At 34.8% G+C, this 112,409-nt stretch overlaps 21 protein-coding genes, 2 long non-coding RNA genes and 1 other non-coding gene across 36 annotated transcripts; 17 read left to right on the top strand and 7 right to left on the bottom strand.

Annotated features, from left to right (window-relative positions):
• The first annotated feature begins 4,075 nt into the window (after positions 1 to 4,075).
• On the top strand, positions 4,076 to 10,751 carry LOC108197377 (phosphatidylinositol/phosphatidylcholine transfer protein SFH12). 2 transcript variants are annotated; one of them, XM_017364977.2, is made up of 7 exons: positions 4,076 to 4,348; positions 5,493 to 5,848; positions 7,891 to 8,030; positions 8,586 to 8,681; positions 8,881 to 9,137; positions 9,517 to 9,737; positions 9,871 to 10,751. In XM_017364977.2, exons 2-7 carry the CDS (start codon positions 5,501 to 5,503, stop codon positions 10,345 to 10,347), a joined length of 1,539 nt encoding a protein of 512 aa, XP_017220466.1. In that variant the 5' UTR covers positions 4,076 to 4,348; positions 5,493 to 5,500; the 3' UTR covers positions 10,348 to 10,751. The 2 variants fall into 2 exon arrangements, with proteins under 2 accessions (XP_017220466.1, XP_017220465.1); XM_017364976.2 differs by having other exon boundaries at positions 4,079 to 4,348; positions 5,480 to 5,848.
• Positions 10,752 to 12,327: 1,576 nt separating this feature from the next.
• LOC108197420 (dolichyl-diphosphooligosaccharide--protein glycosyltransferase subunit 4A) lies at positions 12,328 to 15,465 on the bottom strand. 4 transcript variants are annotated; one of them, XM_017365031.2, is made up of 3 exons: positions 15,320 to 15,465; positions 13,552 to 13,587; positions 12,328 to 12,607 (listed from the first exon to the last, which is right to left on the bottom strand). In XM_017365031.2, exon 3 carries the CDS (start codon positions 12,605 to 12,607, stop codon positions 12,494 to 12,496), a length of 114 nt encoding a protein of 37 aa, XP_017220520.1. In that variant the 5' UTR covers positions 13,552 to 13,587; positions 15,320 to 15,465; the 3' UTR covers positions 12,328 to 12,493. The 4 variants fall into 4 exon arrangements, with proteins under 4 accessions (XP_017220520.1, XP_017220523.1, XP_017220521.1 ...); XM_017365034.2 differs by having other exon boundaries at positions 13,552 to 13,639; positions 15,320 to 15,463; XM_017365032.2 differs by having other exon boundaries at positions 13,552 to 13,620; positions 15,320 to 15,463.
• On the bottom strand, positions 15,445 to 15,516 carry TRNAH-GUG (transfer RNA histidin (anticodon GUG)). Its single transcript has one exon. It is a non-coding gene; the product is annotated as a tRNA-His (tRNA).
• Positions 15,517 to 17,890: 2,374 nt separating this feature from the next.
• On the top strand, positions 17,891 to 23,114 carry LOC108198639 (UDP-glucuronic acid decarboxylase 6). Of its 4 annotated transcripts, none has more exons than XM_017366406.2 (13): positions 17,891 to 18,090; positions 18,584 to 18,713; positions 19,395 to 19,481; positions 19,599 to 19,686; positions 20,229 to 20,320; positions 20,677 to 20,741; positions 20,818 to 20,906; positions 21,562 to 21,639; positions 21,750 to 21,843; positions 22,095 to 22,161; positions 22,247 to 22,310; positions 22,518 to 22,558; positions 22,685 to 23,114. In XM_017366406.2, exons 2-13 carry the CDS (start codon positions 18,636 to 18,638, stop codon positions 22,868 to 22,870), a joined length of 1,029 nt encoding a protein of 342 aa, XP_017221895.1. In that variant the 5' UTR covers positions 17,891 to 18,090; positions 18,584 to 18,635; the 3' UTR covers positions 22,871 to 23,114. The 4 variants fall into 4 exon arrangements, with proteins under 4 accessions (XP_017221895.1, XP_017221897.1, XP_017221898.1 ...); XM_017366408.2 differs by having other exon boundaries at positions 17,906 to 18,090; positions 18,613 to 18,713; XM_017366409.2 differs by lacking the exon at positions 17,891 to 18,090 and adding an exon at positions 18,343 to 18,472.
• A 2,625-nt stretch (positions 23,115 to 25,739) lies between these two features.
• LOC108198642 (histone H4) lies at positions 25,740 to 26,272 on the top strand. Its single transcript, XM_017366413.2, has one exon. The coding sequence runs from the start codon at positions 25,853 to 25,855 to the stop codon at positions 26,162 to 26,164; it is 312 nt and encodes a 103-aa protein (XP_017221902.1). The 5' UTR covers positions 25,740 to 25,852; the 3' UTR covers positions 26,165 to 26,272.
• A 1,979-nt stretch (positions 26,273 to 28,251) lies between these two features.
• LOC108198362 (cyclin-dependent kinase F-4) lies at positions 28,252 to 29,523 on the top strand. The gene has a single exon (XM_017366117.2). It carries the CDS (start codon positions 28,391 to 28,393, stop codon positions 29,393 to 29,395), a length of 1,005 nt encoding a protein of 334 aa, XP_017221606.2. The 5' UTR covers positions 28,252 to 28,390; the 3' UTR covers positions 29,396 to 29,523.
• A 2,260-nt stretch (positions 29,524 to 31,783) lies between these two features.
• Positions 31,784 to 33,063, top strand: LOC108198640 (cyclin-dependent kinase F-4). The gene has a single exon (XM_017366411.2). It carries the CDS (start codon positions 31,931 to 31,933, stop codon positions 32,933 to 32,935), a length of 1,005 nt encoding a protein of 334 aa, XP_017221900.2. The 5' UTR covers positions 31,784 to 31,930; the 3' UTR covers positions 32,936 to 33,063.
• A 3,979-nt stretch (positions 33,064 to 37,042) lies between these two features.
• On the top strand, positions 37,043 to 38,265 carry LOC108198361 (cyclin-dependent kinase F-4). Its single transcript, XM_017366116.2, has one exon. The coding sequence runs from the start codon at positions 37,157 to 37,159 to the stop codon at positions 38,159 to 38,161; it is 1,005 nt and encodes a 334-aa protein (XP_017221605.2). The 5' UTR covers positions 37,043 to 37,156; the 3' UTR covers positions 38,162 to 38,265.
• A 193-nt stretch (positions 38,266 to 38,458) lies between these two features.
• Positions 38,459 to 40,210, bottom strand: LOC108198637 (delta(12) fatty acid desaturase FAD2-like). Its single transcript, XM_017366404.2, has 2 exons — positions 39,895 to 40,210; positions 38,459 to 39,796 (listed from the first exon to the last, which is right to left on the bottom strand). Exon 2 carries the CDS (start codon positions 39,776 to 39,778, stop codon positions 38,630 to 38,632), a length of 1,149 nt encoding a protein of 382 aa, XP_017221893.1. The 5' UTR covers positions 39,779 to 39,796; positions 39,895 to 40,210; the 3' UTR covers positions 38,459 to 38,629.
• An 878-nt stretch (positions 40,211 to 41,088) lies between these two features.
• LOC108198635 (delta(12)-fatty-acid desaturase FAD2-like) lies at positions 41,089 to 42,476 on the top strand. Its single transcript, XM_017366403.2, has one exon. It carries the CDS (start codon positions 41,183 to 41,185, stop codon positions 42,332 to 42,334), a length of 1,152 nt encoding a protein of 383 aa, XP_017221892.2. The 5' UTR covers positions 41,089 to 41,182; the 3' UTR covers positions 42,335 to 42,476.
• Positions 42,477 to 44,590: 2,114 nt separating this feature from the next.
• On the top strand, positions 44,591 to 46,036 carry LOC108198634 (delta(12) fatty acid desaturase FAD2-like). The gene has a single exon (XM_017366402.2). It carries the CDS (start codon positions 44,721 to 44,723, stop codon positions 45,870 to 45,872), a length of 1,152 nt encoding a protein of 383 aa, XP_017221891.1. The 5' UTR covers positions 44,591 to 44,720; the 3' UTR covers positions 45,873 to 46,036.
• Positions 46,037 to 48,207: 2,171 nt separating this feature from the next.
• Positions 48,208 to 49,729, top strand: LOC108198638 (delta(12) fatty acid desaturase FAD2-like). Its single transcript, XM_017366405.2, has one exon. It carries the CDS (start codon positions 48,454 to 48,456, stop codon positions 49,600 to 49,602), a length of 1,149 nt encoding a protein of 382 aa, XP_017221894.1. The 5' UTR covers positions 48,208 to 48,453; the 3' UTR covers positions 49,603 to 49,729.
• A 1,354-nt stretch (positions 49,730 to 51,083) lies between these two features.
• Positions 51,084 to 52,492, top strand: LOC108198633 (delta(12)-fatty-acid desaturase FAD2). The gene has a single exon (XM_017366401.2). The coding sequence runs from the start codon at positions 51,162 to 51,164 to the stop codon at positions 52,311 to 52,313; it is 1,152 nt and encodes a 383-aa protein (XP_017221890.1). The 5' UTR covers positions 51,084 to 51,161; the 3' UTR covers positions 52,314 to 52,492.
• Positions 52,493 to 56,909: 4,417 nt separating this feature from the next.
• LOC108198643 (ATP synthase small subunit 6, mitochondrial) lies at positions 56,910 to 57,258 on the bottom strand. The gene is made up of 2 exons (XM_017366414.2): positions 57,034 to 57,258; positions 56,910 to 56,956 (listed from the first exon to the last, which is right to left on the bottom strand). The coding sequence occupies exons 1-2, from the start codon at positions 57,152 to 57,154 to the stop codon at positions 56,910 to 56,912; spliced, it is 168 nt and encodes a 55-aa protein (XP_017221903.1). The 5' UTR covers positions 57,155 to 57,258.
• Positions 57,259 to 66,734: 9,476 nt separating this feature from the next.
• On the top strand, positions 66,735 to 67,220 carry LOC108198641 (histone H4). Its single transcript, XM_064082753.1, has one exon. It carries the CDS (start codon positions 66,809 to 66,811, stop codon positions 67,118 to 67,120), a length of 312 nt encoding a protein of 103 aa, XP_063938823.1. The 5' UTR covers positions 66,735 to 66,808; the 3' UTR covers positions 67,121 to 67,220.
• A 4,491-nt stretch (positions 67,221 to 71,711) lies between these two features.
• On the top strand, positions 71,712 to 73,263 carry LOC108197482 (cyclin-dependent kinase F-4). Its single transcript, XM_017365116.2, has one exon. It carries the CDS (start codon positions 72,141 to 72,143, stop codon positions 73,143 to 73,145), a length of 1,005 nt encoding a protein of 334 aa, XP_017220605.1. The 5' UTR covers positions 71,712 to 72,140; the 3' UTR covers positions 73,146 to 73,263.
• Positions 73,264 to 74,186: 923 nt separating this feature from the next.
• Positions 74,187 to 75,065, top strand: LOC108197483 (enoyl-CoA delta isomerase 1, peroxisomal-like). Its single transcript, XM_017365117.2, has one exon. The coding sequence runs from the start codon at positions 74,268 to 74,270 to the stop codon at positions 75,003 to 75,005; it is 738 nt and encodes a 245-aa protein (XP_017220606.1). The 5' UTR covers positions 74,187 to 74,267; the 3' UTR covers positions 75,006 to 75,065.
• A 1,875-nt stretch (positions 75,066 to 76,940) lies between these two features.
• LOC108198654 (enoyl-CoA delta isomerase 1, peroxisomal) lies at positions 76,941 to 77,844 on the top strand. The gene has a single exon (XM_017366428.2). The coding sequence runs from the start codon at positions 77,029 to 77,031 to the stop codon at positions 77,764 to 77,766; it is 738 nt and encodes a 245-aa protein (XP_017221917.1). The 5' UTR covers positions 76,941 to 77,028; the 3' UTR covers positions 77,767 to 77,844.
• Positions 77,845 to 80,263: 2,419 nt separating this feature from the next.
• On the bottom strand, positions 80,264 to 83,277 carry LOC108197313 (THO complex subunit 4B). Its single transcript, XM_017364896.2, has 5 exons — positions 82,916 to 83,277; positions 82,618 to 82,734; positions 81,666 to 81,734; positions 81,369 to 81,559; positions 80,264 to 80,753 (listed from the first exon to the last, which is right to left on the bottom strand). The coding sequence occupies exons 1-5, from the start codon at positions 83,150 to 83,152 to the stop codon at positions 80,591 to 80,593; spliced, it is 777 nt and encodes a 258-aa protein (XP_017220385.1). The 5' UTR covers positions 83,153 to 83,277; the 3' UTR covers positions 80,264 to 80,590.
• Positions 83,278 to 86,093: 2,816 nt separating this feature from the next.
• On the bottom strand, positions 86,094 to 91,919 carry LOC108199838 (cyclin-T1-3). The gene is made up of 7 exons (XM_017367833.2): positions 91,759 to 91,919; positions 91,466 to 91,632; positions 89,125 to 89,206; positions 88,246 to 88,380; positions 87,785 to 87,957; positions 87,552 to 87,700; positions 86,094 to 87,282 (listed from the first exon to the last, which is right to left on the bottom strand). Exons 2-7 carry the CDS (start codon positions 91,630 to 91,632, stop codon positions 86,348 to 86,350), a joined length of 1,641 nt encoding a protein of 546 aa, XP_017223322.1. The 5' UTR covers positions 91,759 to 91,919; the 3' UTR covers positions 86,094 to 86,347.
• A 1,200-nt stretch (positions 91,920 to 93,119) lies between these two features.
• Positions 93,120 to 99,389, top strand: LOC135148247 (uncharacterized). Of its 3 annotated transcripts, XR_010286195.1 has the most exons (7): positions 93,120 to 93,243; positions 94,041 to 94,457; positions 94,854 to 94,987; positions 96,126 to 96,731; positions 96,829 to 97,139; positions 98,711 to 98,833; positions 98,960 to 99,388. It is a non-coding gene; the product is annotated as an uncharacterized LOC135148247 (long non-coding RNA). The 3 variants fall into 3 exon arrangements; XR_010286194.1 differs by having other exon boundaries at positions 98,711 to 99,389; XR_010286196.1 differs by lacking the exon at positions 94,854 to 94,987 and having other exon boundaries at positions 98,711 to 99,389.
• Positions 99,390 to 100,961: 1,572 nt separating this feature from the next.
• LOC108197637 (putative leucine-rich repeat receptor-like protein kinase At2g19210) lies at positions 100,962 to 105,995 on the top strand. Of its 3 annotated transcripts, XM_064082381.1 has the most exons (14): positions 100,962 to 101,012; positions 101,121 to 101,251; positions 101,376 to 101,919; positions 101,991 to 102,472; positions 102,554 to 102,695; positions 102,792 to 102,863; positions 102,956 to 103,027; positions 103,298 to 103,378; positions 103,531 to 103,700; positions 103,775 to 103,977; positions 104,167 to 104,293; positions 104,584 to 104,658; positions 104,759 to 104,948; positions 105,346 to 105,995. In XM_064082381.1, the coding sequence occupies exons 2-14, from the start codon at positions 101,164 to 101,166 to the stop codon at positions 105,746 to 105,748; spliced, it is 2,649 nt and encodes an 882-aa protein (XP_063938451.1). In that variant the 5' UTR covers positions 100,962 to 101,012; positions 101,121 to 101,163; the 3' UTR covers positions 105,749 to 105,995. The 3 variants fall into 3 exon arrangements, with proteins under 3 accessions (XP_063938451.1, XP_017220797.1, XP_017220798.1); XM_017365308.2 differs by lacking the exon at positions 100,962 to 101,012 and having other exon boundaries at positions 101,040 to 101,251; XM_017365309.2 differs by lacking the exon at positions 100,962 to 101,012 and having other exon boundaries at positions 101,041 to 101,251; positions 104,596 to 104,658.
• On the bottom strand, positions 102,693 to 111,620 carry LOC135148190 (uncharacterized). 2 transcript variants are annotated; one of them, XR_010286082.1, is made up of 8 exons: positions 111,482 to 111,620; positions 111,224 to 111,374; positions 110,099 to 110,205; positions 109,879 to 110,003; positions 109,131 to 109,310; positions 106,524 to 106,588; positions 103,277 to 103,669; positions 102,693 to 103,164 (listed from the first exon to the last, which is right to left on the bottom strand). It is a non-coding gene; the product is annotated as an uncharacterized LOC135148190 (long non-coding RNA). The 2 variants fall into 2 exon arrangements; XR_010286081.1 differs by lacking the exons at positions 102,693 to 103,164; positions 103,277 to 103,669; positions 106,524 to 106,588 and adding an exon at positions 107,416 to 107,688.
• On the top strand, positions 108,775 to 111,772 carry LOC108198360 (putative leucine-rich repeat receptor-like protein kinase At2g19210). The gene is made up of 9 exons (XM_017366115.2): positions 108,775 to 108,918; positions 109,104 to 109,647; positions 109,769 to 110,247; positions 110,427 to 110,568; positions 110,660 to 110,731; positions 110,821 to 110,892; positions 110,969 to 111,049; positions 111,242 to 111,406; positions 111,506 to 111,772. Exons 1-8 carry the CDS (start codon positions 108,831 to 108,833, stop codon positions 111,378 to 111,380), a joined length of 1,617 nt encoding a protein of 538 aa, XP_017221604.2. The 5' UTR covers positions 108,775 to 108,830; the 3' UTR covers positions 111,381 to 111,406; positions 111,506 to 111,772.
• The last annotated feature ends 637 nt before the right edge of the window (positions 111,773 to 112,409 follow it).

Here is a 112,409-nt window from a genome sequence, read left to right as displayed (position 1 = left end):
ATGAGCCGAAACCTTTACCCAAATTCGGCTCGTTTAACAAGTCTAACCAAGCCTAGTTAAATGAGTTCGAACCGCGCTAGCTCGCGTTTACAAAATAGAGCTCTTGTAAACATTTTTGCCCATGTTGTCTTTAAGACTGTCAACAACATCTTATAACTTGGAGCAGAGCCCTTAATATGTTTAAAAAAAAGGTTAATTATCTGGTTGGTCACTGAAGTGCGCTTAATATGTACTACCTCCGTCCCATTTTATATGAATGGGTTTGACTTTCACGGAGATTAAGAAAAAAGTAGTAAATGTAGTTGAAAAGTGGGTAAAGTGGTGGGACCTATCAATATTTAATAATAGATTTGGGATAGTGGAGAAAATTAGTGGGTGTAATAGTGTTTATTTAATAATAAGAGAGTATAAAATATAGAGTTAGTGGGTGTAATAGTAAAAGGGATAATTAATTCATATGTCCTTTAACTTTGGTCCATTTTTGGTTCGCGTCCTTGAACTAAGTTTGTCAATATGCGCATCCTCAAACTTTGTAAATTTCCAATTCATGTCCCTCTGTCAGTTTTTGACTAACGGAAGTTAGTGAATTAGGGTTTTGAATTTGGGGGTTTTCGATTCGATGATGAATTGATGAAAGTGATGGTATATGAATCTTCGGGAGGTCAAACCGAAGACATTCATGTAGGTTTCGATGGCGGAGGATTGCCAGAATGGTGACAATCTCTCCGGCGGCCGGAAAATGACCATTGATTCCGGCTACCATTTTGGCAATCTTCCGCCATCGAAACCTACATGAATCTCTTCAGTTTGACCTCACGAAACTTCCCATGCCATCAGTTTCATCAATCCATCAACGAATCAAAAACCCCCAAATTTAAGATAACGTCCGTTAGTTAAAAACTGACGGAGGGACCTGAGTTGAAAATTTACAAAGTTTAAGGATGCGCACGTTGACAAACTTAGTTCAAGGACGCGAACCAAAAATGGGCCAAAGTTCAAGGACCTATAAATTAATTATCCCAATAGTAAAAAGTAGTGTTCAAAAATAGTAAGTATTTTAGGTTCATTCTTTTTGGGACGTCCCAAAAAGGAAATGAGGTCACATAAAATGGGACGGAGGGAGTATCAAATTGGTAACTAAACTCAAAATGGTATCAAGATGGTCACTGAAGTGATCATAAATATCAAACAAGTACCTTGAAATATAAGTTCAAGCAGTAAAAATATTATTTATAAAATTTTACACATTATTTTTGAATGTTACCAAAACCAAGTAAAAGGTTATGACTTTTAATATATATGATAATATATTTAGATTTTATCAAGTTTATTTATTATTTATTTTTAATTAAAAAAATAACTATATAATAAAATATAAATTATAAATAAACTTGATAAAATATATATATATATATATATTATTTTTATTTTTTTTTGCTAAATAGATATGTATTAGAAGAGAAAAGAATGTACAAAATATCCTGCCATCTATGACTCTCTAAGATAAATCTAAGACAACAGATTTAAACTAGAGAGTCGAGCAAAGAAAGAAGAGGGCAGAACAACCCCATAAATAAACAGTCCCAAGAGCTAGTCAAATTGTGATATACAAGTTCTTAAAATACAATTACTACGAACAGCAGCAATGAACCAAGGCTCCCCAAAAATTCGAGCCTGTAAGTCAGTGATGATTCCATGAAGAAGCTTTCGTGGGCCAAAGGAGCCTCTGTTGTGTCTTCTAGCATTTCTCTCTCGCCATAAGTGGTAGGAAGTAACCTGGGCAGCAATGAGAGATATGGTTCGCCTGGTAGGATCAGGACAGGTCATGAGATGCTCGAGGAGGTGCGTCCATTTCCAGTGGGGTAAGATCCGAATCCTGTAAATAGGGGCAAACAGCAAATCCAAGATATAGGAAGTATAAGGGCAGTGCATGAATAGATGGGAGTGAGATTCCACTCCACCAATACAAAGATAACACTGTAAAGTAGGTGTGAGATCCCAATGGTCGAGTCTGTCAAGGGTGCCAAGGCGTTCCTTACAAACTAACCAAGAGTGAAAGCGATAGCGAGGGATCCCCTGTTTGAACCACACAGCAAAAAACCAAGGCACACCATGGCCATGGTGCCTAATTGTATCCCATATAAGACGAGCAGTAACATTGCTTCCTGCATTAGAGTCCCAAAAAAGCAGATCAGGATTGGAGGACACAGGGGGAAAAGTGAAGGTCGCCAACCAGTCATCAAAGCGGGCTCGGCTGCGACGCTGAGAAGAAATAGGATCCGGGATTGCCCAATGCCCTTGAGAAATCCAGTCAGAAACCTTGGCTTGGGGGGTGGAGCCAAGATAAGAAATAATAGGATCCCTGGGACAAGAGGCAATAGGGGTCGAATTGAACCAAGGGTCCAACCAAAGCAATGTCGTGGCTCCATTCCCAATTCTGAAATTGAGGTGGCCTCGAGCAGAGTCACGAAGGGTGAGAATCTTTCGCCATATCCAAGAACAATCAGTTGGGATTGGAAGCATCCAAAAGGACTTGTGCTTGATGACAGTTCGAATGACCCAATTGACCCATAAAGATGAACAATCTTTGTTTACAATTTTCCAAAGGTGTGAGAGGATTTGAGCTTCATTCCAAGTAGCCGGGTTAGGAATACCGAGGCCACCCTCCTCTTTGGGCAAACAAAGATCAACCCAAGCCACTTTTGCCCCACCTACAGCCAGAGAACCCTTCCACAAAAACCGGGTCAAGATGGATTGAATGGTGTGATGTATACCCTTAGGGAGAATGAAGTGCCTCGTCCAGAAGGAGACCATGGCCAAAAGGACAGATTTAATGAATTGGACTCTCCCAGCTATAGAAAGCAGAATGTTTGTCCAATCATCAATTCTAGCAGTTAATTTTTCAATTAAAGGCATGCAGTCATTAACACAAAGCTGCTTTGTGATAAGGGGGACGCCAAGGAAGCGCACAGGCAAGGTGCCATGGGGGATAGCATAGGTGTGATCAAACCAAGACTTCAACAGGGTATCACAGTTGTTAAGAAAACAAGTACTTTTCAAAAGGTTGGCAGAGAGACCACTAACCCGTGAGAAAAGAGCAAGGGATGCCATTATGTGCTCAATGGACGTCCTGTCGCCCCTAGAGAAGATAAGGACATCATCAGCAAAGAAAAGATGGGTAAGCTTGAGCTCTTTGCATTTCCAATGAAACTGAAAGCCACTAGGGACTTGGTTGAGAATGGAGGAGAACACATTCATAGCAATAGTGAAGAGATACGGCGATATTGGGTCACCTTGACGCAGCCCCTTAGCACCCTTGAAAAACCCCACACTAGCTCCATTAAGTTTGACAGAAAACTGAGTGGTGCAAACACAACCCCGTATCCATGTGATGAATCTTGGTGGAACTTCTATTATTTTAAATACTAGAAGTCATAACCTTTTAGCTGGTTGTGGTAACATTTAAAATTAATGTGTAAAACTTTATAAATAATATTTTTACTACTTGAACTCATATTTCAAGGTACTTGTTTGATATTTATGGTGACTTTAGTAACCATCTTGATACCGTTTTGAGTTCAGTGACCAACTTGATACATTAAGCTCACTTCAGTGACCAACTTGATAATTAACCTGTTAAAAAAACATTTCTTCAGCCACACAATTGTTGACCTTAAAAATCAGTCTTAAAATTGTAAATTTAAAGTAGTACAAGTTATCAAAATATAATTACTTACTCAGTACTCTAAGATATATATAAAAAATATATGAATATAAATTTATATTATATATTATTTGACACGGATCGAATATTCTTTTAAAAATCGGATCAATATGAATTTTGTTTCGATATATTAAATCTGAATCACATAAACCGAATTTTCAGATAATCAAAATCAAACCGAACTAAATTTGTACATCTTGATTCGACTTAATCACTCCTGCTGCCTTCACCTAGCATGCCGCTGGATGACCCTGACCTGACGGAGGAGTCTACAGGCTTAACAAGAAGTGTATACTTAACTAATGCTCGTGAATTTCCCCTGCACACATCCCCTCTTTCCCTCCGCCGTTCTAAATTATATTATATTATTATTCTTATTATAATATACTAATAAAAAAATGAAAAATACCAACTTTTTTTAATTTTTGTCAGAATAAAAAACCAGTTTAAATACGTAATAAATAATAAATAATAAATTTAGTAGTCGCAATTCACCGACTCTGAGTTCTCATAAACTCACGAAGCTTCTCCAATTCTCCCCGAACCCTAACTCATCCTCCTCCATATCCGTGTCACAAATTCTTCATTTCATATTATGTGTTTTTCAACACTCTAATTAACAAGGTAAAATCATCTTCGCCTCTATTTTTTATGCGATTGTGTATGTGTTTGTATTTATTTTGAATATTTTTTCGGATAATTTTTGTTTGCTATGTTAGAAGATTTAATTTACTCATTTTAATATTATTTGATTGTTTAATATCACTGTGATTGACTTATTGATTGTGATCACTGTTATTGTTAGCCTGTGTATGTGTATGTAGTGTTTTTGTTTGATGTTGTTAAGTTGTTATGTTTGTTTTTGTGATTCTGTATGTAGTGTTTTTGTTTAATTTTGCTAAGCTGTTATGTTTGTTTATGTGATTTTGTAATGTGTTTTGAGTTGGAGTTTGATTTCGGAGTGATTCCTTTGATTAAGTATTATTTTAGTTCAGTTAGAGGTAGTTTAGTCGTTATTTTTGTGAAGAGAATGGTGTTTGTAATCTCAATTTAGCTCAGCTGTTGGTGACCTTCATTTTCGGGTAAGGTTGTCATGATATGGAAAGAATGAAATCTTATCATGATGGAAAAGTTCTGGAATGTATTGAGAGAGTACGGTTATAACGACAGTTGTATTGAATTGTAAAAAATAGAAAGATCAGTTGACGGTTGGATTCATTAAAATAGGAGTGAACATCGTTAGAAAGTTTTGATGCGTATAATGTTAATCAGGAGAGTATCGTGACGTATATTGTGTGAGAAATGGAGAGAATCGTGACATATATCAATTGAGAAATGGTGAGCGATTATTGTTAATAAAGTTTATATATCCATTTATAACTACCCTAATATGTCATGTCTTAATAGACGTGTTGATCACGCTACAGCCTAGGGATTTCTTTTAATTGGATTTCTAAAATAAGACCAGAAAAAGTTAAAGCGCAGTAAAGTATATTTTTGGAATAAGTGCGTTCAGTCATTATACTCAGTATACTGTTTTAAGTCATCTAGGGTTTCATATGAGCGCATTTTATACCGCCATATAATTTCTCTGTCTCTTTTGCACGAAGACAAATGCATGACGTTAGACTTGACTTCTCTGAATTAATTGTATTTTATAGGTATGTTACGGAATCTTTTCAGTTTAGAATTTTATGTGTAGTTTCCTTGTATATTATAGGCATGCAGATTTACTATTTTTTTAACATGTATCAGTTGACGTTGCAAGGAAGTTGAATGGGGAACTCTGTATCGGTATCTGGTTCAAGTGAGAACTTAGAGACGAGGGATGTTAATACTAGAATGGCACACCAAGTAGGTTTGGTTGGTTCAGTTCCAGAGGCGTACTCTAAGAAGAGTTTGCAATGTGTTTCTTTTATAAAAAAGGGAGTAGCACATCCGGTTGTGGGTATCATAGGTGTGTTTCTTCTTAAAACTGCAGCGCTAGAAGTTGTGCGGAGGATCTCAAATGCGAAGTTCCCAATTGTCTGGGAAGGGCTCCAGGCTCTCCAGCTTCTGTGCTATCCACCGTTCAGGTGGATTGAGAGATGGACTCCTTTCAAGGGCTTGGTTAAGAATATGCAGGTTGGTTTGGTATCACTATTACTGTCTTACCGTTTTAAATTTCCATGTTTCTAGTGCCTAAGTTGCATTTCCTAATACTCTTTAAGCTCTCTTTCATTTTGTTGCGTATTAATTGACTGTACAGGAGTCGCATCATTGTAATCTAGTTCATTCACAATCCACCTACTAGAAATGGGCATCTTGATATACTTCTGTACGTGTCCGGTTGTTTGCCAAAATTTAACTTGATTTTCAGAGAAAATAAATCCGGAATAATATTCGTTTGCGGAAATTTCAAAAAAAAAAAGTGGAAACATATTTCTCCTAAATTTTGAACATTTTTTTGGAAATAGCATTTTGAACAATTTGTTTGCTGATTAATTATTTTTTTGGAACTAACATTTTGAACAATTACTGAACAAAAATATGTGTGAAAATATGTTTTATATTTTCGCATATATTTTTGTTGAGTAATTGTTCAATATGTGGAGGGAAAATCCTCAAAATGGAGGACACTAATTCCTGTGAAAGTTTAAAGCATTTCATTTTTTAAGTAACTTTCATACTCTGATAGATATATCTTTTTTTCCTAAACTAAACAAAGACATGAAATCTGTAAAATAGAATTCTAACAAACACCAGAATATCTGAAACCAGCAAAATGTTCTCTGTGAAACAAAGGGAGCCTTTACGGGTAACCTTGATATTCTTAGCTCGCATTCCTCCACATAGTTGGGGAATGTCCATTAGTCTGACAAGCTTGTGCTGCTTAGAAATTTTTGGTGACAGAAGGCTAGTTTTAAAAGACTATGCTATTTGTATCTCAAATCGATGCTAGATCTCGTTGCATTTGGTTCCATTATTTGGAATTTTGGTGTCATAAAATTCAAAAATATTTCAATTAATTATCTCAAAATATATTATATATTTTATCACGGCATTGAGCAAAATAGGATTAAACTTTAATCAATATGAGTTCAAAAATGAGGCAAATTCATTTTCATAATCAAAGTTCTTCTCCATTTCGAATTAGGAAGCAATTCAATATATATCAGTCAAGTTATTCATATTTATTAGTTGTTTAATGGGCAAGACGCATGGGTACGACACGTGTCCGCAAGAGCGCGTTGGGGTGTTGGGTGCGGGGATGGCAGATTTTGTAATCAAAGGATGAGAGATAGTGGGTTTTAAAGAATCTGGCCTTCTTTCATAGTTTCAGTCCACCGACCACTGTGTCTCTATCGGTTATCCGTTATCCTGTCAGCTGTCATATATGATGTATGTAAAGTCTTGTATTCACCTATAGGGTCGAGTAGTGGGTAGAGTAGAGTAGGCAACAAATGAAAAATGATGTCTTAAAAGTGTAATAGCATTGTGTACTATGTTGTACTTGCGTGTGTACCACATAAGTACCGCAGTTTCTGGGCAATGACATAATTCTTTAATCTTTACTACTGGTATACTGTCACATATTAAAGATTTTTCTTTTGTGAAATTTTTCTATAGTTTCTGGTTCTATTGAATTGTATTACCCTTGAATTCTTATAGATTTTATATTTAATATACGATAACATCATCAAGATGTATATTTGTAACATTTTTAGATAAGCTGCATCCCCAAGCAGTAAGCACCAGATCCCAATATTTTTAGATTTGTTAAATTCGTGCATCTCCATATCATTGATTTCTAGGTATTAACTCCGAGTGCTTCAAATTAGGTAGTTCCTCTGTCTCTACTGGCATGGTGACTAATGGCTCTGAGCCTGTATTTGGTGTATTGATTATTTGATACTGATAGGATTTTCCTATTAGGCCAATTTTATGGACAGCAAGCAAGCTATACTGTGGTATTCCATCTTAGTGGCTTGAGAGAAGATGGAAACGCAATCACAGTATTTGTAGGAAACTGGACTGCCATAGACTTTCTTTCCGATCCAACACTTGATTATATATCATATGGACTGGCCAACAATTTTGTTTTCGTTATTCGAGGATTCTTTTAATAGTTGTTTCTTGTAAATTGTGATTATATTAATGGTACTGATGATACTTATTTCTGCTAGGGGTTGTCGAAGCCAATGTTAGCTCTGTCAATCGCAACAATTTTCTCTGATGAATCTTCATGTGACAATTCCTATGCCTCTCCAGATGGTTACGAAACACAGTCGGGGTCACCTTCTCAATTATCTAGTCCAGACGTAAGGTAAGAAATTGAATTCTACTGCAAGTACAAGCACTAAATAATTCCTCATATTTTTGGCTTAGTAAGTTCCTGTGATCTGGCAAGAACGCTTTTTTTTTTTCTTGTGATATATGCTGTAGTGTGTTACTGTGTTCCCCATTTGATATTGTTCATACTTGGGAGGTCTGGTAAATTTGTATGGTTGTTTGGTAGCGTCAGGCCCTCTTACTACCCTGAAGAAACTTGCTTTTGCAGTCACTTGGCCTTTTTGTGTTTCCTAGGCTAGTAATCTAGAGCTACAGCTTTGTCCAGTCTTTGTATGAATTTTAAAGCCGTATACTTGTCATGACATGTACCAAACCTGCTCAGATTAATATCAGTTCTATGAGTTGCCACCAGTTTAATTAAATTTGTCTCGGTCATTGATGATATTTATATTCTTGATCTCAGTCACCGAATTAAACTAGTATAACAATACTCCTTTGCAATTTGGATAATGTAGATTATCATTATATATGCTAATATGATGTTTGCGTGTATATAAATTCCATTTTGTTGGTCAATATGATTTTCCAGGTCCACCAATGAAGCTCCGAGAGTTCTTGTTTCCAGGAAGTGGTTGCAAGACTTGCATGAGAAGTTAAATGAGGAGGGTTTGACTTTACCTGAAAGGTAAGGACTGCAGACACAACTCCTTAGATATGATGCTTCTGTTAAAGTAATTTTACTTTTAAGGATTAAAACTTGATGATATGTCTAGATACTTTACTGTGCCACAAAGCCTGAAAATTTTGATCTAAGAAACATTAACCATTTGAAAATTAGTCATCTGTATCTTAACTGTGTTAAACTGGATGATATGCCTCTCCAGGCTTGACGAGGATGAGCTTTGTAGATTTTATGCTGCTTCGAATGGTGACTTCTCAAGGTTTGTTACAGCAGTGAAGAAGACGATACAATGGAGACAAACTTACACTATGTTATCCCCAGATGAACTTAAGGACTGGGATTGCTTTGTATTCTGGCATGGCTATGATGTTAAGAGAAGACCCTGTCTCATTATCCGTCTTGGGCTCGCTTGCTCCAACCTGAGTTCTAGCAATAAGCCCGTATTTGCTAAAGCAGTTGGTGAGTATTCTCTATTAAGTACATTTAAGTAACTTGTTTCAATTAGTAACAAGTCAAAGTAAAGCTCGACGAGTCTTGATTCCTCTTTTTAAGCTATATTGTAAAAGCGCTTATCATTGACCTGATTGCCTGTACTAGCTTGATTGATTGCTTTCATTAGGTTGAGAACTAACCCTATATTGTTTGAAGTAAGTTGGTGAAACCTGGAATGATATTAACTGGTCAACTAAAGGTTACTATCAGATGATAACTGGATGAGTTGCTTCATTTCACATACCTACGTCCATTGATATGCTACTATCTTATTTTTATTTGTTCTCCTAGCTAAATTCATAATGTTTTATTAAGCAGATTAATCAATTACAGTTTGCTCTTTTAGTTTCCCAGATAGAACACGGAGTTTTGAACCTCGTTGACAGGAGGCATCCTCAAATTACGGTTTTGATGGATTGCAAGGGATTATCACCATTTGGTTTTCCGATGCAAATATTGCGATCGTGTGCTACACTGCTGCAAGATCACTATCCAACACGTCTTGCTTGCTTGGCTATCATACGGCTTCCTGCGGTTGCACGTATGATAATTCAAACTCTATTTCAGGCAGGTTTTCTCTCTCAACTCTATCTGTGCATGAGAACCAAGTGGTAGCCAATATAATATTACATTTGGAGCAGTTGTAAGTTGCCTGTCATATCTTTTCATGTATTAAGTATTATACTATTATTTTTGTCAGGTTCTCAAACCTGCCACTAGACAGAAAGTAAGGATCATAGGAGATAACTACCAAGAGGTCGTCACTGAATTCCTACAGACACTACCTCTTTTCCTAGGTGGTACGTGCTCGTGCGTTAACTGTTTAGGCAGTAGCAATGTAACAAGTACAAATGAAGAAATCATACAGACAAGCCCAATAGCAGAGCTTGAAACTGAAATTAATGAAGAAAACGCCGAGACAGAGCTTGGAGATAGTACTGATGAAATAATCACGACGACAGAGATTGGAGATGAAACTTATGAAGAAATCACCGGGGCGAGCTCAAGCACAAATCACCATAATCATGTGAATGTTGGTCCATCCCACTACTCAGATCTTCGTACTAACATGAGCAGGGAAGAAGTGGTCAGAACCACTATAATTGGTATGGTTGTGTTGTGGATGTTTATTGCCTACTTATGGGCAGCCAAACATGCAACTCAACCAGCACCGTGACAACCCACCCCCCCCCCCCCCCCCCGGCCCCGCCCCGCCCCGCCCCGCCCCGCCCCCAACCCCACCCCACACACACACACACAAAAGCCCAACAGTTCAACAGTCAAGTAGATGGATGTAGTAGTCAAGCAGATGGATGTTGCTTTTAATAGGATTTTGTATGTAGACTCAGTTGCTGTATCTTAAAATGTGCATGGTAGTTTATAGTAATATTGGGAGGGAGGTTTAAACTTAAAATATAGATGTTAGTATTTAGTTTTATTATTTTTAGGTTTTTAGTTAATGCTAGGTGTTGCAGATGTTATTGTACCTGTTCTTACATATAATGGTACTGGGCCATTTAGCTGGAAAAGAGGTTTAGTGCTGTGCAATTACTTTGCAAATGCTTCCGGCATTCTTCCTCAGTCCCGTGTATGTTTCTAGCGTACTCCCTCAGTTCACCTCCTCCCTTACATCCCGCAAATGTTTCTGGTGTACTCCTTCCTGGGAAAGCAGCCAATACTCCCTCATCCCTCTCGTGTCCTGCAAATATATCTAGCATGCTACCTCTTTTTCGAAATTGCAGCAAAGGTCCCATATGTCTTAAAACTTATAGCTAATGCCCAAAAATGGCCTCAAATATCATTCAGTAACGTTTGACTATCTTGTGTTTCAGTTTTGGTAAGAAAACACTGCGTTTGGGGTTGAAAATCACTGTAAAATGCTAAACGAGTAGCATTTTAGGAGTAGAACGTTACATAAATTAGCGTCTAGGGTTTCTAATGCTAGGTCGTAATGAGTCTAGGATTTTTAAACGTTAGATCGTGGAATGTTAAAAAGAAAAAGGAGGATGGAAACTATATGATATAGTGTCTTGAATGGAAAAATGATAGATGAAGGTCTTCTCTGATATTGGTGCTTGGGAACATTTTCTTTCAGATTGTGAGACTCGACGTTAACACCCTCGAAAAAGTAGCTTGAAAACTAGCATATTTCCTGAATTCAGAAATGTGACAAATATGCATAAAGTAGGTGATTAATTTATAGGACGTTGAATTTATTAAATTTCTGATTAATTATAATTTAATTAATCATTTAGTTAATTTTAGACTAATTTCTGATTAATTCTTATTTCATGTTTTCACCGATTTATGCACTATTTTCATGTAACATACTCCCTCAGTCCGGAAAAGTGACAACTAATATCGTTATTCTGATGTACAATAAAACGCGTAAAGAGAGGTACTTGTTATCTCGTTACGTTTACATGCGCAAGTGCATTTTTGGGTGGTGGTAAAGTTTCGCTGTTGGTAACGATATTTTGTAGTTTTGCACTGGTTTTCATATGCTACTGCTGCTGCAGCCTGCAAGCTATACTTAAGTTCTTAGAGTAAATAATCACCAATTCACAGCTGTTACCTTTAAAAATAAATGTGACAGGGCAAATTGGCAGATACATCCACACACAGAAACAGCGTAACATTGTTTCATATTTGTGAAAAATGACAATTTGCTTAATCGGATATGAAGAATAAACAGTCAATTTGATGGTAAGAATCAGCTACAAATATTTACATCTCCAGTCGAGATATTTGATGAGATGTTCCTCACCGGTTTAGTGATTTACCGCATAATTATTCTTTTGGAATTTGATATATGACATTGATCCTTATAAAACCAAAGGCGCAGGAAAATGGTGTTGGTATGAAACAGGGATGGACATTTACCCGTACCGCTCGACCCCGATCAGATCCCCACTTCGTTCAGGTTGAGCAGGAAAATGTTGAGGTATGAACTATGAAATTAAAGTTACTTGCAAGGTAAAGTATACATGTTGGGGGAACTTTGGGCTTGAAAGTAAATTTTGAAGCTCATCCAGACAGCTTAAGATAAGGCCCCTAAACTGTATGGAAAGTGTTTAAAAATCGAAAGCATCATAGTCAAAAAACAGATTGCGTCTTCCACAGCATTCAGGTGGGATTTTGATTAACAAAGACAGAATTTGTGGTGCAACTTTTTAATTAAGCTTTAACAAAATGTAAATGAAATGTCTAGCATAAAAACTGCTAACATTTAATATAGTAAATGCCAGCATTGTTCCAACTTAATGTTACTTCAACATGAAGGAAACATGTAACTGAGATAAACTGTTGCATGCATCTTGGATCTAGTTGGCCTCATACTTCGGGTCAGCTGTCACATAATGGTAAGCAATTACCAAACCAAATATAAAGATTCCAAGAAAGTTGGCTATGAAACCCAAGTCTTGATCGTCTATCATCTGCAAGGTTACAATTTTGATCCAAATGTTAAGACTTCAGTACCTCATACTCGTACCAAGAAATACTGACCATCAGTGTTCCTTTATTAATGTGACTACAAGCAAAGTTTGTTGACCACAAAGAGAAACATAACACGGACGAAAAGACTCACTACAAGTGACAGAAACAATAATTCATCCAATCGACAAACCACACCATCTTACCATTTCTACACCCATCTCTTCAGCCATGCAATTCGGGTGTAACTCATATAATTCCATTGCTACACCTTCTCAAGGAATATCACGCACACCCTGAATCATTTTAACAACCCGTTTCTCAAATTTTAACCATCATTTATTTATTAGGTCACCCAAAGGGTCTGACGTAGACTGTATGGCGCAAAGGGTGTGAGAGAATTTCTTGAATTGACAGATTGGAATTCTGATGAGTTCCACCCAAATTACGCAGCTAAAGAGATGGTGTACAGTGATTTGTGATTTGAGTGCATCAGTCATTTCAGAGTTTTTCTATATATGCGGCATTCCCTATGTAGTCAACAAATTATGTGCGCCTGATCATTGAATCAAATTTTTTAAAAATCCTCACAAACCATCTTTAGCTAATCCTCGTAAATAAAAATAAACACCTCAAACATACTTTAGATCAATTTCACCCCATTAATATTTAAGCTAAATAAGCACATAATATAAGCTAAAGATTGGACCTTTACATTATTATTGCATTTTTTATGACCTTCACTAAATTCACAATAAGGGGTTTTAGATCTAGAGGATATATAACCCAATAAAGATCACACTATATTACAAAATTTCTAGGAACCAACGAGAACACATCCAAGTCAAACTCCATTAAAAAATGACACATATATGATACAGTGATCTAATAAGTGATGTTTGTGTGTGTGTGTCTGTGTGTGTAGAGCATGAGATTGTGCAATTACCTTTGCTGTCTTTAGTCAATCTTCAACTTCTGCGCCCTCCAAAATGATAAAGGAAAGAAAAATAAGCAACTGGTCTCATATAAAAACCCTACTTTAGAGAAGGTTGCAAAAAAAAGAATCAAAAATAGGTGTGACTGCTTGGATTCAAGCCCTAAACTAAAGTCACATTGATGGCTTAAGAGTTAAATTTAACCAATTTATCAATAGATTTGTTTTTGTTATAATTATTAATTAAAGTGTACTTTTAATTGTCTTCAATTATTAAAGCTGAATGAGTGTCCAAATAATATACCATTTAAACATAATCGAAATACTGGGCCAGCCAAATGCTTTGACGTGCAATGTATGAACAAGTTAAAAAAGATATACTGATGACACCACAATAATGTATATAAAGCGACATGCCCCGTTTAGTTTTCCTAGTTATATAATCTGCAGAACATCAAAACCACCTAAAATACCCAGTACGTACTTCTTCTAATTCATAGTAAAAGCAACAAGCTCCATTTTTAACATAATAATAAACACACTTTTACTGTAATATCATATATACTACATCTACACAGACATATACATATAACATCTAATTGAAGCTTTGATAGCAAGAGGATGAATTAAAGTTTTGAGTAATACAGAAAAAACTTCTCTACTCTTAGATATAGAGGTAATGTTTACATATAGAACATCGTCTCTCCCCAAACCCTTGTCTACAAAGCAGGGCATACATAGTATATGTGGTTTGTTTTTCTTTAATATGAGTTATGTTTTTCATTGTCAAAAAACTCTGTTTGAGAGCTTGTAAAGTTGAAATCTACAACAAACTTATTCTTGACAAATTTCTTTGTATGAGCTACTAAAACACCAGAATCAAATTTTTCGCTTTACAGACAGTAGATGCTCATTTAACCCTTTAACCCTACATCTCGAACCATACGAGTTCTGATTGAAGATATTTTTAGCGTGTTTCGCACTTAAAAACACAACGGACAATCAAAAACAGAGCTAATTGTCTATACTTTCAGATGTATGGAACTAAATATTCAATTCAACTATATCAGACATGCTTTTAGTCTACTTAAGGCGGTTTTGCTGCAAATTAGAAAAACATAATCTGTAAAACCTAGAAAGAACAGCATTAAACTTTTCAAGTCACTTTTAAGTGTCATCATCGTAACTTGTTCATACAATGATGTCAAACTTCTCAAAGACCTAGAAATGAGTCACCTCTTAAAAGCTTGAGTGTGTGTCAGAGCTTTCCTTCAAATAGAATTCTAAGATTTCCACTCACCCAAATTATGTGGCCATAGAGATGGTGATGATTTTGGATTTATGTGAACCAGTCATTTCTTGGTTATATATGTCATAGACTCATCATCACCGAATTCTGTTCACCGGATCATAAGATTGAATTTTATTACTACCCTCACAAAACAGTCTTCAGCTTACAATCATGAATTATGCAAAGCCTCAAACACACCCAGATCAACTTCACACCCTCATAATTCAGGCCAACATAATCACATAATAAACGCTAAAGATTGGACCTTTACATTATTATAGCACTTCCTTGTGATCTTCACTACTTAAAACATAAATTTCACATCAAGGGGTCTTAGATCTAGATGACTAACTATGCATAAACCCAAGAAAGATCATATTATTTCACAGCATTTCTTGACAACCGAAAAGAACACATTGAAATATAATCAAATCAAAAAGGCCAGGATTATCACATAATATGAGCTAAAGATTGGACCTCTATACATACCTTTTCTAGGTTTTGTTGATCTTCAACTTGTGCGTCTTCCAAAAAAAACAAAAGCAAATAGAAAAGAGTATTGGGCTCTTTAAAAACCCTACACTTCTAAAAGGGTCGCAAAATGGGAAAAAAAGTGTGGCTGCTGGGATTCGAGCCCAGGTCTCCACGGCCACAACGTGGAATTCTAACCACTAAACTACAGCCACTTTATATGTTTGTATAGTATTTTATGCTAAATATATTCAGTTATGGTAAAAGATTTTACTCAGGATTAACTACTATTAATTTGTGGTCTTAATAAAAAGCTCGGTGTACAGTAATACAGCATTAAGAACAAATACAAATATTAATTTGATATAATCTACAGGTGCAAGTGATAATAGTCCGTACATGAATAATTATTTTGTGAATTTTCTGTATTTTATACAAATTAAATGTAAATTTAAGTGTAAAACTGAAAATAATAAAACACTACCACTCCTTATGTTAATAAAAGTCAAATTTAGTGTAAAAAGAGAGCAACGAAACACCATTTTTCCACATATTGCAAGGTCAAATAAAGTGTAAATACCATCTTTAAAAAGGGTAGAGTACTCTAATGCTGGTTATTTATAATTAAAGGGTAGTAGTGATTGTTTTACTTATTTGGTACAACAATGACTCGTAAACTGTGGTCCTTTTTTACCTACGTCAAGTTAAATATGATTATATTGTGACCAAAAAAAAAAAAGTTAAATATGATTATATGAATGCCACGTGCATACCGCCAAATAAGCGGCTCAATGGATGGCTGCTAATTAAGGGAGCAGCCCTTAATTAAACAAGTTTCATAGGACTACTTAATAGTTAATACGTTAATTTAATTTTCTATTTTTATTCTCCACTAGTTGCACCTTGAGTTGCTTCATGAATCATGCATATAGCTCAACTGCTCAAGGTTTCTCACTTCACAGGCTTAAAAACACTTTGTTTAAGCAAAATGGACTTGTTAATCGGTGTAGTATATCTCATACTTGCTTTTGCATTCTTAGAATCTCTGTTTTTGTTCTCAAACAGAGGCAAAAACCTTCCTCCAGGACCTCTCCAGTGGCCTGTCATTGGTATTTTAGCCGATATAGGGAAGCTGCCTCATCAGTCCGTCCCTCACGGAACTTGCCCAGTTTTATGGTCCGATCATGTGTTTATAACTCGGGAGCATAACTACAATAGTCATTTCTTCATCAACTATAGCTCGAGAAGTGCTTCAGAAGCAAGACCTTGTTTTTTCTAGCAGGTTTGTTCAGATGCTCTTTGTGCTTGTGACCATTCCAGGTACTCGTTAGCATAATTGCCTATTGGCCCGAGGTGGAAAAATCTCAGAAAAATTGTGACTACTAACATATTTTCGGTTAATGCAAATCAGAATGTACGTAATAGGAAGGTGACTGAGCTTGGTGACTGGAGAGGCAGTTGATATTAGTCGAGCTGGTTTTAGGACCTCGCTGAATTTTATATCCAACACGGTGTTTTCCGGGTGAACCCTTATGTGGATTCCGCTAAGGAGTTGAGAGTCGTGGTTTAGGGAATTTTGTCTGAAATAGGTAAGGCTAATGTGTCTGAGTTCTTTCCTGTACTTAAGAAGCTGGATGCACAAGGTGTAAAACGTAGAATCACACACGTCATTTTACTCATCTGATGAAGAAATTACAAGGCTTGATAACTGATAAGTGAGCGATTGGAATTGAAGAGGTCGGATATAATTTTAGAAAATACAGATGCACTTGATCAACTGATCAAGGTCTGTCGACAGAATCCTGCTTATGAGATTGACAAAACTCAAATGGCACACCTGCTTTGTAAAACAAACTTTAAGTCCTTTACTCGAACTTTAATTCTTCCAAAAAAATTGATAAATTCCGATAGTTTAATTAATTAATTTCAATTCCCATTTATACCCACCATGTTAAATAGTCATGTGATTTTTGGTTATATACCAACCATGTTAAATAGTCATGTGCTTTTTAATCATACATGGACATGGTGCTTGACTATTCTTACTATTCTATAACACTCATCTCATTGTCAACTGTTTTACGTGAGTGTAAAATACTAGTGATCGACTTGCTTATCTCTTCGTTGAAACGGTTGGCAGAGCACTTTTGCGACTGACCTGTTTCCCAAAAACTACTTACAATTTTATTTTTCCTAAACAAATTGTATATCGAATTAGGATGAATGTAAGTAATAAAATTTATAGAATATATCTAATATCTACTTTTTGGGTTACTTGTTTAAACTTATTGTTATATGTTACTTCTTAAAGGTAAAAACTGTAGTATTATTTTTTAAATATTAATTTTAAATATATCTCCGATAGCGATCTTTAGTTGAAAAAATTATGTGACAAGAATTACATAATTTCAGTGAATTATATATTACATGCTCATTAAACTATAATTTTTTTATTTAAAATAAATTATAAAAATACCTCTAATAGATATTTTTAAATAAAAAATTATCTGACAAAAATTACACATTATTTGTTGCTAACTCCAAATTTCAAAACCGTATTAAAAGGATAAGCAATAAATTTATGTGATTACCGTTCCTATGTGTAATTGACGTGGCAGATGAATCCAGTAAGTTCACGTCATGTTGAAGACACAAATTACATAATTCACGTCTCCTGTTAATTGCATCTATCTATCTATCTATCTATACTTATACAATATAAAACCCACATATATTCACGCACTACTTCACATTGATCAGTGATCACAAATCTTTGTGTTTATTCAGAGGTACTACTAATTTTATCTCTCTCATCCCTATCTTCACAATTTTTTGATTTTTTTCCTAATTTTACTGTTCTAAATTCTCTGTTTAATTCTTGATTTGCAAATTTGTTTTGTGATTTTTGGGTGAGATTTGGATCTGATTGTTGTTTGGTGAGTTTGTTGTAGTGGGGTTCCACTTTTGAGCTTTTTGTACTCTTTACTCTTCGTGTTCTCTAAGCTTTCATATTCTTTTTTTTTCTTTAATTGGGTGTGATTATTACATGTTTTTTGGATGATTTGTGCCCTTTTATCAACAACCCATTTGGATGTGTATATAAAGTTTTGATCTTTACCAATTTCAAGCAAATTTGTGGGTTTTTTGTGCAAAGATTTTATTTTTCTGCAGGTATTGAGTTTTTGAATTTTGATGAGGCATATGGGAAAAGATGCTTTTTTTATTGTGAATTAATTTGTGATTTGTAATGTGGTATTGAATTTGATTGGTTTATCTTAATAGGTGCTTTATTTGGATATTTTTGGTGTCAGTAATCGAAGAAGGATCTGGGAAGATGTCGAAAGAAGTTGCTAATGGATCCACGAAACCCCCTCCAACACCTTCTCCATTGCGCACTGCCAAATTTTTTCAGGTTGCAACCAGCAAGATGGTTCTTTTTAAGCACAAACTGTGAACTGTATGCATTTGTGGTTAGGAGAATATATGTGCTTGATGTATGATATACTTACCTTATGTTGTTTGTTGGAACATGAAGAAGTTATTGACTTGCAAACAAAATTTCTTCTCTTTCTTTTATAAATGTTTGTTTGGTTTTCCATATATATTTTAATGTAGACTGCATTTGAATCAAAATTTTGAGTAGATGCATATTGGGTGTCCCAGTGGTAATTTTTGTGTTCCTTCGCATTTACTTTTGGGAAAACACTTGCTGCTATAAAATTAGTCAGATCAAGTATCTGCTGTGATAACCATAATACTTTCTTCAGTGCCCAGAAAATTTGTTCCAAACTTGCTAATAATTTTAATATATCTATACGGAAATTCTGGTGTACATAGGTAAAAGCAGGCAAGTTTTCCGAATCATATAATTTTTTTCAATACATTCTCTGGTTTTCATATCCACCACTGTTCTGTGTCATAGCTGTCAAGAACTCTCTTATTGTGTAATTTTTCATGTAAAACATATGTTGGCTGATTGTTCCTTCATAGTTAAGGTTAAGGAGAGTGTTTTGTGACAAACTGACTAGAGTCATGTGAGTTATGGTACTCTCTGCATATCTTCTTCTGTTACTTAATAGCTTGCTGATGACAGGCCAACATGAGAATCTTAGTTACTGGAGGAGCTGGATTTATTGGCTCTCATCTAGTTGACAGACTGATGCAAAATGAGAAGAATGAGGTATAAACTTCCTATCATAATCTTCTGTTTCGTCTGATACTGTAGTCAGATGATTCTGCTTGGTGAATTTCTGCATGATTGGTCAATAGTATAATGCAACTTTCTCGTTCCTCCTAGGTGATCGTGGTTGATAACTACTTTACTGGCTCAAAGGACAACCTAAGACAGTGGATTGGTCATCCAAGATTTGAGCTTATTCGACATGGTATTTGTTCTTTTATCATCCAAGTTGCGTCATTTGTGTATATGCTAATGAACATCATTGAATTATCTATGCGAAATGTGTTCTTTATATTGACTGTTTATTGTTGCTTCCAAGTTATTTCATTTATTTTTACTTAAACCCTTATTGAAATATATAATCAAAATGTAAATGCATTCATTCAACATTGTGTCCACAAATTAACTTTATATTTCGTATATAAAAGATCATCTCAGGCTCTTTGGAGCTTAACCCTGAATCAAATGTTATTGAGATATCAAAAAATACAAATATATATGTGTATATATCGATATAGATATATTATATAGTAGTAATGTTAGGCAATACCTGTAAAGATTTAAAATCAAAATCAGGGCTCTCTCAAAATTGAAAAAGGGCTTGTAATACAGTATGTATCTTAACTGCAGTCAGCAGTCTTATTTGCACAATAATTCCAAGTCCCAACCTTGGCCTTGTGTCTCATTTATCTATTTTCCCACATCTAGTTCAATTTGTTATTTACATACATTTCAATATTTCTGCAGATGTAACAGAAACATTGTTGGTTGAAGTTGATCAAATATATCATCTTGCCTGTCCTGCTTCACCAATTTTCTACAAATATAATCCTGTTAAGGTACTTTGCTCTTTTGATTAATAATTTAATCTACTTGTTCTAAAGCTGGTGTAGATTCAACCTGTTGTGTTCTATGCTTCTGAACCTGCCAGTTGTTTTGCAGCAGCAGCAAGGAAATTTTATCAGTAGTTGTCCTTACAGGCTGTATTGTTTTCAGATACCCCGGTCATTTATCTAATCTGCAAAACCCTACACGTCAATATATGTTGTTGCTAATTGTGTAGAACACTATAACTGCTTTTGAGCAGAGACTCTTTTAAGTACATATGGTGCTTTAGCTAAGCATATAGGATGGTTTGATGTGTTTATGTATTTGGCAAAATTAAATGCTGATTATATGATACTTGACTTGACAGACAATCAAGACCAATGTCATTGGGACACTAAACATGTTAGGACTTGCCAAGAGAGTGGGAGCAAGGTTTGAACATTTCCATTACACATGCTGCATAGTATTTGTAGAATTGTGGTTGTCTCATATTACTACTGTACTACAGGATTTTATTGACATCAACTTCAGAGGTTTATGGAGATCCCCTTGTACATCCTCAGGATGAGAGTTATTGGGGAAATGTCAACCCCATAGGTACATACAACTGGCCTATTATTTAACATAAGTTGTCCGCCTTGTGTGTTGATTTGGTTTTGTTGTGAAATTGAGTTTTATTATTCCTTAGTTGACATCTCTCAAGAATGATAGTTCTCAATATGTGGTGTGCGTGTGTGTGTGTGTATAGGAGTTATCTTCTTGGAAATGAGGTAGATGGACTATCTTACTTTCTTACCGCTGTTTTGTATTAGTTTGGCCACTTAATCTTACTTAAGAAGATGAATATGTGATGTATCATAAGCCTTCTCGCTATTATTCGTAGACAAAATAAAATAAAAATGCTAGCTTCTGTAGGGATAAGGGAATTCTTATTAGATCAAATATATTATGACGCAGTTTAAAGCTCACAAACAAGTAGTAATTGCATACATGCATGCACGTTTTTGCACACATGATATTTGCTCAATTAAAATTTAATCATTAGAACTAGAAAATGTTTTGTTTAGTCCATATAATATTGCGAAGCCTGTGACATACTCCTGAAAAGTTGTATTGCTAAGTTTTGTCAGCTGTACACATGCAATAAACATGTAGAGATTAAGACTTTTCATTAGTAATTTAATGGTTGTCTATTTATTGTCGAAGTCTGTATGTATCTTGAAAAGAGTTTCATTCAATATATTTTTTACAGGAGTCCGGAGTTGTTATGATGAGGGAAAAAGAGTAGCAGAGACATTGATGTTTGATTATCATAGGCAGCATGGAATTGGTACAGACTCTTATTTTACCAACTGCCAACTAAATTCTAGGATGAATAGCATCTTTTGTGTAAGAATATTTGTAACCCAGTTTTTCCATGTCTAAAACTGGTCACTGCAGAAATACGGATAGCCAGGATTTTCAACACTTATGGCCCTCGGATGAATATTGATGATGGCCGTGTTGTCAGTAATTTCATTGCTCAAGCGATTCGGTAACTTTACTTTTCTAGGTTTTACAGACAAATGTAACCACTTATCTATTTTTATATTTTATATTAATTTTCTCTGCACTAATTATTTGGAATTAGAAAGATCACATTTTAAATTTTTAATACATTATGAGACTCAAAATCCAACCCATATATAAATATGATTTTAACCTGAACCAAAACCAAAAGTTTGGTTTATTTAAATGGATTGGGAACCTAATTGCCACCCTAATATATTCCTCTCTATGTTGCAGTAACGAGCCTTTGACTGTTCAGTTGCCTGGAACCCAGACTCGCAGTTTCTGTTATGTTTCTGACATGGTAAGCGACATATTTGTGCATTTTTCCTGCACTACAATTCAATCTAAATTTGTTTGCTGACAAGTTATTCTGACTTCTGTTGAAGGTTGATGGCCTTATTAAACTTATGGAAGGAAATAATACTGGACCAATTAATATTGGGAACCCAGGTACTTTAAAAAACAATGTCGCAGATCCTAGTTTTCACCTTTTTTGGTAGATGTTAGTTATGAAGTGCAACGAATCTGCATTATGTGATCTTCATTGCAACAAATCTGTGTTATAAGAAAAATAACTTGTGTTACCTATTGTTAGGCGTGTTAAAAAGTTATGCCCAATTTCGTGTTTACATGACCCGACTGTTTTTTAATGTTTAGGTGAATTCACAATGATGGAGCTTGCTGAAAATGTAAAGGAGGTCAGTTCAACTGTGCTCAATATCCAAAGGATAGTTAGACGAATATATTGTTTTGAAGAAAAATTAGATATGACGTTACGTTTTCATTCAATAGACAAGTGTTGATTGGCCTCAATTATTTTGCAGCTTATTAATCCAGAAGTCCAAATCATAACTGTGGAGAACACGCCTGATGATCCTCGCCAGAGAAAGCCAGACATAACAAAGGCAAAGGAAGTGTTAGGTTGGGAACCAAAGGTAAAGTTGCGTGATGGCCTTCCTCTCATGGAAAGTGACTTCCGCGAGAGGCTTGGAATCCAAAGGAAAGTGTGATCTCCAGTAACATGTATATGTCTGGGTCACTTTTGGTTATGAAGAATACAGTTAAAGTTTTTCGAGGTACTAGGATTTGTTGCTGAGGATCTGAAAATGAAAAGCTTTCTGGTTTTTGTTTTATGTATTTGATTAGACATTACAGTTTTATTTTATGAATGGGAAAAGGTATGTCTGCAGTGTCCTAAACTGTAAGCTTCGTGTTGATATATGAAAAATAAGATGTGCTCTCTTGGTCTTTTAATTGCTGCCCGATTTATGTTTATTTGGTTATGTTGATTAGGAGTGCAACACTAGTTCTACTCTTACCGTGTGCTTTGTTGAATTCAAACTTCAAATGCATTGAGGTTGAAAAAATTATGTTGAATGTAGTATACTATTGTATTGGTTTTTGCCCATAAACTTGGTAACAAATTTTATTTTGGCACTGTCTTCCACTTTTACTTCATTGCTGGGAAATATTACTATAATTATTTGCAAAGGTCATTGGATAAATATTTAAATATGTTCAGCTTTTTTAAACTATTTGAAGTAAAATGATCATATGCCGTTAACATTTTTTTAATAAATTCAACGTTTTTAAACTGCTGGATAAAATGATTATCTGTCATTTAGCGGTTTAGCTAGATGACCGAAATAAGTATTTACCCGTCAGATGTTTAAAAAAATGTGTCAGATGTTCTAAAAAAATGTTTGTGGTTTAGCTAGATGACCGAAATGAGTATTTACCCGTCAGATGTTCTAAAAAAATGTTTGTAATCCTTGTCATTAGATATTCATCCATATAAGATATTCGGAATATTTAATTAATGAGATGGAAAGAAATTTTATAACATTATAGCCATGTTTAGTGGAATGTTGTTAATTTAGATAATTAAATTTTTTAAAGAGAGAGAGAACAAAAATTTGTACTATGTGATTGTATGATGGTTAATTTGAAAATTAATTATTCACCTTTGCCGAGTGCGACTGATTACTTTAAAACTTAGTTTGTCGTATCAAGTATCACTAACTAAGTCAATCGATCTCTGGTTGATCCTCTAGAATAACTTTCTTGAAAGTCCTTTCACTCATCAGAGTTCGAATAATAAGTAAGAGTTTTTTCACGCATTTTTTTATGATTTTGACAAATACATTTTTTTCGTGCTAAAATATTGGGATGATAGAACTAATCAATTGAGCAAGGTGATAACCTTAAGAGTAATGATGATGGTCAAACTGGGAGCAGATCTCCTAATCGAAAAATGTCGTTCCCTTAAGTTGTTCATTTCCTTTGGATACCATTTGGTTTGAACATTCTACTTCATGTCTTTAGTCTCGTCGCATACACGAGTCACCTCGTTGAGCATAGTCGGATCAAAAGCATTAAAAAGATTTTCGAAATATTCTCTCATTACAATTATATAAGAGCAGGAAAGCTCACATAAGGTCGGGAAGTACTAGGCCTGGTTCATCAGGTTTCAAAGTCATATTTAAAATAAGAACTTGATCCTGGCTCAGAAGGAGCAACGTTAGCTATATGCTTAACACATGCAAGTCGAGCATCGTTTTAGCGGAACTGGACAAAAAGAAAAGAGACTCCTAATTAAAGACAGCTTGTCTTAAAAGTGAGTAGAGTTGAGAACAAAGTGGTGAACGAGAACAGGACAAAAAGAAAAGAGACTCCTAGCTAAAGGCAGCTTGTCTTAGAAGTGAGATGAGTAGAGAACAAAGTGGTGAACGGATGCGTTACGCGTAGTTGTGTCATATTTTTTTAACATGATTTTATAAAACTTGTTGGTCAAATGTGTAAAATACAAACATTGTTAGTTAATTTGTAAATTATGAAAAGAATTATGATTTCTTTAATAATTAGCACAAATTTGAAACTAATATTCAAATAAGTTGTATTATGAATATTTTACGAGCTTACTATCTTTTGTATATTAAAATTTATTAAATAGTAACATGAAAATATAATATATTTTTGTGATAAATTTAGTAAGTACATGTACATTTATATATATGTACGAATAGAGTGCGGGTCGGACGCGAGACTTTTTATTATATCCATATTCACTCTTTGTTTACATTTTGTATATCAGGTATTATCCACTTCACACCGTTATACGATCAACTCGTGCATTTTGTATACCAGGTATTATCCACTCCAAACCGTTATACGATCAATTCGGTTAATTATCCACGCCATGTGACCGGTTTCAGATGTCTTCATCGCATTAACCTATATATACAATTCAGCATCAGGAGATTGCCAGCCTTGGGGACATTTCACTTAACATAAAAAAAAGTGATTATTGCTTATAAATGAGAATTTAGCTATGAGTGAGAAATAACTTTTAATTATGTGTTTGAATATTATTTATTTTGTGTTTACAACATATTTGATACACAAATTATTAATATAGTAATAGTAATACATTTTTATAAATTATCTTTTAAAATTATCATATACAATTGGTAAAATCAAATTTTAAAAAAATTAAATGATTAAACATAAACTAGAATTTTCGATTTTTGAAATTTCGACAAAAATTTACGTAAATGATATAAATACCATGATTCTAACCTTAAGTCAGAATTTAAATAAGGAATGCCAAATATGAGGGAAAAAAAAAGGCTAAAACAAACAGCGCGTGTACTCCCCAGATTGAGTTGGGTCCGACCTGACTGGCTGATCAGCGCCATGTCATCGATCCGTGCCTCATAATTTACACAATTCCCAACCGTCGATTTTTTTTAACATCAACGTCTCATATTCACCAATCAACCACCAGGATCACCAAAACCAACACAAAAACCCCGCCCAAACTTTCAAAATTTTCAAACCCCCAAAACTCCCCTTATTTAACCCCCTACCATCTCTCCCAATCTCACATCTCAAACACTCTCATTTCTCTCTCCACAACACAACCAAATCTCTCTCTCTCTCTCTCTCTCTCTCTCTCTCTCTCTCTCTCTTTCTCTCATTCGAAATTTAAGATGTCAGGACGTGGCAAGGGAGGCAAGGGCCTTGGCAAAGGCGGTGCCAAGCGACATCGCAAAGTCCTCCGTGACAACATCCAGGGCATCACCAAGCCCGCCATTCGTCGTCTGGCTCGCCGAGGCGGTGTAAAGAGAATCAGCGGGCTCATCTATGAGGAGACCAGAGGCGTCTTGAAGATCTTTTTGGAGAATGTGATTCGTGATGCGGTTACTTACACTGAGCACGCTAGGAGGAAGACTGTGACTGCTATGGATGTTGTGTACGCTCTCAAGAGGCAGGGCAGGACTCTTTATGGCTTCGGCGGTTGATTTCTAGGGTTTCTAGGTTGTGTTTTAGTTGAATTGTGTTTGTTCGAAATGAATGTGATGTGTAATTGAATGGTTATAGTATGAATGAAATTGCTCTATTGTTCTGAATTAGTGTGAATTTATTTTTGTTTATTTAGCATGTTTGTATGCTTTATTTTTTGTTTTGATCTTAGATCTATGCTTATATATTAGTGTTTGAATAAGAAATGTAAATAATTGCAAAGTAGTTGCAAAATGTCTTGGTGTTTTGCTGAAGTGGTTTGGATGGCTGAGTTGGTGTGATATGATGCAGCTTACCTGTTTGATTCATTGTGTAGCTGAGTTTGTCATTTCGGCATTACTGTTCGATTCAATTGGTTGTTGAGCTGGACTTAAACTGATTTAGCAATTCGTATTTGTTTAAATGACTTATCAAATGGTTTTAATGTTACTGAAGTGTCATCCTGTTGAAAATTAAATCCTGATAGAAGTCACTTTGCGGTTTCAATGTTGAAATTGTTGAGTTGCTGTGAGCTGCATTATGCAATTTGAAGGTAGGGGTGCATTCTAGTAAAAGTTGTAATATGAAATTCTTATACAGGTGCCTTTCAGGCAGCATAAGCCATAAAGTGACTCTGGAAATCTGGCCAGTAGATGATAATATGGTGCTTGCAAGTTGCAATATATACTTATGGCTGATGCTTGATAAGTGCTAGCGAATGACTCCATTTAGGAACAACTGTTTCTTGCTAGGCTGCCGACAGAACTGTCCAGCAGTAAGTAAATTCCCCGATGCTTAATTTGTTGGAGATAGTCTAAAGGACCTTCATTGCTTGTTGGTTCTATTGCCGGTTATTGCCATAATAATTACTCTGCGACTTGTATTGTATATGCAGATGCCGTAAACAAAGTTATAAAGATGTTATCGCACTTTCTTATGGGTTAGAACTTATGCTAAATCTGGACCGTGTAGCTGAATGGACGAAGTGCATTGCTGAGCAGTATGGTATCGCACTTTCTTATGGGTAAAATCCTTTTTCTTTCTTTGTTTGCAGTGCACCGGCAAGACTATAAAAAAGTAAAGGAAAATGCTAGAGGCACAGAATTGGGTACAAAAATATTCACATAATGAGTATGTGTCAATTTTTGATTGAAATGAGCCCCCTGTGTATGCATTAATAGTACCAGTTAAAACTTCCCACCTCACTTGCCACATCATTTTGTGCAAAATTCTGTATATCATTTTGTGCAAAATTCTGTACTCAATTTTGTGCATGTAGCACTAGTACTAAGTAAAATGTATCTGTTGTACAGTAAAATATTAAGAAATATATATTATTCTAATATAGTTTATATTCATAAGAATTATTAAATTATATATGATAAAATAACTAAATATTATAAGTCGTCTGAAACGACTTATAACTAGTTTTGCAAATAAATACCGTATTATAATATACCTTGTAGGCTTATACATTATGCAATTTCTTTTCTTAATATTTTTCATATGTTCTATTATTCTCGTGAACTTTTTCTTCTATCAGGATTCCGTTCAAATTGGAATATTGAAAAAACATAATTCTAAAAACAAAGAACAAACTATATTGCAACTTTTTTTTGTATTTTTCGCACTTTCATTGTTCAATTTTGAAATTTTCAATTCTATTATTTATAAATTTTATTAGAATATAATAAGAGATTAATTAATAATAATGTAGATATATTATATCTCTGATCTGGATAAGTATACTAATATATTATTTTTATTGTAAAAACAGATAAATAAAATTTGGAAAATAGGCAGGACGCTTCCTTTGGTAGATATTACTTTAGCCCCAAGTAAGATCCTTAAACCTCGTATCTATCAGCGACTTAAAATCCTACCTCCCTTCGGAAATCTCTGCCCCTATATATACATAGGAGTATCTTAGCAGCCTCCTCTCGTCTTCTCATTCTTTCATCTTCATTCACTCAGAGCTTCTCGAAAAACTCGAAAAACCATCCCATCCCATTATTCGTGATGCAGCCCACTTCGAAAATATGTTGCGCTTTTATCAATCATATATTTGATCGTACGATCACATAACATATAGTCATCCAAATCCTCCTGAGGACAATGGCATATTCCGAGACAATTTGTTTCGGGCTGTGGTAGAGATACGAGTGCGTGAGTGTTCTTGAATTTTTGCGTGAGACCGTACCCTGTTTTTTGTTGTCGCGGACTCGCGGTGAATATAAGTCAGGATAATGGAGAAGTATAAGATTATTAAGGAAGTTGGGAGTGGATCGTTTGGAAGTGTGTTCAAAGCTATGAATACGCAGAGTGGTGAAGTTGTGGCAATTAAGAGATTGAACAAGGAGTTTGACTCGTGGGAAGACTGTCTGAATTTGAGAGAAGTCAAGTCTCTCAAGAAGATGCACCATGCAAATATTGTGAAGCTTAAGGAAATTATCGGAGAAAATAACTTCTTGTTCTTTGTCTTTGAATACATGGAGTGTAATCTTTACCAGGTTATGAGTACCAGAACAAAGCCCTTCTCAGAAACTGACGTCAGAAACTGGTGCTTTCAAGTGTTTCAAGGTCTTGCTTACATGCACGAAAGAGGGTATTTTCATAGGGATCTTAAGCCTGAGAATTTGCTAGTGAGTGGTGATATCATAAAGATTGCTGATCTGGGACTTGCTCGCGAGATTAATTGTTCGCCTCCTTATTCTGAGTATGTTGCAACGAGATGGTACAGAGCACCTGAAATTCTGCTTGCAGCGCCAATTTATGGTCCAGCGGTTGATATGTGGGCAATGGGTGCAATTATGGCTGAATTGCTGACCAACTGCCCTCTTTTTGCTGGGGTGAATCAACAAGATCAGATGTACAGAATATGCAGTGTTTTAGGGACTCCAACTGAAGTTGATTGGGCTTATGGGATTGAACTAGCAGATGATATAAGCTATCAGTTTCCTCAGCATTCTGGTGTATCTCTGTCTCAGCTGATGCCATCTGCAAGCAAAGATGTGGTTGGCCTTATTCAATCGCTTTGCTCCTGGGATCCGTGCAAAAGGCCTACTGCTTTGGAGGCTCTTCAGCATCCTTTTTTACGGAGCTGCTATTATGTTCCACCTGGTTTTCGCTTCAAAACCTCTGGTCTGGGTATGAATTTATCTGCTCGAAGTGAAGGTTCTGTGAAGCACAAGTATTTGAGCAGAATTCCTGGGACTTTTTCAAATTCTGGCCCGATCAGATGTGCACCTTAAGGGTGTAAAGAGTAAAGATTATTCAGTTCTACGTTACAATAGTGATGATTTTAGATTATGTAGTTAACACTGGAAGTTTATGTTATGCTATATTTTTTCGTTTATGGCTGCATTAACTTCTTTCTTCTACTTTTTGTTTCCCTGATAACTTGAACCATTTTTAACTTTCCCTGATAATGCAACGGTCTTAGTATCCCACATAACGCGACTGTCTTTTAGTTTTTAGTTTCTCTGATAATACGCTCCGTTTGTAATTTTTGTGCACTTATTCATCTTTACTTTTCCAGTAAACATCAGTAACTATGAAGATTAGAATCAGAAAATTATATAAACAGGAAACCTATACTAGTGAGTTAAGAAATTCTTGAACAACCCAAAATGGAATTAGTGATCACTAATTCCATTTTATAACATAGAGTATTAGCAGATTTCTAGTAGTGTGATTCCTTATATAACATAGAGTTACTGGTTAACTCTTTATCTTAACCTAATACATTAACTTGCAGATAATTTTAGAATTACAGAAGATGATGCAATGATAGGTAACGAAAGGCTCTTCTGTTTTGTCTGCAACGATAGGTCATGATAGGTAACTCTTTATCTTAACCTAATGCATTAAATTTGTATACTGATTTGGTAATGCACAACATATTGTTCATTGAATTCATGTTTTTAAATGACCGTGCTATGTAATCAAATGGTTTTATTGTGAGTGAAAAGTGCTCTGCTTAAAATTGTAGTGAAATATATGTTCTTCATTGACATTCAATCAGTTATGCTTTTTAAAGATCCTATATAATCACATTTTAAATCTCACCTGCACATACACAATAGTAATAACAGAATGTAAATAACTACAACTTCATTTGCAAACTAGTTTGGCTTCGACGCTGTGTTTTTAGTTGGGGAGATGTAATGCAGCTTGAGTGTTAGATCCTTGTGTGCCTATATCCTTTCTGACATCTTGTTGAGCTTGAGTATTACTGATGTACTAACATATAACATACACTTATGTGAATTTTAGTGGCCAATTCGCTTACAATTATCAGAATAATTGGCTTGGGGGAATGCTTTTGGTATGACTATCTCAGTTTTCTGTCTGCCTAATTAGGGACATGAATTAGACTAGACTTCTGGTGATTTGCATCTTGCTGTATTGGGAATGGCTTATGAATCACGAAAACCTGGATATATTTCAGTCATATTCGTGTATTTGGATTGAGCTACAGTATGAATGTAAGGTTTTACATGATAGGGTTTGACAAAAACTTGTAATTATATGCACAAACTGAGTCTGGATATTCAGTCAATAGATAATATGCTGCTAATATGAACTTATGGCTAATGCCTGATAAGTGCTTGCGAATGACTCTATTCAGGAAAGAGATAAGGTTATATCTGCCTGTCTGGGATCCTTACATGGAGTTTATTTATATAAATTATATTTTTATTGCAGAAATAAGTAATTAAAATTTGCAAAATTGGTATTCGGTTGCGGTGTAAATGAGTCAAACAGATCATGAGTTACTCAAATTTGGATAGTAAAATATTCGAATTTCGGCTTGTTAATAATCAAGCTGAACTCGAGTTTTTCGAATTCATTACCGAATCGAGCTCGAGTTTCAAATTACTCTCCATATAAAGTTCGCAAGCCTTATCAAGCTCCTATTATTTTTAAACTATAAATATATTTTTATGTAAGTATTTAATATTTTATTTATATTAAATATATTCAATCGAGCCGGACTAATCATATTTTGAGTATTTGTCAATATTTGAAAAAATAGGTTCGAGCCGAACTCCAGTTTATCGAACTTTTTGTGAGCCGAGTTTTGATCTTGAAATTAAAAGTTCGAGCAGCTCCAGTCTGAACCCGAACTTTCCAATCAAACTCAAGCCTTGACGGTTTCGAATCGAGTCGGCTCGATTACACCCTTAGTATTCGGTAACAAGGAAGAGGTTGAAGATGAATTTTTTTTGTCAGTGCTGATAATGTGTTTAAGTTCAAGGAAGCTCATTTGAGTTTAAAGAAACTCAGTGAAAGAGTAAAAGCACCGCCACGAATACCAATTAGTAACTCTTTTACAGAGCATCCTAGTACTAAGAAGGAAGCTTCCGTTGGTAGATATTGTGTTAGCCCCAAGTAAGATCCTTAAACCTAGTATCTATTCACGACTTAAAGATCCTACTTCCCTTCGGAAATCTCTGCTCCTATATAGACACATCTCAGCTGTCTTCTCTCGTCTTCTTATTCTTTTATCATCAACCAGTCAGAGCTTCTCAAAAACTCGAAAAAACATCCCATCCCATTAATTGTGATGCAGCCTACTTCGAAAATATTTTGCCGTTTTATCAATCATATATTTGATCGTACAATCACATAATATCTTCATCGAAATCCTCCCGAGGGCATGGCATATTCGAAGACAATTTGTCAATTTGTTTCGGGTCGTGGTAAAGACTTGAGTGCGTGAGTATTCTTGAAATTTCGCCGTACCCTGTTTTTTGTTGTGGCGTTGAATATAAGTCAGAACAATGGAGAAGTATAAGATTATTAAGGAAGTTGGGAGTGGATCTTTTGGAAGTGTTTTCAAAGCTATGAACACACAGAGTGGTGAAGTTGTGGCTATTAAGAGATTGAACAAGGAGTTTGACTCGTGGGAAGAATGTCTGAATTTGAGAGAAGTCAAGTCTCTCAAGAAGATGCACCATGCAAATATTGTGAAGCTCAAGGAAATTATCGGAGAAAATAACTTCTTGTTCTTTGTCTTTGAATACATGGAGTGCAATCTTTACCAGCTTATGAGTACCAGAACAAAGCCCTTCTCAGAAACGGACGTCAGAAACTGGTGCTTTCAAGTGTTTCAAGGTCTTGCTTACATGCACGAAAGAGGGTATTTTCATAGGGATCTTAAGCCTGAGAATTTGCTAGTGAGTGGAGATATTATAAAGATTGCTGATCTGGGACTTGCTCGCGAGATTAATTGTTCGCCTCCTTATTCTGAGTATGTTGCAACAAGATGGTACAGAGCACCTGAAATTCTGCTTGCGGCGCCAATTTATGGTCCAGCGGTTGATATGTGGGCTATGGGTGCAATTATGGCTGAATTATTGACTAGCTGCCCACTTTTTGCTGGGGTAAATCAGCAAGATCAGATGTACAGAATATGCAGTGTTTTAGGAACTCCAACTGAAGTTGATTGGGCTTATGGGATTGAACTAGCAGATGATATAAGCTATCAGTTTCCTCAGCATTCTGGTGTTTCTCTGTCTCTGCTGATGCCATCTGCAAGCAAGGATGTGGTTGGCCTTATTCAATCGCTTTGCTCCTGGGATCCGTGCAAAAGGCCTACTGCTTTGGAGGCTCTTCAGCATCCTTTTTTCCGGAGCTGCTATTATGTTCCACCTGGTTTTCGCTTCAAAACCTCTGGTCCGGGTACGAATTCATCTGCTCGAAGTGAAGGTTCTGTGAAGCACAAGTATTTGAGCAGATTTCCTGGGGCTTTGTCAAATTCTGGATCGATCAAGTGTGCACCTTAAGGGTGTAAAGAGTAAAGGTTATTCAGTTTTACAACAATAGTGATGATTTTAGATTATGTAGTTAACACTGGAAGTTTATGTTATACTATATTTTTTCGTTTATGGCTGCATTAGTTTCTTTCTTCTACTCTTTGTTTCCCTGATAACTTGAACCATCTTTAACTTTCCCAGATAATGCAATGGTCTTTTAGTTTCCCACATAAGGCGACTGTCTTTTAGTTTTTAGTTTCCCTGATAATGCGCCCTGTTTGTAATTTCTGTGCACTTATTCATCTTTACTTTTCCAGTAAACATCAGTAACTATGAATATGAGAGTCAGAAAATCATAGAAACCAGGAAACCTATACTAGCAAGTTAGGAAATTCTTGAACAACCCAAATGGAATTAGTAATTACTTTTATAACATAGAGTGACTGGTTAACTCTTTATCTGAACCTAATGCATTAACTTGCAGATAATTTAAAATTACAGAAGATAATGCAATGATAGGTAATGAAAGGCTTTTCTGTTTTGTCTGCAATGATTGGTAACTCTTTATCTTAACCTAATGCATTAACTCTGTATACTGATTTTGTAATGCAAACATATTGTACACTTGTGTTTTTAAATGACTGTGCTGTGTAATCAAATGGTTTTATTGTGAGTGAAAAGTGCTCTTGCTGAAAGTTGTGGTGAATTATATGTTCTTCATCAACAGTAAATCAGTTATGCTTTTAAAAGATTTAATCACATTTTAAATCTCACCTGCACATACACAATAGTAATAACGGAAATATAAATAACTACAACTTCATTTGCAAACTGTTTTGGCTTTGACGCTTTGTTATTAGTTGGGTAGACGTAATGCAGCTTCAGTGTTTGATCCTTGTGTGGCTGATACCTTTTTGGCATCTCTTTGAGCTTGACATTACTGATTTACTAACATAAAACATACACTCATGTGAATTAGCTTATAGTTATCCGAATAATTGGCTTGAGAGTATGTTTTGGGTATGACTATCCGAGTTTTCTGTCAGCTTAATTAGGGAAATGAATTAAGACTAGACTTCTGGTGATTTGCATCTTGCTGTATTGGAAATGGCTTATGAATCACGAAAACCTGGATAGCCTATTTCAGTCATTGATACTTTTCAGTCATATTCGTGTATTTGAATTGAGCTACATTATGGATGTAAGGATTTACATCAAAGGCTTTGACAAAATTTCTGATGATTAAATTAAGGGCGAGGGACTTGTAATTATATGCACAAACTGAGTGGAGAAATTCACTCAATAGATAATATGCTGCTAATATGAACTTATGGCTGATGCCTGATAAGTGCTAGCGAATGATTATATTCAGGAGAGAGAAGGTTATATCTGCGAGTTTGGGATCCTTACATGGAGTTCAAGTTTATTAATATAAATTATATTTTTACTGCAAAACAAGTAATTACAATTTGAAAAATTGGTTTTCTTTTGGAGCGTAAATGAGTCAAGCAGTTCGTGAGTTTTTTTTTTGTCACAAGATACTTTCACGTATGATGAATCGTATCAGAATACAATAGCCGCTGTCAGGAGTTCCTTTCGTTCAAGAAAGTTTACCATCTAACCCTCGGATATGCAGAGATGACCGGGGACGCTTAAACAATAAAGCTCTAATGTTCGATAAGAAAACACCCATAAATGATCCCGCTATCGTTCTTTCTTCCATCTCGCGTACCCTGAAAAATACAATACAAATAAAACCATAATAAGTTCATACAGACAATAAAATAATAAAACTATATAAAACGAAAGACGAAAAGAGTCAATAAACTCATTAAAAGATATGAATATAATATAATATTTTAAAGAATAAGGAAAGTAATATAAAAAACTAATATAAAACAAATCATTAAAAAAATCTACACCAAAGAGATAGTGAGATCTCTTTGGTTAGATAGATAATAAAATTTTAATCCGAACAAAATAGCTGACTATTAATTTAAAAAAAATTAAAATATAAATAGAAAAATATAATTGAAAATTGAAAAAAGATCTAAAATATATCTACTCAAAAATATTAAAAATCTTGACAAACAAAAGTATCAAGATTTTAGCTAATTATTGGTATACACCAAACAACAAATCAACCCTTAATGGCACAATAATACCTCATTAAGGCACAATAAAGCCATCATATATGGCCCCCATGAATTATGGAATTCAGGTACAATAATCAGTAATTATCAAATTAAAATACAACAATTATCTTATCAAATTATCTTCTAATCGAAACACAAAAATTCAAATTAAACATGGAGATTCAAATTTCAAAGATAAGAACATTTAAAGAATGTCAACTTGTCATTCAAAAAACAACTAATATTAAGGTCTACAATTACTATTATTAACAACAAACAATATCCAAAATTACAAAACTAAAACAAAATCATGCAATAACATTAGTCAATCAGAATGATCTATACGCACTAATTAATACACCGCTATACCACCTTCATCGCCAACATCTACACTAGCGAAACTAAGTACCGAAGAAGAGGATACAAAACAAATAAAATCTAACTAAACAATATATAAAAATGACGAAATATGATACGAAACAACTCATACATAATAGATTCAAACACACACTTATACCTAATCGTGAGAAAAATGAAATATGAACCATACAACAATGATATATATTGTAAATAAAAAATAATCACATAATCATAATCATGTAATTTTATGTTCTAGGAAAGATAACACCTGTCAGTACGTTGTAAGGATATTGTCTCATCAGATGGACCATATGAATGATCACCTCGCATTTCTGGTCGATTTGATGCAGTGTTGTTGACGATAATAACCGAGACCTAACTGATTCGATTTTTCACTCGCCGGGCGTGAAGTAAGGTTTTGCAGGATTTGTGTTAGAGTGTTTGTGTGTGTGTGGAGAGAGTGTTATAGTGTGCGTGTGTGTGGGAGAGAGAGAGGGGGAGAGATAGAAACTAAAATTTTGATAAAATATGAATGTAGCAGTTCGTGAGTTACTAAAGTTTGACTCGTAAAAAATTCGAATTCGGCACGTAAATAATCAAACCGAGCTCGAGCTTCAAATTACTCTGCTTGTAAAGTTCCAATCTCATCAAGCCTTTATTATTTTTAAATTATGAATATATTTTTATATAAATATTTGATATTTTATTTATATCGAATATATTTAATCGAGACGGGCTGATCATATTTCAAGTTTTTGTTAAATAAAATAGGTTCAAATTTTCGAGCCAAACTCGAGTCATCAAATTTTTTACTAGCCTCGTTTCGATCTAAACTAAAGACTTGATCAAACTAGAGCTCGAACTTTCTAATCATACTCAAACCGAGTTTCAAATTACTCTCCATATAAAGTTCGCAAGCCTTATCAAACTCCTATTATTTTTAAACTATAAATATATTTTTATGTAAGTATTTAATATTTTATTTATATTAAATATATTCAATCGAGCCGGACTAATCATATTTTGAGTATTTGTCAATATTTGAAAAAATAGGTTCGAGCCGAACTCCAGTTTATCGAACTTTTTGTGAGCCGAGTTTTGATCTTGAAATTAAAAGTTCGAGCAGCTCCAGTCTGAACCCGAACATTCCAATCAAACTCAAGCCTTGACGGTTTCGACTCGAGTCGGCTCGATTACACCCTTAGTATTCGGTAACAAGGAAGAGGTTGAAGATGAATTTTTTTTGTCAGGGCTGAAAATGTGTTCAAGTTCAAGGAAGCTCATTTGAGTTTAAAGAAACTCAGTGAAAGAGTAAAAGCACCGCCACGAATACCAATTAGTAACTCTTTTACAGAGCATCCTAGTACTAAGAAGGAAGCTTCCGTTGGTAGATATTGTGTTAGCCCCAAGTAAGATCCTTAAACCTAGTAATTCACGACTTAAAGATCCTACTTCCCTTCGGAAATCTCTGCTCCTATATATACACATCTCAGCACTCTTCTCTCGTCTTCTCATTCTTTCATCTTCAACCTACTTCGAAAAAACATCCCAGCCCATAAATTGTGATGCAGCCTACTTCGAAAATATTTTGCCGTCTTATCAATCATATATTTGATCGTACAATCACATAACATATCTTCATCGAAATCCTTCCGAGGGCAATGGCATATTCGTGGTAGAGACTTAGTGCGTGAGTATTCTTGAATTTTCGGGGGTACCCTGTTTTTTGTTGTGACGTTGAATATAAGTCAGAATAATGGAGAAGTATAAGATTATCAAGGAAGTTGGGAGTGGATCTTTTGGAAGTGTGTTCAAAGCTATGAATACACAGAGTGGTGAAGTTGTGGCTATTAAGAGATTGAACAAGGAGTTTCACTCGTGGGAAGAATGTCTGAATTTGAGAGAAGTCAAGTCTCTCAAGAAGATGCGCCATGCAAATATTGTGAAGCTCAAGGAAATAATCGGAGAAAATAACTTCTTGTTCTTTGTTTTTGAATACATGGACTGCAATCTTTACCAGTTTATGAGTACCAGGACAAAGCCCTTCTCAGAAACTGAAATCAGAAACTGGTGCTTTCAAGTGTTTCAAGGTCTTGCTTACATGCACGAAAGAGGGTATTTTCATAGGGATCTTAAGCCTGAGAATTTGCTAGTGAGTGGAGATATTATAAAGATTGCTGATCTGGGACTTGCTCGCGAGATTAATTGTTCGCCTCCTTATTCTGAGTATGTTGCAACAAGATGGTACAGAGCACCTGAAATTCTGCTTGCAGCGCCAATTTATGGTCCAGCGGTTGATATGTGGGCAATGGGTGCAATTATGGCTGAATTGCTGACTAGCTGCCCACTCTTTGCTGGGGTAAATCAACAGCATCAAATGTACAGAATATGCAGTGTTTTAGGGACTCCAACTGAAGTTGATTGGGCTTATGGGATTGAACTAGCAGATGATATAAGCTATCAGTTTCCTCAGCATTCTGGTGTTTCTCTGTCTCAGCTGATGCCATCTGCAAGCAAGGATGTGGTTGGCCTTATTCAATCGCTTTGCTCCTGGGATCCGTGCAAAAGGCCTACTGCTTTGGAGGCTCTTCAGCATCCTTTTTTCCGGAGCTGCTATTATGTTCCACCTGGTTTTCGCTTCAAAACCTCTGGTCTGGGTATGAATTCATCAGCTCGAAGTGAAAGTTCTGTGAATCACAAGTATTTGAGCAGAATTCCTGGGACTTTTTCAAATTCTGGCTTGATCAAATGTTCACCTTAAGGGTTTATAGAGTAAAGATTATTCAGTTATACAACAATAGTGATGATTTTAGATTATGGTAGTTAACACTTGAAGTTTATGTTCTTCTGTTATATTTGATACTTATGGCTGCAGTGTTTTCATTTTGTACTGTTTGTTCCCCGGATAACGTGACTTTTATTTTTCCCTGGTAACGCGTCCTGTTTGTAATTTCTGTGCACTCTTTCATCTTTACATTTCTAGTAAACATCAGGAACAATGAAGTTTAGAGTCTGAAAATTGTAGAAGCAAAAAGGCATATACTAGCTAGCTAAGAAATTCTTGAACAACCAAAATGGAATTAGAAATTCTTTTTATTACATAGAGTTACTGGTTAACTCTTTATCTTCTTAACCTAATGCATTGACTTGCAATAATTTAAAATTACAGAAGAAAATGCAATGATAGGTAATGAGATATTCTTTCCACTAGATAATAAGGCTCAACGACCTAAAATTCCTTTCTGTACCAGTAGACTCCTTTGGTCTCACCTTCATCCTTTTGGACATAAATGCATTCCTTCATTTCTCTGTACATTGCCTTGAGAATTGGAGTCCCATCATACTGATAATAGTTTCCCAGTACTGGCTTCATTGCCTCGGTTGCTTCGAGTCCATGGTAATGTGGGATCATGGAGAAGATATGGTGACAAACATGAGCATTACAGACATTGTGGAACACCTTGTTCAAAATTCCATAATCTCTGTCCACAGTGCAAAGAGCTCCTCTCAACCAATCCCATTCGGTTGAATCATAGTAAGGCAAAGAAGGATGAGTATGGTTGAGGATGGTGATCAATGTGAACCATCCATTAACGACGAGCAATGGACCTCCATAAACACAGAAAACCCAGACAAATCCCTTGGCTAGTACTAGATTGTATAAGCCATAGATAACAGCAAGGATTGCAACATCAGAAACAATGATCTGCTTGCGCTCGCGTTCAGTGTAAAGAGGGCTGTGGGGATCGTAGTGTGAAGTCCACCTCTCATACTTGTGTCCAGAGACGTTGAACATCAAGTATAAAGGGAAGCCTATGAGGAGTGTGATAAGCCAGACAAGGACACGACCGGGTGGGTTGTTCATGATTTTGTAGTAGTTCCTGATGTTGGATTTGAATCTTGGGACATAAACCTCATCATTCTCAAGGGACTGAGTGTTGGCATGATGACGACGGTGGCTAATTTTCCAAGAGAAGTAAGGGACCAGAAGAGAAGAATGGACAACAAGGCCAACAAGGTCATTGACCCAACCATAATCACTGAAGGCATCATGATCACATTCATGGCCTACAACCCAAGCCCCGGTCAAGACACAGCCCTGAACAGCAATGTAAGCTGCCCAACCCAAGTAGTTAAGAGGATGGGGTAAGTACTGGTCTATATAGTTTGTGGCAACATAGTAGAGGGCATAGGCCATGATGAGATCCTGGATGAGGTAACGGAAAGAAGTGATGACTGATTTTTCAAAGCAATGGGCAGGAATAGCCTTTTTCAGGTCTCCGATAGTGAATGGAGGTTTCTCATGAGGAGCACGTCGGAGTGCTTCTGCTTCAGTTTTCTTTCCAGTAGGAGCGGACATACGTCCACCAGCACCCATTTTTCGTCTCCTCGCTGTCTGCAATAAAAACAAATGTAATACAATTTAGTACATGCTGCCCTGCAAAATGTGATTCTGTTTCTATCGATTCGAGTAAGAAACAAAGAAAGAAGAACCTGAAAGAGATCCTTGGGGAAGGCCTCTTGTGCTCTCTTCCTATTGCCTTCTGGTGTTTGTCGAGTTTGTGCTATTACTCCTCAAAACTGTGTTGATTTATAAGCATGTTGAAGCGCCCGCCACTGGAGTTGCTGTCTGGACTTTGTTGCATGCATTTAGGCTATAACATATTATACTCCTAGCACTGCATTCTACTTTGTCATAATTTATGTGTATGTGGAAAGAAATAGGAAACGCAAATGATATTTTATTTAAGGTTGGTGTGATTTTTGCAGCTAGTAGTGTGCTATTAGTGTTGACCCAAATCCTCAAGTCATGAATGGGCTGCTGCTTTGCTCTTATATTTGTTCAATCATGCAAACACATATACCTTTCGAGTCCCCAGTGGCAGCTGTATGAAGGTTTGTTTTCCTTGCCAGTACTCCGAATTCGTCGTGTTGTTTTCGGTGATGATTTTACGTTTCCTGACTGATGTTTGTGGAGATCTTCAGCTCATCCTTTACAACTTACAAGATTAAGATGTTATACAGCTCATTTTTGAACTCATTTTAGTTTCTTTAGGTGCATGAATGCTATGAATTGCAGAACAGGATATCAGGAAAACCAAAAAGGCAAACAAGCAAACAGATATACATGTGCTTCAATATAGCTCACATGGTAATGGTCCACAAATTATAAGCAACATATGTTCAGCGGGAAAAAAAACGCTGGACGGTAAAAATCATAGAATGAGTAATTTTTCCGCCGAAAGATACAGTAGTCCCTTGCATTTTCATCAAAAATCTAGTGTTAATTAATGTCATTTAGCGGAAAAAAACCCGCTAATACTATGCTTCATCTTATGTATGTCATGGATCCGGAGCCATCTTACATACTTAATCAGTTAATCATACAGCCGCCAATTAGGACCTCGAAAATTAGAAAATAGCAAAACAAATATGCTCGTTGTGTCCTACACTAAAGGCACACTCTACTTCAGCACGCCATTTGCATCAATGATTTCGAACTAGTTTTAAGTATTTTACTGAAACTCCTCTAATGGCTGGCGCCTGGCGGGCGTTTTAAGCTTTTTTCACTAGTTTTATCTGTCTAGACATTCTATTCATGCACATGTTACAAATTATTATGTTGCAACTTCACGCACGAGTCAGCATTGTTAAGTAAGTAGCCTGTGACTCCAACTGCGATATCTTTATAAATATCTGTGTTGGAACCTTAGGAACTTCAGAGCAAAAACACACCAGAAGGAGAGGAAGAAGAGCATTTGCATATTCTTCGAAAGAAAAAATGGGTGCAGGTGGGCGTATGTCTGCTCCCTCTAGTGTCAAAAAAACTGAAACAGAGGCACTTCGACGTGCTCCTCATGAGAAACCTCCTTTCACCATTGGTGACCTCAAGAAAGCCATTCCTGCCCATTGCTTTGAAAAATCTTTAGTCACTTCTTTTCGATATCTCATTCAGGATCTTCTGATGGCCTATGCCCTCTACTATGTCGCTACTAATTACATCGACCAATATCTTCCTTATCCAATCAACTACTTGGGTTGGGCAGCTTATATTGCTGTTCAAGGCTGTGTGTTAACAGGGGCCTGGGTTGTGGGTCATGAATGTGATCATGATGCATTCAGCAATTATAATTGGATTAATGATCTCGTTGGCCTTGTTGTCCATTCTTCTCTCTTGGTGCCATACTTCTCTTGGAAAATTAGTCACCGTCGTCACCATGCCAATACTCAATCCCTTGAAAATGATGAGGTGTATGTCCCTAGATTCAAGTCCAACATCCGGAACTACTACAAAATTCTCAACAATCCACCAGGCCGTGTCCTCGTCTGGCTTATCACACTCCTCATAGGCTTCCCAATATACTTGATGTTCAATGTTTCGGGACACAAGTATGAGAGGTGGACTTCACACTATGATCCCCATAGCCCTCTTTACACAGAACGTGAGCGCAAGCAGATCATTGTGTCTGATCTTGCCATTCTTGCTGTTATCTATGGGCTGTACAATCTAGTATTAGCCAAAGGATTTGTCTGGGTTTTCTGTGTTTATGGAGGTCCGTTGCTCGTTGTCAACGGATGGTTCACATTGATCACCATCCTCAACCACACTCATCCCTCTGTGCCTTACTATGATTCAACCGAATGGGATTGGTTGAGGGGAGCTCTCTGCACTGTGGACAGAGATTATGGAATTTTGAACAAGGTATTCCACAATGTGTGCAATGCTCATGTGTGTCACCACATATTCTCCATGATCCCACATTACCACGGACTCGAAGCCACAGAGGCCATGAAGCCTGTATTGGGTGATTATTATCAGTATGATGGAACTCCGATTCTCAAGGCAATGTACAGAGAAATGAAGGAATGCATTTACGTGGAGAAAGATGAAGGCGAGACCAAAGGAGTCTACTGGTACAAAAAGGATATTTAGTTTTAAGTGCTTGGTATTACAAGAATCTTATTCTTTCACTTGTCTTCGCATTGCCTTCCATTGATCCTGCCAACTTTAGATCGTTAGGGTCAAATGTGTTACAATTACATAAAGAGTTATATATAACCTTTCATCTGTTCAAGATCAGGAGTAACTTTCCTTTCTGATTATATGCACTTCGCAGTCGTGCTTAAATTCTCCCTTCTTAATGTTGACTGTCCTTTTGGTTTAATTTAATGGCCGAGCAAAAGAATATAATTTCATATAAAAATGGCATATATTTAGTCATCAGTTTCAAGTTTAAGACTTGAAACGAATGAGGTTATTCAGGTAAATGAAGCTAGCTAATTGTCTGCAGTAGTCTTGATATCTGCATACCACCCGATGTTGAATCAGTTCCCTTTTGCTGATGAGTACGGATTCAGGGCGGTGGGACTTGCCATTTCTTTACCAGAAAAGGTATCTTCAAGTACAGAGTTCTCAGTCTGGGTCTGGGAAAAACATAACCAAACAAGATTTGTACTCGTAAGAGAGGAGAGGCGTTTTATTTGATATGTTACGATGACCCAGAAATCATCAAGATATCACAGCTCGACAGCTTTAGATAATTTAGTTGATCACAGGTCACTCATTTTTATTGGCTACTGACAACTTTATATAAATCTTGATGAAAAAAAATTGGTCCGGATTCAGCTATCTTTTGCCTAATCAGTGTGTTCTGGTGAATGAAATTAGTAGACAAATTAAAAAAATGCAAGTTTAAATTAATTTTAAGGGTAAAAATGAATATTTTGTGTCTTTGTGGAGATTGCCGAATAACATACGAACTAATTTCTTTCAAATGGTACCTCAATATCCTGCAAGTAGATCGAGGAAAATATCATTGAACCATGAGTTCTTTGGTACAAAAAATAATCTTTTTAAGCCTAATCAGAGACTCCTCAAACATACAGGGTGCTCCGCGCTCTTTATCAATGCGTTGTAAACAGCAGCGTCTTCCTCTATGATAAATTGCCCGAAACTGCCTATATGATATGAAAAACTTTTAAACTGAAAAGAACAGAGGAAATAAGGATTTTATTATGGGTCCTAGTCCGTGGCTCTCAATGGCCAGGGAAGTTTTAAACAGCCAGCTCGTCGCCAGCAGTTGGATCCAAGAAGTCTGTCTGACAGCTCCTTTTTTTAGTTGTAAGGAGCAAGGTAATATTTTGCATGAACATAACAACATATTAATGCATCAGCCTTTACGATAGGATTTTCTGATTCTGTTTCTTAACCAAAACATTGTTCCTTTTGAAAAACTAGCTGTGCTATATTTTACTGATTAACGGTATATCTCTATTTCACCCCTTATCATTTAGGTATCTGATAAGTTAAAACGTACTGTTAACAACTCGACTTCAGTCCAGTGAACAACGAGGAGCTGCAAATGAGATTTGAATTCAGCCTCGTCTCTTTTTAAAGCACTTGGTCTAGCTTGTGGGGAGTCATTGTAAGTTTCCTTGTGAAAGTGACTTGTTATGCAGAAGTTTGTGTTGCTCTCAAAAATCATTTCTCTATTGTTTGTATTTTCCAATCTTCAACTCGAATGCATAAACTACTATCGATCAAAATGAAAAAGCTGCTGGTTCTGAATGTTAAATTAGTGAAACGTTATCAGTTCAAATTATATGCTTGCAGTTCTGATATGTATGATTTTCTAGGCTAACGTCAGCTACCGTATCTGTTATTGTAATAACTAAACGAATAAAATCAGGGAAAAAAACAAAAAGTATGCATGTTAAAAGAGTACTCGCTCTGTCCCCTCATTTTCTTTACGTTATTTTTTGGCACGTTTTTCCACACTCATTTAAAGTATAGTTTCATAATATATTTTTTAATTTTTATTTCTCTGAATAAAAGTTTGATGTTTAAACTTTTATTCAAAAAAAATTATAATACAATACTTTATAAGAGTTTCGAAATGCGTGCAAACAGTGCACGTAAACTAGCACGAGGGACGGAGGGAGTATAATTTATGAAAGTACAGCCGCCCAGGGAGACCTTGAAACGTAGAGAAAACATAGCGACTCAATCAGTTCATGTGGGCATACTTCTCTAAAACACACATTGAAAACGACTGAACTAGTGCAATTTCCTACTCTTTTATTCCAACACACTAACAAATTCAAAGTTGTTTATTCAAACTTTTCCTTGCCTGGCGGGCTGGCGGGCGCTTTAAGCTTCACCACACTTCTATCTACGCACATGTTGATATCATACATTCCTATAAATCTACAAGCGAGCCCGTTCTAAGGAAATACAGAGCAACTTCAGCTAAACACACAACAAAAACCAAGAGTGACTTGAAGAGTAGCAACATTTGCATCTTCTTTTGTGAGGGGCAATGGGTGCAGGTGGGCGAATGTCGGATCCTCCTAAAGGCAAAAAAACTGAAACAGAAGCACTTCGACGTGCTCCTCATGAGAAACCCCCTTTCACCATAGGTGACCTCAAGAAAGCCATTCCTGCTCATTGCTTCGAAAAATCACTCATCACTTCTTTCCGATATCTTATTCAAGATCTCCTCATGGCCTATGCCCTTTACTATGTTGCCACAAATTACATAGACCAGTATTTACCCCATCCAATCAACTACTTGGGTTGGGCAGTTTACATTGCTGTACAGGGCTGTGTCCTCACCGGGGCTTGGGTTGTAGGCCATGAGTGTGATCATGATGCCTTCAGTGACTATGGCTGGATCAATGACCTTGTTGGCCTTATTGTCCACTCTTCTCTCATGGTCCCTTATTTCTCTTGGAAAATTAGCCACAGACGTCACCACGCCAACACTCAGTCGCTTGAGAATGATGAAGTTTACGTTCCCAGATTCAAGTCCAACATCAGGAACTACTACAAAATTCTCAACAACCCACCCGGTCGTGTCCTTGTCTGGGTTACCACACTTCTCATAGGTTTCCCTCTATATTTGATGTTCAATGTTTCTGGACACAAGTATGAGAGGTGGACTTCACATTATGATCCCCACAGCCCTCTTTACACAGAACGTGAGCGCAAGCAGATCATTGTGTCTGATCTTGCCATTCTTGCTGTTATCTATGGGCTGTACAATCTAGTATTAGCCAAAGGATTTGTCTGGGTTTTCTGTGTCTATGGAGGTCCATTGCTTGTTGTCAATGGATGGTTCACATTGATCACCATCCTTAACCATACTCATCCCTCAGTGCCTTACTACGATTCAACCGAATGGGATTGGTTGAGGGGAGCTCTCTGCACTGTGGACAGAGATTATGGAATTTTGAACAAGGTATTCCACAATGTGTGCAATGCTCATGTCTGTCACCACATATTCTCCATGATCCCACATTACCACGGACTTGAAGCAACAGAGGCCATGAAGCCAGTGTTGGGCGATTATTATCAGTATGATGGAACTCCAATACTTAAGGCCATGTACAGAGAAATGAAGGAATGCATTTACGTGGAGAAGGATGAAGGCGAGACCAAAGGAGTCTACTGGTACAGAAAGGATATTTAGCTCAATGTGTTAGAGACTACCTCGATTTAATTCTTTCACTTATTTCTGCATTGTCTTCTTTTATTCCTAGAATCCTAGTAACTTTAGATTGTTTAATGTGATGTTGTACAATAAGGTAAGTAGTTGAAAACAAATTTTCAATGCAATACACAGAATTTTCAGAATTTTTGTAATATCAAACAATTTGATTTTTATGCTACTAAAGTAGAAGAAGAAGAAGCTTAAGTAACTGGGAAATAATTCTGTTTTGCAGCTTGTTTCAGTTTATGAGTCAGAAACTCATATTTAATTGTACGTAGCAATAGGAGAGGTCGTAATTTAAATCTTGGACATTACAGTTATGAGTTACCCAGATTTACCCATATATTGCAAACACAACAATTTGAAACAGTCCTGGCAGAATGTTTACATGGTTGCACAATATTTACAGACAGCGTCGTCTTAATCTTCATAGCATACTTGGTCTGAATTGAGCCATTTGATGTGTTCCTCGAGGCTTTTGGCAAATTGAAACTAAGATTGTATTCAGTAAGATGAATGCAAAATTAATCACAGTATAAGCTCAGATTAATATGAGTGCTTTGTGTGTTTTTATTTGTACACAATACAAGTGATGAAGCAACTTCCAGTGTTATAAAATGTCATGAAATGAAGTTCAATACTCCCTCCGTCTCAATTTATAAGTCGATTTTGGAATAAACACACATATTAAGAAAAAAGTTAGTTAGATAGAATCTTATCTCATGTATCATTAATTAGTGCATTGATAAGTGAGAATATTGTTGAGTTTCAAAAAAATCACAATAAATATAGGGATTTAGTGCATTGAGAAATGAGAATAATGTTGAGTTTCAAAAAAAATCACAATTAATATGTAGATAAATTTGTATTGAAAGAAGAGAGGGACAAGTATTTTGGGACAATTTTTTTTTCCAAACTGGACTTATAAATTGAGACGGAGGGAGTATAAACTATCACTTCAATAGTAGTGAGTAGGGATGGCAGTTTTACCCGACCCGATGGATACCCGACCCGTTCCGACCCGATTGGATCTATCCGAACCCGATTTTTGTGGATCTGGATCCGGATTTGGATCTTATTTTTAGACCCGAAAAAGTTTGGATCTGGATCTGGATCTTAAATGTTCCGAACCGAGACCCGGCCCGAAACCTGAAACCCGATTTAAACCCGATCCGAACCCGAAACCCGAAAAAAACCCGATACAAATATTATATATATATATATATATATATATATATATATATATATATATATATATTATTTGTTAAATGTAAAGTATATATATGAAATATTATGAATTATTATGTATGCGTATTAACATCTTACTTAATATTATATGCGCAATACATAATTTATATATTAATTTCATCAATATTTTAATTTTCTCAATTATTGTGCATTAAAAAATCTAAATATAATAAAATATAAATGATAAGTTGAATGATTGTATATAATTAAGTTAGCATGTTTCACGTGTTTATTGTACTAAATGAAACATGTAAAGTCCTTTTTTATATTCCTAATTTTTTTTTAAAATAAGCCATCACATTTTTTATAGATATATAATTTTTAATTTTTTTTAAATATCCGAATTAGACCCGAACCCGAACCGAAACCCGAAAAAATCCGACGGATCGGATCTGGATCTTCATTTTTCAGACCCGGACCCGAACCGAAATATAATGGATCGGGTCTAGATCTCATGAAACCCGACCCGTTGCCATCCCTAGTAGTGAGTGAACTGAAAAAGGAACATCAAGCAGCTTAAATTAAAGTTCTGATCCCAGTTTCCAACATTAATTTAACTTGGCTAAGTATGCCTCTGCAATTTGATGATAAATGATCTCGTAACCTGGAACCTGCATGCTAGAACTAATGCCCAGCTGCCACACTTTTCTTGGGACTAACTGTAAATCCGGAGGAAGTAAATAGAAATAACTTCCACTTAAGCGTAAACTTGAGGAACTGAAGATGATTGATTGTAAAGATGGAACAGGAATATTTCATTCACTACTCATTTTATCGAATATTAATCATTTTACCTCATTTATTAGATAAAGAATAATTCCCCCAAAGAGCCTGTTTTCGGATGAGACATAAATTAGGTGTGTTAATTTGCTTTTTCATCATGTCAGCTACTTTATTTGGTATTAGAGTAAGCTTAGCAAATGCATAATATGAGAAAGAAGATATCAAAAGATATGCATGTTAAAAGAGCATAACAAGACAACAATAAGTTGATGAAGATAGTATAGCCGCCAAGCAGGACCTGGAATTTAAGAGAAAATTTTGGTGCAGCACTCATTTTATGACTGCACATTTCAGTAGTGACACTAATAATTGTACACGAGCACGCCACTTAATTTCCTACTCTTTCTATTCAAAGTTCAAACTCCTCCCCTGGCTGGCGGGCCTTAAGGACTTTAACTCATTTCTAATTTCGACATCCTTATAAATATCCAAGCTGGTCTGAGGTAATAACAACAACGAAACAACTAAACACATAACAAAGGCAACAAGGTTGAAGAGTAGCAATATTTGCATTCTTCACCAGGGAAAGATGGGTGCAGGTGGACGCATGTCTGCTCCTAATGCCAAGAAAACTCAAACAGAAGCACTTCGACGTGCCCCTCATGAGAAACCTCCATTCACCATTGGTGACCTTAAGAAAGCCATTCCTGCTCATTGCTTTGAAAAGTCACTTGTCACTTCTTTTCGATACCTCATTCAAGATCTCCTCATGGCCTATGCCCTCTACTATATTGCCACTAATTACATAGAGCAGTATCTTCCATATCCTCTGAATTACGTCGGTTGGGCTGCTTACATTGCTGTCCAGGGGTGTGTCTTGACGGGAGCTTGGGTGGTGGGTCACGAATGTGATCACGACGCCTTCAGTGATTATGGTTGGGTGAATGACCTTGTTGGCCTTATTGTCCACTCTTCTCTCATGGTTCCATATTTCTCTTGGAAAATTAGCCACAGACGTCACCACGCCAACACTCAATCACTTGAGAACGACGAGGTTTATGTCCCGAGGTTCAAGTCCAACATCCGGAACTACTACAAAATTCTCAACAACCCACCCGGCCGTGTCCTTGTGTGGGTTACCACACTCCTCATAGGCTTCCCTCTGTATCTGATGTTCAATGTTTCGGGACACAAGTATGAGAGGTGGACTTCTCACTATGATCCCCATAGCCCTCTTTACACAGAACGTGAGCGCAAGCAGATCATTGTGTCTGATCTTGCCATTCTTGCTGTTATCTATGGGCTGTACAATCTAGTATTAGCCAAAGGATTTGTTTGGGTTTTCTGTGTTTATGGAGGTCCATTGCTAGTTGTCAACGGATGGTTTACATTAATTACAATCCTCAATCACACTCATCCTTCGATTCCTTACTACGACTCAACTGAATGGGACTGGTTAAGAGGAGCTCTCTGCACTGTTGACAGAGATTATGGAATTCTGAACAAGGTATTCCACAACGTGTGCAATGCTCATGTCTGTCACCACATATTCTCCATGATCCCACATTACCACGGACTAGAAGCCACAGAGGCCATGAAGCCTTTACTTGGAGATTACTATCAATATGATGGAACTCCAATTCTAAAGGCCATGTACCGAGAAATGAAGGAATGCATTTACGTGGAGAAAGATGAAGGCGAGACTAAAGGAGTCTACTGGTACCGAAAGGATATATAGCTTGATTTGTTTTGACCAAAGTTGCCTTGTCAATTTCAGTTATTTTTTTCAATGTTGTACTATAAAGGAGTTGCAGACCTCAACTCTGCGTGTTATAATGAATAGACTCAGAAATTTCTCGATGATATTTTCATGCTTTTATTGAATGTTTGATCTTATGATGCTTGTCTTTATTTTGTTCTTCAAGGTTTTTGGACATACTGAAATGCAGCAAGTGCTCGGCGTGTTTTTGGATCATAAGTTGGATGTTTAAGAAGTGAATAGATGAAGTTAGTCACCTGGGTGGTTAGACACTAGTAGTTTTTACTTGCAAATATAGTTGAACTTTCTGTATTCCGTCTATATTTTTTAGTAGGAGACTAGTAATAATAATTTGAATTCAGATTCTGCTTGAGTATTGGCTATTGCAGTGAGTTGGTGTTTAAGTTCGGTACTTTAAAGTTTTCTAACCTGTGTTCAAAATGCAGAGACCCGGACTGATCTGGTGAAAATTACAATGTTTTTACTAGATATATGAATGATACCATGATTGGTAAAAGTTTACTTTAGTGGGCAAAACTCTAGCTTATGAATCTTGTAATACTAAATTTTTTTTGATAAGCTGTAATAACTTAATATGATAACAGATTGGCTTAAATTAACTGTTTGTAAAATTTTATATTATAAGGGATTTATGAGTTATTAACAAGTATAATAAAACTAAGATAAGTAGATTCAAAAAGTACATTCTACCATATTCTGACTATAAGTTGATTTCTGGTTTATTGCAGTTTTTCGTTTAACTTTGAAAAAGATTGAAACCCAGGCATAAAAATCCGGGCAAAGGGTTCCATTAATTGGATTTATTTTTGGACTATCTCCTATCGTTGTATTATTGTTCTTTTTTATGCTACTTTCACATTGTTCTTTTATGTCTATGATAATCTTGTACATCTGAGATTCTACATATTATGCGTATTTATTAGGTAAAACATAATAAAAAAAATTCGGACTACAAAATAGTTTTATATTTGAAATTCTTGCAACAAAAAAAAAACATATAAAAGACCTGTCAATCACGTAAAACATCGTAAAAATGAGTGAGCAACTCCACCCCATTATTGGAATTTCACTTATAAATGAATCTTATATCTTATAATTTTTAAATCATGAAATATCTTGTAATAAAATATGCAAGAAAGTAACAATACAAGCCCCCAAATAGGACCCGGAATATTTGAACATAGACAAGCAAGATTTTGGTCAGCCACAAAAAACCAAAAGGTGCACTACTAGTTAAAACCAGCATAGCAGCACACCAGTTTCTTGTATTTTCATTTATTTAATCTCATATATTTCGTGATTCCAACACACTCACAAATTTGAGCTTGTAGTTTAGTAAAAGTCTCTAGTGGCTGGCGTGCTGGCGGGCGTTTTCAGCTGTTCCTTAATTCTACACTGCAACTCTACAGCATCACTATAAATATTCAACTTGTAATGTTAGCAATATTCACAGCAAAAGCAAAACAAACAGAGTAGGAGAATAGCATTGGCCTATTCTTTGTTACACTAGAGAAAAAATGGGTGCAGGTGGGCGCATGTCTGCTCCTTCTAATGCCAAGAAAACTGAAGCAGAAGCACTCAGAAGGGCTCCTCATGAGAAGCCACCATTCACTATTGGTGACCTCAAGAAGGCCATTCCTGCTCATTGCTTCGAAAAGTCACTTGTCACTTCTTTTCGATACCTCATTCAAGATCTCCTCATGGCCTATGCTCTCTACTATGTTGCCACTAATTACATAGACCAGTATCTTCCACACCCTCTGAATTACGTGGGTTGGGCTGCTTACATTGCTGTCCAGGGGTGTGTCTTGACGGGAGCTTGGGTCGTGGGGCACGAATGTGATCATGATGCCTTCAGTGATTATGGTTGGGTGAATGACCTTGTTGGCCTTGTTGTCCATTCTTCTCTTCTGGTCCCTTACTTCTCTTGGAAAATTAGCCACCGTCGTCACCATGCCAACACTCAATCCCTTGAGAATGATGAGGTTTATGTCCCGAGGTTCAAGGCCAACATCAGGAACTACTACAAAATAATGAACAACCCACCAGGCCGCGTCCTTGTGTGGCTTATCACGCTCCTTATAGGCTTCCCCTTATACTTGATGTTCAATGTCTCGGGACACAAGTATGAGAGGTGGACTTCACACTATGATCCCCATAGCCCTCTTTACACAGAACGTGAACGCAAACAGATCATTGTGTCTGATCTTGCCATTCTTGCTGTTATCTATGGGCTGTACAATCTAGTATTAGCCAAAGGATTTGTCTGGGTTTTCTGTGTTTATGGAGGTCCGTTGCTAGTTGTTAACGGATGGTTCACATTGATCACAATCCTCAATCACACTCATCCCTCTTTGCCTTACTATGATTCAAGCGAATGGGATTGGTTGAGGGGAGCTCTTTGCACTGTTGACAGAGACTATGGTATTTTGAACAAGGTGTTCCATAACGTGTGCAACGCTCATGTCTGTCACCATATCTTCTCCATGATCCCGCATTACCATGGACTCGAGGCAACTGAAGCAATGAAGCCAGTACTTGGAGACTATTATCAGTATGATGGCACTCCAATTCTTAAGGCAATGTACAGGGAAATGAAGGAATGCATTTACGTCGAAAAAGATGAAGGTGAGACTAAAGGAGTCTACTGGTACCGAAAGGAATTCTAAATGGATCACCTGGTAATCAGAGGAGATCAATTCAGTTGTTTCTGTCATCTCATTTTCTTAGATTGCTTGTAATTTTGCTTCTTTGAAGTAGCTCTGTAACTTGTACGTCAAGATAAAAGGCCTCGATGTTTATTCTATGTAACGAGTAAAATTCAGTGCCTGAAGTTTATTTAAGGAAATCGTTGTGAAAAATAAATATAAGGAAAATCGTTGCAAATATACTCCTAGGCTAGATTATTATTCAACTAGGGATGGCCACGGGTCGGATCGGGTCGGGTTTCTTGAGATCCAGACCCGATCCATTATATTTCGGGTCGGGTTCGGGTCCGGGTCTGAAAAATGAAGATCCAGACCCGATCCGTCGGTTTTTTCGGGTTTCGGTTCGGGTTCGGGTCTAATTCGGGTATTCTAATAAATAAAATTAAATACAAATTAAAAATTATATATCTATAAAAATGTAATTATGGATTTTTTTTTTAACTTTAGAAATATTAAAATGGGAATTACAGACTTCATTTATTACAATAAACACGTGAAACATGTTAACTCAATTGTATACAATCATTCAATTTATCATTTATATTTTATTATTTTTATTGTATTTAGATTTTTTAATGCACAATAATTGAGAAAAATAAAATATTGATATAATAAATATAAATTTTATATTGCAAACATAAAATTAAGTAAAATGTTAAGATTCATACCTAATAATTCATAATATTTCAATATATATACTTTACATTTAACATATATGTATGTATGTATGTATGTATAATATTTTGTATCGGGTTTTATCGGGTTTCGGGTTCGGATCGGGTTTAAATCGGGTTTCGGGTTTCGGGTTTCGGGTCGGGTCTCGGTTCAGGATACCTGAGATCCAGATCCGGATCCAAACTTTTTCGGGTCCAAAAATAAGATCCGAATCCAAATCCAAAAAATCGGGTTCGGGTAGACCCAATCGGATCGGAACGGGTCGGGTATCCATTGGGTCGGGTAAAACTGCCATCCCTATATTCAACCTGTCCATCCCACTATAAATGAAGTTTCTTCAATGTAATATAAGAAGAAAAAGCATGATCAAGTCAGTTTACATGGCTCGAAAAGTAAACAGGTCACGCGTAGATGCTCTAATTACAGAAATGTTCCAAGGTGTTAAAGACTGTAAAAGAAAGGTGAGGAGAAATGTAGACATTTCCACAGTATTTCACTTGAATATGATAGATTGAGCGTCGTTTTATAGTGCAGTGATATAGACCCTCATCTCGTAATATTTGCCAAATGCCAAGATAGCATTCAAATTTCAAGCTACGGTAATTAACTTTAGTAATATAATGTATTAGGAATATTAGAAATAAAAAGTATCCCTCTGCGCCAAAATCCCATAATTGTCCAGGCCCGTGTATCACACAAACCATGCACCCTCAGTGATGATTTATATCAATTGTTAAGATGGTTTATCAATAACTTGTATAGAATGAAATAGGAGGGAATGAAATGAAAATTATAAAAAAAATTCATGAAGAAATATAAGAAAATATGAAATAATAATGACTAAATATAAACGAGTCCAAATTGTAGACAAACGTAATGAAGAAGTGAAATGAACATTCTTTCCAATCACCCCCAATTTAGTTGGATGAATGATTCCAAAATGAATGGAATGAAAAATAAATTATGTTATGATCAATTGTTTAGGGGTTTATGTTATGAAAAATAAACCCCTAATTTCTACTCTAATCTCATCATAACAATTTTACACTCAATTTTTTTTTTCAAAACTTTCTTCCTATCTCTATTAATTTCAATAATTTTACTCATTCCATTCCATTCCCCCAACCAAACACAACATAAGAGTCTAGGCCGATTTTAAGAAAACAACTGTTTTACAAGACTTTATGAAAACAATGTAACCCTAAATATGAAAACTGACATGAGAAAAAGGTATAAAAATTGTTAAAAGCCAACAAATGTTCTGGGCAGCTCTTTTCATCAACTTTTATCTCATTATATAACAACTTTGTAGTGATTGTATCATAGAGATTGAAATCAATTGACAGATACATTATATCTAAAATCATAAAAAGATTTTCTTATGAGAAGCAAATAAGCTCAAATTGTGACATAAAAGTACAAGCCAACATCAAATTTATGAAATCTTGCAAAAGAAAAGAAAATGGACATTCCTGCTTCCTGTTATCGAAACTTCAGGAAATCACCTGCATAACAAATCAACATGTGGAACTTCAGCAATTGAATTGTATATATGTAGTTTTAACACCGTAAATTGAAAAAGACCACAAAGAACAGGGAAAAGGAAAAGGGATGTGTTTGGATGCCGTGAGAAGATTGTTAAATTGTTACACAAGAGATCATCTCCTTCGAGACAGAGGAAGTAAAATCATAACATAAATATCAAATTTACTGAATCATATGTCCACCGTAACGAGTGACATTCAATTCGTCAAATATGTACTTCCATAGGTAAAGTACAATTCCCAATACAAGTCAGCTTCAAATCAATTTACCATTCTAGTAGCTTGACTAGACTTAAGGTTGAGCATATCAAGATTTAACCTTACAGATTGAAGTAAGTGTATGCAAAGATTTTGCACAGGACTGGTCGAGAAATAAACACAAGTCTCAGTACAAACAAATCCTTATCACCCTCCTAACATTTTGGGCTCCTGATCCAGTTATGGAAACATACTGATTTCAGCTCATGTCCCTAGAGTTATACTAGGACTTTAAAAGACATATGCTATAACTAATTTAAGAATATAAGAAGAAACTATTTTAAAGAGTTGTTGTGAAAGCTAAGGAAGCTTTAATTATGTCAAAGCCACTGTAGCTTTGAAATGGCTGCCATGGGGAGGAATTAAACAGAATAACACATTTTCTTCATCTTTATGCATAATACTCGTTTTATGAGTTTATCATTCTGTTCCACAAAATTAGACTTGAAACTATAATTCACACTTCCAATATACAAATAAAATCATATCCTTCTCTTCTACACCGAACTTTTCGCACCCATTTTCACTGAATTTTTACAAATCACACTCCATAGTACTTAAGGTTTACTACAAAGTCACAATCCCATACTACATTTAAGTAAAACAAATAAAGTACAGATTTAACACACAGATAATGTTATATTCAAAATAAATGAAATTTATCAGAACCGCCGATCAAAAGAAGTACAATTCACCTCCTTATGAGCAAGTCCACTGGTGAGCTATATTTTGTTCTACCTCAATATTTTAGAACAAAAACTAAAAAACACCATTCCGATGGTGTTTTATATCTTGTGCTAAATAGAAAAATGCTATAGTTTGTTCTGAATATAGAACAAAAAATAGATGGAGCTATAATTGCCACCTCACTAAAAAGTGAAATAAGTGGAAGCCTTGGTGTAAAGTTAGGTTGGAAAATCAAATTTGTATTTAAAGTAGTGAGGTGCTTGGAGAATAAGTTAAATATGGAACAAGATATAGAACCAACTATTGGAAACATGTATTTATTTTAGCACCAGAAACCACTTTTCGGTGCTAAATTAAAGCAATAGCTCCATCTATTTTAGCACAACCATTGGACTTGCTCTAAGTAGACAGGAAGTAAGTATGTAACAAAAAAAATATCATATGAACTTGATAACATGTTCACTGAAACAAGCAACATTCACTTGTTCACATCTGTATTTCCTTCAAAGGTAAAATATAATTCCCAATATGGCAATATGAAAGAGCTTCCTATGCATTAAGTATTTTATGCGTGAGTTGATGGCCTCGCTTGACTAGATTTAAGGTTTAAGGTTAAGCGAACTTAGAGTCTTAAACCCAAAAAGTCAGTATATGCAAATCAGATCTGATAATGGACTGGCCATAGACTAAACAAAAGTTAATCTATCCAGTTACAGCAACTTACAGATTTTAGCTCTTGAAACTAGAGTTCTATTAGTACTTCGATAGACACATACTATGACTCCTTTAAGAAACTATTCCAAAGAGGTCCTTAATAGTAAAAGCTAAGAAACTATTTTTTATGTCAAAGCCAAAGTACTTTTCGTCTTTTCAATTCACTGGAATATGATCAATTGCAATGGAATGAAGAATGGCAAATTATCTTGATGCTTATGCACAATTTTCATTCTTTTTTATCCTTAACAGCTTCAGCCTTCGCTTTTACGTCCAACTTTTTGCACACTTTTTAATGTAATTCCCACTGTCATCCTATTTAACAAGGGGTCCAGATCACACTCCTTATCATTCCCAAGTCCGAACTCACATCCTCGTACTTTGAAACTACACTTGCGTGAAGCCAGTCCAGTACAGATTCATAAAAATCATTTCAAATTACATAGATATTACCGAAAAGAGCACATTTCACCTTCTACAAACTAGCTACGCCAATCAACTACTCAATCCATTATACATCTCAACTGATTCGCAAAGCATTACATAACTACAACAATCGAGAACATCAGAATCCAAAAAAAAAACATAACATACACAGAACTCGAGATCTAAAACTTCCAATTGAGTTGACTTAGGGTTTTAACAAGCAACAATATCAAACAAAAAGAAACAGAATCACTCACTTCTTGTGTCTCTGCACGAAGGGAGAATTCTTAGCATCCTCGTCTGTAATACAATCGAATCTATCAGAAACTATACGTACAGAAATGTGTATGAATAATTGAGTATATAGACGTATTTACCAGTAAGACCGAGAGAGAACTTGGTGATGATAGTGCCAGTGATGGCGAAACCGACAAGAAAAGGCCAGTTGCGGTTCCATTCTCGCTTGAAGAACACTGGCCATGGATCGAATTTCCTCATTTTCTGCTCAGACTTGTTTGTATCTCTCCCCTTTTGAATCTCTGATGTTCGTATATCTCTCTCTACTCTCTCTCTCCCTCAATTTCTCTCCCACAGTTACATCAGGGGCATTTTAATAGTATCTTAATTTAAAGTTAATTAACAAAAACCAAAATTATTTATTTCAAAAAGAAAACCAATAAATTAGTTTAAGAGAAACATACAATGTTTTGGTATTATTTGATTAAAAAAAAACTTCAACTTTTTAAGTTATGGTGTAATTTAATTATATATTTCTATTATTTGATTTATGTACAACGACCCCACCGGCACCCGCTCACAGGTAAGATGAACCCAATCCGACAAATAATAATTTACTAATAAATAAATAAATATATATATATATATATTAAAAATAATCAATAACAAAATTTCATTTTAGTTTATATAATTTATTTATATTAAATTTACATAAAATGTTTATTCATTTAAATAATACTATAGATAATAAAAAACTTAATCAAGTATATAAATTTATATGAAAACTATAATATCTAATATAAGATATACATAATTTCAATAATAAGTAGTTTTAGGTAAGTTTCGAATAACCACAACTTGAATGAAAATGATTTATATGTTTTGCGTAAATTTTTAGTCCACTCAAAATCAAGTCAAATTATGTTTTTAAAAAAATACACACGTTTTTTCTATTTTATATTTTCGCCGATCTAAACAATGACAACCTTGAAGTCTTAAACACTCTTGATACATTATTTTTTTTTATTTTTTTTTTGATATTGAGAATAAATCTCACAGATAAGAATCAGCGATTCACCGTGATAATTCTTTCATTCAAAAAAGCTTATTATCTAACCGTCGGACATGCAAGATGACCGGGGAAATTTAGACAATAAAACTTTAATGTTCGAAAAAGAAAAACCCGTCTTCTTCCAAGAATACTGAAAATAAAACAAAGGAAACAAGAATAATATAAGTCGATATAACAGATTACATACATTATAAAAATTAAAAATATATCCAATAAATAATTATTAATAAAATCACGTGTATATGCATGTGTTAATCAAAATATTTCACAATTATGATAACACATAATTGAGGCAATTAAACTCTTAATTAGGGCACTTAATAAAATATTAACGCCCTTAATTAAGACACAACCCTCAATTATGAGGCACAATCAACGCCCTCAATCAAGAGGCACAATTTACGCCCTCAATAATGAGGCACAATTAACGCCCTCAATCAAGAGGCACAATTTACGCCCTCAACAATATCTACGAAAACAAACAAGTTGTAAAAGATATGTTTTGAACTACTATGTTACGGTACTAGTTCGGAGATGACAATAATATTCAAGTTATAAATATTAAAGTCAAGTTAGGTATACTTGTAAACAAGTATACGTTTGATTACTCCAAGTTAAGCTAATATGGAGAGTAATCAAAAGAAGTCTTTCTTTTTAAGCTTAAGAGCTTAGGACTTCACTAGTATTCTTTTTCTTTTAGATCAACTCTTTTATGATCGAAGAATACTTGATTTACAAATCTTCATTTTGAGATAAATTTGAAGATCTCGGAGATTGTATATTATCCTCTCTTTTAACTTGATACACAAGCTTTTGAGGATATAAGAAAGCTTCCACGAACAAGGTTCGGAATATTCGATATCTTTCCCGAGATATATAAAGTTAGGTTAGTGCGGGATCGAATAAGCTTTCTTTAGCTTCTTCAAAGTTTAGCAAGGATAATAACAACAATGAAAATGTTGCTAAACTTTTCTTTTGAAGCTTTCGTGTATAAAAGCCGTTAGAATCGTATCTTTCTCTTCCACACAAACGCTAAGGCGATATATGGAAGTACGATCTTGCTTTTATAACGAATTTGACACTATGTCAAATATCTCCCTTATTGGAGATAAGTACTCTTGAACTTTAGTTCAAATCAAGTGAGCACTTTCACGGATTTTTGTTTGTTCTTTTTGTTCTCTTTAAAAGAGAAAGATATATCTTTGATATCTTGAACAAATCCGGATCTTTTGGTGTCTTTTGGGGAACCTTTTAGAAGAACTTGTAAGATGAAGAGAAGTTGGGTACAAAGTTCTAAAACAAAATGGTCGGTTAAGACACAAATAAGAAGCTAAGTAGAAACCACTTACGGGAGATGAACGGAAGAGTTCGCCGGAAAAATTCGCCGGAGGTTCGGCCGGATTTTGGCACTATGAACTTACTTGGGCAGCCCTTACAAAGGCGTGGAAGTGGTTGTGGTTGAGCTCGGTTAGTGTAAGAAAGCTTGTAGATCAAAACCTTGAATATATGAATATATATTTGAGAGAGAGAAGGTTTTGGTGGAGAAGTATATTTGAGAGAGAATATAAACGTGTATTTCTTGATGACTTCTCAAAATCTCAGCACTTTCTTGGCTCTTAGCTTAGGAGTATTTGGTGTGTGGGAGGTTGGTATTTATAGAGGAAAGTGGGTGGAATGAATGGTTGAGATGTAAGGAAAATGAAGGGTGGAGATTGAAAAGGGTGTGGATTGTGGTTTTGTTGTGTTAGTTGCCCACTTGTATAATAAGACAAACAACTTTATGGGACAATTCTCAGCTGATTTGTGTCACTAGAAGACAAGCACGCTTCCCAAGAATTTGATTAATAACGTAACTTTGTATCGTTATTAAATGCGACGATTTTTCGAAACCTCCAATAAATTACACCAAAAATATGATAAATCATAGAATATTGGAAAATGGTGGTCTGGAAATTTTGGTCAAAGTTGACTTGGTCAAACGTCCAGTCAAAGATCCCGGTCAGCCCCTAAAAATAGCGTCCGGACCAAACTTCTTAGAAAATTATGAAAAATTTACTAGACACCAAAAACATTATTCAAATGATCTATCTCAAGTTTCAAGTCATTCTAGCAAGCAGAAGTACTTTATTTGGATTTAAAACGATGAAACCAGTCTCCGGTTTTGAATAAAATACGATTAGCCTTTTCCCAGTTTGAACAGAACTTTGGCTAATATTTTGACTTGAGTAAAACATTCAAAATATATTTCCTTGAAGATAGGATATTTGAGATTTGAAGGAAATATTTTTATGATGTTAAAAGAATTTATTCCATAGAATAAAATTGTATAAATGAGGAATAAATCTTTAAAATCTGAGACTTGAATAAAATATCTTTGTCTCTTTAAATAAATGTCAAAAGAGTGTTCTAAAGAATATAATGAATGTATATTCCTTGTTCAAATTTCTTTTGCATTTTGCTTTTGCAATTGTAATACAAGAAGATATCATTACTAGATATTTCTCGTCCGATAAATTGCGATTTAAAATTTTTGAATACTCCTTAGATAAATATTGAAAATCTTTTTGTAAACATGGAGTATCATTTATATTTATAAATATATTTTGGAAATCCTTTTTGAGCTAGAGTTGACCATTTGACTTTTGATAAAATCATTTAAATAATATGTCCTAATGGAGAGGATTCTAAGTGTATTTAAATTTTATGTGAGTTATACAAATACCAAAATAATCATTTATCGAAGATGTCCTTTCAAACACCAAACTTAATCCCCAGAGAATGATCATACGAACCCAGAGCATCCGCAATCGCAAAGCTCCTGAGCGCATCTGTGGTTAAAAATCCATCGAAAACGCCATGTCGAACTAAGTACTCAATCCTCTTCATCATCATGACTCTCTGCTACTCCATGGACTGATTATAATCAGGCGAAACAAACACTCTGCCACCCCGATCCCTCGGCACAAATAACTCACTCTAGGGCTGAGCAAACGGTCGGTTCGGTCGAAAACCGAACCGAACCGAAATAACCGAAAACCGAACTTTCATTTTTTTCAAACCGAACCGAACCGTACTTGTGTTTCAAACCGAACCGAACCGAAATAACTTCGGTTTTTTCGGTTTGGTTCGGTTAAAACCGAACTTTATATATATAAAAAATTCAACACAAACAAAAAGAATACATAAAATAAAGATACAATTAAAGTGGTTAATACACTCATCAAAATATTATGCATAAGCTTCCAGTCTTCCAGAATAGCCATACACATCAGTACATCAGTTTTAGACTTTAGTGTTTTACACTTGCATAGTCAAATACCTGAACTGATGAATCGAAAGTGAAGCAGAGAGCCAGAGAAGCTTGAATCAAAATTCGGAAGTGAAGCAGGGAAGTGAATCGATGTGAAGCTGGAGATGAGAATGGAGGGTGGAGGCCGGGAGGCAAGGCGTGGTAACTGCTAGTTTGGGTTAGAGTTCAGTAGCTTACTTAACATATCTGATATTTTAAGTAATGATATTATTATATATATTATAATTATATATATAAATAATTTAAAAATCATATATATATACATAAAAAACTTCGGTTATTTCGGTTAAACCGAAATTTTGGTTTCAGAAACCGGACCGAACCGAACTTTTTGTTCGGTTAAAACCGAAAACCGATCTAACTGGAATTTTCAAAAATTTCAAACCGAACCGAACCGAATTTGGACGGTTCGGTTCGGTCCGGTTTTGCTCAGCCCTAACTCACTCTACGTGATAAGCCTGTACACCATGTCACGGTGCTCCCAGTGGTAGCTTTTGTTTTATATGAAAACAAAAAAGCCCACGGCCCAAACGGCCAAACACTCATATAAGTCAGCTCGCCAACATTTATCCGGCCCTGTTGTCGTCAAAACAGCTGGGATCATGCTCCATGTATGCCGCTGGTGGTCCTCCCGGGTGGCTTATATTCTTCTTCTACTAGGTTGACTCTGGTCAGCCATGTAGAATTGAAATATGCCATAGAGTGGCAGGGGAGGGGGTGAGGAGAGGGCGCGATTACTCCCTCCGTCCCACCGGGTATTTTACGTTACTTTTTAACGCTTTCATAAAGTATAGTTTCATAATAACTATATCGATTTTTGAATTTGTTGAATTAAGAGAGAAACAGAAGTCTGATACAACGAAAGGGAGTGGAGATATCTGAAAACGGAGTAGTGAGCATTAATAAAGAAACATAAATAATTATGACAAAACACTCTTGATACATTGAAAGAATACGGATGAAGAAATATATTGTTTTGATACACTATGAATTAGAGTTGTCACACTAACACATCATTTGCCTCATCGGATCGAGCTCATATAAATGACCATCTCGCATCTTCAATAATTAGGCGTTGTGTGAGTCATTAGTTGAATATTGAATATTGAATATGTACGTAGCATGTTTTTCTGCTTAAGCTGATCTACAATCTTTTCATACTCGGTTGTAGATGATTAAGTAAAAAAAATACTGCAATTATGTACTCAAAATGATTTAGCAAGAACTTGTATTTTCATACATCAATGTTGTCGGTTAAATCATTGTAGTGGTATGATGTGGAATATGATCTTTAAAATAACAGTCGATTAGTAATTTTTAAATATTTATGATCCTCTTTTTGCAGCTCATCCTCATTTGAATTTTTATTTTCGATTATCAATTATTTCAGTTCCGCCCTTTTTCTAATCATGTTCTAGTGTTCAAAACAATCTCAATTTAGAATCTTTATTGCTTATTATTGTACTTGAAATTTTCACGAGAGCCACATAAGATGGTTTTGATCGTGTAGGTATTATTACGCCATTAATAGTTGATTGGTGTTTTCCAAATTTGTATTATGCTGATAATAATAATTAATTATAATCGTGATACATTTTTTTGCCAAGATTATGCCTTATATTTGAGTAGATATGTCTTAGCTATGTTTTCAATTCTAATTATATTTTCTTGTTTTAAATATTTATTGATATGTTAGTCAGTTATTTTCGGATAGGATTTATGTTTTATCTTTTTGGTATAAATTTTTTTAATGATTTATCTTACATAAGTTTTGATTTTACTTTCCTTATTCTTTAAAAAATTATATTATATTCATATTTTTTTTTCTTTTTAATTATGATTTTGTTGACTCTTTTCCTCTGTCATTTTAAATAGCTTTCTTATTTTATTGTCTGTATAAACTTATTCTGTTCTTTTATTTGTATTGTATTTTTGAGGATGAGTGGAAGAAAGAATAGCGGGACCTCTTATGGGTGTTTTCTTATCAAATATTAAAACCTTATTATATAAGTATCCTCGGTCATCTCTGCATGTCTGGGGTTAAATGGTAATTTTCATGAACGGATAGAACTCCTAACAATAGCTATTGTATTATCATACAATTCATTATACGAAAAAATATATGAAAAGATTGTGTATAATCAATTTTAAATACACCATTTGATCTTAATCATTAATTTAATCGTGTTCTAATGATTTTATATGACTTTTAAGTTTAATATCAGTCATATTTTGAACTTCAAGACGCCATATGTATATAATATTTACTTAATTATTTAAATAATCAGTTCGATTTAATTTTAAACAATAAACAGAATTGAGCTCATGACATTAATTCGACATTTAATTTTTTGATTTCGTTTTCGGTTCAGTTCTTTTCTAACTCAATTTCTATCAATATTTACTGATCCTGACTTTTTTTTTACCCAGCTTTACTCACAGCTAGGGGTGAACAAAAAACCGTTTAATCCGCACAACCGATCCAACCCAACCCACCCTTTATTTCGGCCGAACAAAAGAAACCGTTCAAAACCGAAATAATAATTGGGTTCATTTTTTATCAACCTGAAAAGATTGGGTTGGGTCAGGCTTTTTAAATTATTAACCCCAACCCGACCAACCCGAATAAAAGTTTTTTGTTGCTTTACATGATGACCCAGAACTTGATTTAGAAGATTTAGAATTTGATATTACTGGATAGTGTGACTGGGGCTTGAAACTTGAATTGTGTTTAGTGTCAATGTTAATTGTTAAACTATATAAATGCGCATTCACTGACATGGCTTCTGTTTTCAGTATTTAAGTAGTTTTTTGCTTAGTTTTCTTGGTTATAAGGTCACATATGTAGCCCACAGAAGTGAGTATTATGTTGTTGCCAGACACCTGCTGGTTTAAATTTAAGCTTTTCGCATACTTAATTAATTATTAGTTAATTGTAATATTTAAGGTGCACTATTGAAAATTTGTACGTATGTTCTTGAGTTCTAATTTTGTCGGGATAAAACCCGATAAATCCGACCCAACCTATGAATAATAGGGTTGGGTTGAAAATATTTTGCAGGGTCAACGGGTTCGAATTTTTATAAACCGATTATATTGGGTTGGGTTGGATTTTTGCCTCTAACCCAGCCAACCCAACCTGTGTTCACCCCTACTCACAACTGAGTACGTATCCAACAATTGTATTAGCACAGACTTTTTATAGCATAAAAAAACGAGTAAATAGGCTAACTGGTCACTGTACTCTATGTCAATTTTCAATTTGGTCACCAGGTCAAAAAAGCTTACAATCGACTAACTAAACCTATAATATTTATCAAATACATCACTGTATTAAGACAATATTTCACTACCGTTAAATCTGAGTTGACTTTAACGGAGGTCCGTTAAATGATGACACATCAGTTGCATCGTAGACGCCATGTCAGCAGCCAAGTCAACCTGAATACTAATTCCTAACTAAACAATCTGAAAACTTTCAAATGGGTCCCTAAATCAAAAAAAATAAAAATTGAAACTTTAAAAAAAACATATATCATTATTTTATTAAATTTGTTGATTTTAGATATTTTGGGAAGATTTTTTATTTCTTAATAATTTTTGTGCTTTAAGTTTTTCCAAAATTTCATTTATAAGTTTAAAAGATTAAAATATATGGAAGCTTTTTATCGATTCATATATATTCCAGAATATATCGTTTATAAGGTCAAAAATGTTTAAAACAAATTTTTAAGGTTAAAAGAATCGATTTATCAATTCATAAGCATATAAAATAAATAAACTTGGATAATTTTAAAATAAAGTGATATTATTCGGAAAAAAAAAACTTTCAATAAGAAATTTCCTTCCGGCACGATTAGTCGGTGTCGAAAAAATCATGATTGAAAATGTGTTATTTTATAAATATTTAGATTTTTGAAAAGATTATATGATTTTTTTGTTTAACAAAAATGTTAATAACTTTAATATTTGAATAAACTGAAATACTTTGAAGAAATTAGTTGGTGACTTAATTGAAAATAATATAAAGTTGAGTGATGAATTTGCAAGTACACTTGATGCCACGTCAGTTTACACGTCACTATTCCGTTAGGCAATTTAACGGGAGTGAGATAGTGATGGGCATCGGGCCTCTTCGGGTCGGGGATTACTATACCTGGCCCCGATCCCCGAATCCAATCTCAATCCCCATCCCCGGCCCGATCGGGATTCGGGGATACCCGCGGTGATTCGGGGATTTTTAATTTAAGCTAAAATTTCTATTTAAATACTTAAATTCATAATTACGATTAGTTTCTAATATGTCTAATTAATACCTAATCATTGTAATAAACAAATCTTCAATGATTTAATTATGACCTATTTAGTTTTAAGACTTATATTAATAGAAATAAATATTAAAATATATTTCAGTAAATTTAATTATATTAAAGAGGTATATAAACATATTAATAAATGATTATAAACATGTGAAACTCCATGACTGAAGTTGACTCAAAGAGGTATATAAACATGTTAATAAATGATTATAATATATATGTATATATTTATATTACATATAATATATACTCCCTCCGTCCCAATTTAAGTGACTTGGTTTGACTTTCACGGAGATTAAGAAAAAGGTAGTAAATGTAGTTGAAAAGTGGGTAAAGTGGTGGGACCCATCAATATTTAATAATAGATTTGAGATAATGGAGGAAGGTAGTGGGTGTAATAGTGTTTATTTAATAAAAAGAGAGTATAAAATAGAGAGGTAGTGGGTGTAATAGTGAAAAGTAGTGTTCAAAAATAGTAAGTATTGTAGGTTCATTCTTTTTGGGACGTCCCAAAAAGGAAATGAGGTCACATAAAATGGGACGGAGGGAGTAATATAATAATCGGGTCGGGATCAGGTCGACAATCGTGGAAAATCGGGTCAGGGTTCGGGGATCGGGCCGGGGAAATGTGAAAAGCCTTACCCAACCCGATCCCCGATTTTTTTTAAAGTCATCCCCGTTCCCCAGCCCGTACCCAAAAAATCCCCGAATCCCCGCACTATTCGGTGCGGGGATCGGGTCGGGATCGGGCGGGTCGGGATTAGTGCCCATCCCTAGGAGTGACGGAAGAAACCTATTTGAAATGTTTTTATTGTTAAAGTGTTTGGCTGAAATTTTTTTTTACCTGATGACCAAATTGAAAGTTGACATAGAGTACAGTCATCAATTAGCTTATTTACCCATAAAAAAACTGCCCCCCCAAAGTGGGTGACCCAACCACCCAGCGCATCTCAAAACCAATTCAATCCACGTCATCGATCCGCGCCCTTAAAATCAAAACAACTCTGCACCGTCGATCTACAAAACATCAACGTCTGAAACAACACCCACACAAACACACGGATCGCTCAATCTACACACCCCAAAAATTCAAAAACACCGCCCAAACTCATTTTCACCCGCCTATATAAACCCCCACCTCCCCCACTTCACCTCACACCAACACCACCAAAAGCTCACCACCATCCAATCAGATCTCCACAACACATATCAAAATGTCAGGGCGCGGAAAGGGAGGCAAGGGACTCGGCAAAGGCGGAGCCAAGCGACATCGAAAAGTCCTCCGCGACAACATCCAGGGCATCACCAAGCCTGCCATTCGCCGTCTGGCTCGCCGTGGCGGTGTCAAGAGAATCAGTGGGCTCATCTATGAGGAGACCAGAGGTGTATTGAAGATCTTTTTGGAGAATGTGATTCGTGATGCGGTTACTTACACTGAGCACGCCAGGAGGAAGACTGTGACTGCTATGGATGTTGTGTATGCTCTCAAGAGGCAGGGCAGGACTCTTTATGGCTTCGGCGGTTAATTTCTAGGGTTTCTAGGTTGTATTGTGTTTGTTCTAAATGAATGTGATGTGTAGTTGAATGGTTATAATATGAATGAAGGTGGTGCTCTATTGTTCTCAATTAGTGTGAATTCATTTTTTTTATTTAGTATATTTTTATGCTTAATTGTTTGTTATTATCTGAGATCTAATTCTAAGCTTATGCATTAGTGTTTGAATAAGTAATTGTGGAATATCTTGGTTTTGTGCTGAATTGGCTTGGATGGATGAGTTTTTGGTGTGAAGTGATGCAGCTTAAATGTTTGATATTTTGTGGAGCCGAGTTTGTCATTTCGGCCATGCTGTTGTTCTATTCAATATATTGTTGAGCTTGATCTGATAATGATTTGGTAATGGATACTTGTTCATTAAATTTGTGTTTGTTTACATGACTGCTCTGTTATCAAATGGTTCTAATGCGATTGAAATTCAATCCTGTTAATAATCGTAGTGGATTATATGTTCATCATCAGTCAAATCAATTATGCTTTTTATAGACCGTACAGCATTTGCAAACTATTTTGGCTTTGACGCTGTGTTCTTAGTTGGGGAGATATAATGCAGCTCGAGTGTTTGATCCTTCTGTGGCTGAATCCCTTTTGACATCTTGTTGAGCTCGACTATTACTGTTGTACTAACATAGTAGTATAACATACACTTCTGTGAGTTTTAGTGGACATTATTGGAATATGTAGCTTGGTAGTATGCTTTTTGGTATGACTTTCCAAGTTTTATTTCTGTTTGATCAGGGATATGAATTAAGGCTATATTTCTTTTTATATACTCCATCTTACCATATTGGAAATGCCTGATGAATCACCAAAACTTGGAGAGTATCTCAATTATTGATACTTTTCAGTCATTCGTGTATTTGATGAGCTACCTTAGAAATGTAAGGATTTACATGAAAGGCTTTGACAAATTTCTGATGATTAAATTAAGGGAAAGGGACTTGTTCGCTTGTTCATATAAACATGTAGACCATGTATCACCATAATTAGAGTCTGGGTAATTGATTGAGATATGCTGTAATGAATTTTTGTGCAAATTTCTCAAAATTCTTAGGACATCATATAGCTAATCTGCTGGAGATGCTCAACTAGCTATTTAAACTGGGTTTTACATACATAGACCATAGTGTTTGTTCTTGTTCAATACTCTCCCAGTAACCAAGAACTATCTTCTCATAGTCCGGATCCTCTGTCTCCTCTATGTGTCTCCTTATATATCTCATCTTTTTTATTGGTCAGTTTTGTATATCCCTTCTTTTTTATTGGTCAGTTTTTTACCTTGAGCACGTGATATATAGTTTCTCTTTAATTTTTTCTCGGATAGTCTTTCACTGTTAAACTTTTTCAAATCTATATAAGGTTCTTAGAATTATTAAAATATTTTTTATATAGTACATAATCAACCAAATTCTTTTATATGACATAAATATAATATCAAAAAGTAATTTATACTATTATATTTTCTATATTAAACAATTAATTAAATTTTTGAAAACATATTTATAATATGATTAAATTAGAAAGCAAAAATATACTTTATTTATGACTAAAATTATATCAAAATATTGAAATGTTTTCTTATATAATATTTAATCTACTAAAACTAAATTCTATATAATGAATTTTTTTGTAAAGCAAATTTATTGGTATAAAAAGAAATTCACCCATACATTTTTTAGAGAAGCAACTAATACAAATTTTTTTGATAAAATATAAACTGTACATCATAGAGCTAATATTTTATGCAACAAAACAACATGACTGAGAATATAAAAATTGATGTATAAAAAGTAAAGCAAAAAAGAGATAGAGGATCACGTGGGATGTAAATAAACTGGCCAATAAGAAAAAAGAGACATAGAAAGAGACACATTAAGGAGACAGAGGATCCAGACTCATCTTCTCATATGTAGTGCTTTTACATTCCTATTGTCACGGACTCACATATAACTTGAGCTTTAACATGTTCTATGTTTTAATATACTTTGTACGCAGTACGCTTATAGTTATTGAGTTTGTTTCAAAAGAAATAGGTTTGCAATAACAATTTGTATTATTTACACCATTAATTATCAACCGAGATCATTGTGAGATCCTTAATATGTTGACAGAGAACTTGTTAGAATTATTCTTGTTAATAAAGAGTTTATGATAATAATTAATTAGTTGATAAAGCAGTGAAAATATAAGGCTATATATGTGAGATTTTTATGTGGAGTTCAAGTTCATTAATATATATTATTATTATTATTGTTAAAATAGGTAAATAAAATTTGAAAAATTGTTATCCGTTAATATGAGGGTGTTTGAGTTTAAAGCATCTCCCAGAGAGAGAGTAAAAGCACCGACACGATTTATACTGGCAAGGAAGCTTCCGTTGACGGATATTACGGGCTCCTTCAAATTACTAACCACCTTCAGTACAATCTTTACAAAACTAACCACCCAAATTTTCATTTCACAAAACTAACCACCCTAATTTATTCACACATCGGGCGAACATGATTGCTGAAAAAAAATTTGTAAGCCCTTGGCTCGGGCGAACATGTCATAAGAACTATTAGATGTTCGCCTCAGCCACGGGCGGACATAACCGCAGACAACCAGCTCCACCTTCACATTGTTTTTCAACTTTCCTTAGCTAGCTAAAACATTAAAATTAGGGCATCTTTTACAAGTATTATAATATTAAATGAAAATAATATTATATAATATCAAATAATATTATTATTAATAATTTTTTTTTGAAAAGCAAAAACCAAAATATATATAATATATTTTTGACATTATAATATTTTGACATTATAATAATATATTTTGATAACATAATATAAAATAATATATTTTTATATTATAAATACAATAATATATTTTGGTAATAGAATATAGAATATAATTTTTAATAGTATATTCTGATATTATATAATAATATCAAAATATATTATTATATCATTATATATTATTATTTTAAATATTACTCTCTCCGTCCCTTCCAATTCTTATTATTTAGAATGGAGTGTTGGGCACGCATTTTAAGGCTCATATAAAGTGTAGCTCTATAACTTATTTTTAACATTTTTTTTCTGAATAAAAATTTAATTTTTAAACTTTTATTCAGAAAAAGAAAATTGTTATTATTTAGAATGGAGTGTTGGGCACGCATTATAATTCTAAATAATAAGAATTGGAAGGGACGGAGAGAGTAATATATTAAAATAATAATATATAATGATATAATAATATATTATGATATTATTATATAATATCAGAATATACTATTAAAAATTATATTCTATATTCTATTACCAAAATATATTATTGTATTTATAATATAAAAATATATTATTTTATATTATGTTATCAAAATATATTATTATAATGTCAAAAATATATTATTTATATTTTGGTTTTTGCTATTCAAAAAAGATTATTATTACATTATAATCTCAAAATATATAATAGTACTTTGATAATAATATTATTTGATATTATATAATATTATTTTCATTTAATATTATAATACTTGTAAAAGATGCCCTAATTTTAATGTTTTAGTTGGCTAAGGAAAGTTGAAAAACAATGTGAAGGTGGAGCTGGTTGTCTGCGGTTATGTCCGCCCGTGGCTGAGGCGAACATGTAATAGTTCTTATGACATGTTCGCCCGAGCCAAGGGCTTACAAATTTTTTTTCAGCAATCATATAACTTATTGTAAAATAAGTTATAGAACTATATTTTATATGAGCCTTAAAATGTGTGCCCAACACTCCATTCTAAATAATAACAATTTTCTTTTTCTGAATAAAAGTTTAAAAATTAAATTTTTATTCAGAAAAAAAATGTTAAAAATAAGTTATAGAGCTACACTTTATATGAGCCTTAAAATGCGTGCCCAACACTCCATTCTAAATAATAAGAATTGGAAGGGACGGAGAGAGTAATATTTAAAATAATAATATATAATGATATAATAATATATTTTGATATTATTATATAATATCAGAATATACTATTAAAAATTATATTCTATATTCTATTACCAAAATATATTATTGTATTTATAATATAAAAATATATTATTTTATATTATGTTATCAAAATATATTATTATAATGTCAAAATATTATAATGTCAAAAATATATTATATATATTTTGGTTTTTGCTTTTCAAAAAAAAATTATTAATAATAATATTATTTGATATTATATAATATTATTTTCATTTAATATTATAATACTTGTAAAAGATGCCCTAATTTTAATGTTTTAGCTAGCTAAGGAAAGTTGAAAAACAATGTGAAGGTGGAGCTGGTTGTCTGCGGTTATGTCCGCCCGTGGCTGAGGCGAACATCTAATAGTTCTTATGACATGTTCGCCCGAGCCAAGGGCTTACAATTTTTTTTTTCAGCAACCATGTTCGCCCGATGTGTGAATAAATTAGGGTGGTTAGTTTTGTGAAATGAAAATTTAGGTGGTTAGTTTTGTAAAGATCGTAGTGAAGGTGGTTAGTAATTTGAAGGAGCCGATATTACGTTAGCCCCAAGTAAGATCGGAAACCTAGTACTCCACCTATTCACGAGTAAGATCCTACTGCCTTTCGAAAATCTCTGCCCCTATATATATACACATATCTCAGCAGCCTTCTCTTTCTTCTCATTCTTTTTTCTTCACTTACCAAGAGCTTCTAAAAAAACTTGAAAAACCATCCATCCCATCAATTTTCTTCTTCAATTTTTTAGAGCTTCTCAAAAAACTCATCCCACCCATTAATTGTGATGCAGCCTACTTCCAAAATATGTTGCGCTTTTATCAATCATATTTTGATCGTACAATCACATAGTATATATTCGTAGAAAATCCTCCTGAGGGCATGGCATATGCAAAGACGAATTGTTTCGAGTCGTGTTAGAGACCTGACTGCCTGAGTATTCTTGAATTTTTGCGGGAGAGCGGTACCTGTTTTTTGTTGTCGCTGCTAATATAAGTCAGAATAATGGAGAAGTACAAGATACTTAAGGAAGTTGGGAGAGGATCTTTTGGAAGTGTGTTCAAAGCTATGAATACACAGAGTGGTGAAGTTGTGGCTATTAAGAGATTGAACAAGGAGTTTCACTCGTGGGCAGAGTGTCTGAATTTGAGAGAAGTCAAGTCTCTCAAGAAGATGCACCATCCAAATATTGTGAAACTCAAGGAAATTATCGGAGAAAATAACTTCTTGTTCTTTGTTTTTGAATACATGGAGTGCAATCTTCACCAGCTTATGAGAACCAGGACAAAGCCCTTCTCAGAAACTGAAGTCAGAAACTGGTGCTTTCAAGTGTTTAAAGGTCTTGCTCACATGCACGAACGCGGGTTTTTTCATAGGGATCTCAAGCCTGAAAATTTGCTAGTCAGTGGTGATATTATAAAGATTGCTGATCTGGGACTTGCTCGCGAGATTAATTGTTCGCCTCCTTATTCTGAGTATGTTGGAACAAGATGGTACAGAGCTCCTGAAATTCTGCTTGCAGCGCCAATTTATGGTCCAGCGGTTGATATGTGGGCAATGGGTGCAATTATGGCTGAATTGCTGACTAACTGCCCTCTTTTTGCTGGGGTGAATCAGCAACATCAGATGTACAGAATATGCAGTGTTTTAGGAACTCCAACTGAAGTTGATTGGGCTTATGGGATTGAACTAGCAGATGATATAAGCTATCAGTTTCCTCAGCATTCAGGCGTTTCTCTGTCTCAGCTGATGCCATCTGCAAGCAAGGATGTGGTTAGCCTCATTCAATCGCTTTGCTCCTGGGATCCGTGTAAAAGGCCTACTGCTTTGGAGGCTCTTCAGCATCCCTTTCTCCGGAGCTGCTATTATGTTCCACCTGCTCTTCGCTTCAAATCCTCTGGTGTGGGTACGAATTCATCTGCTCGAAGTAAAGGTTCTGTGAAGCACAAGTATTTGAGCAGATCTCCTGGGGCTTTTTCAAATTCTGGCTCCATCAAGTGTGCACCTTAAGGCTGTAAAGAGTAGAGATTATTCAGTTTTACAACATTATTGATGATTTCAGATTATGGTAGTTAACACTGAAAGTTTATGCTATGCTATATCTTCTAGTTAATTATGGCGGCAGTAGTTTCTTTTTTGTACTTTTGTTTCCCTGATAACTCGAACCACCTTTTACTTTCCCTGAGATTGCAACTGTCTTTTAGTTTCTTACATACTTATTCATCTTCACTTTTCCAGTACATCAGTAACAATGGTAATTAGAGTCAGAAAGTGATCCTTCATATTCAGTCTATAGATAATAAGCTGTTTACAAATAACAGTTACTGTAAATCTGCAAATACCATAAATGCGTAGTGAATATGAATTTGTTAAAGGTGCTCTGTACTAGGATGCAGGAAGTTATGAATTTGTTTAAGCAAATATCATCTTTCATGGCAGAGCCACAAACCCACAATATAGCACTAATAACATAAACTAATCAGAAAAGTTTTGCAATACCACTCATATACCATGAGTATCCTGCAGTATTTGATACGTTGCACCCCTAGACTTCATTTAAGCAAGATCATAAAGCTTATTTTAATCGTTATCTCTATAGTTATAGTAGGTTATTCATTTAGCAAGGCTCAGACATAGCTCGGTATTAATATCTAGAAAGTTTAGCGGATAACTCAGTTTCCATTTATGCAGCAGTACTTCCTAATGTATATTTCACACTTCTGTAACAACATAGACCTCTCTATAACTGCTTTGCTGTTATAGCTTTAGGTCGCTAACAAACTCCTTCCCTGAAGTTTTATTCGCAGGAGATCGTGGGAAGTATCTGTATATAGGCTAGTTTACGCAAGGCAGGACTCCCTACAACATATCTATCAGTTCCTATATATGAAACTTAAATTTAACAATGCTTCATATTTCAGTTCCTGTGTTTTACTTGTTCCAGTCAAAAGTATACTCTAATTTTTTAGACAAGATTCAAATTACAACAGCTTGAAAATTCTTCAGTCAATTACTTGAACCTATTGCTTACGAAATCATATATAAAACTGGCAATTGCTCATCTATAAAATCATACTATAATCAATGAAGTTTTGGCTCGACATAGAAAAATAGAAAAATTCACAAAGAAAAATGTGCAGCTTAGAGAAAAGAGGCAATGTATACATACTAACACTCACCAGCGACGATCAACACCGCCTCAATCCCACACTCCTCGACGCAATCTCCGCCGCGCTTCACCGCGTTCGCTCCGAAACAATCGCCACGTCATCATCATCAGCTCTCATCACTACTTCTCAAGGCAAATTCTTCTCCAACGGATATGATCTAGACTGGTCCTTATCCGATCCAAACCGTCCGAAAATCATGTCTCTCAAGTTCCGATCAGTGATCAACGATCTCCTATCACTTCCGATGCCGACAATCGCGGCCGTCACCGGTCACGCATGCGCGGCCGGCGCAATACTCGCGCTCAGCCACGACTACGTGTACATGCGTAAAGACAGAGGATTCATCTACATGAGCGAGGTGGACGTAGGCTTGAAGTTACCGGCGTCGTTCGTGACGGTGCTGAGGTGTAAAATAGGATCGCCGGCGGTGTGGAGAGACGTAGTGTTACGAGCGGTGAAAATGACGGCGGAGATGGCGGTGGAGAAGGGAGTGATAGAGGCCGCGTGTGAGAGTGCGGAGGCGACGGTGGAGATGGCGGTGGAGCTGGGGGAGGAGTTGGTTAAGAGGAGGTGGAAGGGACACGTGTACGCTGATAATAGGTTGACGCTATTCGGTGATGTGATCAAGGGGATGGAGGTTGATGAGATTGTTGAGAATGTTGATTTGAATCGTGTGAGGAACAATATGGCTCGATTATAACTTTTTTTATATAATAATGATATTAAGAATTTTCAAAAATAATAAATACTTGCATGCTCATTCTCGTATAAATAAATCAAATATATCATATTGATCACTTGTTATAAAAATAATTTAATTCAATTATTAATTTCAAATTGTATATAATTATTAAAATTTAAATTTTATATCAACCACTGATAGTTTACTTGACAAAAGAATTATTAACTAAATTGATTTAATTATAAAATAAATCTAGTTTAATAGTTTACAAGATATCAACTCTCATAAAATTTGATTTTGCTATCACAGAGAACTGTTCTGGTTTTGGTCTGTGGTGATGTACTGATGTAACGTGTTTGTGTGTTATGAGGTGGGAACTGTTTATCCTTATTCCCCGGAATTTGCATTTGCATGTATTTAGAGTTTGCATCCATCTAGGATATCTCCGATCACAACTTCAAATTTCATATTTTTTCCACTTTTAACTTCATAAATGGAGTAATCAATCTCCAATCATCCATTACTTTATCTTTATATATAAAATCATCTACTATCCTACTCTATATATGAAATTGAATATAAAAATGAACAAAAATTGCTTTATTTATAAAATGAAGTAATAATTGGAGATGGAATAAAAATATAAAGTGAAAAAGGTGAAATTACATTATAAAATTATGATTGGAGATGGTCTTATGCAATACCGTTTCAAGACGGCAGTTCGGAGTTTTGTTCATGCGATATTACAAGATGCTATAATTATGTCGATTTAGTGGCATTAGCAGATTGAGTGCCAATTGTTCTCGATGTATATTATATCCTGTGTTCGAAGTCTTTCGATAGCAAATACTTTAAATCACTGTTCTTTTTTAGAACCAAGTAAGCAACATGTGAGAAGTGAAAATAAAAAAGGGAGAAGAAATACAATTATGTCCAAGTTTCAAACTCTACTTGGATGAAGAGCTCAGTCAAAAATAAGTTGATCACAAACACAAGTATCTATATTTGCAATGAAATGAGAATTAAAAGTGGATAAATTTATAAATATGTGCTAAAACCATCTTTAAACCTTAATTTGTGAAATAAGAATTAAAATCGGATAAATCTGGAAACATGTTAATTTTAAATCATCTTAAAACCTTAAGAATATAACCATAGTCTATCAACACCCCCACGTAAAAATAAGAACAAAGAAGTCTATCACCAAAACAGTTTGGATGATATTAAAATAATTTTTTATTTAAAATAAAAAAATGAAGTAAAAATTAAAAATAAATTAAGATGATAAAATCTTAAAGAAATGATAGGAACCAAGAATTCAAATATTTCAAAACCTTGTAATTAATGTAAGGTAGCGATCCACAGCCACTATGGTTCCGTTGGATCCAGCGGCTGGAATTATATTATACTCCCTCTGCACCAAAAAACATTTCCTGTTTTGACTTTTTGCACTGTTTATTGTAAGCAATTGACTACTAATTTATACATAATTTATAAGATAAAATATAGTCATGAGTGATCTTGTTTGATTCGTATTTATGAGTACTTTAATACAGTGAAATTTTTATATTTAATACTAATACGAAATTAAAAATATTAAAGATAAGAAATGTGTGTTGGCAAACGCGCACATGATTAACAGGAAAAGTATTAAGAGACGGAGGGAGTAATTTTAACATGTTCAGCATTTTTTATTGCTGGACGAGGATTTTTCCATACACATGTCCAGCGATAAAAAAGCGATTTTTCCATATACCTGTCCAACGATAAAAAAACGCTTGTATGAAAAAATCCCCGTCCAACGATAAAAAAACGCTCTGACATGTTAAAATTATAAAATAATCCTAACTACTGGATATGCATACATCACCCTTAAACGGTAGGCCAAAACTAAACGGTCGCTGACAATTACATGCAGGAACCGGACCCTTAATGTAAAAGTCAAAAGTAGGAATAGTATCTAAATGGAGGGACCATTCACCTATGTTTGAATGGAATAAATTTTTAACGGCCACATCCGGGGGAGAGATAGATAAAAACGATGTGTAGCTTAGAGAAAAGAGGCAATTTATACATACTCACACTCACCGGCGATGATCAGCACCGCCTCAATCCCACACTTCTGGACGCAATCTCAGCCGCGCTGCACCACGTTCGCTCCGAAACAATCGCCTCGGCATCGTCGTCTGCTTTAATCACTACTTCTCACGGCAAATTCTTTTCGAACGGATATGATCTGGACTGGGCGATGAAAGATCCGAACCGGCCGAAAATCATGTCTTTGAAGCTCCGGTCGGTGATCAAAGACCTGATCTCGCTTCCGATGCCGACGATCGCCGCGGTCAACGGTCACGCATCGGCTTCCGGTTTTATACTCGCGCTGAGTCATGACTACGTATTTATGCGAAAAGATAGGGGATTTATGTACATGAGCGAGTTGGATATAGGAATGAAAGTGCCGGTTTGGTTCGCGAGGGTGTTGAGGTGTAAGATAGCATCGCCGGCGGTGTGGAGAGACGTGGTGCTGCGAGCGGCGAAAATGACGGCGGAGATGGCGGCGGGGAAGGGAGTGATAGAGGCGGCGTGTGAGAGTGCGGAGAGGACGGTGGAGATGGCGGTGGAAGTGGGAGAGGAGTTGGTTAAGCGGAGGTGGAAGGGACACGTGTACGCCGATAATAGGCTGACGCTTTTCGGTGACGTGTTGAGTGTGATGGAGTTCGATGAGACGGTTGAGGAAGTGGATGTGAGTCACCTGAGTAAGAATGTAGCGAGGCTTTGAGCAAACAAGCTTTGATGTTGTGTTTTTTATCAAAATAATTGTGGTTTCTGTGTTTTTATTAAATTTGAATTTTGTTCATTGTGCTTACTACTATCATATGCTTAATGCTTTGTTTGATATGCTACGAAGAAGATATGATCATAAGATTAACATGTCACATTGCAGGTTTTTGAATGAAATCAAAAGATTCAAAACCAAAAGAGATAAAAAGGATGTAATCCGACTGAAGATTTTCATTCCATAAAACTTCATAATTTTTCATTCTATTCTATTTCATCCGAATCTCAAGTTAAAAGAGACCGAAGATTTACATTTGTAAGGATGGGATAAAAGAACAAAAAAAAAAGGGAAAATAGATTTTTTTGCCACCTAACTTATTATTTGTTTAGAAACCTACCACTGAACTATAATTTTTTTCTTTTTTGCTACTAATGTTAGGTTCGGATTTTTTTTTTGTCACTAACGTTAGGTTCGGATTTGATTATTAACACTATGTTATTCTTTTTAGAGTTAATTGCATTTGGCACCCCTTTGATTTCAGCATGTTGCACATTGCACCTAATAGTTTTGGAATAAACACTATGCAGCCCCTTACTTTTAACTCGTAGACACTTTGCACCATTTCCATTATCTTCTGCCGTTATCTTTAACTTTTGAAGAGGCATTTTGGAAAATTTTATTATATTTAATTAAAATCAGACCTTTATTTAAATTTTCCGACCATCTAAACGATATTTTTCGGAAATCTATTTTTCGGTAGTCTGTAATATAATATAATAGTGATATGTGTCTATATCTTTACATGTAGTACTCCATATGTGTCCTAGGTAGTTTATCTTAGAGGACGAGAGTACGGATTTTTTTACTCAGAAAGGAAATCTCATAATTAACTTATGGAACTATATTTATAAAAAGTGGGAACTTTAAAATACGTGACAAGTAGTGGTAAAGAACTATAAAGTCAAGTGATACTATATATTTGTGGAGTCTTAAAATAATTCATAAAACTAAATGTTTTAGGTTCTTAAAATGCCTGTTAAACTCTCATACTTCAAGGTAAACTAGCTAAGGGACATATAGATGACTGTATATAATATTATAGACACATATCATATCACCATAATATTGCAGACTACCACTATGTTTTTATAATACTAAAAAAATAACATATTGTTAATAATCAAATCAAAACATAACGTTAGTGACAAAAAAAATCCAACGTTTTTTTAAGGAAAAAAAAACCAACATTAAATTTTATTCAGAAAAATAAAATAAAATAATTTTTGAAATTTTTTGGAGTCTCAAAATACGTGTCCAACTTTCGTCCTTCAAGGTAAACTACCTAGGACACTAAAAGATATAGACACATATCAGATCGCCATTATATTGCATACTAACACTATATTTTAATAATACTAAAAAAATAACACAGTGTTAATAATCAAATCCGAACCTAACGTTAGTGACAAAAAAAAATCCGAACCTAACATTAGTGACAAAAAAGAAAAAAATTATAGTTCAGTGGTAGGTTTCTAAACAAATAATAAGTTGGGTGGCAAAAAAATCTATTTTCCCAAAAAAAAATAACAAAATGTTTAAGCACAAACTGGTAGGATTTTCAAACCTTTTTATTCAATCTCATTCCTTAATGTTGCGAGGAGAAGAGAAGTAATGAGCATTAGGGCTGTACATTCAATCCGCTCAACCGCATCAACCACCCGCAACCGATCCGTGTATTATGGATAACCGCACAATGGGCGGTCGTGGATGGATTTTTTAATAACCATTAATTTGCGGTTTGGTTGCGGATTCATTATTTTTAAAACCGCAAAAAACCAACCGCAACCGCCAACCGCACATTATATAAATTTAAATATTTTTATTATATATGTTTATATATTTACATATAGATATTCACATAAATAAAAAAAAGTTACTAAATTAATGAAATTTGGACTCTTTAAGCAAGGCCCAATATAAATTAGTCAATGTGTCCATGATTGTAATTTATTTCATGCTCCAAATGGAAACTTATATCAGAGTGTATGATAGAGTGTATGATAGAACTTCTTTGTCTAACTATTTTAGCGGTTGAACCGCAACTCAAACCGCAACCAACCGCAATTACTTGGGTGGATTTGGTTGGTTTTTTTTAACCAACGGTTTGGTTGCGGTTTGAGATTTTAGAAAACCGCAAGTTGCGGTTTGGTTCGGTTATTACCCTCCAACCGAACCAATCCAAACCGCGTACAGGCCTAATGAGCATCCTACTTGCAAGTCTTAAAATTTTTACTCTTTCCTACTAAACATAGCATAATATTTCAACAGTTCCAAATCAACTGCGTTACTGAATGTTTAGCAACATACAATACAGACTCTTTTACTGGATTTGCACCATATATCAAATCATATAAGAGAAAGAAACAAACTTTTCATGCAACCAAAGTCGATGACAATTACTGCATTAAAAAATCAAAAACATAAGAACACGTCAAAAGAACACGGAACAACTGCAGTTCTAACTATATTACTTTCCGTATATCCACATATTCTGGCAAAATGACCCCCCACATAACACTGAGAGGCTGAAGACAAAGATTTAGCAGCAGATAAACCAATTACCAGCAATAGAGATCCTTCATCTCTCTGTTGAACAAAATCAAATGACAGTTGTTGCTAACCAAGCTCTATCCAACATCTAATATATCTTGTCACGGCAATGTTTACATTGACTAAACATAATTGCATAACAGTAAAATCTCAAGAACAGACGTCAGCAGAACAGTAGGATGCCCCTAATGGAGATCAACTAATAGCCTTTAGTTTATAACTGCATAGCCTCTTGATGATACTTCTCCAAATCAGCATCAAGATCTTCAGGTGACACCTTCTCACCTTGTCCTCTCCCTCTTCCTCTTCCACGGCCTGGCGCAGACCCACGACCACCACTGCCACGATCACGTCCCCTGCCTGCAACCCTTTGTTGTCTATCGTATGATGACAAAACAAGAACCATGTTAGAATGAATGAAGAATTCAAATAGACATCTAACAAATACAAAATGTTGTCCTAACAATACACATGGCAGTTAGAATGGTCTGTGCAACCCATGAGAATGAAAGATATAAAATAGTGATAGAGCAAATAAAAAATTATGTTGGCCAGAAAAAGAACATATACACCAATTGGAGGCAGTGGAGTCTACACAAGCGATTACTAAATAACAGTAATTTATTTATCAAATGTAGATTCAGTTTACCCAAGCGATTAACTAAAAGAACAGTAATTTATTATTCATTTGCAGACTCTCTTCAAAGTCTCCAAGTTGCCATGGCAAGAGCTAAATTCTGTAAGTGTTTTTTGGTATTTAAAAAATGACGGAGTTCATTTCTTTTTACTGGCTAACTAACCCGAACTCCTAATTTATTGGCTTACAATCCTACTCAAGACAATTTTACAGAATAGATTTTCAGTTTATTAAATAAAAAGAACTGGAAACTATGTTTTGTAAATGAAATACATAATAACCAATACTTGTACTGCAAAAAAAACTAAATAAAGCAAAGAGCGGGCAATGAAGGAGACAGGAAAAACAAGCTTACCTTCGGAAAGCACCTCCAGTATTTCCTGGAAAGCCATTTGTAGTTGGCGGCATGGCAATGTTAGCAGGGGCGACTAACTTTACTCCAACCATCTCAATCTTCATGGGTTTCCCATCAAGTTGGACACCATTGTATCTCTTCACAGCAGCAAAAGCATCCGATTGATGTGCAAAAGCAACTTCAGCAGTTCCCTAGGATAAACACTATACACTAAGCCACTACCATATAGTAAAATTTCATCTACAGAACCCGTGTGACCCAAATCTTCTATAGAACCAGAGTAACCAGTCAGGATACCTTTGATCGTCCGCTCTTGTCATAATGAATAGAGTATCTTCTTAACTCCCCAACCTCAGAGAATAGCACCTAAAAGGAGTCATATACTGTCAATGAAGGTGATAAAATTAATTTTTCCTAGTAGCAAGAGGGTAATGTCATGCCAGACAACAAAACTGAACACATGAAAGAACTGATCGGCTAATATATACAAGAAAACCGAGGCTACTTATACTTATGAACTTGGCCATGAATTATAATAGTGTATGTTCAACGTACACTCTCCCCCTGGTTACATATGATAAATTATATGGAAAAATGGAAAGGTGTGGGATATACACACATGGTGCAGTAAGACAGAGCTGGAATATAGCATACAACTACTGGGTTCCATAGGGCAACACAATGTTTCTCGAAACATGTGCGCAATATGAATGCTACCCGAAGTTATAGATTTAATCATGTCTGTCTCCAGTTAAGCTGAAGTTTGTATAAACATATGAGCTAAGAGCACTAAATCCCTTTTTTATCAATTAACCGAAAAAGCAATTCATATATAATTCTTTTACATATTATTGACAAGAAAACATCTCTACATGACTACACATAAACAAAAACCAAACATAAGCACCCAATTATACACTACATAAGGCTTGCATATTTGTAATTTTCTTGATAATGTATATCAGCTTGACAGTATATATCATTAAATTAAAGTGGAAGTGTTAAAAACAGATCGAAAACATCTACTTCATCGTATCCAACCTAACTCATACCTAAAATAACACTCACAAGTCACAAGCAACAACAGTAAAACACTACACAGCCATAAAAAAGAACTTCCGCCAGCTTAGTAAGTACTGATATAAGTAATACTTAAACCTATATAATTTGATTAAGTTCCGACTTTATAATTTCAAGGTCCAAGCACAAAAAAGCCAATAAGAAACACTTTCAAAAAGAAAATAACAACCTTAATGTCTTCATTAGTAACTCCGTAATCCAAGTTCGAGATATATAGCTTCGTTCCCGACTCCATATCCATTCCTCCAGGCATCAACAACTCTTGCACTTGCATTTGGTTCAATCCCTACATAAAATCAAATAAACACAGTTTTAGCCCCAACTGATTAACATAAAGATATAATTAATAAAAATACATATATCTTTAGCTCTAAACACTCGAACACAATTCTAAAAACACTACATCATCATCAAACATGCGAAATTAAATCAAAAAAATATATATATAGATAAAAAGTTAGTTTGACCTGAGGAGTGAAATACGGCGTCGCTCGAGGCTGAACGCGATTAGGAGCACGACGAGTGGGACCAGGAGCTGAAAAATTAGCGCCGGCGGCTCTACCGCGGCCACGAGAAGCTTTTCCGGCAGCGCCACCGCGGCCACGGACGGCGGATCGAGCGGCGACGGAGGAAGAGGAGCTATTAGAAGCTTTGTTCTTCTGGATGAGTTGATCGAGCGTCATGTCTAGTAAGCTCTCCGCCATTTTTGTGCTGTGAAATGAAAACTAGGGTTTGTAGATGATGAGAGTGAAGATGTTAATATTTGTGTTGGTAGAATTATCAAGGGACTATAACACTTTTGCTAATGCAATAATGTCGTTGGATTTGATTTTTCACTCGAATGCGTGTGCGAGCATGTACCAAATAATTGTACATTAGAGTATCTTTTTCAATTGAGATTTTCAATATATTAGTTAAATCTGATTAGCCTCTCATTTCTTTCATAATTTTTTATATTATTTAATATATATATAATGAGTTAAGTTCTATGGAGTACAAAAAAAATTGGAGTATTGGAGTACAAAGTTTGATAAAATGTAATCTAGTCATCTAAATTTCAATTTTTCTTGTCCAATAATATTTGTAAATATTTGACAACCTGTACATTATGTTCTGCAACATAAACATCGTGATCAAATGGTAAAATAATTACTTTTATAAATCATAGGACTCTATGTTCTGCAATATAACTAATAAGCAGAACAATAATCTTAATACTTGTTAAAGTTGAAAGATATTAATGATTAATTGACAATTATGTGCAAGACAACTTATAAATGATAGATTATATCAAAATTTGGATAATCAAAAATATTATATAAGATCAAACTAAAAAATTATGATTTGTACTCCAATACTCCAATGTTTTTATGTACTCCATAGAACTTAACTCTATATTTTAAGATGTATATAAAATATATTTTCATAATTTATCTTAAAAAACTTCTTTTTATGTAAATATTAAAACTTTGTTGACGTTCACCATTACACAGATTGTTTAAGTTCACCGTTTGCACATATTTTGAGGTTCCAATACATTGTAGTTTCCTAGCATTCCTTTAATTTATTTTTTAAATAATAATTTAAATGTCAAATTTTTTGTTTAGGAAAAAAATTAACAAAATATTATGCAACTATAATTTATAAAAGTCTCAAAATACGTGCAAAAAATTAACGCAAAGATCCTTCTTGGGTATAAGGAATATACAGTCACGTCTCCAAGATGAACAATGAGAAATGAGTATTTTATACATATAGAGATATTTATTCAATTATGATATTTTTGATTCTATACTCCAAGATGAACAATGAGAAATGAGTATTTTATGCATATAGAGATATTTATTCAACTATGATATTTTTGATATTTATAGAAGATATAGTGTTTAAATGCGCACTTAAATAATGATTTTCAATGATTAATAATATTTAATCAATTAGATATTTGTGATATTAATGACTTGATATTGTTAAAAGATGTATATTTAGAAGGGTTATTATCTATATATGTTTTGGATCACGCGGTGCATGCTAAATGGACTAATACTTAATAAAACAGAGATAATCAAGCTCAGAAGAACAAGCCAAACTCGAATTTTTTAATATATATTTATGATGTGCATATTTATTAGAAAATAACTAAAAAGTACATATAATATTTTGTGGATAATTTTTATACCAAAATATGTACTAACATAATATGATTCAAAATGTAATCTACACTTCGTCTCACCATCCGGAGCATATAGATCCATCCGATCGATGAACACTCAAGCTGAACTCGCCCATCTTTTGGGCATGGGGACACGATAACCGATCTTGAGTTGATTTTTATCTGCCTTAGGACGACACTAAAGAAATTATAGATTTCATTATAATTGTTTGTTTTAGTGACAGAAAATTTGGACCCTTCGTCTTTCTGATTTTTTTACACTGCTTGATACGTTTTTTAAAATGTATATAAAATAAAATTTTAGAATTTATTCTTTTTATTTCTTATACAAAATATGAATAATGAATACTATTTTTTATTTAGAAAAAAAATTTAAAAATATACTGTGTGAAAATTTTAAAATACGTGTTAACTTTTTATCTCAACAACTGAATGGTACAAAAGAAGTACGACATGATGTAATCATTTTTATTTTTATTTTACCATATCAAATATTTAATTAGATCCAAAACGCTTTAAAACCGATTACATTGTGTCATGAATTTCATTGGACTCAAACATGATACATTGGAAGAATCCGTCGGTAGCAATGATTGAATTAAAATCACATGAAATTGAACTCAACTCCGTAACCGATTCTTTCATTTTTTTGGGCCACTGGCCGTCTGTCGGGAGTTTTGGGTGTGAGGGGTGACGTGTCAAGTTTCGGTTTGGGATCGTATCACTGTAAAATGGAATTCATCCTTTACCCAACTTTTTCTGAAAAATTTGTAAGGATATCTAGACTATTGGCTGAATGAAGTTCATATTGATATCTTCTTATTCTGTGACAAAACACCGGAGTATAAATGAGAGACGATAAACGATAAATGACAGTAGTAGTAGCGCTTTTTATTTTGATCGTTATCAGCATTAAGATCGGTGACGACGTTGAGGACGGAGGAATGGTGTTTTAAGTCGGAAACTATCAAAATCAAATATCATTACTTTTTCGTCAGGACATCAGTAATATTTGATGGCGAGAAATTCACAAAAAAAATATGAAAAAAAAATTATGCTTAGCTTACAGAAAATTTCATGTTGTATCTGAATGATAAACTTCACATACTAGTTAATAGAAAAAAATGAACACATATCACACCAAGTACGACTGTACGAGATGCATATGATAGGCGATTTGGCTCTGAGAGATAAATGGCTTGGATTATATATTGATCGGTGAGGAAACAAATATAAGAACTATTTTAAGAATTACTATCCAACATTTGTACAATTTTATAACTATAATTCTACAATAATAAAAACTTATGCTCAATTTTAAGGACATTTTACAAGTGTTCCCACCGATCCAAGTAACATGTCCTATACAGAGTATGCTTGGAAGGAACACGTATAGTTCTCATGGAAAAAGGCAAAGCAAATGTTCTGCAAAGCCTCTGATGTCATGGAATATGGGTATGGCAAAGCATATGTTCTGCAAAGTTAAATGTCCTGAAACTTGAATAAGCACCTTAAATCATTCTTACAAAATGTTTCTCATTTTTTTTTGGAACTTTTCAAACGTGCAGTTGAATAAAAAGAAGCTCCATTGTTTCATATTATCACGATCAAAGGTTCACCTGCCACATATCTGCAAGCAAAGCAAGACCAAAATGCATGCAGAGCATCTTCATGAAGGTATATAAATACCATGCTTTCACAGTGTGCCCTTGCAGTGAAAATGTCTTCAAACATGATTTCCTTGAACATGCCTTTTGTGATCTCTTTCTCTATCTTCAAGAAAAACGTGCTGGCTGTCGTGATGGGATGCGGGCATATAATCTACCCGCTGCTTTCCCTCTAATGTCTCGTCAGGTGGACTCCCAACTTTTCTCTTGCGATTGCTCGGATTTGGTGAATGATATCCCCTGTCAGCATCATCAAAAGTATCCAATTCCCCTTCTACATTGTTGAAATCTTGCCCAGATAATGAATTCCGTTCTACTCCCTGGGGACCATCTTCTTCCTCATCTGGGTGTTTGGACAAGCTTTGCTTTCTCTCTTGTTTGATTTTCTCACTCTCAACAGCCAGTTCAACACCATCTTCCAGTTCTCTCTCAATGAGATCATCCTCGTCTGTAAAGTCCATTTTCCGAGTTGTAGCACCACGGGCCTTTCTTTTCTCTAGAGCCGCTTTTACCTTGTCTGTATCAATGCTTTCTTTATAATTGAGATTTCGGTCATGATTTTTTTCCTTCAAGTCCCCTCTTTCCTTTATCTTACTTCTCACAGTTTTACTTTCTAGGTCTTCGTCACCATGTTCCTCAGAGTGATTCGATGATTCTGGATCGTAGTCACTATCTCTTTTGTGGCTAGGTATGCTAGTCATGTCTGAACTTGCATGGTCATCACTTTGATTTTGTGTTGCCTTTGACGGGGCACCATGATTATCAAGATAAGATTGGTCAGGACGAGATGGCGCCAACTTTAATGTCCCTGACTTGGAAGTAGTAATCCCCCCTTGCAAATTACTACTGTTTGCAACATGTTCTTCATTTGCAGCAGGAGCTTTCGTGGTGGCCCGTGGTGCAACTCCACCTCCAACACTTCCTTCTACTTCGCTAGTCTGAGAAGGCGGCACTTTATTTTGCTCATATAGTTCTAGCATTTGATTGCTAACCTCTGCAAGGTAAAAAGGGTGCTATTAGAGAAGGCACAGTTTAAATAACCAAAAGACACATCAAGAGACCTAGCATCACAATCTGCAATACTACCCAACCCGAAAAAGAAATTTTTTTTACTAAGTTCAACTTAAAGCACCATATCTTAAATTACATCCATTTCCTGTGCAGTGAGAATTAAAATAAGATGAAGTAGCAAGAATAGTTGGGCCAAAATACAATCTACATTTGATCATAGACTCTGGAGTTAAAGAAAGACAGATCACCGACCCTCCAATTGGTGTGGTATAATATCGAACTCATGCCACCAAACCTTCTCGGTATCATTAAGCTTTACTTTTAGAAATTTGCCAGCAAGGAAAATGGCACCTGCTGCAATGTGGTGAGGCTTAAACTGCAAGCATAAAGATGTCCGAAGCCTGCACACCACTTACTGAGGTCAAATGATGCTAGAAGGTTGACTGTGGAGGGGCTATTTCATAAGCTCAAATAAAACATCATACCCATCATTCACAAAATTCCAGGCAACTTGAGCGAGGGAATTTTGACCCCCAAGTTTCTTTATTGCCTCCACAAGGGGCTTATATGGATGATGCACATTAAAATCAAACCCGAGAGTAGCAAGAACAACACGTTCTCCTAACAAAATCAGTTCTTTTTGTTGTTCATAGACCTCCTGCACCATTTATTACAATTAAACAAATCATAAATTTGAAAAACAAGATACATACGCAACACTATCAGATACATAATGTTTGTGTATGAATAGATCTTCTAATGTCTGTAAACATCTGGTAAATTCCACAGAATATATATTTCTTCATCAATAAGCAAATTAAAAGCGCACACAGGTCTTTACGTTAACAAAAAATTTAACTTGGAATATGCCACTCAAAATATAATAATAAGCCCAACAACAAGATTAATGAAACATACTAAAGACCAGAGAGAGAACAATGAAGACCTTTAGCTTTATCCTTTGTGAAGCAGCAGGATCCTTCTTGTGAATAATTTCGTAAGAAACAATTATAACATCTTTTATGGGACGAGGAGTTTCTTCAACCTTGCCCGCAAGAAACATACATACTGTTGCAATTATCTGCATCAAATTATGACACAAGTCCAGTATTAGACAAAATGTAACTAAAAAAGAACCATTATTTAGGTTCAGTTTAAGCTAGGACAAAGTAATTATTCAGCTATGCCTTAAACATGAACAAACACAAGCCATGAACAATTTCAGCATCTCAATTTCTTTTATTAAGGGAAGTAATAGTTTTTACCATACATGCACATAGAAGGATACAACATATAAAAGTATATACTTGTCCAACATTTTACAAGATAAAAATGAACGCAACTGAAATGCTTAAAGAAACTCAATTATTTCACTTTATGGCAAGCAGAAAGCTATAATTTAAGACAAAGCAACCTCTCATCATGCTTATCTCATTCCCATAGAGTGCAAGTATGTGGACATGTTCAGAGTGGTTTTTAAAGATACTGATTAAAAGCTGGAATCCAATTCAAATTGTCCCCCATAATTGTATTTAATTAGCATGCTTATTAATTTGTGAGAAAGGTTGGTTTCCTTTATTTCTTTTCTTGCTACATGGCATACAATGCTTTCAATAGCCGTGGAGTGTGAGTGTTATATCAAAGGGATTCAATTTACTTCACTGAAGATGGCCAATAATTATAAATTTAGCATTGTAGGCTTGTAGCCAATAGTTATAATCAGGAAGTACCAGAATAAATCGAGAGTTAAACTCAGCAGATAATCATCGTGTTCTCCAATGAGAAATGACAGAACAGATATACACTGAAAGAGAGGAAAACTTACCCTCCTATCGTTCTTCGCATGAGATTGCCGAAGGAAGAATCGGTGACAAAAAACAATTGCAGTAGCAATGGTAACCTGAGGCCTGCACTCAAACATTCAGCAGAATGAACTTTAAGACGCATTACTGTGCAAGCGCATTCAGCATTGTGTTATGTTAAAGAGACGTATACTCTAGTTGTACAATAAGATAGTAGAATCTACTTCAATACTTGTAATATTCAAAAATTTAACTGCTTTGAATATCACGAAATTCAATACTTGTAATCTCATAAATAGTGTTAGTAGGATGTACTTTTTTAAACAACTTATTTTATTTTTATGATTTTTTTTAATAGAAGTTTATTTCATCACTCAAATACTTCCCTATGTCCCCCTAGGTTATTTACCTTGGGAACGGGGACTTGGTACGCATTTTAAGACTCTTATAAAATATAGTTTCACAAATTATTTTAATTTTTTTCCTTCTGAATAAATAATAATGTTTAAATATTTATTCAAAAAAGACAATTTTTAAAACTAAGTTATGAAACTATATTTTATATGCACCTTAAAATGCTTGCATAGCAATGCAAACAAACTGTAGAGAAATGAGAGGGACAAAGGGAGTAGAAATCTATCAAATTTATTTTTATTATTACATTTTTATTAATCCATAAGTCACCTATTATATAATTACCCAAACGAACAAGCACTTATCACATTATTACCCAAAGTCAATATAAGCCACAAGTCATTATTTTAAGTCTACCCAAACGAGTTGTAAGACGAAGAGCAACAGAGTCTCATATATTTATTGATTACTGCTACTAACAAGGGCGTCTTCAAATGAAAATGAACTACAATATCCCTTTAACAAACCAACATATCAGAGAAGAGTGAGGATTAAATAGAGGACCCTAACACTATGATATAACGTTTGCATGACCTAAATCAACTACCAATTAAGAACAATATCTAGGGCAACAAAGTGTAAAGTATCCAATAAGGTATCTAATGTATTTAGTAAATATGCTATAGAAATTACGCTTAAGAAATTAAGGTCAAAACAAACCCCATTCAAGGTTTGCAGGAACTTGAGAAATGATGGCTCAAGGCTATTAAAAACTTAGGGAAATCTTTCGCAATAACTTGGAAGATACTCCCTCTGTCCCATTTAATTCTATATGTTTCTTTTTCACTGCTCGACACGCACTTCAATACTCCTATAAAACATAGTTCTATCACTTATTTTTAAAATTTTCTTTTTCTGAATAAAAATATAATATTCAAATTTTTATTCAGAAAGAAAAAATCTTAAAATTAAGTTACGGAACTATACTTACAAGAGCATTAAAGTCCGTACCGCGTCCCCGTCCCCCAATGTATATAACTCAAAGGGACGGAGGGAGTAATGTTTAATGAGAACAATAGCAGGTGATTGATACTTATCTTTACAGGATTGAGTTATCAAGGAATAAGGCTCCAAACATACAATGAAGTTGTAGAAATAGGCAAAGGTTGAGGGAAGAAATAAGGCCCTCTAAATATGAAATTAAATAAATGTATTGAAAGGGACAAAGTGATAAGTAAAAGAAAAATTAAAGGGCTGTTAGGTAGGATAGGAGGGTCAAAAAGGTTTTTTGCATGGATGTAATTAATTTAGAGACGAAACTGATTAGGTTCTTCAATAAGTCCTTGGCAAATATTGAAAGAGGGTGCACGAGTGCGTCTTCTCAACTGCCATTAATATTGATCTAATACATGACACGCAGGACTGCACTCAACTGTGGTAATGTGGTGACTATAAAACTTACATATTTCGACTGGGTGTTGCGGAGATACACTCAAGGGTCACACTGATTTGCATTATGACATAAGTATACAAGACACAAAGTTACGGTGTGAGTTTTTAATAATATAGCATCCTAAGCATCTCCCAGTTTAAAGCTAAGATGGCTAAACTTAATCAATATATCATATAATCATAAGGTCATAGATATAAGTAATAAGGTTGAACTAGTTGGACTTGGGAATGACATCGCCACAACCACTAAAGAAAAGATTTAAAGCATTGTGGATTTATAACCAAGGTCCATTTGACTGCAAAATAAAACAAGTCGCAAAATATCTCACATAAAATTCACTACAAGATACCAGCAATCCTGTTAAATTCATTCACCTAACTCCAATTCTCTCTTTTCTTATTTATGCCTTACACAAGTCTACTCCTAAACTATTACAGAAACTAAACATAATCTTCATCTTCTCAGTAAAAACATAAAATCACAAACAAACTAATTTCATCATGCCAATTAATTATTAAAAATTAACGAAACAATCAAGATTAAGTGCTGAAACTTACACTTTAAGCCTCATCCCCAAATCTTGCAAGAAAGTACAATAAGATTTCCGCAGATACGTCTCTTTCTTGAGATCAATCCCGTCTCTCCTCGAAGGCGAATTCTCCTCAATCTCCTTTCTCGAATAATACCACCGCTCACCGACACTGCTTCCGCCTTCTTCCGCCATCTACACACAGACACACACACACACACACATACATCATAAAACAACACCTACCATTCTGCACAAGTTACATAATTAACAAGAACTGACATGAAATTAGGGTTTGAATTGGGGGAAATTGATACTTACGTGAGGTGCAGATGAGGTGTTTGATAAAGGTCCTGGGTGTGATTGAATTGAGTGTAGAGATCGAGTGAGAGCGAGATGAGAGAGGTGTGTGTTTAATTGAATCGGAGTCGTATCGTAGTTGTGCACCGCCTGATTTGCCTTTTAGGCTTTAGGATGAGCTCAGTTTCATTGTACTGCTGTACTAACATTTTTACCACAACAGAAACCGTGAAATATTACATTGTGCCTGTGATACACAAACTCGGTTAAAAAATTTACTAAAATTAATTTTTTAGATATTCTCAATTTATTTAATATTATATTAATTAATTTTGATGATATATTTATTTAATATAATATTTATATATGGGTTGCACTACACACAGAACACTTTAAAATAAACAACAAAAATTACTATCATAAAACTTTATTTTTCATAAAAAATGATTTGTTAATATTTTAATTTCATAATTAAAGACCAATTAAACATAACATATGAAATCTAACATCCAAACTCATCCAAATTATTAATATTAAATATTAAAAATCTACCTCTATATATTAAAAGGAGACTAGGAGCAAAAAGAGCAAAAGAAATGCATGTGGAGTTACATATATATCCTTAATTTACAAACAATTTCAGTAATGTCATGGTGCGTTACCTCGAGCAGGGGTGAGCAAAAAACCGAATAAATCCGAACCCGAAACCAAAACCGTTGAAAACCGCTAGCAACCGAACCGTATAAAACCGAACCGAAACCGAAAATCTAAAAACCGAACCCGAAACCGAATATGCGGTTCCGGTTATAACTAGGAACCGGTCCGGAAAAAACCGAACCGATCCGATTTTTAAAATAAATAAATAAACGAATATATATACTATATATATATGTTATATATTATAATATATGATATATATAATAATTATTTTCTGAATGTTTTATGTTTTGTTTAAATTCTAAACTACTGCTGCCGCATGTGTTTTGTTTTCTTGTATGCTTAGTCTGATTAGGCAACAGCATGCATCAAAAATATAATGAAGTAAACTGCAAGTCTGCAACTACCTGTAATGCGTCTGACTTGATATCTATTTATACGCAGACTCATGGTTTAAAATTTTATCCTTTCCTGTTTGTTTAAATTTTGAATGGATATATATTTTTTAATTATTCATGTATAATAATTCTTTATTCTTTTTTCATGCGGTTTTTTAACCGAAACCGATCCGATAGAAACCGAATCCGAGGTTTTGAAACCGAAACCGAAACCGATGATGAGGTTGCGGTTGCGGTTTTTAATTTTTAAAACCGAGGGCATGCGGTTCCGGTTGCGGTTTTATCCAAAAACCGCACCGAACCCGCATCCGCTCTCCCCTAACCTCGAGTATTCTCTCCTTACCCGCGTTTGTGTTGTGTGATGGATTGCCTCTCCAGGATTGGGTTTCAGGAAAGATGTGAATCAGGAGCCGGCAAATGAAAATAAGAGTGAGGTGCCTACCAGTAAAAGGTAAATGATTTTTCGGCAAAAAAAAAAAAAGGTAAATGATTTACTCTCTTTTCAGGAAATTAGAAGCTCTCTTTTTAGGAAATTAGAAGCTACTCCCTCCATCCCATTTTAAGTGTCCATTTTGCAAATTTCACACATCTTAAGAAACAATTAATTTAATGTTTTTATCATTATCTTCACACACCTGTTCACCTTGGTTTTTATAAATATTAATTACCTATAGCATGACTTCTACTGTGTACTATTTGATCTTTTTTCATGTTAGAACTACTCCCTCCATTCCAAAATAATAGTCGCTTTGACTTTTTGCACGTATTTTGAGGTGCATAAAAAACATATTTCTAAGTATTATTTTTCAAATTTTCCTTTTTTGAATAAAAATAGGGATGTTAAACTTTTATTCAGAAAAAGAAAAATTCAAAAATAATGTATAGAAGCATGTTTTTTTTACACCTTAAACTACGTACACAAAGTCAAAGCGACTATTATTTTGGAATGGAGGGAGTAGTTGGTTGTATTTAATATAATATTGGAATTAGTAAAAAATGCATGGGTTAAAGAGTATGACACATATTTTGAGATTTTTTTTTTTTATATAAAATGGACACGTGATGGAGGGAGTATTATTATCTTGTGTTTCTTGGTGGGCATCAGGATGTGATTTTGATCAAAATTAAAAAAATTCTTTTTGTTCACTTTTACGATTTTATGTGAACTGATTGCAAGATTTCTTGCTGGTTAATTGCTTGTAGCTTCGTGCCTGTGAATTGTGATACTTACAGTTGGCATTGTTTCAGGGAGAATAGAAAAGGCAAAAAGCAGGATAGTGTAGCGGAGGCAAATGGACAGACTCTTTCTGAAAACAATGCGTCCTCGATTTACACACAATTTCTGGAATGCCCTCGGCTCTTCGTTTTCTCGGTACTCGCTATTAGTTTCTTCCCGTATATATTGTCCGGCTGCTCTTTGATTGAACTCTAAGTATTCTCTCTCTTTACCTGCGATTTGTGTTTGGTGGATTGTCTCTCGCTTGGGTTTTTCTCCTGATTTGGGTTTTAGAGAAAACATATTCAGTTCTTATGTGTATATTAGTTGGGTTTACGTGGCACAATTTATTCCCAATGGATGGTTCCTCGAGAAAATGTGGCAGGCCGAAGCTGCAAGTTGAGAAGGGTTGCAGGAGAGCGGTCCAACTCGATCATTCATCCATCAAGGTCAAACTCAAACACTGTTGTTTGAATTAATTTGTCATTTGTATTGTTATTATGTTATTTTCTTAATCATCTTGCTGTGTTATATGTCTTTTTCATTATGTTATGTGTATGTGCTGTGTTTTGTTTTCTATTAATAGAATTGAATGTGTGCTGATTTTCCGATGCCACGATGATTTGTTTATTGGTAACTATCTAATAATAGAAAACAGGTTATTAAAGCTTGATGTAGGTTAGGTTTTTTTTTCCATCAACTTATATACCAACAATGTATATACATTACATAAAATATACTTACTATTAATATAAAAAACGTGTAAACTATAAAATTTTGTAAGAGCAGTCTAATTGCTCTTGAGTAGGTTTGAGATGAATAATTAACTGATCATCTGCATTCAGGCAAATTTTATTGGCATATGAGATTATGGTTTGCGTGGGTATACTCCTAAGCTTCCAAGTCTTTGTGGCATATTCCGTGCCACAATATGTCCTGTCAGGACTCATAATGTTTGTCTCTGCAAAAGTTCTGGAAGGTAAGATCTCTTTATTTTAGTATTAATTATCTATCAATTAGATTATTGTTTTGGTATATCTACCACATAAATATGGGTTGAAATGCTCTCTTTTTTGTTAGAAGCCTTTTTGACAGTCCATTTAAAATTCTTTTTCTGAATAAAAATATACATTAATTATTATTCCAATAAAACTAAAATAAATTTGTTGCCCCACCAACTTCTAATGATTAGAACCTGGGGTATAACGGGATGTAAAGTACTATAAAACATGTACGATCATGGGATCATGCTTGGTTGAGTGATATAAATTTTAACATAGTATAGGCCAGCACTAGGAAATAAGTGTTGTAGGTGATTTTAGAATTATATAGCGAGAAAATAATACTTAAGTTATTAGCACACATACCTGCAAGCACACGGCCCAACACCTCATTTTTGTGAATCCGCTATCATGGCGTCAGGTTCCATCTTGAACACATGCGCAACAATATCAGCTCGGACGTAGGCAGCCTGAGCTCCAGAGGATTTGGTGTTGTGTTTGGAAATACACAAATTAGTCATTCTTGGTTGAAATTGTATTTTGCTTGTACTTTTAACATTCGTTTGTAATTTAAATTATATATTACCGGTTAGGTTTGTTTTATTAACATGAAAACGTAGAAGCCCATGCAAAGCACGTGCATTTTTGTTGAGGCTCATTTGTGTTTGGTCATAAGGCCATGTTGAAATTGTTGCTCTTTTTTGGTGCAAATAATTTTTGAATTGAAGTTCAGTGAATTCTTTGAGATGTGAATGCCATGTGTGGTTGTTGAGAGCCGGGTACATTACAATATTTTGAGACTATAAGAGCATTGCATCCTTACTAACAAAGAAGTGGTAATTGTGTATTCCGCTCTATATTATCATCTTGAGTGCACTTTATGTGTCTACACTTGAGGGTCGGTGAATGTAACATAAAAATCAATGGCCAAATGTCTTACTTGTAATATACTGTCTTTTGTGACTTTTAAAATTATATATGAACATTGAATAGCTTCTTGTACCTTTCACTTGGTATTAAACATACAGGGGGAGTTCTTGACTCGTCTACTATGACTTGTGATTAGAAGTCATTGGTTGCTTCTTTAATATTCTTATTCTCTTATATTGTTAACAGGAAACAGGTTAAAATGTCGGGACTGTGGTTAATGTTTTCGATAGTGGAGCAGGAGACCTTTTACAAGTTAGACTTGATAGATCTCCCAAACTATCTGATGGAGCCGGAAAACCAAAATTGGAGATCCTTGCTTCTGCTCCATTTGTGTGGGTTCCATTTGAAGCAATTGTTCCTAATGTTACTAATTATTATAAAATTCTAGGCTCTGCAAAAACTGTTCCAATTAGAATGGTGAATAGACAGTGTTCATCAGGTAATCAAGCAGTAGCTGACGTAGCTACAGCTATCAAAGCTGGATTTTATGACATTGGTAGCGTGACATTGGAACAGTCAATCCAAGGGTAAAATCAATTCTGTTAAATTCACTCGGTAAAGAGCATGGAACATGCGCAAAACTGTCTTCTACCAATGGGCATAACTTCAGAAAATGTTGCAAGTCATTGTGGAGTTCTGGATATGACTGTTCGATGTTACAGTAATATTTTTATTATGTTACCTCTTTTTTTTTTTTATGTACTTCATTAGCTTGATTCAAACAAGAAGGCTTCGGCGGCGGATGCTGCTTGAGGAAGGTTTAAGGATGAGATAATACCTGCACACACCAAGGTGATCCTCTTCAATTGTAGTTTCCGCAACTGCATAGTACTTTCTGTATCACAGTTCATATAAATTTGTGGTTTCACTATATACTCTGTTTTAATAGATCGTGGACATAAAAACTGGGGATGAAAAACCTGTTACGATCTCTGTGGATGACGGGATTCGGGAAAATGATGTGGCGGATCTTAGAAACTAAAGCCTTCATATAAGAAAGACGGGACGATGACTGCTGGAAACTAAGAATCTTAAACATGACCTGTATTTGAGGAATATTAATTTATCTCTTTACTCATCAATTCATCAATGATATTATATAGGAAATTCTAGCCAGGTAACTAATGTTGCTGCAGCTGTTCTCCTGATGAAAAGAAGTACTGCTATGCAGAAAGGATTACCAGTTCTTGGGGTATTTAGGTATGTTCCTTTTTGTTTAGTTCTTGACTAACAAATTTTACAAGGTCTGTTGGGCTATAAGTTATTCATATTTGCATGAAATGTATCCGCATCTTTTTGATGAGCGATTAATCCAAGCTAAGGTGTCAAATCACTCGTGGTGTAAGAAATGTATGGCACTGAGGAAATTTGTATATAAAAAATTAATGTATAGATTGGTATATAAACTCCTTAAGTACAGACTCCAAAAGGGCTCCAGTTAAACATAGGACCTGATGAAAGATCAAATAAACCAAAGTGCCAGCTTGTAAGGCATAATCTCTTATTCTTCATCATTATATTTCATATACGGATCGTCAGGGTCTTCACATCCTCACACCAATTCATCCGGCTAGGGCCGTCTAAAATAAATTTGAGGCCATAAGCAATATTTTAATAGGAGGCCCTTTCTACATATAAAAAATATTTTATTTTATTCAATATATAAATTAGTGTATTATTTATAATATATTATCATGTAATGCTTATTTTTTAAATTTAAAGTAGTGTATATTTTTATATTATTATAAAATAAATATACACAAAAATTATTTATGATAAAATGATGATTAATTTTATTTACATTTTACACAAAATTTATACATTATTTTATATATTGTTCTTTTTATTTGTTATTAGTTTAATTTATATACTAATGCAACTTTTAAACTAATCAAATATTTAAAAAGTACTATAACACAAAAAATAGATATCACATAATTCATAATAATGCAAAATTTAAATTTTATTACATTTAGTAAGTACTTAATACATATAACCATCGAAAAATTTAAAATTCTTTGATTTATCCAATTCTCATTTTTAATGTTAATCCTATTTAAATTTATTAATATTTCATGTCGTATATATTATCTTTTTAAAGTACAATAATTCATATTTTTTGAGAGAGTTTGTTTTTCCCACTTACAAACAAAAATTTAATTATTATTACCTAAAAAATATATACTCCCACCGTACCTCCCATTTCTTATCGAAGAAAATAAAATAGATTATGTAGCATTTAGATTATAGTTATTAGTATCAAGGAATGATGAGTTAGACATAAGTCAAGTGACTATTGTTATGTTTCCACAAGTTGGTTAATTATCACAAGATTATATTTTCGATTATCAGGTTTAATTGTTTTATCATGTTAAGTATAGTAAGGTCTTAAATTCGTTATAGTTGGAGCTATCACATGTTTGCAAAAAATCTCGAAAGTATCACATCATGCTCTGTAATAATCGTGAAGTCAAGTAGAGAGTATAATCTGAGAGATATCTTCTAATAATGTAATGTCATTTTCTACTTAAATAAAAGAATTTACCTTAGAACCCCATGTTTAGATTTTATGAGTAAAATTTTAGTGCCGAGTAAATCTTGTTTTGCCATTAGCTAAAATGGGAACTTGAGATTGGTAAGTGGGTAATTGTTTGCCCAAGGTAATTGTATGTTTTGGTCATTAAATGATGTCCTGCAAATGGTATAAAAAGAACTTCTCCTTGATGATAGAATTTTTTGACACATTCGATATCATGTTTTTGTTCTAATAGCTGCAGGTTGAAGAGGTTAAGAAGTATCTCACAACTAAAGATGTACAAGAGGGTTTTAAAATCTCACTTTCAAACCACAGGGGCCAGCAATGTATCCGACCTCGCCAATTACTTCCGATCAATGTAAAGATATTATGTTTCATGGCTCATCAGTCACTTTGCTTATAATTGAATAAATAAATCTTTTGCTATTGTTATTTTATCATTGTCTCTAATCATGATTGTTTCTCGCCAACACAATGCTCTCAGAATATTGTACCAGAGAACTCCCAAGACTTATCTGTATCTATACATATTACCGACCTGTGGTCTCGAGAGGACCTTGATGCTAATCCCTATCAACGTACAAGGTTTTTTTGGGCATTTCAAATGTATATCAGATTACTATAAAATGTCAGATTGAAGTATAACCTGAGGATGGGTGGCTAATGAATTGTGTTTTTTTATGCTCTCTCTTGAGATATGGGTTGTTTTATGTGGATTTTATTTTTCCTTTCATATGCTTGGAGGGTCAAAACTGTTTTAAGGCCAATACATAGGTGTTTGGAATGAGAACCATCTAAAAATCTGACTATATGTATGTGTTATACAATGTATGCACATACCTAATTTGATTCTAAAATAGAGTTGTTTTTTTGCAACTCTTTACAAATATCGAGAAATGGGAGATCTACAAGTATCGATAATATGGGGACATGAATTGATCAACCCTCTTTGCAAATAGAGTTTCATAGAGGAGAAGGTTGACACAAAATTAAGATACAAACGAAATGAACAGAACTTCTGATCAGAAATATATTCAGTTATATAATAGGGCCCGTGCCTTGCACGGGCTTCCACGCTAGTTCAGAATAGAATCCAAAATAGAATCATGTGTATATATTTTGCACGATTAATATTACATAAAATTATGTTATTTTTAATCCATATTTATTGTTAAACATGTTAGATACTATGGACAATGGTGCAGTTTCTTTGGTGGTCTTTTCGTTTTTTGATGTTTTGGATTTGGTTCGGTTTGTGTATTTCCCTATATCCGGCGAGGTTTGATTCTTCAGTTGTCATATTTGCATCTTCTATTCTGGGCTTATAATGTTGTACATACATACTCTTTGTATTACTAGCATTCATTATCAATAAAGTTGTATATAAACGTTTACTGTTTACATAGTTGAACTATCAATTAGTCACAGTGGTGATTATTCTGGAAAATTAAATGGATTTTATAGGTGAAGAGTATTGTTGAGTTTTAAGTAGTATAAAGTATTGCTCCAATGTTGTCTTGTATTTTGTTATATTAACCAAGGTTCTACCAAAGATCTAGTTTTTGCTGGTTTAACTATAAGATATTTGATACTTTCAAGTCTTTCAAGGCATAAAAACTTATGATATAGATACAAATTTCCAAACAATAAAAGCTTCTGCTGTTGTAAATTACATACTGACTAAGAATTCTTTCACTAATAAAGATAGAATCGGACAGCTTTAGTCTTAAACTGTAATCTAATTTGATTTAAGAAGGGAACATTAAGGCACTTGAATTTGGGAGGTTTGTATGTATGTTTTGCACAGAAGCTGGTAACTGATCAGCTGGCCGTGGTACAGATTGCCATCCAGTGCAGTGCTGTGCAACTTGCTTAAGAGAATCAGTTGGAGGTTCCACTGTACAGGTTGCGTAAAATTCTGTGGTCTGGTTTATGGTTCAGTTTGTGCTCGTCTCTACTTTGTTAAGCTCCGGCTCTTCAGCCGAATCCTGAAGGGACGAAATTTGGTACGTTGGGGGTGCCATGATCGATAGTCCCTCCTTGGTTCCTGTCATAAACAAGTTTTCTGCGGATTGACTAGTTCAGCTCTGATTATTTAAGGTTAATTAAATATAATAAAAGAATTAATGGAACTTACATAGTACCAGGTATTCAGAATCATGGATGTCACTCGGACATTATTGAGAAGAACATTGAGTTAAATTATACAAGACTTCTGACCAAAAAAAAATTTAATGCAAGACTTGGCCATATTTTACTCACTGACCTAATTGATGCAACTATCTTCTCATTTTTTTGATTTTATATCTTTCTCAACTTAAATGATGCGCACCCTTCATATTAAATAAATTATGATGAACTTATCAATTATAACTTAGATCAGCAATAGGATTACGCTAAATCCATTGTCAACGTTTGGAGTGAGGAGGAAATAGTAGATTAGTTGATTATGTATATTTCATGGCTTATTAAGAATTAAGATGAGGTAAAACAGTTTTAACAAGCTAACTAACCTTAACTTGTAATCTATATTGTAGGTAATTTATTTGGCTTATTGATGTATTAGTAAAATTAACTTACATGTAATGTATTATAAACAAAATCTCCTCGTAATTTACATATCCTGATATCCTACATAATTGCAGGCTATTCTGGTATTCTTCATTACCAAATATCTTGTGCTGAAGGATGAGATTGTTTTCTGTATCATGTTCTGTTTCTCTTCTACTTATCCTCTGTCTTGCACTATTAGTTCATTCACAAGATGATCAATCAGGTAAGTAAAAATTTGAAAATTTATAGTTTTTTCTTTGCTCAATGATTTATATTCATACATGCAATATTTCTGAGCCTTTTTTTACAAAAATAGGCCAAAATTGACACATTTTGCATTGTCTCAGGTTTTATGAACATAGACTGCGGGCGACCTGCAAATACCAACTACACTGACACACTCACAGGCTTAACCTATATATCTGATTCCGAATTCATTGATGCCGGTGAAAGCAAGACCATATTGCCAATTCACAGGACCCCATTCCTCACACAACATTTTTTGACAGTGAGAAGTTTTCCTCAGGGAACCAGAAACTGTTACACTCTAAAACCTGTTCAAGGACGAGGTAACAGTTACTTGATTCGTGCATGGTTTATGTACGGAAACTACAACTCCAAAAGCCATATCCCACGATTTGATATACATCTTGGACTTGAGAAATGGGACACAATCTCATTCAACAAAACTTCTTCCCGCGTAAAAACAGAGATCATTCATGTCCCAGTTTCGGATTACATCTACGTTTGCTTGGTAGATACAGGACTGGGAACACCTTTCATATCAGCACTGGAGTTGAGGTACATCAATGATAGCATCTATACATCTGAATACGGATCGCTACTGCTCTCTGACCGAGTAAATTTTGGTGAAGGATTTCTACCTTACAGGTAATTAATCTAATACTCTATTTTTAACTGCTTTCTTACCAAATTCACTGAGTAGTATTTACGCCTAACAGGTACAAAGACGACATATTTGATAGAATATGGTATCCATTCAACTCCTTCAACAGTTCGCTAGTATATATATATAATTCCGAAACATGGATAGACTCTTTTGGATACCAAATACCATATCAAGTCAGGAGGACAGCTATTGAACCAGACAACATTACCAATCCAATAAAGATATTCTGGCAATCCGTTAATGTAACTAACCAGTTTCTTATCTACTTGCACTTTTCTGAGGTGCAGACTCTGCACCGTAACCAAACCAGAGAATTCGACATATATTTAAACGGAGACCTTTGGTCTGATTATTCTATAAGACCTAGTAATCTGACTACTAGAACAATATCAAGTGCTTCACCAGAGAAAGGAGCGTCTAAATATGAGATCCTGATTCAGAAAACCAATAGGTCAACTCTTCCCCCTATCATAAATGCCGCGGAATTATATGCTGTTAAGCAATTTCTACATTTACAAACAGATGATGAAGATGGTAAGCTCCCGCTATCTATGCTTTTCTTTTTCTGTACCAGAAGCACTAACTTGTTTTCTTTTACCCTTTGTGACATTCTAGCTGGCTCGATCATGGACATCAAATCAGTGTATAAAGTTCGAAAAGGTAACTGGCAAGGCGATCCGTGTTTACCAAAGGCTTATGCATGGAATGGTGTTGGATGCAGCTACAATGTTTCTGATTTCCCTAGGATCACATCCTTGTACGCACTTGCTTTTAGTTTCATTCAACTTATAAATCATTAACTTTTCAATTTTATCTTCACATTTACTGAATCCAAAATTCTACTTTTATTCAGGAACTTGTCCTCAAGCAGATTGAGTGGGAAAATTGCTTCATCTATAGCCAACCTCACAATGTTAAGATCTCTGTAAGAACATTACATCGTAATCATGCAGAGAAACTAATTAAACTAGATTGTGATAATGCAACTAAACACACAACAATCATAAAACTTTTCAGGGATTTGTCAAACAATAACTTGTCCGGAGAGATACCTGATTTCTTATCGCAGCTGGCCTTCTTGGGAATCCTGTAAGTTTAACTTAAAGGGTGCTGTTAATTGTTTACCCTCAGTTTATCAGTATGGTCTCTTGAAGCATTTCCATGTTGTACATCCACTGTAATGGTACAATTTCGTATACCTCCTCTCTGTGCAGCACTGTTGTAACCTGCATGAAATAAATGTGTTTGTGCATCAGTGTTTAAAAATATAAATATGAGAATCAGAAAAAAGACTAGGTGGTTGAATTTGATGACATTATGAATGCGCACAGTACTAACAGTTGTTTTTAATCTTTGCAGAAACATACAAGGGAACAATTTCACAGGTTTAGTTCCCTCAGACCTCCTGTCAAAGTCTAAAAGCGGACGTCTGTCCTTAAGGTGTGCTTTACTTCCTTCAGATTAATACAGACAAAAAATATATGAATTAGTGAGTGAAAGTTGAAACAATGGCCAGAAACATTGGTAAAACTTAGCAGATGGAATTACATTGTACATAGATAATCGATCTTACCTTTTGGTTTAATATGTAGTATGGATGCAAGTCTTAGAGATGGAAATACAGATCGATGCTCATCAGCTTCATGCAAAAAGAGAAGTAACAAATCTATTACCTGGATAGCATCAGTTGTTTCAACATTTGTCTTGGTCTTAATTGCATTATTAGTCATCCTGTGGATAGTAAGATATAGAAGACAAAAAGGTACCAAAATTACTCTTGTTGCCATTTTTAAGGGCAAATGGAATATATAGTGTAATAATAAGAGAACTCTGCAGCACATATGAAGGATACTTCTTTAGAGAACATAAAGCGTCGGTTCACCTACTCCGAAATCCAAAGAATCACTAAAAATTTCGAGAAAATTGTTGGAAAAGGAGGATTTGGCACGGTGTATCATGGCAATATTGGTGATACCCAAGTTGCTGTTAAGATGCTCTCAGCAACTTCAGTTCAAGGATACCAGGAGTTCCAGACTGAGGCAAGTAATACAAAACATATATCCTACCACCTGTATCTTCGAGAGCTACACTTTTTGAGAAATGATAATCCCATACCATACAATTTCTTAAAAGAAGGTTTTTAAGCACATCAAATTATCTGTACGAACCTGCATCAATTTTTTAGCATACTGTCCTCTGACCTATACACATGCAATCCTATATTGCAGGCTAAGCTACTTATGAGCATCCATCATAAAAATTTAACAGCTCTTGTTGGCTACTGTAACGAAGACAACCACTTAGGAATTATCTACGAGTACATGGTGAATGGAGATCTTGAAGGGCATCTAGCAGGTACGTGTTACATCTGATTTCTCAATGATGAAGTCCACCCAAAGGATATTAAAAAATATTTGTAATTTGTGAAAAATGAACAATAAAAACCTAAGAAAGAGCCAAGATTCGATGGAATTGTATAGCAGACTATGTATGATTAATTCTGTCAATACCATACCAAATGAATCCAAATTTTTAGAGCTAATTTGCAATACTACTCATAAGTAGTATTTATAAATAGTTCAACAAACACAAATTACTACTTATAAATTTCAAGGATGAAGTTCCTCAGGATGTTTACATTTTAGGCTCTGATACAGGTAAAAAGTTAGATTTCCTGAGTTGGGAACAGAGAATTCGGATTGCAATTGATGCTGCAGAAGGTTAGCTGATAAGCTGAAGTCATTCTCCTTCTCATATCTGTGAAATTCATTTTATTATTTATTTGAAAGAGATGTTGACACCAACACGAATATATTGCAGGCTTTGAGTATCTGCATCATGGTTGCAAGCCCCCAATAATCCACAGAGATGTCAAATCGACAAATATCTTACTGACAGAGAATTTTCAAGGCAAACTTGCGGATTTTGGCTTGTCTAGGGTTATTCCATTCGAAGCTGGTAGCCATATAACCACTGTAGTTGCTGGAACTCCTGGCTACCTTGACCCCGAGTACGTATGAAAATTTATATAGGAATTTACAACACATATCTGGTCCTCTGCTAACACGTCTCCGTCCCTATCGATTCTATACGTTCACTATTCGGCACGCGGCACGCACTTTAATGCTTCTATAAAATATGGTTGTATAACTTATTTTCAAGATTTTTTTTCTGTTAAATTTTTATTCAGAAAAGAAAAATTGTAAAAATAAGTTATAGAACTATACTTTAGAACTTTAGATAAACATTAAAGTGCATGCCGCTCCCCTGCGTATACAAATCAAGGGAGACGGAGGGAGTAATATTTTGTAAAAGTGTAGGCACTTATGTGAAAAAGCTAAATACTAGAAAATGAATCAGCTTAATCAGAAACAGTGTTTATAATTTACTTTGTTTCTGGCTCGCAGGTACTACAGATCAAATCGACTGACTGAGAAAAGCGATGTTTATAGTTTTGGAATTGTCCTCCTGGAAATAATCACAGGCCGGCCAGCTATAGGGATCGATGACGAACGTGAGCACATTGTTCAGTGGGTTAGGTCTAGGATTGAGGAAGGGAACATCAAAGTCGTTGTTGATTCCAGGATAAGGGAAAATGTTGACGTCAATTTTGTCTGGAAAGCTGTAGAAATAGCAATGTTGTGTGTTTCTATAGCTTCCGACAATAGACCTCCTATGAATTTTGTGGTTAATCACTTGAAAGAGAGCTTATCAACAGAGTTAGCTTGGGATGAGACAAGGAAAAAAGAATTGATTGGAGTAATGTCTCTTAATTTAGACAGCGATGTATCAGGTCCTCAGCCACGATAACGAGGCCTTCGCTGCTGGCACTGGTTTGTTTCTCTCAGGATTATATGGACAATGTTGCAGTCTTACTGGTCTGATCTTTTGCTGTTTTGGATTTGGTTTGGTTTGTGCCCTTCCCTACTTTCTGTGAGGTTGATTATTCAGATGTTATAATTCATCATAAACTTTTATGGTTTTCATGTTACTAGCACTATGGCGTTGTACAGAATATAGTTACTGCTTGGGTTATGCAAGAGAAATCATTATGATATGATCATCAAATATTCTCATCCAAAACAATTCCTTATGATATGATCATCAAATATTCCCATCCAAATCATTATGATATGATCATCAAATATTCCCATCAAATCTAGTTTCAAATGTATTTTTTATTCTTGTGAAATGATAAAAAGTAGTAACTTTTAATTTTACCAAAATTGGAACAGATTGATCAAGAAAGAAAATTGAATATAACAATTAACTTGGGATGGATGGGGTACTCTGAAATTAAATGTTGTGGCCGGATTCACATTTTGCTATTTCAAATCATTTTCCGCAATATTTCAAACAATTTTATCATATTTCGTAACAAAAAATTTGCAATTTTTTTTGCTAGTTACACTCACATCCCTGCGAGAGATCAGTGCATCAAAACATATAAAATTCGAACCCTCATACATTCCTAAATAGAGCAAGGATTATACCAGATTACCAGTTTACATAAAAAGTAAAACTTTAAATTCATAATACAAATGAGTATGCATTCTTCTAAACAAATCAAAATATATACAATTACCTGCAGAATAATGATGAGTGTCCCAAAGCAACGCCGAACGGACGGTAAACTCAAAAACATTTGACCTACAAATTTGTTGCTAGTTATCCCTTTTATTATTCAGCAGAAAAGCAAAGGGAATTCATGTAGTGTCATTGATGTGACTTGTGTTACAAAACTTACAAGTTAGTCTAAGAACCGAGACCGGGTATAAGTGGTGGAAACTTTTTTTTAAGGTAAATTAAAGTTAAAATAATTATGTAATCATTTGCACGAAATCCCAAAAATGTCAAATTACTATATATATCGAATCGTTACGGACAACAAATATCACGCCATCAATATTCATATTATCAGTTTTCTTCCTAAAATTTGTGCATTTTATAAATGAGCTCACCTCAATTATTTTGAACCCATTCACTTTTATTGTGTCCAACTCATTGACTAATTATCTACTGCATTATACCTACTACTTTCTCGCTGCCGCTAGTGCGCTCGATTTCAGTAGTTCAATGTTTCACTGCTTCCATCCCCTTCATTTTTTTTTACACATTGCTTGGTAAAATTTTAGATTGTCAATACATCATATTTATAACAACTTGAAAATAAAAATTACACACTATACAACTTATATTTATAATATGGTCAATCAATATAACCAATACTACAATATGTTATAAATTCATCAACCATGCACCGGTTAACAGGCTTTACGCCTAACTGAAAAACATATAAATAACCCGTTAGTACTTAGTACTAGAATCACACAAGTTTTCAATATTTATTTTAAAAATGTTTTATATTTAATTTTTGTTATAAGGTTCGAATTCTTTTAACAGCAATTTTTAAATTTAAATATTATATTATTTTTTTTTTTTGACAAACAAAGGATTTTATTAATACGAAACGCAAACCCAGCCGAGACAAACCCCCGAACTGTCAACTACAATCTGATTATGAAACAAAAAACGAACTAAACAAATAGTCGTTTTGTTTTCAGATCGCTTAACAAATAGAATATTCATATTCTTTGATCTAAAAAGTATTACAATGATATCTCGAGTAATCCAACTTACATCAGTTATGAAACTAGTAGTCTCGCAATTGACCTTCACATAAGCATCATCTGTAGCACAATGTTCAGAACTATCAGTCAAATCAACTGATCCTGGAGCACCAAACGTCCCTAAAACATGAACAAATATTTGTTGTGAAAGGTGAGCTCTTGCGGTATCCACCATCGTTCCGAAATCGAAGCGAGTCTTACCGATCTCCCAAAATACCATAGAAATTCTTTTCAGATTGATAATCGAACGACACATCAAGACACATAAAAATACGAAAATATAAAACACTGACATCCCAAAAAGATGGGCACACACTGACATCCCAAAAAGATGGGCACACAACCTTGATAACAAGGTACTCAACCAAGATAATATCTTGATTTTATTGAAAAACTAGTAAAACAATAGAGGGGATGAGAAAGCGAAGGGGTTAATTGATGAGAAGATGAAGATCTGGGAGGCGGAGAAGTGACGGCTGAAACCCTAATACGGGAGTCGACTCTCAAAACGAGAGAGAAAAGAAAACCCTAAGCACTTTAAATATTATATTATTAATTATAAACGATGCATGTCAATTTGTATACTCTTCGATGACCAGATAGGCCTTTGATCAAATTAACAGGGGTGTATTCGATTGGGATTTTAATGCATTGTTTTTAGTCTATGGATTTTAATGGATTGTATGGGATTCTGATTTTTTGCGGATTCTTCATGAAATGTCGCAGAGTTGATAGGATTTAGGTACAATGCTTCAAAATCCCATTGAATTTGGTGGGATTTCAAAAAACTTAAAATACACTGAAGAATGCCACAAAATCCATCATTTTATAAAATGAAAAAAAATCCATCAGCATTTGAATACCATCAGATTTTAATGGATTTTAAACAATCCCAATTGAATACCATCGGATTTTAAAGCATAATTTAAAATCCCAATTGAATACCACTAGATTTTGTAGCATAGTTTAAAATCCCAATTGAATACCTCAAGATTTTAATGGATTTCAAACAATCCCAATCGAATACCCTCGGATTTCATGAATGCAAAAAAATGCTTTAAAATCCCAATCCAATACACCCCTCTAAGTTGGTTATCAAATTCATTCCGTAATAAAATAACCAAGAATGACACTTCAATATTTTATTGGGAAAAAAAATAGTGTTTCTAGGCTCTAGCATTTCTGGATAGCCAAATACCTGCCTATATAACTGGCTACTTAAACTTCATCCCCATTGTCATGTGTAGAACAGTAGCTAGAAGATGAGATTGTTTAAATGCTCTGTCTTCTCATCTCTCGTTTATTTTGCTCATGTATTACTTATAGTTCATTCCCAAGAGTATCAATCTGGTAAGAAAAATTGTAGTAATAATTTGTGTACAAATATTTCTGTGTTTGAATTTTTTTACGGAAGGTTAAGTTATCAGTTCTCCTAGAACTTAAGACTGTAACGCTAAACAAATATATGTGTATGAAATTTGTTACTGAAAAATGCAAATACTAACACATTTCTCTAATTAATTTCATGGTCTCAGATTTCATAAATATAGACTGCGGAATACCTGCAGATTCCAACTACACGGATAGCTATACTGGTTTGCACTATGTATCAGATTCCGGGTTCATCGATGCTGGCGAAAGCAAGACCATACCACCAGCATACAGGAGCTCATCCCTTCAACAGCAGCTTGTGACACTGAGAAGTTTTCCCCAGGGAACGAGAAACTGTTACACTCTGAAACCTGTTCAAGGACGAGGTAACAGGTACTTCATTCGCGCATGGTTTTACTACAGAAACTATGACTTAAAAGACAGACTCCCGCAGTTTGATTTATACCTTGGAGTTGAGAAATGGGATACAATATATTTCAACCAAACAACTACGCGTGTACAAAAAGAGATCATCCATGTTCCAACATCGGATTATATTCATGTTTGCTTGGTGAATACGGGACTTGGAACACCTTTTATATCAGCACTGGACTTGAGGTACTTCAATAGAAGCATGTATACACATGATTTTGGATCACTAAAGCTTTTTACACGAGTAAATTTTGGTGAATCATTTGGTTATTACAGGTAATTAAGCCCCCTCGTGTATTTCAATTATTAAGGTGTTAGAAGAAGGCCTTACCGGGATCTTATATTACTGATATTCTAACAGTTACCAACTGCTATTTTGAATAAATTTATACAACAGGTACAAAGACGACATTTATGATAGATATTGGAGATCGAGTGACTACTTCAACAGTTCATTACTATATAATTCCGAAAATGTGACAAGATATTTTGGAGTATACAACTTACCTGCTGTAGTCATGGAGACAGCTATCGCACCAGAAAACACTAGCAATCCATTGAAACTCGAATGGGAGCCTACTAATAAGTCTGATCAGTTTCTTATCTACTTGCACTTTGCTGAGGTGCAGAAACTGCAAACCAACCAAAGCAGAGAATTTAACATATATCTGAACGGAAACCTCTGGTATGATGAGACTATAACTCCATATGATGTTATTACTCTTACCGTGGAAAGTGTAGCACCTGAGAAACCAGAATCTAAGTACGAGATTGTGCTCCAGAAAACCAATACGTCAACTCTTCCCCCCATCATAAACGCCTTGGAGCTTTATACTGTTAGGAAATTTCGGCAACCACAAACAGATGATCAAGATGGTAAGCACTAAGCACTAGCTATCTTACGCCTTATACCTTTTCATTACTGGTAGTACTAACATGTCATAATAAGTAAAATCAATATGTACACTTTTTTGTTTATGTTCCATCAAGGGATTGACAGTTCCGAAGTTAACATGCTTATTCTGAACTAACAATCCTCCCTTGTGACCTTTTAGTTGGTTCCATAGTGGACATCAAATCAGTTTATAAGGTTCGAAAAGGAAACTGGCAAGGAGATCCATGTGCACCACAGGCTTATGCTTGGGACGGTGTTGGATGCAGCTATAATGATTCTATTTCGCCTAGGATCACATCCTTGTATGTAATTGCTTATAATTCATTTAAATTTTTAGATATATAATTTCCCATCTATCATATTTACAGAATTTAAAGTTTAACTTGCAATCAGGAACTTGTCTTCAAGTGGATTAAGCGGAAAAATTTCTCCTTCTATATCCAACCTCACAATGATAATATCTTTGTAAGAACATTGGATCTTATTTGTGCCAATAAAATAGTTCAAGAATTTTTTTCCGATGTGGCTAAACACACAACAATATATAATTTCAGGGATCTGTCAAACAATAACCTGTCCGGAGAGATACCTGATTTCTTATCACAACTGACCTTCTTGAGGAAGCTGTAAGTTTAACATAGAGAGTGATATTTGTGGCATTATCCAAGGTTGAAAGTAATTACAGTTGTTCTAATTTTGCAGAAACCTAAAAGATAACAAGTTTACAGGTTCGGTTCCAGTGGACCTCCTTTCAAAGTCCGAAAGTGGATTGCTGTTGCTATGGTGTGCTCTACTTCCATCCCATTTATAATCATATATATAAATATGCCACTCATTCGTTTAGTAATAAAAACAATCAACGAACGCCTCTATGGTGAAACCTATTTGCATATTTGCCAAAATAAGTTGCAAAGAAGAGAAATGGAATGTAGTATATTTTGCGACAATGGATCTTACTGTTTGATTAATACATAGCACGGATGCAAGTCTGGGAGGTGGAGGCACAAATCAATGCCCGCCTTCTTCAAGTGAAAACAGTAGTACAGCTCGGATTGCAGCTTCAGTTGTTTCAGGTTTTGTGCTGATCTTGATTGCGGTGATAGTTGTCCTGTGAATGATACAAAAAAAGAAAATGACAAGGTACAAAAATTAACAATGCTATCATTTTAAGTGGTAAATTCAAGATTCGGTGTTACTAACTATAGACTGACTAACAATTTTGTGTCAACTCAACTGAAGGAGACCTTAGCAACAGGGTTAGCTTGTAGAGAAACGAGAAAGGAAGAACATCTTGGAATACTGTCATCTAATATTAAACCGATCTATCAAGTCCTCTGGCATGGTGAGGCATTTCTACTAGTGCTTGTGCAGTTTGTTTCAGGATCTTATGGACAACAGTGCAATTGTGTCGGTCTGGTGTTTTGCTGTTCTGTATTTGGTTTCTGTTCATGTTGTGTCTATTGTGTTGGTGCCTGTATACTTGGATTTATGTATTTTATTAGAGCATCTCCAAGAGCCTCCTTGTTGGCTCTTAAATATAATATAAAAAATGTGGCTCTTAGTAATTTAGGACAAAGTTAAGAGTGTAAACTCCAACAATACTCTCTACATCTCTTCTCTATTTCATATTTTATTCATATATTGGGCTCCACTATAACAAAAGAGAGGGAAAGATGGAGGTTGATTGGAGGGAATGATTTTTTTATTGTGAAAAAATAAGCTAGGAGCCATGTGGTGGCTCTTAACTTTGAGGAGAGAGGAGAGAGAAACAAGAGGCTCTTAAGATTTAAGAGCCACTTAAGAGTCTCTTGGAGCACCATTTTGGTTCTCCCTCCTCAAATCTCAAGTTAGGAGCCTAAATAAAGAGCCTCTTGGAGATGCTCTTAGTGATTAATTTTGGAAACCTAAAGTTGAACTTCTGAGGATTCAAAATTGTATGTTGTGCAATATAAATGTTGTGCAATATACTTGGATCATGTATGGCAGTAGTGATACTATCTCCACCCCGAATTAGATGCGTTTGTTGACTTTGAGCATGCATTTTAAAGTTTATTGACCGCATAGCTACATTACTTATTTTTAAAATTTTATTTTTGCAAATAAAAGTTTAAATATAAAATTTTCGTTTACAAAAGAAAATTTT

Source organism: Daucus carota, chromosome 8 (assembly GCF_001625215.2).
Source record: "Daucus carota subsp. sativus chromosome 8, DH1 v3.0, whole genome shotgun sequence".
Classification (NCBI taxonomy): Eukaryota; Viridiplantae; Streptophyta; class Magnoliopsida; order Apiales; family Apiaceae; genus Daucus; species Daucus carota.
The sequence above is the reverse complement of the archived record's forward strand: the minus strand, read 5'-3'. Positions and strand labels throughout refer to the sequence as shown.

Excerpts from the sequence above, each read along its gene's own strand:
- LOC108198634 (XM_017366402.2), top strand. The coding sequence starts at position 44,721 with ATGGGTGCAGGTGGGCGAATGTCGGATCCTCCTAAAGGCAAAAAAACT.
- LOC108198633 (XM_017366401.2), top strand. The coding sequence starts at position 51,162 with ATGGGTGCAGGTGGGCGCATGTCTGCTCCTTCTAATGCCAAGAAAACT.
- LOC108198639 (XM_017366406.2), top strand. The coding sequence starts at position 18,636 with ATGTCGAAAGAAGTTGCTAATGGATCCACGAAACCCCCTCCAACACCT. Across the intron at positions 21,844-22,094 it reads TTCATTGCTCAAGCGATTCG|TAACGAGCCTTTGACTGTTC; the intron begins GTAACTTTACTT and ends TCTATGTTGCAG. Across the intron at positions 22,162-22,246 it reads TCTGTTATGTTTCTGACATG|GTTGATGGCCTTATTAAACT; the intron begins GTAAGCGACATA and ends CTTCTGTTGAAG.
- LOC108198635 (XM_017366403.2), top strand. The coding sequence starts at position 41,183 with ATGGGTGCAGGTGGGCGTATGTCTGCTCCCTCTAGTGTCAAAAAAACT.
- LOC108197637 (XM_064082381.1), top strand. The coding sequence starts at position 101,164 with ATGAGATTGTTTTCTGTATCATGTTCTGTTTCTCTTCTACTTATCCTC. Across the intron at positions 101,920-101,990 it reads GAAGGATTTCTACCTTACAG|GTACAAAGACGACATATTTG; the intron begins GTAATTAATCTA and ends TACGCCTAACAG. Across the intron at positions 103,978-104,166 it reads ACCAGGAGTTCCAGACTGAG|GCTAAGCTACTTATGAGCAT; the intron begins GCAAGTAATACA and ends CCTATATTGCAG.
- LOC108198361 (XM_017366116.2), top strand. The coding sequence starts at position 37,157 with ATGGAGAAGTATAAGATTATCAAGGAAGTTGGGAGTGGATCTTTTGGA.
- LOC108198654 (XM_017366428.2), top strand. The coding sequence starts at position 77,029 with ATGTGTAGCTTAGAGAAAAGAGGCAATTTATACATACTCACACTCACC.
- LOC108197482 (XM_017365116.2), top strand. The coding sequence starts at position 72,141 with ATGGAGAAGTACAAGATACTTAAGGAAGTTGGGAGAGGATCTTTTGGA.
- LOC108198362 (XM_017366117.2), top strand. The coding sequence starts at position 28,391 with ATGGAGAAGTATAAGATTATTAAGGAAGTTGGGAGTGGATCGTTTGGA.
- LOC108199838 (XM_017367833.2), bottom strand. The coding sequence starts at position 91,632 with ATGGCGGAAGAAGGCGGAAGCAGTGTCGGTGAGCGGTGGTATTATTCG. Across the intron at positions 89,207-91,465 it reads TTGGGGATGAGGCTTAAAGT|GCCTCAGGTTACCATTGCTA; the intron begins GTAAGTTTCAGC and ends GTTTGAGTGCAG. Across the intron at positions 87,283-87,551 it reads TATACCACACCAATTGGAGG|AGGTTAGCAATCAAATGCTA; the intron begins GTCGGTGATCTG and ends TTTACCTTGCAG.
- LOC108198641 (XM_064082753.1), top strand. The coding sequence starts at position 66,809 with ATGTCAGGGCGCGGAAAGGGAGGCAAGGGACTCGGCAAAGGCGGAGCC.
- LOC108197377 (XM_017364977.2), top strand. The coding sequence starts at position 5,501 with ATGGGGAACTCTGTATCGGTATCTGGTTCAAGTGAGAACTTAGAGACG. Across the intron at positions 8,031-8,585 it reads TTATCTAGTCCAGACGTAAG|GTCCACCAATGAAGCTCCGA; the intron begins GTAAGAAATTGA and ends ATGATTTTCCAG. Across the intron at positions 8,682-8,880 it reads GGTTTGACTTTACCTGAAAG|GCTTGACGAGGATGAGCTTT; the intron begins GTAAGGACTGCA and ends ATGCCTCTCCAG.
- LOC108198642 (XM_017366413.2), top strand. The coding sequence starts at position 25,853 with ATGTCAGGACGTGGCAAGGGAGGCAAGGGCCTTGGCAAAGGCGGTGCC.
- LOC108198638 (XM_017366405.2), top strand. The coding sequence starts at position 48,454 with ATGGGTGCAGGTGGACGCATGTCTGCTCCTAATGCCAAGAAAACTCAA.
- LOC108198643 (XM_017366414.2), bottom strand. The coding sequence starts at position 57,154 with ATGAGGAAATTCGATCCATGGCCAGTGTTCTTCAAGCGAGAATGGAAC. Across the intron at positions 56,957-57,033 it reads GTTCTCTCTCGGTCTTACTG|ACGAGGATGCTAAGAATTCT; the intron begins GTAAATACGTCT and ends ATTGTATTACAG.
- LOC108198360 (XM_017366115.2), top strand. The coding sequence starts at position 108,831 with ATGAGATTGTTTAAATGCTCTGTCTTCTCATCTCTCGTTTATTTTGCT. Across the intron at positions 108,919-109,103 it reads TTCCCAAGAGTATCAATCTG|ATTTCATAAATATAGACTGC; the intron begins GTAAGAAAAATT and ends TCATGGTCTCAG. Across the intron at positions 110,569-110,659 it reads TCGCCTAGGATCACATCCTT|GAACTTGTCTTCAAGTGGAT; the intron begins GTATGTAATTGC and ends ACTTGCAATCAG.
- LOC108197420 (XM_017365031.2), bottom strand. The coding sequence starts at position 12,607 with ATGATAGACGATCAAGACTTGGGTTTCATAGCCAACTTTCTTGGAATC.
- LOC108198640 (XM_017366411.2), top strand. The coding sequence starts at position 31,931 with ATGGAGAAGTATAAGATTATTAAGGAAGTTGGGAGTGGATCTTTTGGA.
- LOC108197483 (XM_017365117.2), top strand. The coding sequence starts at position 74,268 with ATGTGCAGCTTAGAGAAAAGAGGCAATGTATACATACTAACACTCACC.
- LOC108197313 (XM_017364896.2), bottom strand. The coding sequence starts at position 83,152 with ATGGCGGAGAGCTTACTAGACATGACGCTCGATCAACTCATCCAGAAG. Across the intron at positions 82,735-82,915 it reads CGCCGTATTTCACTCCTCAG|GGATTGAACCAAATGCAAGT; the intron begins GTCAAACTAACT and ends GATTTTATGTAG. Across the intron at positions 81,735-82,617 it reads TTACTAATGAAGACATTAAG|GTGCTATTCTCTGAGGTTGG; the intron begins GTTGTTATTTTC and ends GACTCCTTTTAG.
- LOC108198637 (XM_017366404.2), bottom strand. The coding sequence starts at position 39,778 with ATGGGTGCTGGTGGACGTATGTCCGCTCCTACTGGAAAGAAAACTGAA.